This window comes from Oncorhynchus kisutch, linkage group LG26, assembly GCF_002021735.2.
Source record: "Oncorhynchus kisutch isolate 150728-3 linkage group LG26, Okis_V2, whole genome shotgun sequence".
NCBI classification, from domain to species: Eukaryota; Metazoa; Chordata; class Actinopteri; order Salmoniformes; family Salmonidae; genus Oncorhynchus; species Oncorhynchus kisutch.
The window spans coordinates 41,725,025-41,869,203 of record NC_034199.2 but is presented as its reverse complement, the minus strand read 5'-3'; the positions used below and the strand labels follow the sequence as shown (position 1 = coordinate 41,869,203).

At 41.7% G+C, this 144,179-nt stretch overlaps 2 protein-coding genes across 4 annotated transcripts; both read left to right on the top strand.

The window, feature by feature from the left end:
• The first annotated feature begins 18,868 nt into the window (after positions 1 to 18,868).
• Positions 18,869 to 20,510, top strand: LOC109870755 (reticulon-4 receptor-like 2). Its single transcript, XM_020461368.2, has one exon. It carries the CDS (start codon positions 18,869 to 18,871, stop codon positions 19,880 to 19,882), a length of 1,014 nt encoding a protein of 337 aa, XP_020316957.1. The 3' UTR covers positions 19,883 to 20,510.
• Positions 20,511 to 45,143: 24,633 nt separating this feature from the next.
• On the top strand, positions 45,144 to 125,396 carry LOC109871007 (SH3 domain-binding protein 4). Of its 3 annotated transcripts, XM_020461747.2 has the most exons (6): positions 45,144 to 45,271; positions 45,496 to 45,547; positions 81,310 to 81,536; positions 81,691 to 84,080; positions 122,816 to 123,004; positions 123,697 to 125,396. In XM_020461747.2, exons 3-6 carry the CDS (start codon positions 81,413 to 81,415, stop codon positions 123,919 to 123,921), a joined length of 2,928 nt encoding a protein of 975 aa, XP_020317336.1. In that variant the 5' UTR covers positions 45,144 to 45,271; positions 45,496 to 45,547; positions 81,310 to 81,412; the 3' UTR covers positions 123,922 to 125,396. The 3 variants fall into 3 exon arrangements, with proteins under 3 accessions (XP_020317336.1, XP_020317335.1, XP_031661759.1); XM_020461746.2 differs by lacking the exon at positions 45,496 to 45,547; XM_031805899.1 differs by lacking the exons at positions 45,144 to 45,271; positions 45,496 to 45,547 and adding an exon at positions 57,604 to 57,674.
• The last annotated feature ends 18,783 nt before the right edge of the window (positions 125,397 to 144,179 follow it).

Below are 144,179 nucleotides of genomic sequence, written 5' to 3'. Positions count from 1 at the left end.
TGTCTTGGAGCAGCTTCTACATCTACCTGAGAAGGTACTTCTGCCGAATGCTTACATACAAGCCCTTAACCAACAATGCAGTTTTAAGAAAATAGAGTTAAGAAAATATTTACTAAATATACACCTAAAGTAAAACATAAAATAAAAAGTAACACAATAAAATAACAATAACGAGGCTATATACAGGGGGTACCGGTACTGAGTCAATGTGGGGGGGGGGGGGTACAGGTTAGTCGAGGTAATTTGTAAATGTAGGCAGGGGTAAGGTGACTATGCATAGATAATAAACAGTGAGTAGCAGCTGTGTAAAAACAAAAGGGGATGGTGGTGGGGCGTTGTCAATGCAAAATGTCCAGGTGTCCAGTTGATTATTTGTTCAGCAGTCTTATGACATGGGGGTAGAATCTGTCAAGGAGCCTTTTGGACCTAGACTTGATGTTCCGGTACCGCTTGCCGTGTGGTAGCAGAGAGAAAGGTCTATGACCAGGGTGATTTTTTTGGGCCTTCTTCTGACACAGTGCTACAGAGCCAGATGAGGGTAACAGGTTTAGTCCAGACTGCTCATTATGGACAATCAGGGTGATGTTTGCTGATGTACAGTACTAGGACTGGTTGTTTTATCCCGGTCACATTTTCCTCTGTGTTTGGCCTATGCAGCTCTGTGTGTTCCTGGGGTTCTCTCCATATGTCTTCAGACAGAGGGTGGTGTCTCTCTTAGAGGGAGTTTTCAAGCTATGTAATAAGAGGGTTATACTGTAATGTCATGAACTGTTCACTGTATTCAACATTTATTTTATTTTAGTAAGACGTCCTTGGTCGGAACATAATTTGAATGTGGTGTGCTAGATAGCTAATACTAATGCTAGGCTAATTGTTTATAGCTTATTGGCTAATTATATTTCAGTAGCTGCATGCCCTCTCTTCAGCAAGCTATGTAGGCCTCCAGACAAATAGATGCAAAACACTCCCCACTTTACATGCTCAATGGAAGTACGATACGGTCAGTTTAAAATAAGTAAACTAGGTCACTAGCCACCTAAAAAACATGCCCCTGTTGACACTGTATGTAAAATAATCTCATCATCAAGACCTTGGGATGGTAAACTGAGAGAGCCATTATTCATTCCATGATTGAGTTATTCAAGAGAGATCTCCAGAAAGCAGATTTTGAAGATGGATGACCATGTCTTCGCAGCAATAAGTGGACCCATTTCTTTTTCTGCTATAGTACTGAACATTGTCTTCTCTTTTTGTCTCCTATGTCCTCCAAGTGTGCAGGGGGTGAACCTTCAGCAGCCTCTAAAAGTCCTCCTGGTTTCTATGGTGATTTTCAGTTTTTTACACCAAACAACTATAATGTTCTTTGTTTGTCAAGTTGCAACCACTCCTTTTGTCTATGGACTTTATTTGACCCTGAAGCAATTATTCTACTTCACCAATGTGGTCAACCTGTCTTCAGTGACCTGGCTCAGCATCCTCTACTACGTCAACATTGTGCCTAACAACGGACAACTTTTCATCTGGATAAAGAGACACATCAAGAATGTGGTGTACTTTGGTCTGGTTGCAGACCGGGGTATTGTTCTAACTGCAGGGGTATTGGACTATGTGTCTACACTCAGGCCAGAAGAACAACCCTTGAATTCATCGTCCTCTTTCAACGTCACTGCAGAATTAAGCAGTGATAGGGATGTATTTTTCTATCTGGGGAAAATATGCACTGTAATATATTCATTTCATCTCCTCATCTCTTTTGGGACTATGATTCTGTCTTGGAGCAGCACCTACATTTACCTGCGAAGGCACATGACGAGGATGGAGGAGAGTAGCAGTCCTTTCTCCCAGCCCCAGTTTCAAAGCCAGATGAGGGTCACTGTAACAGGTTTAGTCCAGGCAGCGCTGTTTTTCCCCTACTGTCTGTTAATAATTACTCTGGTAGTTACGCACAGTCTGCCAGGTTATAATGACTTTGATCCCAATGATAACATCCAGACTACAGTTTCCTCACTGTTTGGCCTGTGCAGCTCTGTGTGCCTGGGATTCTCTCAATCTGTTTTCAGACAGAGGGTGGTATCTCTCTTAGAGGGAGTTTTCAAGCAATGTAATAACCTTAATGGGTAAATGTTTTGTGTTCTATTTTAAGAATAGAATTTCCATTACTCTAAGGGGCTGTTTCCCGGACACTGTTTAAGTCTACTAGTAGATGAAAAAGCATGTTCAATGGAGATTCTACAGGACTATGCCTTATCAGTGTCCGGGTAATTGGCACTAAATAGTACTTGAATGAACTTTCTTGGTAATTAATTGTGGTGATGGGTGCAAGTCACAGACGATAGTTTGTATTAGCATTAGAACTAGCCCAGACAAATAAGGTATGTTATTTTACAGAAGGCACATCTGGTGATTAGTTTTTTTATTGTAGTAAACTATGCAAAACTTCAGGTTGAGTTGAAGTGTAACAACATGCCTCATGAATTTCATTTGATGTCAGGATTTACATGAACTATTAGAATTTGTCTTTGGTAAATTAGTATGTAAATACTGTAAGTTAGGACTAAATTCCACCAGGTTTCAGTCATAAAGTTAGAATTTTTGAGAGACAAAGTGAGACAAAGAGACTGGGTCACTGTCCATCATCGGTCTTCTGGTGAACGTTTTCTATCTCCTCTTTATGTTGGCACCTGGGAAGGATGCAGAGAGAACTTTGCGTCAGCCCGTGAAACTCCTATTGGGATGCAGTTTGGTGCTTCGAATGTCTGAGCTTGTGATACTCTTTGCGGCGCAGTACTACAACATTCTGGAATATTTGGTGAGGTTGGTCATGTTGGCTTGCATGTCCTCATGAGTATGGCGTCTTCTACCATCGTCTTCTACCACACCAAGATCGTCCCAAACCAGCGACCACTCTCCGTCTGGGTGAGGAGGAACATCAATGCAGCTGTCTATGGTGGCCTTATTGTTGACACACTCTACCTTAGTACAAAATGTGTAATTGTTGTAGGTTGTGTTGGTCAAATGATTGGCGAATGGAATTAGGTGGATTGCCTATAAATGTAGAATTGTGTGAAATATTTCAAATGTGTTTTCCATTAGGTTTGTTTAGTTTCAGGGTTTTAGTTAGTATTATATGCATTCTATTACAGATTTAAAAAAATAAGAAACACACTTATCGTTATATACTCTGATAACATTTCTGTCTGAAGGCAGTTTTTGGGATTTAATAACAATATTATAGGGATTGCATTGGTAGGATGTGTTATGTGGTGTAGGCCATACATCACAATAAGACTAAATCAATTGCACAACTGGACACTCTTTAGAAAATTAAATAGGCTGACATGCCTATTTCTACATCTGTTATACCACCAACTGTTGCTGTACAAATACACAGTCTATACGTTTATATAAATTGAACTTTTTTTTAGCGTACACGCACACACACACACACACTGATATTCTGATAAATTAGCTATGGTTCAAATAGCATCTCCCATTAACTTTAGCAAGGTTTGCATGGAGTTGCTTAACACATATTTCACATATGGGGCATCAGGTAGTCTCGTGGTTAGAGTGTTGGGCCAGTAACAAAAAGATTGCTGGATCGAATCCCCTAGCTGACACGGTCAAAATCTGTCGTTCTTCCCCTGAACAAGGCAGTTAACCCACTGTTCCCCGGGAGGCCGTCATTGTAAATAATAATTCTTAAATGACTTGCCTAGTTTTTTAAATAAAGATTCAATTAAAATTATATATATATATTTATTTATTTATTTTATTTTATTTTACCTTTATTTAACCAGGTAGGCAAGTTGAGAACAAGTTCTCATTTACAATTGCGACCTGGCCAAGATAAAGCAAAGCAGTTCGACAGATAAAACGACACAGAGTTACACATGGAGTAAAAACAAACATACAGTCAATAATGCAGTATAAACAAGTCTATATACAATGTGAGCAAATGAGGTGAGAAGGGAGGTAAAGGCAAAAAAGGCCATGATGGCAAAGTAAATACAATATAGCATTTATAAGGTTGACGTAGTCTAATATATATACCCATTATATATGTAATTGAATTATGTTTTGAGCTGTGACAGAAATGCTGTGTGGTTTCACTGTTACCGTTGGTGTGACATTAATATATCAAGGGCATGTTTGAGTCTGCACTTAAAGAAATGGAAAGTTTTACATAATAAGTTAGCACACACCACAATTATTTAAATAATAGATTTAACGTTTTCTAACACAATTAAACATAGTCAGGAAATTACACTGTAGGAAAAGTGTTGAGACCATCCAATATATTCAAACCGCAGCCTCTAAATTGAAAAATGTATCACTTTCTGAGAGGGATTAGAAAAGCACTCCACACACTGTGGTCGCAGCATAACATGAGAAAGACTTATTTGAGATAAGAAATAAAAAATATTGCCTCATGGAAAGCAGCAGAAGAGTCTCAGGCAGAAATAACTGATTGTAATGTATGCCATAAAGTGTGGCACAATGATTTAATCTGATTGGTGCCTGTACACATATAGTGTGTAACCTTTATTTAACTAGGCAAATCAGTTAAGAACAAATTCTTATTTACAATGACGGCCTACACCGGCCAAACCCGGACGACGCTGGGTCAATTGTGCGCCGCCCTATTGGACTCCCAATCACGTCCGGTTGTGATACAGCCTGGAATCGAACCGGGGTGTCTGTAGTGACGCCTCAATCACTAAGATGCAGTGTCTTAGACCGGCTGCACCACTCAGGATTCCATATAATGACTCTTAACTACAAACATCCTGTCGTTAATTTACAATTAATGTAACTAATATATTCAGCGTTGTAGATGGGTGAGAAACATGTAATTAAATACCTATACGACAAGCATGTACGCACGCTGTGGAACGTATGCAGGCAGGCAGGCAGGCAGGCAGGCAGGCAGGCAGGCAGGCAGGCAGGCAGGGCGTGACAACATTTTTATGCCATCAACTCCATCGCCATTATTGTAGTAATTACAACTATAGCCATACTATCAATGACAAGTGTGTGTGTGTGTGTGTGTGTGTGCGTGCGTCCGTGTGTAATCCTCTGAGATAGCCAATCAGAGGTCTGTCTGGGCCTGCCTGTCCATGGGAATGTAGCACTTGTTGTTTTCCGTCATTGCAATAAGCAAGCATCCATCTAATGCATGTGGAGAATGCACTAATGTTACAGATGAGGCAAAATTATGCAGCCAAAAACCTGAACGTTGGTTGGATAATCAAGTGTATTGGTATATTGACATAAACACCAGTTTGCTAGCAGCAGAGGAATACATACTCTGACAAAAAAGCATTAGGACTTTTATACAAAACATGCTACAACAGGCTATAACAACTACCAAATTGTCCGACAGAAAGGTACAAATCCATAGTCAGAACTGCATCTGATATATTTACAATTAAGGAAATGAAATAACACAAAGGAGTGCCTGCAGCAGACTATCAAGTGGCAATGAAAAGGCGAGCCATGCAAATAGATGGTCCTTTTAGTACACTCTGTAAATAGACCTATATGGTGTTTTATGCATATACTAACTTTCACCAAATGTGTGACCAAATGAAAATGGGACAGCCATTTCAATCTGTAATGTACAGGGTAGGCTACAGGGCAGCTATATGTCAGGGGTACCAGCTGCTTCTCTTGTTCATGGGTCTAATTGTTTTGGGTGTTTTAAAATCGCATCTGATTAAAGTTGGAAGACATTAAAGCAGGGAAGATTGCAGGGCTATTCATCAAGTTGAAGTTCAGCCTCATTGCATTGTTTATCATTTTCAACAGGTTCATTTGACTTGAATAAAAAAGGCTTTTACTAGGGATGGAAAGAGGCTCAGCAATATTGAAGTGGGAAAGTAATTATACCTTGGGTCATAATTTCATATTCTGTCGTTGTCAGACATGCATATAAATGTACTTATAGAGGCCAAGAATGGAAAGAGATGGTTCATGTTTATGTATGAGAGAGAGGGAGAGGGGAGAGGGAGAAAGAGAGAGAGGGGGAGGGAGAAAGAGAGAGAGAGAGGGGGAGGGAGAGGGAGAAAGAGAGAGAGGGAGAGGGAGAGAGAGGGAGAGGGAGAAAGAGAGAGAGGGAGAGGGAGAGGGAGAGAGAGAGAGGGGGAGGGAGAGGGAGAAAGAGAGAGAGGGAGAGGGAGAGAGAGGGAGAAAGAGAGAGAGGGAGAGGGAGAGGGAGGGAGAGGGGGAGGGAGAGGGAGAAAGAGAGAGAGGGAGAGGGAGAGGGAGAGAGAGGGAGGAGAGGGAGAAAGAGAGAGAGGGGGAGGGAGAGGGAGAAAGAGGGGGAGGGAGAGGGAGAAAGAGAGAGAGGGAGAGGGAGAAGAGTGAGAGGGAGAGGGAGAAAGAGAGAGAGGGGGAGGGAGAGGGAGAAAGAGGGGGAGGGAGAGGAGAAAGAGAGAGAGGGAGAGGGAGAAAGAGGGAGAGGGAGAAAGAGAGAGAGGGGGAGGAGAAAGAGGGAGAAAGAGGGAGGGAGAGAGAGAGAAAGAGAGAGAGGGAGAGGGAGAAAGAGTGAGAGGAGAGGGAGAAAGAGAGAGAGGGAAGGGAGAGGAGAAAGAGGGGGAGGGAGAGGGGAGAAAGAGAGAGAGGGAGAGGGAGAAAGAGAGAGACGGGAGGGAGAGGNAGAAAGAATGATAAAGAAAGAGAGGGAGGGAGGAGAGAAAGAATGAATAAGGAAGAGGGGGGAGGGAGGAGAGAAAGAATGAATAAAGAAAGGAGGGAGGGAGGAGAGAAAGAATGATATAAAGAAAGAGAGGGAAGGGAGGAGAGAAAGAATGATAAGAAAGAGAGGGAGGGAGGAGAGAAAGAATGATTAAAGAAAGAGAGGGAGGGAGGAGAGAAAGAATGATAAAGAAAGCGAGGGGAGGGAGGAGAGAAGAATGATAAAGAAAGAGAGGGAGGGAGGAGAGAAAGAATGATTAACGAAAGAGAGGGAGGGAGGAGAGAAGAATGATAAGAAAGAGAGGGAGGGAGGAGAGAAAGAATGATAAAGAAAGAGAGGGAGAGAGGAGAGAAAGAATGATAAGAAAGAGAGGGAGGAGAGGAGAGATAAGAATGATAAGAAAGAGAGGGAGGGAGGAGAGAGAAGAATGATAAAGAAAGAGAGGGAGGAGGAGAGAAAGAATGATTAAAGAAAGAGAGGGAGAGAGGAGAGAAAGAATGATAAAGAAAGAGAGGGAGGGAGGAGAGAAAGAATGAATAAAGAAAGAGAGGGAGGGAGGAGAGAAAGAATGAATAAAGAAAGAGAGGGAGGGAGGGAGGAGAGAAAGAATGATTAAAGAAAGAGAGGGAGGGAGGAGGAGAGAAAGAATGATTAAAGAAAGAGAGGGGGGAGAGGGAGAGAAAGAATGATAATTAAGAAGAAGGAGGGAGGGAGGAGAGAAAGAATGATTAAAGAAAGAGAGGGAGGGAGGAGAGAGAAAGAATGATAAAGAAAGAGAGGGAGGGAGGAGAGAAAGAATGATAAAGAAAGAGAGGGAGAGAGGAGAGAAAGAATGATTAAAGAAAGAGAGGGAGGGAGGAGAGAAAGAATGATAAAGAAAGAGAGGGAGGGAGGAGAGAAAGAATGATTTAAAGAAGAGAGGGAGAGAGGAGAGAAAGAATGATAAAGAAAGAGAGGGAGAGAGGAGGAGAGAAAGAATGATAAAGAAGAGAGGGACGGGAGGAGAGAAAGAATGATAAAGAAGAGAGGGAGGGAGGAGAGAAAGAATGATAAAGAAAGAGAGGGAGGGGGAGAGAAAGAATGATATAAAGAAAGAGAGGGAGGGAGAGAGAAAGAATGATAAAGAAAGAGAGGGAGGGAGGAGAGAAAGAATGATTAAAGAAAGAGAGGGAGGGAGGAGAGAAAGAATGATAAAGAAAGAGAGAGAGAAAGAGGGGAGAGAGAGAGAAAGAATGATAAAGAAAGAGAGGGAGGGAGGAGAGAAAGAATGATTAAAGAAAGAGAGGGAGAGAGGAGAGAAAGAATGATAAAGAAAGAGAGGGAGAGAGGAGAGAAAGAATGATAAAAGAAAGAGAGGGAGAGAGGAGAGAAAGAATGATAAAGAAAGAGAGGGAGGGAGGAGAGAAAGAATGATAAAGAAAGAGAGGGAGGGAGGAGAGAAAGAATGATAAAGAAAGAGAGGGAGGGAGGAGAGAAAGAATGATAAAGAAAGAGAGGGAGGGAGGAGAGAAAGAATGATAAAGAAAGAGAGAGAGAAAGAATGATAAAGAAAGAGAGGGAGGGAGGAGAGAAAGAATGATAAAGAAAGAGAGAGAGAGAGGAGAGAAAGAATGATAAAGAAAGAGAGGGAGGGAGGAGAGAAAGAATGATAAAGAAAGAGAGGGAGGGAGGAGAGAAAGAATGATAAAGAAAGAGAGGGAGGGAGGAGAGAAAGAATGATAAAGAAAGAGAGGGAAATGAAGAGACTGAAGCTTTCAATAGTCTAATCAAAACTTTGTGAACATCTTTGTAACAATATTACTCAAATGGTTGCCAAGCAACGTGTGACAGTTGATAATTATAGTGGCCTTACATGCTAGTCCATACATGCTAGTCCATACATGCTAGGCCATACATGCTAGGCCATACATGCTAGGCCATACATGCTAGGCCATACATGCTAGGCCATACATGCCAGTCCATACAGTACAAACTAGACCAAACATGCTAGTCCATACATGGTAGGCCATACATGCTGGTCCATACACGCTAGTCCATAGATGCTAGGCCATACATTCTAGTTCATATTAGTTCCTACAGTATTATCCATACCTGCTAGGCCATGCACGGTAGGCCATACATACTAGTCCATACATACTAGTCCATACACATTAGCCCCTACATGCTAGTCCATACATGCTAGGCCATACATGCTAGTCCATGCATGCTAGTCCATACACAGTAGTCCATAGATGCTATTCCATTCATTATAGTCCATGCTAGTCCACACATGATAGGCCATACATTCTAGTTCATATTAGTCTATACATGCTAGGCCATACATACTAGGCATTACATGCTAGTCCATACATACTAGTCATTACATGCTAGTCCATACATACTAGTCATTACATGCTAGTCCCATACATGCTAGGCATTACATGCTAGTCCCATACATGCTAGGCATTACATGCTAGTCCCATACATGCTAGGCATTACATGCTAGTCCCATACATGCTAGGCATTACATGCTAGTCCATACATACTAGTCATTACATGCTAGTCCATACATACTAGTCATTACATGCTAGTCCCATACATGCTAGGCATTACATGCTAGTCCCATACATGCTAGGCATTACATGCTAGTCCATACATACTAGTCATTACATGCTAGTCCATACATACTAGTCATTACATGCTAGTCCCGTACATGCTAGGCATTACATGCTATTCCCATACATGCTAGGCATTACATGCTAGGCATTACATGCTAGTCCCATACATGCTAGGCATTACATGCTAGTCCCATACATACTAGTCATTACATGCTAGTCCATACATACTAGGCATTACATGCTAGTCCCATACATGCTAGGCCATACATTCTAGGCTGTATATGTTAGTTCATGCAGTACATACCAGACTTATTAGTCCATACATGCTAGGCCATACATGCTAGGCCATACATGCTAGGCCATATGCACTAGTCCATACACTCTAGTCCATACAAGCTAGTCCTTACAAACTAGTCCATACATGCTAGTCCTTACACGTTAGTCCATACATGCTAGGCCATACATGCTAGGCCATACATGCTAGTCCAAACAAGCTAGTCCATAAATGCTAGGCCATGCATACTAGGCCATACATTCTAGTCTATACAGTACATACTAGTCCTTTCATGCTAGTCCATACATGCTAGTCCATACACACTAGGCTACACATGCTAGTCCATACATACTACTCCATATACGTTAGTCCATACATGCTTGGCCATGCACGCTAGCCTATACACGCTAGTCCACACACGCTAGTCCATACATGGTAGGACATACAGTACATACCAGGCCATACATTCTAGTCCATACATGGTAGGCCATACAGTACATACTAGGCCATACATTCTAGTCCATAAATGGTAGGCCATACAACAACTAAGTGCTCTTGTAAACACAATGTGCATAGGACTCAATACCTCTGTAGGCCCTCCACATGTGTCCCCACCCCTGTTGAAAATGTGACAACTTGACAAAGTGACGTCCATCGCCACCAGAGGGGAAACACATCACTTCTGCTCAGGCAGGTATTTTTAGACGAGGAGATCAGCACGCTGCTAGAGGAGAGAGCAGAGACAGAGAAGGTTTCACTGCGTGTGGCACGAAACCGATGGATTTGGATGTTTAGACTAACTTAGAATCATATCAACTAAAAGTAGGACGCGTCTCTCTAGTCTCTAATCACCTGACATAAAAATTCTGTTTGAAAACTGGTTTCAAGGTTAATTTGAGTAAAAGTTTGTTGAAACACATAATGTGAGAAATAGATTGAGATAAGACTATGTTTGCTTAATGGCAATCTAGACGTTCAGATGTGACTATATTCCCACAGTTTATTACAATATCTTGTTCCTTATTGATCTCTTATACACATCATTTGTACATCTCCGTAGTGTCCATTCATTCACAATGTTTTCTTTCTTTTGTGTCAAAATATCAAAAGAAACATGATGCATACGTTTAGATGTGTTTTATAAAATACACTGATGGATATTATGCTATTCATTATGTCTTATTGATTTTCTATATATTTCTCCTCAATCCTTGATAAATCCCCTCTGGAATGAGAAGGTCAAATAATGGAAGATATGTAAGGTAGCACATGATATGCCTCCATAGGCTTTCGATTCGTTATTTGACAGAGAATGGCATTGGGCCAAATTGATCTATTGTAGATATTCCAGTGCCACTCGGTGGACTGCCATTTCTCATACTACTTTCTGGCATTGTATTTATCATGATAATCTGTGAATTTGAAACATTTGGATTAAAGTTATGCTAACCCCACTAAGGACCTCTGACCTCACACATCAAAATAAGTGAAATACTAAATAGTGCATAGTAAGTGAAACACATACATTTGGCGTTACCATATTCTATCTCAATCACGTCATGCTGCTTGCTTAGAGAGTATCGCTTCCTCCTGATTCGACTCACACAAAGGTTCGAACTCAAGACCTCTGCCTTGCTTGCACAATTGACTTGTCCTCCTGAAGCGTCTTACCAGCTATTCGGCGGTGCAAATGGGGACACTTCAGGCTGAGGAGTGAGTTTCATAAATCCCCATGTGCTACAGTACATTCACCCCACAGACTTACTCCACAGCAACCCCCGTGTTGGGCTGAGTGGGTTACGGCACCATTTGTAACTGCCGTCACGATGCTTGCTTATCGAGTACCACTTCCTCCTGATTCAGATCACACCAAGGAACTCTGCCTTGCTTGCACACATGTCCGCCCTCCCGAAGCGTCTTAGCCTACAAGCTAACTATTCAATGGCGCAAATGTGGACACGTCATGCAGGCTGAGGAATGAGTTGCACACATCCCCAGGTGCTACATCAGCACACAGTCCCAACCCACTGGGTAAAAACTGGTTGAATCATTGTTGTTTCAAACGTAATTTGTCAACATATTGAGATGCAGAATCCACGTGGAAAATACATTGGATTGAATAAAGTCATCAACGTAAACTGTTGTTTTGAGGGTGAAATTTCAACCACAGGATTATGTCATCATAGTAACTAAATTTCAAAATAGAGAAACCTTGTATAAAATATATGGAATTTGGACATTTAAAACAACATCAGATATTCAACGTTATATCCACTATCAGGAAATAAAAAACCTTAGGCTGGTCAGCATCTCCTACTGGAGATTTAATCTATCCACAGCTGCTCTTTGGTCTCCCATCCAGGGTTGTAACGAAGCCCAGCTTAGCTATGATATTTGGCATTGACTATTACCAATTTGCTATCGTGTCAATGATTGTTGAGAAATATCCACTTAAACACTTTATAGGTTCACTGTTGCTGTGTATGTCCTTCCAAAGGGTATGTTTATTAATAACAGAGCAAATTAAATCACTCATACATCATCAATGATGCTATTTAGGCCTACAGTATATAACATTTGCAAAATCATCAACAGCTATTGTTTCAATTCAACCCATAATTAAACTAAAACTATACAATAAAATAGGCCTAGGTTTTCAAGCTCTGGTTGATTTAAAGTGTAATGATATTTAGTGAGATTGAATTGTGTTTGGTTGTCAACGCAACCAAATATTAACATTTGAAGGCTTTAATTCCAGTTTGTTTACAAATTAATAATTAATATGTTGGATTCACGTCTCCATCCCAACCAAAAATCTTATTTAAATAATACGATTTTAAATAAAATTGAAATAAGATCATCTACATTTATTTAGAGCAATGTTTCCCAACCCTGTTTCCCAACCCTGTTCCCCAACCCTGTTTCCCAACCCTGTTCCCCAACACATTTTAGTTGTAGCCCTGAACAAACACATCTAATTCAGCTCACTGAGGGCTTGATGATTTGTTGACAAGTTGAATCAGGTATGCTTGTCCTGGGTTACAATGCAAATGTGTACTGTTGGGGGTACTCAAGGACCAGGGTTGGGAAACACTGATATAAAGTACATGTAAAGTTTGATGTGATTTAGTGATTAAGATTTTCGGTTGAGAAGGAGATGTGAATCCAACATATAAATGATTAATTTGTAGACAAACTGGAATTATGGCAGACCAAATCAGTGGCTGAGATTGAACTCTCTACCTGATTTTAAATAGCCTTCAAATGTTGATATTTGTTTGTGTTGACAACCATACACAATTCAATATCACTTTTGAAATATACTATTAACTTGTCAAAATATTAACAAATTATTTCTGGTATTCACGTCTCCAGCTCAAGCAAAAATAACGATTACAGAATTGGGGGTTTAAACCAGATTAAGACAGTTCCATCTGAGCGATGGAGCTATCCAAGCAGTAGACACATCTCCTTTAAGTAGGTTAAGTTGGTTGCATTGGGGGTAGTATCCTGCATGCGGGATGGGTAGTATTAAGTTAACCAGGGATTCAAGAATCTTAGCTTATCAAGGTAGTCTTGAAATGGTGTGATAGTTGTCAAGATCATTTGTATCCCCAACCTTATGGAGTGTCAGCTCATATGCGGATTTCCATGCTTTTGGGATACTTCCTGATAATAATGTTAAATTGAAAATGTGGGCTACTGAGCCAGCATTAATGGGTGCTGCACACTTAAGAAGACAAGGCTCCAAATGATCAGCCTCTGTAGATTTGTTTTTGTCTAATGTTAACATCCAGGACTTCTTTATCATTGAATTTCCAAAAAGAAAACTCCTGACTAGTATTTTCAGAATCATTCAATATATGTTGACCATCTACATCCAAACTACTCTTTTCAAGAGCTGGCTTTGAAATACATTCAAATATAAAGCTTGCAGAGATAAATGGTGATTAAATGCATTAATGATATCACATTTTGTCAGTAATAGGCCAGAATCTAAATACATTTCAGGGAAGAGAAGAGGAGACACAACACTTAAGTGATTTAAATAACAGCTTTCCAGAATTTAGCTGGGTTCCCTGTACATTAATCTGTTGTATTACTACAAAATAACTTTTCTATGGTTTTAAATAGTTTAAAGCAAGTTGATTGGAAATTCAACAAATTTTAAACTGTCTTTTTGAGTGGGTGAATATCGGTTGTAATCTCATTGTTCAATGTCTCAAATATTACCCAATTATCCACATTGAAATTATGTAATGTGCCCAGTGGGAAGCCTCACACTCAATTCTTCCTATGTCTAATGACAGCTCGACCAGCATTAATATCCCAAGCCCCAGATGGGATGGGTTAATTAAAAAGAGCTGGGAGAGCATGCATTGGAGCTGGGAAAAGTGCTGTACATTGTCAGTCATGGAGCTTCCTGTTCCACAGGAAGCAAACCTATGCTTTGTTCTCTGTCTACAGTATGTAAGAGGGCTCTTTATTTCAGAGGCACGTTCAATAGGCAGGCATATTCTTTTTAAATGTCCCTCTAGAGTCCTTGAGGACAGATGAGGAGTCAGCGTTAGATCCTGCCTCGTTTAAGAGCTCAGATGAGGAGAAATGAAAAATCCACCCACAGCCCCAATTATCAGAAGAAAGAGACGCTTCATCGTCATTCATCTCATGCATGAGAGCTAATGACAGATGGTGAGACGTAACAGATAAGGAAATTACATTTTCCCCATGTGATCATTCATATCAGTCACAAGACAATAAGGAAAACGTCTATTCATTTTCATCTTTGTCATATCCAGATTGACCAGGAAGTTATGAATGCGAAGTAGCTCTGTTTAAAGATTGCAATGTGCATAATTAACAGCAAATTGTCAAGAAGGGTGTCACGTTCTGACCATCGTTCTTGTGTGTTTTCCTTGTTTTAGTGTTGGTCAGGACGTGAGCTCGGTGGGCATCTTTCAATAGAAGAGAACCGTTACAAAGGGAGTGTTTTTGAGACTTGAATCCTAAACCTGCATCACATCGAAAGGGATCACACATTTTCAGACCAAGATTATTCTCAGGGCACACACCATTCAGGTAAACATTTCCTATTGAGCAGCACCTTGACATTGCTTTCTCCACATTAGTATTGTAGTTCTTAATCCATTCAGTCTCATCACTTGCCAAAAAGGACCAGACACCATATTGATTAGTCATCCTTTGAAATGTGCAATGGGATGAGAAATGTCCCAATGCCCTCGATTCCTGTCTGAACAGACACACATAGAGACTACAGTCATTGTATCATGCTATTAGACTCCATTACTCTATGGAGAGCTCATTCTCTCTCATCTTCTGTGTTTTGCAACAAAGAATTGCCACAGTTATTCATCCCTCCCCACAGACTGCAGACAGTCTACCCAAACCTGCCCAGGCTCCAGTGCAGTCAGAGCAGAGCCGTGTGAATATACTGGCCTCTCCACCCAGAGGGATCTCCTCCTCCACAAAGTCAGGGAGTGAAAACAACAGTGACTAATGCCCATACACAGAGAGAAAAGTGTTGTAATTCTGAATCATTTATGGCCCTGCTTCACTTGTATTGGCACGGGGCGCTGCAAAGATGCACATCTAAATCATTGATTTTGTGAAAAGTAGACTTCAATGGTAAGTAAATGGATTTCATAAAACTTTGCGAGGTTGGACAGTGAGATGATATCTGCTAGAAGAGAGCACAGCGGCTCCATTTTTATATATATTTTTCTCCTGAAAGCAAAAGCTTAAGAATCTGCATGTGCCTGTAGCCTTGAAAAAAAACCCACTGAAGGACAAGAAGAAGCTTTAGTATCTGCCCTTGGTACAACTTGCACTTTCCATTCTCAATAATCAATCCTTATCTAATTAAGTGTTAAGGTTATGTACACCACTTTGCCTCTATCTCACGTGTTTTGGATGTTGTCTGGTCTTATATTACTGCTGACTAATTTTAATGTGTTGGTGAGAGGGATGACTGGTGTGATGTTATTATTGATGCCGATGCTACTGTGTGATTCTTGACGTAGTTGTTTCTTTGAGGACAAAAACAAAAACTCAGCTTTTAGTTGACGGTGCAGTGAAAAGCTATTTTATACAATGCAGATGTATTTAGAACTTTTCCTTTCAACAGAGTAGCCTGTGAAGTGGAATTAAACAACCAGTCTAATTTCATGTTGAAAGCTATCTGAAACCTAACCTGCCACAAACGGTGATGTATGTCATAGTTGTATACAGGATTACTGACATAGGACCAGGGGGGCCTTAACACACATCATACAAGCCCAGGATCGAAGGGCCAGTGCTGACAGATTATCAATGAAACTATTATACAACCTGCCAAAGGAGATGACCGACAGCACTACCACCATGTCAGAACACAACAACTGGAAAACACAACAACTTGAAAACAACAACTACTGGAATACACAACAACTGGAAAACACAACTGGAAAACAACAACTGGAAAACAACAACTAGATTTAACAACAACTAGATTTAACAACAACTGGAAAAAACAACAGCTGGACAACACAACAATTAGAACAAACAACAACTGGAAATCACCAACTGGAGAACAACAACAACTGGAAAAAACAACAGCTGGACAACACAACAATTAGAACAAACAACAACTGGAACAAACAACAACTGGAAAACACAACAACTGGAAAACAACAACAACTGGAAAACACAACAACTGGAAAACAACAACAACTGGAAAACACAACAACTGGAAAACAACAACAACTGGAACAAACAACAACTGGAAAACACAACAACTGGAAAACAACAACAACTGGAACAAACAACAACTGGAACAAACAACAACTGGAAAACACAACAACTGGAAAACAACAACAACTGGAAGACACAACAACTGGAAAACAACAACAACTGGAACAAACAACAACTGGAAAACACAACAACTGGAACAAACAACAACTGGAAATCACCAACTGGAGAACAACAACAACTGGAAAACAACAACAACTTGAAAACACAACAACTGGAAAGCACAACAACTGGAAAACAACAACTAGATTAAACAACAACTGGAAAAAACAACAACTGGAAAAAACAACAACTGGAAAACAACAACTAGATTAAACAACAACTGGAAAAAACAACAACTGGAAAACAACATCTAGATTAAACAACAGCTGGAAAACACAATAACTGGAAAACACAATAACTGGAAAAACACAATAACTGGAAAACACAATAACTGGAAAACACAATAACTGGAAAACACAATAACTGGAAAACACAGGTTGTTGATTTCAGTCTTGTGTTTTTTGTTTTCAGTATCAACCCACTGGGCACACACTGGTTGAATCAACATTGTTTCCTCGTCATTTCAATGAAATGACATTAAACCAACGTGGAAGTGATGTTGAATTGACGTCTGTGCCCAGTGGGAACCTTGACAGTGGTAATACATTGAGTTACTTTAAATTAAAACATCTTCGTATTTGTTTGCATAATAGAAGATGCAACCATTGCAATAGTAATTGTTTTATAATGCTAATGGAGAATTAATCATGAATAGCTTTTTTATCGCATCTAGGTATAGAAGCGCTTTACATTGTATAGGAGTAACTATTGTTTCTGCACTCACTGGTTTCCTTTAGCTACTGCTGTACATGGAGAAAAGGTTGTTCTGAACCAAACATTTATTCTCTTTCTCAAAACAAATCATTTTGGGGCAGTGCTTTGTATCATACTAGTTCTACTCAAAAGTCCTATTTGTATAGATCTATGAATTGCCATAATAATGTCTTCCATTGCTTATTTATAGTTGCTTTGTCTTCCTCTTTTTGCAAGTCAAGTGCTACCACGTGGCAATGCTGCCATCTGCTGTGTTTGTCTCTTAATGAAACCCACTCAGGAAGCCAGCACAACAGCCTTCAGTCTAAATACAAAAATAGATGGGTTAAATGTCATGGTGAAATGAATTGCAATTACACAATATCCTTGCTGATCACGCTGGTAGGAATTTCCTGGGTGGTCTGCATGTTTTCCCTGATAGAGTCTGGTTTGATATTCAGCACTCATCTGCTCCCATGGTGTTTTGCCCCAGCTCACAGTGGTTGAGTAATGAACCTCTTTTCCAATCATGTTTCCTCCACTTGATAGCTGGGCTGGGTTTAGCTGTGGGGATCCAGCACAGCACATCTTTATGGAGCAGAGGAGCAGCCGACTCCAGGATCCAGGCAGCTAGCAGCATACTCCTGCTCTCTGCTGGGTTTACAGAGTAAGCATGTGACTTCTAAATGACACGGAGTGAAATAAGGTCTAATCTACAAGGAGTGGAATAACAATGTAGCTGAAGTAACCACGTGTGCAACACTTAATGATGCTGGTAAAGATAACAGACAGCTGCTGTGTCTGTCATTGACTAGTCTACGTAGACCTTACTATCGAAAGTGTTGTTTATTGATGCGGTGCCATGTCTTCCTCCTCTTTCAAATCAAATCAAACGTTTATTGGTCGCATACACAGTTTAGCAGATGTTCTAGCGGGTGCAGTGAAATGCATGAGTTACTAGCTCCTAAGAATGCAATAAAGAACCACTCCACCGCCATCACTTCCATCTCCATTGGTACAGTATGTGACTTTGACCAGGCAGGGTGGAAAGTCGACTCTCTTCCTGCCACTGTGTGAATTATTCACACTGCCATTGTCAGAGTGGCCCTCACCTGTCAACAGGTGCACTAGAGAGGAGTGGAAGGGTTGAAGGGTGGAGGGGGAGGGGGGCTGTGAGCAGACCACCCCTTCTTTTCAGAGGTTGACAGATGGATCAGGTCAGTTGTCTGGTCTGTCTGCTCCGTGTGGTTCATCTGCTGTCAGTCCGGGATAGACGCAGACATATGCTACATGGTGTGCTGACTTTTACAATTAAGCTACCACAGACAACAGGTAAGGCGTGTTTTTTTTTTGCTTAATAGTGTGCTAAAATAAATTGCTGTTCCTGTCGCTTTGTCTGTTTGACATAACTGTTGTTAATTACAGGCTAACACTCTAAACCAGCTCAAGGTATTTTCAGCATACAGTGTTTGAACAGTTGTTGTTTTTAGACAGGGTAAAGTATCTGATGCTTTTCTCAAGCTTGTGGGAGTAGTGTTCACACAAACACCAACAAATAATTCACCGTCATATCATTTTCCAGGATATGTTGTGAAATGCATAAGCCTTTGTTCTTTTATTTATTTCAGGAACAGGATGGATCCATCCCATTGGTTCATATTCATCATGTATGTTATCACTTTTACATTCAAGAAAATGACTGCTTGCTATGACGGGTGCAGCTGCCTCACAGATATAAAATATATCAACTGTTCGGGTGGGAATCTTACCACTCCTCTTAGGAATGTCCCCCACAACACAGAGTACCTGGACCTGTCCAGAAACCTGTTGACAGTGGTCCAAGCAGGTTCATTTGGGACCCTGTGGAGCCTGAGGGTGCTCCTTTTAAAAGAGAACAACCTCAGCCATGTAGATGACGGAGCTTTCTCCTCCCTCCAGGGGCTGAGGAGGCTGGACCTGAGCGGTAACCACCTTTCTGCCCTGGGGCCTGGCTTCTCCCTGGGCCTTGAATCCCTAACCGAGCTCCTGCTGGATCACAACCATCTCACCGTCCTGGAGAGTGGGACCTTCCACAGCCTGGATAGCCTCCAGAAGCTGGACCTGAGCAGCAACCTAATCTCCACAGTAAAGCCCAGAGCCCTGGGTTACCTGACTGGCCTGCGCCAGCTCCACCTGGAGGGGAACCATCTAACCTCCCTGGGTTCAGGCCTCTTCTCCACACTGCGCTCCCTGGAGGTGCTGGGCCTTCGGGGGAACTTGATCAGCTCCACTGAGCCAGGAGTCTTCGCCCCTATGTCTTCCCTAACTCTGCTGGACCTGGCCCTCAACCGTCTAAGCACCTTGGGCTACAGGACCCTGTTGAGCATCCACACCCCCAGCCTCCATGTCCTGTTGGAGGGCAACCCCTGGCACTGTGATTGCGACCTGCAGAGGGTGTTCAGGAAGTTGTCCAGCATCCACAGGGTCTTCCTGGATGACTACCAGGAGCTGAGGTGCAGCCAGCCCACCGAGCTACAGGGCAGGTCCATGGGAGAAGTGGATGATGAGCTGTGTGTCGGAGAGACTGTGACAGTGCTCATTCTGACGGTCACCGTGGTGATCACCGTGGTAGCTGCCATTATCATGGCGGAGAAGAACAAGAAGAATAGCGTGGCTAAGAACTGGGAGGAGAGCGTGGGGCTGGACACCTACTGTGACAATTACAATTAAGGCTGTCACCTCCTCATGATACAATAATGAAAACTCACTGTGCCTCAGTTCCCAATGTGGTTAGATCTGATCTGATTAACAACATGGAATGCAAGCAGATTTTCTTTAGATAACTATAACTATTCTCAAAGAGATTCACCCTCTTAGCTTGTAGAATAGGAAATCTCGTATTGATTCCCTATATAAGGCAGTGAAAGACTTGCTTGACAAGTTACTATTTCGCTGTGACAGTTGACATGGCCACCGTTAGGGGCAGGATAACTAACCCATGCCTGCAGACTGCTCTTTAGTAATGCAATCATTACAGTACAATAAGGGAAGATGAGAGTTTAAAAGTTATTGACAAATTCCAATCATGCATATGTTTTGTAATCATTTCCTACACCTCAAAATGACAATGTTGATACATATATCCTTTACAGTGCCTTCAAAAACTATTAATACCCATAGACTGATTCCACATTTTGTTGTGTTGCAGCCTGACTACAACATGGTTTAAATAGAGTGTTTCTCTCACCCGTCTCCAAACAAAACCCCATAATGACCAAGTGAAAACATGTTTTTACAACTGTTTGCAAATTCATTGAAAATGAAAAATAGAAACATCAAATTCAAGGAAAATCAACATTTTTGCCCATTAAAATAACATCAAATTGATCAGAAATACAGTGTAGACATTGTTAATGATGTAAATAACTGTTGTAGCTGGAAACGGCTGTTTTTTTAATGGAATATCTACATAGGCGTACAGAGGCCCATTATCAGCAACCATCACTCCTGTGTTCCTATCGCACGTTGTGTTAGCTAATCCAAGTGAATCATTTTAAAAGGCTAATTGATCATTAGAAAACCCTTTTGTAATTATGTTAGTACAGCTGAAAACTGTTGTTCTGATTAAAGAAACAATAAAACTGTCCGTCTTCAGTCTAGTTGAGTATCTGGAGCATCAGCATTTGTGGGTTTGATTAAAGGCTCAAAATGGTCAGAAACAAAGAACTTTCTTCTGAAACTCGTCAGTCTATTCTTGTTCTTTGAAATGAAGGCTATTCCATGCGAGAAATTGCCAAGAAACTGAAGATCTGGTACAACACTGTGTACTACTCCCTTCACAGAACAGAGCAAACTGGCGCTAACCAGAACAGTAAAAGGAGTGGGAGGCCCCGGTGCACAACTGAGAAAGAGGACAAGTACATTAGAGTGTCTAGTTTGAGAAACAGATGCCTCATAAGTCCTCAACTGTATTTGTCCTCTTGCTCAGTTTAAAGCATTAACAATGTCTTGTGGCGTACAGCAGGTCAGCCACCAGGGGGAGACTCGTCGAGGCCATGGTGGCAGACGGAGTCTACATCACGAGGCGATGGCTCCCTCTGCTGGACGTGCCAGGTCTCGACGGGCTCTCCGGCCAGGACTAATTGGGGCTGATTGTGGTTGGTGGGTATCAAGGGCTGATTGCTCACCAGCTGTATGAGTCCCATAAAGCTGCCAGAAGGGCAGCACACAAGGAGAGGGATTGGGGGAAGGAAGGTGACTTCGGTATAGTTGGAGACAGTGCCTGAGCTAAAAGGAGGGAGTTCAGTTTTTGTGCCCGACAGGATACAGCAAGACGGTACCCAGAAGACGGTATCCCGGAGACGGTCTCATGTGGGAGACCTATCCTTTTGATTTATTATTTAAATAAACACCCTTGAAACCGAGCTAATCCTACTCCGTCCGTGTCTTATCTGTGTAAAAGTCTTGACCAAACCCCCTGAACTGCCACATTCTACAGTGGATTTCTGATTAATCTGATGTTATTTTAATTGACTTTTTTAAAAAACGATTTCTAAGTGACTCAACTTTTGAACGGTAGTGTAAGTATTCACACCCCTGAGTCAATACTTTTTAGATCAACATTTGACAATGATTACAGCTGTGAGTCTTGCTGGGTAAATCTGGATTGTGCTCCATTTGCGCATTAATAAAATGATTCAAGCTCTGTCAAATTGGTTGTTGATCATTGCTAAACAACTATTTTCAGGTCTTGCCATAGATTTAAGTAGATTTAAGTCAAAACTGTAACTTGGCCACTCAGGAACATTCACTGTCAACTTGGTAAGCAACACCAGTGTAGGTTTTAACTTGTGTTTTATGTTATTGACCTGCTGAAAGGTGAATTAATCTCCCAGCGTCTGGTGGAAAGCAGACTGAACAAGGTTTCCCTCTAGGATTTAGACTGTGCTTAACTCCATTCCATCGATTTATTTATTTTTATCCTGAAAACTACCCAGTCCTCAACGATTGCAAACATACAAATAACATGATGACGCCCCCACTATGCTTGAAAATCTGAAGAGTGGTACTCAGTAATGTGATGGATTGGATTTTCCCATAACATTCAGTTGAAATCAGAAGTTTACATGAACTTAGATTGCAGTCATTAACTCATTTTTCAACCATTTTTAACAAACTAGTTTTGGCAAGTCGGTTAGGACATCTACTTTGTACATGACACAAGTCATTTTTCCAACAATTGTTTACAGATGGATTATTTCACTTCTAATTCACTGTATCACAATTATAGTTGGTCAGAAGTTTACATACACTAAGTTGACTGTGCCTTTAAAGACAATTTAAAGACAATGCTACTAAATACTAATTGAGTGAATGTCACGCCTTGGTCTTAGTATTTTGTGTTTTCTTTAATTATTTGTTCAGGCCAGGGTGTGACATGGGGTTATTGTGTTGTCGTATTGGGGGTTTTGTAGGCATTGGGATTGTGGCTGATTAGGGGTGTGTCTAGCATAGGCTTGGCTGCCTGAGGCGGTTCTCAATCAGAGTCAGGTGATTCTCGTTGTCTCTGATTGGGAACCATATTTAGATAGCCTGGGTTTCACTGTGTATTTTGTGGGTGATTGTTCCTGTCTTTGTGTTAGTTAGCACCAGACAGGCTGTATAGGTTTTCATGTTTAGTTTGTTGTTTTTTTGTATTTAAGTTATTTCGTGTATCGCTATATCTTCATTAAAAGACATGAGTAACCACCACGCTGCATTTCGGTCCGACTCTCCTTCAACAGACGAACGCCGCTACAGTGAATGTAAGCTTCTGACCCACTGGGGGTCAAAAAATAATAATAAAAAATAATTCTCTCTACTATGGCATTTCACATTCTTAAAATAAAGTGATGATCCTAACTGACCTAAGACAGGGAATTTGTCCTATTATTATATGTCAGGAATTGTGAAAAACTGAGTTTAAATGTATCTGGCTAAGGTGTATGTAAACTTACGACTTCAACTGTAACACCTTTTATTGAGGACAAAAAGTGAAATGCTTTGCCACATTTGTGGCAATTTTACTGTAAAACCTTGTTGCAAACAGGTTGGATGTTTAGGAATATGTTTTATTCTGTACAGGGTTCCTTCTTTTCTCTCTGTCATTTAGGTTTGTATTGTGGAGTAACTACAATGTTGTTGATCCATCCTCAGTTTTCTATCACAGCCCTTAACTTTGTAACCATTGGCCTCATGGTGAAATCCTTGACCGGTTTCCTTCCTCTCCGGCCACTGAGTTAGGAAGAAGACCTGTATCTTTGTAGTGACTGGGTGTATTGATACACCATCCTAAATGTACAGTAACTAAGAACTTCACAATGCTCAAAGGGATATTCAATGTTTGCTTCTATTAATTTTACCCATCATGTTAAACACAATTATTGCACAAAGAGTGAGTTCATGCAACTTATTATGTGACACATTTTAACTCCTAAACTTATTTAGGCTTGCCATAACAAAGGAGTTGAATACTTATCGACTCAAGACATGTCAGCTTTTCATTTTTAATTAATTGATCAATTGAAGAAGATGTTTTAATTTTATTCACTTTGACATTATAGGGTATTGTGTGTAGGCCAGTGAATAAAAAAAAGAAGTTGAATCCATTTTAAATTCAGGCTGTAACAACAAAATGTGGAAAAATTCAAGGGGTGTGAATACTTTCTGAAGACACTATAGGTGCTTTAGTTGTCCATCTGGCTTCACTGTTGCTTTGGCAGTAAACTCCATTATAATTAAAAAGAGGAAGAATGAGATGCATGGGAAAAAATTGTCTTTGGAATCCTTTCTATGACCCAACCATCCATTACCGTATAATGTATTCTTAATAAATGTATAATGATTTTTGTTGTTGTTAAATAACCGGGTCATTCGAGCCCTGGATGCTGATTGGTTGAAAGATGTGGTATATCAGACAGTATACAACGTGCATGACGCAAAACTACTTGTTTACTGTTCTAATTACGTTGATAACCAGTTTATAATAGCAATAAGGTTCCTAGGGTTTGTTGTCTATGGTCAATATACCACAGCTAAGGGCTGTATCCTGGCACACTGTGTTGCGTCATAAGAACAGCCCTTAGCTGTAGTATATTGGACATATACCACACCCCCTCGAGTCTAATTGCTTAATATCACACATAATGCTATAACCATTCATTACCTGACATCTGGTTCATTTACTGGTTCATATAGGCTAAACATGCATTACACACAGACAAAATTCATTGAATTGGTAATCAAGGGTTTTAAGATATCAAATTACCTTTTTTCCCCCTCACCTAATGGCATCCTGATTAGAATTGTGTTAGTCTGGTACTTGTATCTGAATTATTGATCTTACTCTACTTCAGCCTGCATGTTTTATCATCATGCCCCATATCGCTGTTACCGCATCCTGGTTGGCTCGCATCCAGCATGTTTCACAGCTCTATTTTGCATCTCAGAGAGTGGTCAAGGTGTTTCCAATAATTCGCACAACATTACATAATTAACTCTGCTTGTTTCAAGTCAGATATATAATTAAATATGGGGGTATTTATACAATTTGCATTTGAACTAGGCCTGCATGAAATCTTAAAAATGTCAATAACTGAACAATTGAAGAAAGCACCCTGACTTATCTAGGAAAGTTTTTCATAGATGTGTATGTCTATCCAAATCCAATCTAACCAAATGCAAATGTATATAGGTTTTATAAGTAGTCTTAACCTTTTGGTTAACAGATGAACTAACTTTTCGCAGAGGTTGGTGTAATATCATATCTCAACACCAGAGGTCACTAAAGATGGTCATACCATAGAGTTTTATTCAATGACTTCTTTGACTAAATAGTGTACCATCCAAGATTACCACTAGAGGGTAGTAGATCTTAAAGTGTGAGAGGCATACATATCCAACCTGTATTCCAGGAGCTGGTGGTCCTTCACTTCCTTGATTCTATTGCTGCTTGCTGCCTTTGAATTACAGGATGATCCAAATCAAGTGACTTTAAGGAGAGTTTGACACGGATGCAGCTCGGCACAACTTGGCACGACCATCTGTAAAACACACAATCAGCGGTTAATCCACTTCAGAGGGCACAATACGAACAGGATATCCTTTCATAACAACAACATCTGATGTGGGGGCAGGCCACAGATTTTTGCATCATGATCATTTAAACCTTTTATTGGCCACCATACTATTTGGATTCACACTCTAGCCAACAACAACAACAACAACAGAAACACTCAGATTAGACACCAAGACATTCAGCATAGCCTGTGTCCTTGTCTCCCAGCTGACAGGAGCGAAGATAACTGATCAGGTAAGTATGGTGTTGTCTGATGAAGGATGTTAAATGGAATGACTGGAATCCTCACAACACTTTGGCAGACAGACAGGGTATTGAATGTTGTCTCTAAGATTAAGACTGAAGCAAACAGGGGAAATCACTGAGAAACCCCTTCAATGTATCTGAATTTTGTGAGACAAATGACTTGTGCATAATATCTCAAAATCCATCACTGAAAGGCTTTCTTTGTGTTTCAATCCATTCAGCTGCTAAATTATCGCCAATCATGCAAAGTAACTCAAATCTGTTCATGGGTTGTTATTTCAAAGGAAGACAATTTATCCAAAGAATATATACTTGTGAGACTGTTTGATATTTGAGATTACTCAGATAAAGATAGATTAAATATTTTGTGATTGTGCATGGATGTGAAATAACAAATGGTTATTGCTTTCCATTTTATATTGCAAAATGCAATTTTCTGTCTGAGATATTGAGAGAGAATACAGCAATATACGGTGACACCAGCTGTAGACAGGATGAGAAAATCCACTTAAATGTAATAAAGTCACATGAAACTTTTCTATCCGCACTGCATTAAAGACCAAAATTGGCTAAAGAAAATTGTGATAAATATAAAAAGTACACCAGTTTAATTTTAGAACCAAAAGATTGACAGCTGTGCCATATAGATCTCAAAATAGTTGGGAAGAGAGTTTCCATGTACCACTTCCTTTGGTTTATGAACTGATACAGAAAACAACACTGGATTCAAAACAGAGAGTTTTTCTATTGAAATGATGATAAACATTCTTGCAAACAATATAATGTTTTATATATGTGAGATACAACCATCCCAGCTCTGCAGATTTAGCTGTGAAGAGATATAATCATTCAATCATTTGTTTTGGTACTGTCCATGTGTAGCAGGAATGGCTGAAGAATTGCAAAATGTACCTCTGCAAATACCACTCCTGGGTGATTTAAAAAGTCATAGTCAATCAATAAATATTAGAATAATACTCTTAGCAAAAAGGTTTTCACCTCCTTGGCATTTTTCCTATTTTGTTTGTATCATTCGATTTACACAAACATGCCTACCACTTTGAAGACGCAAAATATTTTTCATTGTGAAGTAGACAAGAAATAAGACAAAAAATAACAGAAAAGTTGAGTGTGCATAACTATTCACCCCCCCCCCCCCCCCCCCCAAAAAAGTCAATACTTTGTGGAGGTACCTTTTGGGGTATGTTTTTATAAGCTTGGCACATCTAGCCACTGGGATTTTCCCCATTCTTCAAGGCAAAACTGCTCCAGCTCCCTCAAGATGGATGGGTTCCGCTGGTGTACATTAATCTTTAATTCATACCACAGATTCTCAATTGGATTGTGGTCTATGTTTTGACTAGGCCTTCCAATACCTTTAAATGTTTTCCTTTAAACCACTTGAGTGTTGCTTTAGCAGTATGCTTGGGGTCATTGTACTGCTGGAAGGTGAACCTCCATCTCAGTCTCAAATCTCTGGAAGACTGACACATGTTTCCCTCAAGAATTTCCCTGTATTTAGCGCCATCCACCATTCCTTCAATTCTGACCAATTTCCCAGTCCCTGCTGATGAAAAACACCCCCACAGCACTACTTGCCACTACCATGTTTCACTGTGGGGATGGTGTTCTGGGGTGATGAGAGGTGTTGGGTTTGCCCCAGACATAGTGTTTTCCTTGATTGCCAAAAAGCTCAATTTTAGTCTCATCTGACCAGAGTGCCTTCTTCCATATGCAAATGTTTTTCTTTAAACAATGTCTATTTTCTGGCCACTCTTCCGTAAAGCCCAGCTCTGTGGAGTGTACGGCTTAAAGTGGTCCTATGGACAGATACTCCAATCTCCGCTGTGGAGCTTTGCAGCTCCTTCAGGGTTATCTTTGGTCTCTTTGTTGCCTCTTTGATTAATACCCTCCTTGCCTGGTCTGTGAGTTTTGGTGGGTGGCCCTCTCTTGGCAGGTTTGTTGTGGTGCCATATTATTTCCATTCTTTAATAATAGATGTAATGGTGCTCCGTGGAATGTTCAAAGATTATGATATTTTTTTATAACCCAACCCTGATCTGTACTTCTCCAAAAATGTGTCCCTGACCTATTTGGAGACCTCCTTGGTCTTCATAGTGCCGCTTGCTTGGTAGTGCCCCTTGCATAAGTGGCGTTGCAGACTCTGGGGCCTTTCAGAATAGGCGTATATATACTGAGATCATGTGACAGATCATGTGACACTTAGATTGCACACAGGTGGACTTTATTTAACTAATTATGTGACTTCTGAAGGTAATTGGTTGCACCAGATCTTATTTAGGAGCTTCATAGTAAAGGGGGTGAATACATACAGTATGCAGGCACCACTTTTCAGTTGTTTATTTTTTAGAATTTTGTAATTTTTCTCATTTCACTTCATCAATTTGTACTATTTTGTGTATGTCCATTGCAAGAAATCCAAATAAAAATATATTTAAATTACAGGCTGTAATGCAACAAAATAAGAAAAACGCCAAGGGGGTGAATACTTTTGCAAGGCACTGTAGACTCTATGAGAATAGAAAGGTTCAGAACTTTTGTGTAACATTACAGAACAGTTTAAAAATACATGGCAAATATAAATTCAAACTTGATGGTCTTCAGAGATAGATAGGAGGGGTTAAGTGGAGCTGAAGGATGGGACTAAAAACAAACAAAAGATAACTATTGTAAAATACACTTTGTCTGTAAAATATATAGTATGTACAGTATTTGCTGGAAGTAGAAGCCTAAGAGTTGTTGTCCATTAGTTTACTCCAATAAGGGGAGGGATGGTAGGGTTAGGGGAAAATAATAAAGGAAAATATATATATTAATATATAAAGTATATACATATTTATATATATATTTACAAAACAATATATGGGGGATTGCAAATGATGCAGACAATTACATTGATGGAAGCCACAATCTATCTGCAATATTAAAGCTGATCCACCCCCTGAAAAACAATTGTAATAAAATAAAGTCCCTTGGTATATCTTCTTACTTATGAGGAACAACAATTAGTATTACTCAGATCACAGAGAGAAGTCGGACTGAAAGAATGATGGAGAAATGTCTACACAGACAATCACAATTAGTATAACTCAGATCACAGAGAGAAGTCAGACTGAAAGAATGATGGAGAAATATCTACACAGACAATCACAAGAGCAGACTAATGAGCCTGTTGATTTTTGCCTTGGTTTTACGCTAGTCTACAATAAGCTCACTTAGGCCATTCCGTGTTATTTATCTGGCTATAAGAGGCCCTTCCCTCTTGTGTTAGTTTAATGGACAAACAACCACTCAGCAGAATCCACCGCAACAAGTCTAAGGGAATCATTTAGTATCTCCCTTTCTGGGTCCCAGTGGTCAGAATGAAACAGTGGAGAGAAACACCCTCTGCAGCCTGGTCAAGCTCTTTACAATTAGGACCTATAATTCTCTCAGGGCATTTAACTCAACCCTAGCCAGCAAACATGCCACTAACTCAAAGGATGGATACGAGTAGGACAATGCCAACCCAACAGAAAGTAGTGGCATGGCCTTTATTGAGTATTGATGAACCTGAAGAGTACCACAAGCATCTTCTCTGCTGCACTTGACCAGACTGAAAGACGGTTACAAACACCCTTCCTTAGATTGTAAGGACACTTGAAGAAAAAAGTGTATGTTGAATTGTCTTGTGTTCTGGTACTTTACATTGATATTAACAACATTCCATGACATTCCATGACATTCTTAGGCTGTGAAGTATGATATAATGTAGTCGACTTCCTGCCTTTTCCACTCCTGAGCCAGCAATATGTCACTCTATCATCAAGCTGGGCGATATGGCCAAACAGTTATATAACAATAAATTGACTGAATATTCACGATAACAATAAACTGAATGATACGTTTATAACATTTTTTGTATAATACCCTTAAAACAACTACTACTACTTTGAATGTTGTAGCTATCAATTGTCACATTAACAATCAACCATAGCAAACTCATTTCATTTATTTCATAGGGCCCTATAGATTGTTTATGGTAATGAACGATATCAGCAAACTGTCCACGATAAGTGGTCGGTTTATCATCCCAGTTCTACTCTATCACTGTCTATTCCTCGTGGTCTGTGCCTGGTCGTGGCATCCACCTTTCATAATCCTCTATCCTGGCCACCAATCTGACTCTCCGGTTACACTAAGCTGTCACTGTCACTGTGCGTTAAGGACTGTAACCTTTACCCATGCTGTTGACTTATACTCTGATCTATTCCCTCTGAACTTGTCAGGCAAACAGAAGAGAAGGGAGGATGAAAACAAGCAGTTCAAAGCATTCAAATGATTTGACTTCTCACCAACGTGGGGTCTGGGCCTGGGTCTGGGTCTGGGTCTGGGTCTGGGTCTGGGCCTGGGCCTGGGCCTGGGCCTGGGCCTGGGTCTGGCCTGGGCCTGGGCCTGGGTCTGGCCTGGGCCTGGGAACTTCTATTGTCAAAAACTGTCAAAAGGAAATGTCACATCACCGAAGTCACATCCAGCCTGAGTGTAACCGACATCAAGCCATAGGCTGAATATTGACTCAGTTGGCTCCCGTGTCCATAGCAACAGCTGAGGAGGTAGTTGTCACAGCTTGTTTGGCCTCAGTGGGCTAGCATGTTTCCTCTAAAAAGACCCTTGTTTCCAAATCGGGTCAGAGAGAGCACCGAGGAGTGGAGTTAAGTTGGAATGCCCTTGTGTCCAAGGGCTGAGATTCCATTCTTGTTTTGTTATTGTAATAGTTATAGTGTGTTATTTTACATGACCAGACATAAGCCACAGTATGTATGGATGTTTGTTTGATTTACTGTTATTAATGACCTTGAAGACAAGCTCTGGAAATAGGTAACTTATCCAGATTGTTGCCCTTGTTACGCCTTTCTTATTTCTCAGGACTACTTTTATTCAATAGTGCATTGATTTGGTATTCAGGAAGTGAACCCATTTAGCAACAGGAACCAAATGAAGCACGCATTATCTATTATCACAATCTATCAGGAGGATTAACAAAAAAAATACCTCTTTGGCCTTCCCACACATCTCTAACCTTTTCTTTCAAAAGCGTTCAGCAAATACTCCTAATGCCACTCACTTGTTTGCAGATGATTGTGAATACCATTAGCTCTTCCGTTTTTAATTAACAAACAGTGTAAAACTCTACAGGTTAAACTGTTTTAGTGTTTTTAGTGAATGTAGGACAGAGAAAATAATACATGACTGTTCTTTTTAATGTACTAACACATCAATATGTTTTTCTTCTACAAGGAGTACTGCACGTGTGTGTGCGTGTCTGTGTGTGTGTTGACCGCTGTCTCCTTGTCGAAGAGGTCCCTGAACAGAACCCCAGCCTACGAGGCTCCTGGTAACGTGAGAAGTTTGAGCTCTTCCCATCTCCTGTGAGAACGCTTGAACTCCAATTTCCTGAGAGACATGCTGTACTTCTGCTAGTACTGTGATCAGAATTTCAATGATTTTGGCCTTGCTGCGAGTGCAGAGATTTCTCATATCACCACTCAGTGAGTGTCTTAGGCTATATCCACTACATGAACAGACTGCTATGGGACTGGTGTCGAGTAAGGGACAGTGATGGATAAAGAGGAGGGCAAGTTTATATGTTTGCTTTTACTGCAGGATGAGATTGAACTATCATGGGCAAACACTGATCTGATGATTATTCCCCTTGCAGAATTAACATCCAGCTGTCCGTATATCCTTGAAATGTATTGTGATGTATTATGTAATGTATTGTGATGTATTGTGATGTATTATGTAATGTATTGTGATGTATTATGTGATGTATTGTGATGTATTATGTAATGTATTGTGATGTATTGTGATGTATTATGTAATGTATTGTGATGTATTGTGATGTATTATGTAATGTATTGTGATGTATTATGTAATGTATTGGGATGTATTATGTAATGTATTGTGATGTATTGTGATGTATTATGTAATGTATTGTGATGTATTGTGTAATGTATTGTGATGTATTATGTAATGTATTGTGATGCATTATGTGATGTATTGTGATGTATTGTGATGTATTATGTAATGTATTGTGATGTGTTATGTAATGTATTGTGATGTATTGTGATGTATTATGTAATGTATTGTGATGTATTGTGATGTATTATGTAATGTATTGTGATGCATTATGTGATGTATTGTGATGTATTATGTAATGTATTGTGATGTGATGTACTATGTAATGTATTGTGATGTATTGTGATGTATTATGTAATGTATTGTGATGCATTATGTGATGTATTGTGATGTATTATGTAATGTATTGTGATGTGATGTACTATGTAATGTATTGTGATGTACCTTGGTCCGGTCATTTCCACGATTTCGACGAGCGTGAAATTGTGGTGTATTATGTAATGTATTGTGATGCATTATGTGATGTATTGTGATGTATTATGTAATGTATTGTGATGTGATGTACTATGTAATGTATTGTGATGTATTGTGATGTATTATGTAATGTATTGTGATGTATTATGTAATGTATTGTGGTCTATTATGTAATGTATTGTGATGTATTGTGGTGTATTATGTAATGTATTGTGGTGTATTATGTAATGTATTGTGGTGTATTATGTAATGTATTGTGATGTATTGTGATGTATTATGTAATGTATTGTGGTGTATTATGTAATGTATTGTGATGTATTGTGATGTACTATGTGATGTATTGTGGTGTATTATGTAATGTATTGTGGTGTATTATGTAATGTATTGTGGTGTATTATGTAATGTATTGTGATGTATTGTGATGTATTATGTAATGTATTGTGATGTATTGTGATGAATTGTGATGTACTATGTAATGTATTGTGATGTATCATGTAATGTATTGTGATGTATTATGTAATGTATTGTGATGCATTATGTGATGTATTGTGATGTATTATGTAATGTATTGTGATGTATTATGTAATGTATTGTGATGCATTATGTAATGTATTGTGATGTATTGTCATGTATTATGTAATGTATTGTGATGTACTATGTAATGTATTGTGATGTACCTTGGTCCGGTCATTTCCACGATTTCGACGAGCGTGACATTGTGGTGTATTATGTAATGTATTGTGGTGTATTATGTAATGTATTGTGGTGTATTATGTAATGTATTGTGGTGTATTATGTAATGTATTGTAATGTATTGTGATGTATTGTGATGTATTATGTAATGTATTGTGATGTATTATGTAATGTATTATGTAATGTATTGTGATGTATTATGTAATGTATTATGTAATGTATTGTGATGTATTATGTAATGTATTGTGATGAATCATGTAATGTATTGTGATGCATTATGTAATGCATTGTGATGAATTGTGATGTATTATGTAATGTATTGTGATGTATCATGTAATGTATTGTGATGTACTATGTAATGTATTGTGGTCTATTATGTAATGTATTGTGATGTATTATGTAATGTATTGTGATGAATCATGTAATGTATTGTGATGCATTATGTAATGCATTGTGATGAATTGTGATGTATTATGTAATGTATTGTGGTCTATTATGTAATGTATTGTGATGTACTATGTAATGTATTGTGATGTATTGTGATGTATCATGTAATGTGTTGTGATGTATTATGTAATGTATTGTGATGTACTATGTAATGTGTTGTGATGTATTATGTAATGTATTGTGATGTACTATGTAATGTATTGTGGTGTATTATGTAATGTATTGTGATGTACTATGTAATGTATTGTGGTGTATTATGTAATGTATTGTGGTGTATTATGTAATGTAATGTATTGTGGTGTATTATGTAATGTATTGTGGTGTATTATGTAATGTATTGTGATGTATTGTGATGTATTATGTAATGTATTGTGGTGTATTATGTAATGTATTGTGATGCATTATGTGATGTATTATGATGTATTGTCATGTATTATGTAATGTAATGTATTGTGGTGTATTATGTAATGTATTGTGATGTATTGTGGTGTATTATGTAATGTATTGTGATGTATTGTGGTGTATTATGTAATGTATTGTGATGTATTATGTAATGTATTGTGGTGTATTATGTAATGTATAGTCATGTATTATGTCATGTATTGTGATGTACTATGTAATGTATTGTGATGTATTGTGATGTATTATGTAATGTATTATGTAATGTATTGTGATGTATTATGTAATGTATTGTGATGAATCATGTAATGTATTGTGATGCATTATGTAATGCATTGTGATGAATTGTGATGTATTATGTAATGTATTGTGATGTATCATGTAATGTATTGTGATGTACTATGTAATGTATTGTGGTCTATTATGTAATGTATTGTGATGTATTATGTAATGTATTGTGATGAATCATGTAATGTATTGTGATGCATTATGTAATGCATTGTGATGAATTGTGATGTATTATGTAATGTGTTGTGGTCTATTATGTAATGTATTGTGATGTACTATGTAATGTATTGTGATGTATTGTGATGTATTGTGATGTATCATGTAATGTGTTGTGATGTATTATGTAATGTATTGTGATGTACTATGTAATGTATTGTGATGTATTGTGATGTATTGTGATGTATCATGTAATGTGTTGTGATGTATTATGTAATGTATTGTGATGTACTATGTAATGTATTGTGATGTATTGTGATGTATTGTGATGTACTATGTAATGTATTGTGATGAATTGTGATGTATTATGTCATGTATTGTGATGTATTATGTAATGTATTGTGGTCTATTATGTAATGTATTGTGATGTATTATGTAATGTATTGTGATGTATTGTGATGTATTATGTAATGTATTGTGATGTATTGTGATGTATTATGTAATGTATTGTGATGTATTGTGATGTATTATGTAATGTATTGTTATGTACCTTGGTCCGGTCATTTCCACGATTTCAACGAGCGTGACATTGTGGTGTATTATGTAATGTCTTGTGATGTATCATGTAATGTATTGTGATGCATTATGTAATGTATTGTGATGTATCATGTAATGTATTGTGATGTATCATGTAATGTATTGTGATGCTTTTTGTAATATAGTGTGATCAAGTACAGTGCATTTGCAAAGTATTCAGACCCCTTGAATTTTTCCTCATTTTGTTACGTTACAGCCTTATTCTAAAATGTATAAAATATAATTTTTTCTCATCAATCTAAACACAATACCCCATAATGACAAAGCAAAAACAGGTTTTATATTTTTTTATACCATTTTTGCAAATGGATTAAAAATAATAACAAAAATACCTTATTTACATAAGTATTCTGACCCTTTGCGATAAGACTTGAAATTGAGCTCAGGTGCATCACTCTTGAGATATTTCTACAACTTGATTGAAGTCCACCTGTGGTAAATCCAGTTGATTGGACATGATTTGGGAAGGCACACACCTGTCTATATAAGGTCCCACAGTTGACAGTGCATGTCAGAGAAAAAACCAAGCCATGAGGTCAAAGGAATTGTCCATAGAGATCCGAGACAGGAAACATTTCTAAAAAACAGTTTTGCTTTGTCATTATGGGGTATTGTGTGTATATTGATGAGGAAAACAACAACAGTTCATCCATTTTAGAAGAAGGCTGTAACGTAACATGTGAAAAAAGTCCAGGGGTCTGAATACTTTCAGAACGCATTGAATACCATTAATATATGAAAGTGTAGTTAATCTGTAATATAAAAACGTGGTTACACACTTTCGTCCTCACTGTCCTCTGTGGTATTTGGCAGGAATACCTCCATTACATTCTGTATCTGTGGCACTTCCACATTTGTCATTGAAGTACAGAGCATAGATCCCAGAGGATTGACAGAAGAGGGTTAAGGTGAATGCATAAGCAGCTGACTGAATTTCTTATTACTCTTCCTCTATTTTCCAGTTACTTAAAAAGTCAATTAAAAAGGCCATTATCTTTTCATTTTCCAAATGTAATAGGAAAACAAATTTAGCTGGCATTACGTTCGTTTTTTGTTTTTGTTTACTATTTTTCATCTATCTGGCTTATGAGCTGTTTATAGAATTGGACCATTATTTTTCTCTAACTCCCCAAGGTGAGGTTTGATGTCTCTCCATCCTTTTTATTCCCACTTGTCCAACACTCAATGTCATCTAAATGTGTTTTTGCCTTTCTATATTCATGATATCCCATTTTATACTCTTCGACCAATTTCATTGAAATTGCAATGGAGCAAAGTGTGTGGATATTTAGTAGAAAAAAAGAAAAGTCTGACTTCACATACTGAACTGAAATATAAACGTACCATGCAACAATTTCAAAGATTTTACTGAGTTACAGTTCATATAAGGAAATCAGTCATTTGAAATAGATAAATTAGGCCGTAATCTATGGATTTCACATGACTGGGCAGAGGCGCAGCCTGGGGGGGCCCTGGGGGGGGGCATAGGATCACCCACTGGGGAGCCAGGGCCAACCAATCAGAATAAGTTTTTCGCCACAAAAACAGATTTATTACAGAAATACTCCTCAGTTTTATCAGCTGTCCGGGTGGCTGGTCTCAAGATGATCCCACAGGTGAAGAATTCACCTCCAGCCATTACAACTAGCCCATCGTCCTGTAGCTCCTCCCACCAGCCTGCGCTGCTGCTGGTCTGTGGATGTTTGGATCATGTTGCTGAGGACCTCCTCAACCTTTTGAATAGATTTTTTTGTAGTCATGCTGAGACAAAGGACTCGATTCAATCAGGTCCGCTTTAGCCAACATCCGCATAGCGATTGTTTTCGTAGTGTCAGAGTTTGAACTTTGTTTGAGCTGTCAAATCCACAAGTGTCTCCTGGCATTCAACTTAAAGCGGGCATTGCCATTGTTGCATAAAGATAAATCCCATGAAGCCTTGTTTACAAGTCCGAACAATCGAATGTGAGATGTAATCTACACCTCCATTAGGATTATACATATCCTCATGATTTTGTTTAGTGATTTTCAATTTGAGTGTAAACATTTCTATATAGCCTACACTTTCTCATTTTGAACTTCTAAGCGAGTGGGGCGGATGCGACTTTGTGACAATGATCAACGATTTGAGGCTCCAACCTCGAACTCCATTATCAAATTCACTGACAACACGACAGTAGTACCCTGATCACTAAAAATGACGAGACAGCCAACAAGGAGGTAGGCACTTCTGACGGTGTAACAACCTCTCCCTCAATGTCAGCAAGATAATGGAGCTGATTGTGGTCTTCAGGAGGAACCAGGCAGGGTATGCCCCCATCCTCATCAACTGGGCCGCCGTGGAGACAGTCAAAAACATCAAGTTCTTTGGCATACACATCTCAGAGGAGCTGAAATGGTCAAACTACATGGACACCGTGGTGAAGAAGGCACGACAGCAACTATTTAACATCAGAAGGCTGAAGAAATTCAGCCTGTCCCCGAGGGCCCTTAGTGTTCTATTCGAGCACCATCGAAGAGCATACTGTCAGGCTGCATCACAGCCTCTTCTCCCCACATCCATCACTCAGACGCAAACAGTACTGGAGCATAATGGCTAAAACTAACAGACTGGCCAATAGCTTCTACCCCCAGGTTGCTGAATAGCCACCACAAGTCAGGAACTTGCTCCCCCTGTCCTCCTCCTGCACACACCTCCCCATGAAAACACAGCAAATTTGAGGGATTTGAAGTTGAGAGATTGATATATACGTAAAAATACAGTTTTTACAGAAGTCGGAAGTTTACATACACCTCAGCCAAATACATCTAAACTCAGTTTTTCACAATCCCTGACATTCAATCCTAGTAAAAATTCCCTGTTTTAGGTCATTTAAGTTCACCACTTTATTTTAAGAATGTGAAATATCAGAATAATAGTAGAGAGAATGATTTATTTCAGCTTTTATTTCTTTCATCACATTCCCAGTGGATCAGAAGTTTACATAGACTCAATTAGTAATTGGTAGCATTGCCTTTAAATTGTTTAACTTGGGTCAAATGTTTTGGGTAGCCTTCCACAAGCTTCCCACAATAAGGTGGGTGAATTTTGGCCCATTCCTCCTGACAGAGCTTTGCTTTTTCAGTTCTGCCCACACATTTTCTATGGGATTGAGGTCAGCGCTTTGTGACGGCCACTCCAATACCTTGACTTTGTTGTCCTTAAGCCATTTTGCCACAACTTTGGAAGTATGCTTGGGGTCATTGTTCATTTGGAAGACGCATTTGCGGCCAAGCTTTAACTTCCTGATTGAGACTGTCTTGTTGCTTCAATATTCCCACATAATGTTTCTGCCTCATGAAGCCATCTATTTCGTGAAGTGCACCAGTCCCTCCTGCAGCAAAGCACCCCCACAACATGATGCCACCACCCCCATGCTTCACGGTTGGGATGGTGTTCTTCGGCTTGCAAGCCTCCCCCTTTTTCCTCCAAACATAACAATGGTCATTATGGCCAAACAGTTCTATTTTTGTTTCATCAGACCAGAGGACATTTCTCCAAAAAGTACGATATTTGTCCCCATGTGCAGTGGCTTCTTCAATGCTGAACGGCCTTTCAGGTTATGTCAATATAGGACTTGTTTTACTGTGGATACAGATGCTTTATTACCCGTTTCCTCCAGCATCTTCACAAAGTCCTTTGCTGTTGTTCTGGGATTGATTTGCACTTTTCGCACCAAAGTATGTTCCTCTCTATCAGACAGAACGTGTCTCCTTCCTGAGCTGTATGACGGCTGCGTGGTCCCATGGTGTTTATGTTTGCGTGCTATTGTTTGTACAGATGAACGTGGTACCTTCAGGCGTTTGGAAATTGCTCCCAAGGATGAACCAGACTTGTAAAAATAGAAACAGAAATACCTTATTTACATAAGTTTTCAGACCCTTTACTATGAGATTAGAAATTGAGCTCAGGTGCATCCTGTTTCCATTGATCATCCTTGAGAGGGTTCTACAACTTGATTGGACATGGTTTGTAAAGGCACACACCTGTCTATATAAGTTCCCACAGTTGGCAATGCATGTCGGAGCAAAAACCAAGCAATGAGTTGAAGGAGTTGTCTGTATAGCTCCAAGACAGCATTTGGTCGAGGCACAGATCTAAGGAAGGATACCAAAACATTTCTGCAGCATTGAAGGTCCCCAATAACACAGTGGCCTCCATCATTCCTAAATGGAAGAAATGTGGAACTACCAAGACTCTTCCTAGAGCTGGCCACCCAGCCAAAATGAGCAGTCAGGGGAGAAGGGCTTTGGTCAGGGAAGTGACCAAGAACAAGATGGTCACTCTGACAGAGCTCTAGAGTTCATCTTTGGAGATGGGAGAAGCTTCCAGAAGTACAACCATCTCTGCAGCACTCCACCAATTGGGAGTTTGCCAAAAAGGAACCTAAAGACTCTCAGACCATGAGAAACAAGCTTGTCTGGTCTGATGAAACCAAGATTTAACTCTTTGGTCTGAATGCCAAGCGTAACGTCTGGAGGAAACCTGGCACCATCCCTATGGTGAAGCATGGTGGTGACAGCATCATGCTGTGGGGATGTTATTCAGCAGCAGGGGCTTGGAGACTAGAAAGGATCGAGGCAAAGCATAATGGTGCAAAGTACAGGAAGATCCTCGATGAAAACTTGCTCCAGAGCGCTCATGTCTTCAGACTGGGGTTAAGGCTCAACTTCCAACCGGACAATGACCCTAAGCACACAGCCAAGACTATGCAGGAGTGGCTTCGGGACAAGTCTCTGAATGTCCTCGAGTGGCCCTGCCAGAGCCCGGACTTGAACCCGATCAAACATCTCTGGAGACACTTGAAAATAGCTGTGCAGCGACTCTCTCCATCCAACCTGACAGAGATTAAAAGGATCAGCAGAGAAGAATGGGAGAAACTCCCCAAATACAGGTGTTCCAAGCTTGTTGTGTCATACCCAAGAAGAATCGATGCTATAATTGCTGCCAATGGTGCTTCAACAGGGTACTGAGTAAAGGGTCTGAATACTTCTGTAAATGTATATTATTATTATATATTTTTTTTATAAATTCGCAAATGTTTTAGCTTTGTCATTATGCATGTTCAGATTGACGAGGTGGAAAAACCTATGTAATCAATTTTAGAATAAGGCTGTAACGTAACAAAATGTGGAAAAGTCAAGGGTTCTGAATACTTTCCGAAGGCACTGTATATATGTATAGATAGAGAGAAATAGAAAGCGGGAGGGTGAGAAAGAGAGAGAGGGGGTGGGGGGGGAGAGAGAGGGGGTGGGGGAGAGGGGGTGGGGGGGAGAGAGAGGGGGTGGGGGAGAGAGAGAGGGGGTGCGGGAGAGAGAGGGGGGGTGGGGGAAAGAGAGAGGGGGTGGGGGAGAGAGAGAACGATAGAGAGGGGGGAGCTTTAGGTATGTGATACATTAATTTGGAGATGATGTTCAGCCATTGGGCAATAAACTCCAAAGCACCTCTACAACTCCAGAGCACCCCTACAACTCCAGAGCACCCCTACAACTCCAGAGCACATCTACAACTCCAGAGCACCTCTACAACTCCAGAGCACCCCTACAACTCCAGAGCACCCCTACAACTCCAGAGAACCCCTACAACTCCAGAGCACCCCTACAACTCCAGAGCACCCCTACAACTTCAGAGCACCCCTACAACTCCAGAGCACATCTACAACTCCAGTACACATCTACAACTCCAGAGCACCCCTACAACTCCAGAGCACCCCTACAGCTCCAGAGCACATCTACAACTCCAGAGCACCCCTACAGCTCCAGAGCACATCTACAACTCCAGAGCACCCCTACAACTCCAGAGAACCCCTACAACTCCAGAGCACCCCTACAACTCCAGAGCACCCCTACAACTCCAGAACACCCCTACAACTCAAGAGCACCCCTACAACTCCAGAGCACCCCTACAACTCCAGAGCACATCTACAACTCCAGAGCACCCCTACAACTCCAGAGCACCCCTACAGCTCCAGAGCACATCTACAACTCCAGAGCACCCGTACAACTCCAGAGCACCCCTACAACTCCGGAGCACCCCTACAACTCCAGAGCACATTTACAACTCCAGAGCACATCTACAACTCCAGAGCAGCCCTACAACTCCAGAGCACCCCTACAACTCCAGAGCACATCTACAACTCCAGAGCACATATACAACTCAGGGCACCCCTACAACTCCAGAGCACCCCTACAACTCCAGAGCACATCTACAACTCCAGAGCACCCTTACAACTCCAGAACACCCCTACAACTCAAGAGCACCCCTACAACTCCAGAGCACATCTACAACTCCAGAGCACATCTACAACTCCAGAGCACATCTACAACTTCAGAGCACCCCTACAACTCCAGAGCACCCCTACAGCTCCTGAGCACCCCTACAACTCCAGAGCACATCTACAACTCCAGAGCACATCTACAACTCCAGAGCACATCTACAACTTCAGAGCACCCCTACAACTCCAGAGCACCCCTACAACTCCAGAGCACATCTACAACTCCAGAGCACATCTACAACTCCAGAGCACCTCTACAACTCCAGAGCACCCCTACAACTCCATACTGTGTGAGGTAAAGTGAATGATCGGGACTCTCTCCTTGCCTCATAGGGGGGAAAGCAAGGCCTTGGGGATTCCTCAATCAATATTTAATGTTGTTTTTCAGCATTTCACTCAAGGCAGGCCTTTTTCTTTATTGCGAAGCGATAACTGCTTTTATTACCGTTTTGAAAAGTGTTCCAGTATTATCTGCTTTAAAGCATGTCCGCTGTCTCGCAGACTACTTAGGCCAGAGGAGACTAAGGCTGTGTTTAAAAAGGCTTCCCGATTCTTGATCATTTTTCCACTAATTGGTCTATGACCAATCACATCAGATCTATTCACGTCAGCTCTTTTTCAGTGCTTATCTGATTAGTCAAAAGACCATTTATCATGAAAAAACAAAGATCCGATTTGGGCTGCCTGTCTAAACGCAGCCATACAGAAACTTTTGGAAGTTGTAGAATTATTTACACAGCAGCACTCAGTTCTAAAGGTAGGTGTGTGTGTGTGTGTGTGTGTGTATGTGTGTGTGTATGTGTATGTGCCTGTGCCTGTGCGTGTGTGTGTGTGTGTGTGTGTGTGTGTGTGTGTGTGTGTGTGTGTGTGTGTGTGTGTGTGTATGTGTGTGCCTGTGCCTGTGCCTGTGCCTGTGCCTGTGCGTGTGCGTGTGCGTGTGCCTGTGTGCGTGTGTGTGTGTGTGTGGGGCTATATTTTATTCTACCGTACCTTGTTAATGACCTAATTCAATTAGAGTACAGCAGGAAGTGGAGAAAAGCACAATGTGTGTTGCTTATCAATGGCTGTGGAGGGGTTGGTGTTCCTGTTCTTTGTGTGACTACTTCCACCTTTTCATCCAGACGTGGTACAGTAGTTTCCCTCTCTTAGGTTATGCCAGATGTAATGAGTTTTTAAAAAATGGCCATGTTTACGGTTGTTTTGATAGTTACCATTCAACCACTTTGTCTTTTTGTTGTTGTTTTATATCCTCAAATTCAGCTATGAAATGTGCTATTGAATATACTACAGTATGGCTGGACTGTCATTTGACAATTTACCAATTTCACACAAACAATCCTTTAACCTGTAGACGTTTACTCGCAGGACAAGAACTGATACCGAAAACTGAGTCAAAACACTTAGACATGAGTGATGACACAGTTTATGCTCCAACATAAGCAAATCCACAAACCAGTTTTGAGGACATGACAGAACACGTGCTCCCCACTGTGTTGTGTAATTCTGCCCATGTACATATTGCACCTGAGCAGCTCCACCTCCTTGCAAGGGTCACAAGACAGAAGTAGCTATGTATTATATTCATAAATATAAACTGGATGGTTCGAGCTATGAATACTGATTGGCTGACAGTCGTAGTATATCAGACCGTAAACCACTGGAATGACAAAACAATTATTTTTACTGCTCTAATTATATTGGTGACCAGTTTATAATAGCAATAAGGCACCTCGGGGGTTTGTGGTACGGTGTATATGGTCAATATACCACGGCTAAGGGCTGTGTCCAGGCACTTAGCCGTGGTATATTGGCCACATAACACCTCCTCAGGCCTTATTGTTTAAATAGGCATTGCTTACAGCTTTGCTAGTCATGAGGCCTTTATTCCAGTTGCTTATGGTCTGAGGCATGTGATGTTTGCAAGTTTTAATGTCACATCCACAAGTACAGTGAAATGCCCATAATAGTGTCAGTTGTATCTGTATAACGGATTCATTAGCTAATCAATCACACAACTTCTATTAGATCAATCACACAACTGACAATATTTGAATCTGAAATGCAACAATTACTATGTGAAACAAGACTAAGATCAACTGTATATCAACTTAAATACCACACTCTCTCTGCCAAGGAAGACAGTTGTCCTACCCAGAAACGCTTCCATTGAATTGAATCTTGATTGAATTGGGCTTTCAGTCTGTAGAAATAGAACAAGTATATATCTATGCCTCAGACTTTACACAGGCTGCATCAGGTGTCTGTCTTCCTGTCTTTGTTCTGTGAGCTCAGTTCCATTGCTGGCGCATGCCTGCTGCTGTTGTATGTTTAACTAAGAGTTCTGTCACTCAGGATGTGGAGTCAGACAAGCATCCAGGTCCCACTCTCTGGTTGATTAGACACTGGCTCCCAAAGCCAATTACTCAACACATCCCTAACTCGTCATCTATCAACCGACCCAGCTGATTTAAAACGTTTGTATAATTTCAGCCAGTAGTTTTGAAAGTGGTGCTCATGAGCCAAAAATATTTTGTTTGTGTACTACGTCATCCAAATGTGTAACACGTCGCCCATTTTGTATGATATGTTACGTCCTGCAATTTTTAGCAATTCTTATTATATGTTATTATATGCTGCTAATGTCTAGTTGATTAACCTACATGTCACATTGGTTTTGCAAACCCCATTTGCATATGGTCAGATAAGCCTATTTTGCCAAATCGCAGCCAGAGGCGTCTGCAAATAGGTTTTGTTTGCTCCTAGGCATAAGTGAATGTCTGTGCTTGCATACTCCCAAAAAGGCCTTCGCTTGCAAAACAAGAAAAAAAAGGTAGTATTGCTGTTGTTTGTCCCTCTTGAGACACCATAGCAACAACACAGGCAAAGAGAAATCAATAATTCTGCAATTAATTTTGACGTTTTTTGCCAAGTCGCAAAATGTTACATCAAAATTTGACATCCAGCTAAGATGTTTGTTGCAGTATTTCTCAAGTGAAAAAAAGCTGCATGAAAACTAGTCGTCTCTCGTTGAATCACAAACAAACACTTAATTGAAGAATCCTGTCCATAGTTCCCACTCTTACTGGGAGTAGTACTGTTGACCAATCACAGATGAAGGTGAGTAGACTTCGGTCATCGAACTTCGACATGCCTTAAGAAAAACATGTGGTGTGCGCAAACAGCTGAAAAAAAACCCTGCCGAACACATAAACTAACAAAAAAGTCACAAAATGTGGTTATAATACTGTATATGCACAAACTATTTCGATTGGGAAGCCACAGGCATTATAACCTCCCTTGTCTGTCAGACACAGGTTTGGCCCTGCATGCCTTTATCTCACCTCATTTGCACACACTGTATATAGACTTTTTCTACTATATTATTGACTGTATGTTTGTTTATTACATGTGTAACTCTGTGTTGTTGTTTGTGTCGAACTGCTTTGCTTTATCTTGGCCAGGTCGCAATTGTAAATGAGAACTTGTTCTCAACTGGCCTACCTGGTTAAATAAAGGTGTTCTCAACTTGCCTACCAGGTTAAATAAAGGTGTTCTCAACTGGCCTACCTGGTTAAATAAAGGTGTTCTCAACTGGCCTACCTGGTTAAATAAAGGTGTTCTCAACTAGCCTACCAGGTTAAATAAAGGTGTTCTCAACTGGCCTACCTGGTTAAATAAAGGTGTTCTCAACTAGCCTACCAGGTTAAATAAAGGTGTTCTCAACTAGCCTACCAGGTTAAATAAAGGTGAAATGAAAATATATAAATAAATGCCTGATCGGTAATCCGGCCATGGGTAGGCTACCCTTCCTTCCTACTATCCTCACTCACACCTTCCCATAAACCCAGAATGGGCTACTAATGGTTAGCAATAAACAATATCATAGCCTACACTGCAAACAAATCAAGTAAAAAAAATCAAGTATGTTATTTAATGGAATTACTTGAAACTTCCAAGAACCTGTTTCTTCTTCTCTCTTGCATAAAATACAGGAAGATTGGTTGGATGGTGTGATTCACTGAGAATAAAATGCAACCAGCCATTACCAAGACCAGTCATAGATAGGCTCTAGCTCCTGATAAAGTCCTTCTGTACTTCATACATCTGATTTTGACATCCAATGGGTCTGTTTATGAGAACTATATGCCTATTGATCTTACAAATCTCTTCCGTGGTATTTTCAAACAGTGAAGTATGATGAGAATGAGAGTAGTAGGCCAGTATATTATATATTTTTTTATGACATTACAGTAGTACAGTGAAAAGTAATCTGAAACTCCTAAACTGACATCGTATCCATATGAAAGTACTCTGATCCATGCCCCTCCCTCGCGGTGACATCAGCAGGGTCCTGCTCTCTCTTCCCATCGCCAAAGACTCACAAAGGACTACAACTGGATAGTCGGGAACTCGCAAAACTACGCCCGTTTGATGCATTTATTCCAAAGGATTTATTTAAGGGACTTTTACTAGGTGAGCTAAGATTTTAAAGTTCTTATTCCCACGTTTTCAAATGTTAAACTTATGTCTCATCCAAATAGAAGTGCTCGCGTCGACAAAAACAGTTTGCATGATGTAGTTGCGTTCTCATAGTTTAGGAACCTCATTAGCTCATTTATGAATAACTTTAAAAAAAAATCAGAATGGAGACCGTAGTTGTGATGTTATTTTAATGGAAACTATTGTATTTTTAATAGTTGGATATTTTTACGAGCCGAAGGGGCAGTGCAGCCACTTAGCTGACCAAAGGTGGGTGGGTTTTTCTGTCTTTGCGGTGCTAATTTGTAGTTCTTACCTACATTGTTTCTTCTTACCACGTCATGCACCCTATAAATCACTATATCTCTCTGCCTCCACACAAGTTTTGCTGCCAATTATAAAAACAGTTTTGCCTTGAGTAATAGCAGTCATAAATTGTCGAAATTGTCTCCACTCTCCATCACCTAGTGAACGCAACAATGTAAAACGTTTTAAGAGTGGTGCATTAGCAACATTGATGTAATGCAGTGACAGTCGGTGCCGATCAAGATTAGGGAGGACGATTTTTTTTAATGATCATTATTTCTATCACAATATATTGGATGACTGATTCATATTCCATTCACCCAGCTCAAGGCTACTCGAATATGCTATATACCCATCATGAGCTTACTACAACCTAGCCTACAACTGAAAGTTTATAATTTAGGTGAACAGGTCTATAGATAAATTGGGAGTAATCAAGGTGACACATTCCATAATGCCTTGTATACTCTTGCCTGTATCGAGCTGATCTTGTCTGTAAACATTAGTCCAAACAGTTAAAATGAGAGTTTCTATTGGACAAATTAATATAGGCCCCTCCCCGTTTCATTCCGTTTGCTTCCGTGTAAGAAACATTTTCGGCGGGAATGAATACACCCCTAATCACCTGCGTGCGCACACAATTCTTTCGTAGCAGCCACATTCAGCATTATCACTTTGCTCAATGTAAACTCAGCAAAAAAATGAACATCCTCTCACTGTGTTTATTTTCAGCAAACTTAACATGTGTACATATTTCTATGAGCATAGCAAGATTCAACAAATGAGACATAAACTGAACAAGTTCCACAGACATGTGACTAACAGAAATTGAATAATGTGTCCCTGAACAAAGGGGGGTCAAAATCAAAAGTAACAGTCAGTATCTGGTGTGGCCACCAGCTGCATTAAATACTGCAGTGCATCTCCTCCACATGGACTGCACCAGATTTGCCAGTTCTTGCTGTGAGATGTTACCCCACTCTTCCACCAAGCCACCTGCAAGTTCCCGGACATTTCTGGGGGGAATGGCCCTAGCCCTCACCCTCCGATACCAACAGGTCCCAGACGTGCTCAATGGGATTGAGATCCGGGCTCTTCGCTGGCCATGGCAGAACACTGACATTCCTGTCTTGCAGGAAATCATGTACAGAAAGAGCAGTATGGCTGGTGGCTTTGTCATGCTGGAGGGTCACGTCAGGATGAGCCTACAGGAAGGGTACCACATGAGGGAGGAGGATGTCTTCCCTGTAATGCACAGCGTTGAGATTGCCTGCAATGACAACAAGCTCAGTCCGATGATGCTGTGACACACCGCCCCAGACCATGATGGACCCTCCACCTTCAAAACGATCCCACTCCAGAGTACAGACATCATAATCGTGGTATACAGTCTGATCTACCGCAGCTGTCATCCAATTACCATTCAGGGCTCGAGCCAACCAGTTTATAATTCCTTCTTGCATCTACTCTCCTCCTCTCACATTTTCCTTTCGCTTGTGGACTTCAGTGCACAACACAACAGCTGTCTTTGACCAGGTGCAAAAACCTCTTCAAGCCAAACCTTCATACCTTAACCGCTAACCACTACACAGCCTACATCATTGCCACTAGGTCCTGGACCATACTAGTATCACGATACTTATTAGTATCGTGGCAAGGAAACAAAATACAAAGCGAATTTTACTTTTAGGAAAATATCCCTAATGAGAAAAAAAGAAACAACAAACATAATTAAATTGTCATCCAGAGTCACATTTATTTCCCAAGCTATAGAACACAGTACTTTACATACTGCAGGTTTTTTTGATTGCCCATAGAGTTTGGTCTGCTTCATGTTTGACTTTTTGCCATGGAACAAATATTGCAATACTGGGATCTTTTGGTATCAAGTTGTAACCTTATTAACGTTATAGTCAACAAACTAGAACTAATTTGTTAGTAAACCCACGATCCAATAGCATTCCTCTATGTCTGAGTCAGGTTGGTGAGTAGGCTAGAGTAGCTGCATTGCCTAAGGGAAGGTAAACTAAGAAGAATAGAAAATACCACACAATAATAGCTCTCTTTCTCTCTGCTGCTTCTCCTTAATTTAAGAACTTAATTTGTTCAAATCTGTTCAACTATTGTCTTTCTCTCTGAGTCAACTACTCACCACACTTTATGCACTGCAGTTCTAGCTTGCTGTAGTTTACTTCAGTTCTAGGTTCCTTCTCTGGTCCTTTCATTGGACGGACAACATGTCAGAGGGTGCTGTTGAGGCTACTGTAGAACTTCATTGCAAGAAAATATTTTAATCAGTTATTTGGTGAATATTTTTAGTATAGTTTTATCCAGAAAGGATTACTTTTTTAAATGTTTCACTATTTTTCTTTTCATAAAATTCATTGAGGAGGATGGTCCTTCCTTTCCTCCTCTGAGGAGCTTCCACTGACGCAATCAAGTCTCCCCGCCATTGAAAAGCTGGTCAAACAGCACTGGCTCGCATGCATGATATACGTTGCCATGGTATCAATCAAACCAACTCACACAACATGCAAATTAGGAGTTTGAATAGGAGTGAAATTGTGTCATATGGATATGGTGCACTTTCTCCTGTTAATTTTAAGTTTTCCCCGAACCTCATCCAATATTTCCTCGCAGGTCTCTGCGTTTAATTCTGAAGACTTGCTCGGGGGGAGAAGAGCTTCATTGGTCAGAATGTTAATTTATTCATTTAGCGCAGAGTGAAATCTCTTTACCCATCACTCTCCTCATTGACCAAGGCCTTGAGGAAGTGTTCAGTCAATGTGCTTCAAAAAATCTAATCACATCGACACATGCTTTATAATTTATTTACATTTTATTTTTATTTTACATTTATTTAACCAGGCAAGTCAGCTAAGAACACATTCTTATTTTCAATGGCGGCCTTATGATGTTGCTTCAATATATCCACATAATTGTCCTGCCTCATGATGCCATCTATTTTGTGAAGTGCACCAATCCCTCCTGTAGCAAAGCACCCCAACAACATGATGCTGCCACCCCCATGCTTCACTGTTGGGATGGTGTTCTTTGGCTTGCAAGCCTCCCCCTTTTTCCTCCAAACATAACAATGGTCATTATGGCCAAACGGTTCTATTTTTGTTTCATCAGACCAGAGGACATTTCTCCAAAAGGTACGATCTTTGTTCCCATGTGCAGTTGCAAACCGTAGTCTGGCTTTTTTATGGCGGTTTTGGAGCAGTGGCTTCTTCCTTGCTGAGCGGCCTTTCAGGTTATGTCAATATAGGACTTCTTTTACTGTGGATATAGATACTTTTGTACCTGTTTCCTCCAGCATCTTCACAAGGTCCTTTGCTGTTGTTCTGGGATTGATTAGCATATTTCACACCAAAGTACGTTCATCTCTAGGAGAAGGATGTCATATAGGCACTGCTGTTAGTTCGGGAATATAAAACAACATATTTTCAATGCAAATGGGTCCAACTTTACGTCATGATTTGTGATCCTGGATTTTTAGTAATCTTCTGTGATCGGGAATGTTTTTTTTTCAGCTGTCAGGACACATCCCTATACAACTCAGCTGCCAGAATGAAATTTGAAACAACTCAGTTGGCTAGTTCAGCTGTATGTCAAGTAGTGATTAGAGGTCGACCGACTATGATTTTTCAGCGCCGATACCGATTATTGGAGGACCAAAAAAAGCCGATAACGATTAATCGGCCTATTTACATATTATTATTTTTTTGTAATTTATTTGTAATAATGACAATTACAACAACACTGAATGAACACTTATTTTAACTTAATATAATACATCAATAAAATCAATTTAGCCTCAAGTAAATAATGAAACATGTTCAATTTGGTTTAAATAATGCAAAAACAAAGTGTTGGAGAAGAAAGTAAAAGTGCAATATGTGTTATGTAAGAAAGCTAACGTTTCAGTTCCCTGCTCAGAACATGAGAACATATGAAAGCTGGTGGTTCCTTTTAACATGAGTCTTCAATATTCACAGGTAAGAAGTTTTAGGTTGTAGTTATTATAGGAATTATAGGACTATTTCCCTCTATACCATTTGTATTTCATTAACCTTTGACTATTGGATGTTCTTGTAGGCACTTTAGTATTGCCAGTGTAAATAGTATAGCTTCTGTCCCTCTCCTCGCTCCTCCCTGGGCTCGAACCAGCAACACAACGACAACAGAGCAAGGTGAACAACTACTAGAAGGCTCAGAGCGAATTATGTTTGAAACGCTATCAGCGCGTGCTAACTAGCTAGCCATTTCACTTCGGTTACACCAGCCTCATCTCGGGAGTTGATAGGCTTGAAGTCATAAACAGCGCAATGCTTGACGCACAACGAAGAGCTGCTGGCAAAACGCACGAAAGTGCTGTTTGAATTAATGTTTATTCGCCTGCTTCTGCCTACCACCGCTCAGTCAGATACTTAGATGCTTGTATGCTCAGTCAGATTATATGCAACGCAGGACACGCTAGATAATATCTAGTAATATCATCAACCATGTGTAGTTAACTAGTGATTATGATTGATTGTTTTTTATAAGATAAGTTTAATGCTAGCTAGCAACTTACCTTGGCTTACTGCATTCGCGTAACAGGCAGTCTCATTGTGGAGTGCAACGAGAGAGAGGCAGGTCGTTATTGCGTTGGACTAGTAAGGTTGCAAGATTGGCAACTGCAACTGAAGAGTTGCAAGATTGGATCCCCCCGTCCGGTATTTTATCTAACGGGTGGCATCCCTAAGTCTAAATATTCATGTTACATTGCACAACCTTCAATGTTATGTCATAATTCCGTAAAAATCTGGCAAATTAGTTTGCAATGAGCCAGGCTGCCCAAACTGTTGCATATACCCTGACTCTGCGTGCAATGAACGCAGGAGAAGTGACACAATTTCACCTGGTTAATATTGCCTGCTAACCTGGAATTATTTTAGCTAAAAATGCAGGTTTAAAAATATATATACTTCTGTGTATTGATTTTAAGAAAGGCATTGGTGTTAGGTACAGTCATCCAACGATTGTGCTTTTTTCGCAAATGCGCTTTTGTTAAATCATCCCCCAGCGTTGCATCGATTATATGCATATAAATACAGATTTCCGATTGTTATGAAAACCTGAAATCGGCCCTAATTAATCGGTCATTCCGATTAATCGGTCGACCTCTAGTCTCAACGTCAACAATGAAGAGGCGACTCCGGGATGCTGGCCTTCTAGGCAGAGTTGCGAAGAAAAAGCCATATCTCAGACTGGCCAATTAAAGATTAAGATGGGCAAAAGAACACAGACACTGGACAGAGGAACTCCATACAAAATCAGCCGTTTCCAGCTACAATAGTCATTTACATCATTAACGATGTCTGCACTGTATTTCTGATCAATTTGATGTTATTTTAATGGCACCCTAGTTCCATAATCAATTTGATGTTATTTTAATGGCACCCTAGTTCCAGAATCAATTTCATGTTATTTTAATGGCACCCTAGTTCCAGAATCAATTTCATGTTATTTTAATGGCACCCTAGTTCCAGAATCAATTTCATGTTATTTTAATGGCACCCTAGTTCCAGAATCAATTTCATGTTATTTTAATGGCACCCTAGTTCCAGAATCAATTTCATGTTATTTTAATGGCACCCTAGTTCCAGAATCAATTTCATGTTATTTTAATGGCACCCTAGTTACAGAATCAATTTCATGTTATTTTAATGGCACCCTAGTTACAGAATCAATTTCATGTTATTTTAATGGCACCCTAGTTACAGAATCAATTTCAGTACAACATCTCTACAAATGTATTTTGCACAGCTGTTCATTCATCTTTATACAGTGAACAGAAATATAGACGCAACATGTAAAGTGTTGATCCCATGTTTCATGAGCTGAAATGTAAGATCCCAGAAATGTTCCATATGCACAAAAAGCTTATTTCTCTCATTTTGTGCACACTTCAAATCAAATTTTATTTGTCACATACACATGGTTGGCAGATGTTAATGCGAGGGTAGCGAAATGCTTGTGCTTCTAGTTCCGACAATGCAGTAATAACCAATGAGTAATCTAACCTAACAATTTCACAACTACCTTATACACACAAGTGTAAAGGGATGAATAATATGTACATAAAGATATATGAATGAGTGATGGTACAGAACGGCATAGGCAAGATGCAGTAGATGGTATCGAGTACAGTATATACATATGAGATGAGGGTATGTAGGGTATGTAAACATTATATTATGTGTCATTGTTTAAAGTGGCTAGTGATACATACATTTTTCCATTATTAAAGTGGCTGGAGTTGAGTCAGTATGTTGGCAGCAGCCACTCAATGTTAGTGGTGGCTGTTTAACAGTCTGATGGCCTTGAGATAGAAGCTGTTTTTCAGTCTCTCGGTCCCTGCTTTGATGCACCTGTACTGACCTCGCCTTCTGGGTGAACAGGCAGTGGTTCGGGTAGTTGTTGTCCTTGACGATCTTTATGGCCTTCCTGTGACATCGGGTGGTGTAGGTGTCCTGGAAGGGAAGGTAGTTTGCCCCCGGTGATGCGTTGTGCAGACCTCACTACCCTCTGGAGAGCCTTACGGTTGTGGGCGGAGCAGCTGCCGTACCAGGCGGTGATACAGCCAGACAGGATGCTCTCGATTGTGCATCTGTAAAAGTTTGAGTGCTTTTGGTGACAAACCAAATTTCTTCAGCCTCCTGAGGTTGAAGAGGCGCTGCTGCGCCTTCTTCACCACGCTGTCTGTGTGGGTGGACCAATTCAGTTTGTCCGTGATGTGTACGCCGAGGAACTTCACTTACTACCCTCTCCACTACTGTCGTGGCCATGCACGCCTCCAACTCAATCATCAAGTTTGCAGACGACACTACAGTGGGAGGCTTGTTTTTTGTTTACATCCACCTGACAGGCGTGACATATCAAGAAGTTGGTTGTACAGCATGATCATTACACAGGTGCACCTTGTGCAGGGGACAATAAAAGGCCACTCTAAAATGTGCAGTTTTTCCCACAGCACACAATGCCACAGATGTCTCACGTTTTGAGGGAGCGTGCAATTAGCATGCTGACTGCAGGAATGTCCACCAGAGCTGTTGCCAGAGAATTTAATGATAATTTCTTTACTATAAGCCGCCTTCAATGTCGTTTTAGAGAATTTGGCTGTACTTCCAACCGACTTCACAACCGCAAACCACGTGTATGGTTGGCATGTGGGGTTATGGAATGGGCAGGCATAAGCTACGGAAAATGAACACAACTGCATTTTATCTATGGCAATTTTAATGCACAGAAAAACTGTGCCAAGATCCTGTGGCCCATTTAAGGTATCTTTGACCAAAAGATGCATATCTTTATTCCCACACATGTGAAATCCATAGATTAGGGCCTAATTCATTTCAAATGACTGATTTCCTCATATGAACTGTAACTCAGTAAAATCATTGAAATTCTGGCGTTTTAGATTTTTGTTCAGTATAAAATAAATAACTTATCTTGGAGCAATATTAACCCATGTTTTTGCACAAGACAGGGATCTATTTTAATGGATTAAAACGTTTTTCAGTTTGTGGGCCTGAGAAGAGTCTTGTTCTTTTACTTGGACTGAAGTTCATATTGAATAATGCATAGACTTGGTTAGTCCTTGTATGTTTTATTTAGTCACCCGGGGCAGAGCGTCTTCGTGCACTAACGGGTGACATGGAGATCAGTCTTTTTTTATTTACATTTTTTGACCCCCTTTTTTTCTCCCCAATTTTTCAACGGGAGGCGACGGTTGAGTCATGCATCTTCCGATCTTCCGTTGAGTCACTGCGCTTCCTAATACCCCGTCCTCTTAACCCGGAAGCCAGCCGCACCAATGGTCACTTGTATAATACCAAAGTCTCTGCCTACTTTCTGCTATTTCTCAGGTCACTTGTATAATACGAAGCCTCTGCCAAAGCATAACTCATTTTTCCGTCTTTCAGAGCTCCCTCTTGAGTGACAAATGATTTAAATGGAGTTCATTGTGTGAGTGAATGTGCATGTTATTCTAGATAAGCTGCTCTCACAGTGAGAACGTGCCTCTCCGCACTCTCTCTCTCTCCGCACTCTCCCTGTGGACATTAGTGCTGGGTCCAGCTGGTTATTCACACCGTCCTTTACAACAGAGGGCACACTGGCACAATTGGAATCAGACAGGGCAGCTTTGTTGGCCCCGGGGCACCCTGGGACCCTGTCTGACTCATGGATAATAGTCACTTATTGCCAGGTGTCACTCATACTAGAGGTTTGGTTGGGTCATTCTGTATTGTTCCATTCAGCCTGGGTTGTAAGTGATTGTGTTCTCTAAGTGTTGAACAGTTTTAATCAACAGTGATTTCTTAAGATGGAGGAGGCCGATACAGAGAGGACTCTAGACCGCTGCTGAAACATTCACCTCTGGGATAACACTCTAGTAGCTTCTGTTTGATTGTGTCCATGTTTCTAGTGCCCATCTCCACAGGGATGTATTAACTGGATTACCCAGGCAACACTTCTCTCAGCTTTGTTTGTGTAACATTAGCCCATCAGCTTTGTTTGTGTAACATTAGCCCATCAGCTTTGTTTGTGTAACATTAGCCCATCAGCTTTGTTTGTGTAACATTAGCCCATCAGCTTTGTTTGTGTAACATTAGCCCATCAGCTTTTGGGGTGTTCAAATTCCAAGTCTTGAATGTACAACCGGTGTTGTTTATAACCTGGAACACGCAGTGTCTTTTAGAAAGGGAGATTTAGGAAGTGAAACCAGAGGCTACATTTCCCTTTTGGATTCCAATGTTACCATAGCATTTCTCCTACTTCATGGTGAGACTAGTGATGTGATGAGAAGAGAATTCTACTTAAATGTCTGATTTTATAAAGCCTGCATTGACAGTTGGAAGACACCCTATTTTTTTAAAATCAAAATAATGATTTAAAAACATCCCTTGTGCCAATTCACAATGAAATATTTATGTTCAAAGCTTTCAAGTGAATGAAGTGGAGAGGGATAGCCAAAGCTCGTAGCCATTTTCCCCTCTTTTTAGCAAAAAGGGCTTTTCCACAGCCATTTAATAAGGCATAATGCCAGTTTTAGACTCTTTGCAATGTGATACACAACCACAACATAGTTTTAATGCATTTTCAGTTAAAGTGTTGAAAGGAAATTGTATTACCATGTATGATTTGCAAGACAGAAGTTTGCAGGCATAGAAATGTCGGGCTATTAGACAAATGTTTACCAACCCATTCAAATCTCCTCACTGGCCGTAAACCCATCTTAATACCATGTGAGACAGATGATGTCACTGAAGAATCTAGAATCTGATGCTGTCATCAGAATCAGTCAATGTACACAGTGAGGCTTCTGTTATGGTTCTCCGTCAACATTGGTCTTTGATTACATTATCTTTGACTGGCCAATAGTCAATAGAGCCACACATAGTGTCATGAAGAGTGTCTCTGTATTATGTTTGAGCTAAATTTGTAGAAGGTTTAATGGTCTCCTAGACCACCGTTTATCTGCAGGCTATAAGGACCACAGGGTGGTTATAAAACTCACGACACAGAGGACTCTAGACCGCTGCTGAAACATTCACCTCTGGGATAACACCTATTCTTTAGTGCAGGGATCAAATCAAATGTGTCACATGCGCCAAATACAACAGGTGTGACCTTACAGTGAAATGCTTACTTACAAGCCCTGAACCAATAATACAGTTTTAAGAAAAATAAGTGTTAAGTAAATGGTTAAAGTGCAGCAGTAAAATAACAGTAGCGAGACTATATACAGGGTATTACGGTATAGAATCAATGTGGAGGCTATATACAGGGTATTACGGTACAGAGGCAAAGTGGAGGCTATATACAGGGTATTACGGTACAGAGTCAATGTGGAGGCTATATGCAGGGTATTACGGTACAGAGTCAATGTGGAGGCTATATACAGGGGGTACCGGTACAGAGTCAATGTGGAGACTATATACAGGGTATTACGGTACAGAGTCAATGTGGAGGCTATATACAGGGTATTACGGTACAGAGTCAATGTGGAGGCTATATACAGGGTATTACGGTACAGAGTCAATGTGGAGGCTATATACAGGGTATTACGGTACAGAGTCAATGTGGAGGCTATATACAGGGGTTACCAGTACAGAGCCAATGTGGAGGCTATATACAGGGGGTACCGGTACAGAGTCGATGTGGATGCTATATACAGGGGGTACCGGTACAGAGTCAATGTGGAGGCTATATACAGGGGGTACCGGTACAGAGTCGATGTGTGGGGGCACCATTTAGTCAAGGTAATATGTACATGTAGGTAGATGAAGTGACTATACATAGATAACCAGAGAGTAGCAGCAGCATAAATGTGCGGGGAGGGGGCACACAATGCAAATTGTCTGGGTAGCCATTTGATTAACTGTTCAGGAGTCTTCTGGCTTGGGGGTAGAAGCTGTTAAGAAGCCTTTTGGACCTAGACTTGGCGATCCGGTACTGCTTGCCGTGTGGTAGCAAAGAGAACAGTCTATGACTAGGGTGTCTGGAGTCTTTGACAAGTTTGAGCCATACGCACTACCCTCCATACGCACTACCCTCGGCGGCCGAGCAGTGTCCATACAAGGCAGTGATGCAACCAGATGCTCTCCATGGTGCAGCTGTAGAACCTTTTGAGGATCTGAGGACCCATGCAAAATCTTTCCAGTCTCCTGAGGAATAGGCTTTGTCATGCTCTCTTCACGACCGACTTGGTGTGTTTGGACCATGATAATTTGTTGGTGATGTGGACACCAAGGAACTTGAAGCTCTTAACCTTCTCCCCTACAGATCTGTCGATGAGAATGGGGTGTGCTCGTCCTCCTGATATCTCTGTGTCTTTCTCATGCGAATCACGGGGACTTGGGCCTTGTCTGGTGTCTGAAGTAGATCCTTCTCATCTGAATTGTTAAAGAAAAAATCTTTGTCCAGTACGAGTTGAGTAATCGCTGTCCTGATATCCAGAAGGTCTTTTTGGTCATGAGATGGTGGCAGAAACATTGTGTAAAAAATAAGTTACAAAAACGTGAAAAAATACACACAGTAGCACAATTGGTTAAGTGCACAAAAAACGGAAGCCATCTCTTCCAGTGTCTTTTTTTTCATCATCATATTTTTCTTGAGTGGGTGGTCGGGGTGCCGGAACATAATATATTTTTACACTGCAAATTGACCGCAAGAAGCATAAACCGATGTAATATTTGAATAAAACACAATAATTTCAAACCAATTTTGATTATATTTGGGAACATTGTTCTGCGTAAGGTGGTGTCTTTCAGATGGGACGTTAAAACGGGTGTCCTGACTCCGTGGTTATTCAAAATCCCATGGTGCTAATTGTAAGAGTAGGGGTGATCACCCTGGTGTCATGGCTGTATTCAAAACCTTGCGCATTCCATCATGGCAACCTAATCTTCCCCCTCGTTCCTAATTGGCATATACTGTATCACTCCTCACCTCTCCACCTGATAGCTGATGTGTGGTGAAAGTTATGGCACAAAAATGGTCGCTGTGAATCACCCAGGTGTGTGCTACACATTGATGGTGGATGAGGTGAGTTTCCCCCTACAATATAAAGTGATTTAAGTACCTCAGTTGGTAGAAAAGTGCTATATAAATCCAATCAATTACTGTGCCTTGCAAAACTATTCACCCCCCCGGCCTTTTTCCTATTTTGTTGTATTACAACCTCTAATTTAAATAGATTTTTATTTGGATTTCACGTAATGGATATGCACAAAATAGTCCAAATTGGTGAAGTGAAATTAAAATAATTACTTGTTTCAAAATATTATAAAAAATGGAAAAGTGGTGCATGCATATGTATTCACCCCCTTTGCTATGAAGCCCCTAAATAAGATTTGGTGCAACCAATTACCTCCAGAAGTCACATAATTAGTTAAATGAAGTCCACCTGTGTGCAATCTGTCACATGATCTCAGTATATATACACCTGTTCTGAAAGGCCCCAGAGTCTGCAACACCACAAAGCAAGGGGCACCACCAAGCAAGCGGCACTATGAAGACCAAGGAGCTCTCCAAACAGGTCAGGGACAAAGTTGTGGAGAAGTTGCTCGGAGTACGTGGGGGGCCAAATAAAACCATGTACAAGCCTAATTCGGCCCGCAGGCCACCAGTTGGGGACCCTGCTTTACTGTAAGCTTTCAGTAGATTTGTGGTAGCCAAAGATAATCAAGTTTCAGGAAGACTGGTTACAATGGATTACAAGTGAGCTTATTATTATTATCAACTTTATTGCCTTATTCCATAGATTTAAAAAAAAACTTCTCAATATTGGCTTGCAGTTTATTTTTAATTTGCAAGAGCTGAGAACAATGCACAGTCAAGCTGAGTCACAGTTGAAGTCAGGGGATGTTGGGGAGGAGACAGTGAGGCGCATGGGGGATCTGGCTTCCCCTCATCACAAAGGCATTTCCTTGTTGTTGTTGCTCCTCGGGCATGAACATGAACAGCCCTCCTTAGACAGAGGCAAGAACCTCTGTTCCTATGTTCTAGCGATGGACATTTGAAATTATTTCAGTATTCAAACAATATCATAGTATTTTTTTTCGGATATTCGGATAGTTGAAATGCATGTTTTAAAGACATGTTTATTAATGTTTTTACTTCAATGGGGCCTTGTTTGAGCGACTCAGTAGAGGCGATGCACTCAGCGTGTTGTTAGACTCACGCAAGTTAGACTAACGTGTCACTGCAATAGGTTATCAATAGGTTGTCTATAGGTTATCAATCATCTCATCTGGTAGGGTCTGTCTTGACTGCATCAAATCGATGTAAACAAGCTTCAACAATAACAAGATAGGTGTGAATAGTGTTTAGGCTACCGGCAATGGTGTAAAGTACTACTTAAGTAGGTTTTCGGGGTATCTGTACTTTTTTGACAACTTTCCCTTCACTACATTCCTGAAAATATTGTACTTTTTACTCCATACATTTTCCCTGACAATAAAAAGTACTCTTTACAGTTGGAATGCTTAGCAGGACAGGAAAATTGACAAATTCAAGCACTTATCAAGAGAACACATGGTCATTCCTACTGCCTCTGGCCTGGCGGACTCACTAAACACATTTGCATCTTTTGTAAATAATGTCTGAGTGTTGGAGTGTGCCAAGGGCTATCCGTACATTTTACAAAACAACAAAATGGTAGTCTGCTTTGGTTAATATAGGGAATTTTAAATTATTTATACTTTTACTTGTATTTTTTAATAGTTAAGTAGATTTTAGCAAATACATTTACTTTTGATACTTAAGTATATTTAAAACCAAATACTTTTAGACTTTTACTCAAGTAGTATATTACTGGCTGACTTTCACTTTTACTTGAGTAACTTTCTATTAAGGTATATCTACTCAAGACATTTGGGTACTTTTTCAACCACTGGCGCACTCATAACTGTTGTTTTATTAAAATGTCTAATATCATGGTCTATCCTTGTATGTCACACAGATAAGTACATTTTAAGCGAAGCATTTTCAATGAAATAGGCCTCCATTTTTTAAAATGAATACTCTCGCAAGTAATCAAATACGTACGTCTGTTCAGATATTGGAATAACTGTGCCCATCCCTACTCTGGACTGTATGCCAAAGAGAATATGAACCCAAATCTCTTTAAGATAACAATATCCTTCTTCTTACCACAGGGTGCAAGCTTGTCCTGTGTCTTTGGCCTTGAACACACATTTGCGACAATTGTAATGACAATTTTCAGCGTTCGTCTCTTCCTGTACATGCACACACTCCCCCATAATGTTCTGTGAATGTTCCCCACTCCTCTACCTACAGACAGTTTCCCTTCCTCTTGAGTGGAACACTTTACATTACACAGTGATCTGCAGTACAACAACAGGAAAGTGGCAGTCCATTTTCATGATATTCAAACTAGCGTTTGGAAGTTGTTACTCACTCACTTTTACAGCTGTGATGACCAGTGATGTCTGGTAACCTCCTCGGCCAGCCAGCACTGTGCACGGTCATTCCCAAAACAGGACAGCAGCAGCTCAAGCCTTAGGTTGAATTAATAACACCACAAAGACTGTAGTACTTTACATAAAAATATACTGTATGACATACAGTTGAATTCGGAAGTTTACATACACTTAGGTTGGAGTCATTAAATTTGTTTTTCAACCAGTCCACACATTTCTTAGTAACAGACTATAGTTTTGCCAAGTCGGTTAGGACATCTACTGTATTTCAAGGCCTACCTTCAAACTCAGTGCCTCTTTGCTTGACATTGAAAAATCAAAAGAAAACAGCCAAGACCTCAGAAAATAAATTGTAGACCTCCACAAGTCTGGTTCATCCTTGGGAGCAATTTCCAAATGCCTGAAGGTACCACGTTCATCTGTACAAACTATAATACGCAAGTATAAACACCATGGGACCACGCAGCCGTCATACCGCTCAGAAAGCAGACGCATTCTGTCTCCTAGAGATGAACGAACGTTGGTGCGAAAAGTGCAAATCAATCCCAGAACAACAGCAAAGGACCTTGTGAAGATGCTGGAGGAAACGGGTACAGAAGTATCTATATCCACAGTAAAACGAGTCCTGCCTGTATCTACATAACCTCAAAGGCCGCTCAGCAAGGAAGAAGCCACTTCTCCAAAACTGCCATTAAAAAAGCCAGACTACGGATTGCATCTGCACATGGTGAAAAAGATCGTACTTTTTGGAGAAATGTCATCTGGTCTGATGAAACAAAAATAGAACGGTTTGGCCATAATGACACCGTTATGTTTGGAGGAAAATGGGAGGCTTGCAAGCCGAGGAATTCCATCCCAACCGTGAAGCACAGGGGTGGCAGCATCATGTTGTGGAGGTGCGTTGCTGCAGGAGGGACTGGTGCACTTCACGAAATAGATGGCATCATGAGGGAGGAAAATGTGGGAATATTGAAGCAACATCTCAAGACATCAGTCAGGAAGTTAAAGCTTGGCCGCAAATGGGTCTTCCCAATGGACAATGACCCCAAGCATACTTCCAAAGTTGTGGCCAAATGGCTTAAGGACAACAAAGTTAAGGTATTGGAGTGGCCATCACAAAGCCCTGACCTCAATCCTATAGAAAATTTGTTGGCAGAACTGAGAAAGCGTGTGTGAGCAAGGATGCCAAAAAAACTTTTACAAATATTTGTATTTCACCTTTATTTAACCAGGTAGGCTAGTTGAGGACAAGTTCTCATTTACAACTGCGACCTGGCCAAGATAAAGCAAGCAGTGCAACACAAACAACAACACAGAGTTAAACATGGAATAAACAAACATAGCCAATATTACAATAGAAAAAGTGTATATGCAGTGTTTGCAAATGAGGTAGGATAATGGAGGTAAGGCAATAAATAGGCCATAGTGGCGAAATAATTACAATATAGCAATTAAACACTGGTGTGGTAGATGTGCCGAAGATGAGTGTACAAGTAGAGATACTGGGGTGCAACGGAGCAAAAAATAAATAAATAGATAACAGTATGGGAATGAAGTAGTTGGATGGGCTATGTACAGGTGCAGTGATCTAGGTGGTGCTTAAAGTTAGTGAGGGAGATCTGAGTCTCCAGCTTCAGTGATTTTTTTTTAGCAATTTGTTCCAGTCATTGGCAGCAGAGAACTGGAAGGAAAGGCAGCCGAAGGGGAATTGGCTTTGGGGGTGACCAGTGAAATATACCTCCTGGAGCGCGTGCTACGGGTGGGTGCTGCTATGGTGACCAGTGAGCTGAGATAAGGCGGGGCTTTACCTAGCAAAGACTTATAGATGACCTGGAGCCAGTGGGTTTGGCGATGAATATGAAGCGAGGGCCAGCCAACGAGAGCATACAGGTTGCAATGGTGGGTAGTATATGGGGCTTTGGTGACCAAACGGATGGCACTGCGATAGACTGCATAAAATATGCTGAGTAGAGTGTTGGAGGCTGTTTTTGAAATGACATTGCCGAAGTCAAGGATCGGTAGGATAGTCAGTTTTGCGAGGGTCTGTTTGGCAGCATGAGTGAAGGATGCTTTGTTGTGAAATAGGAAGCTGATTCTAGATTTAATTTTGGAATGGAGATGCCTAATGTGAGTCTGCAAGGAGAGTTTACAGTCTAACCAGACACCTAGGTATTTGTCCACATATTCTAAGTCAGAACCATCCAGAGTGGTGATGCTAGTCGGGCGGGCAGGTGTGGGCAGCGATCGGTTGAAGAGAATGTATTTAGTTTTACTTGCAGTGAAGGAGAGTTGAATGGCATTGAAGCTCGTCTGAAGGTTAGTTAAGACAGTGTCCAAAGAAGGGCCAGAAGTGTTCCAAATGGTGTCGTCTGCATAGAGGTGGATCAGAGAGTCACCAGCAGCAAACCTGACTGTTACACCAGCTCTGTCAGGAGGAATGGGCCAAAATTCACCCAATTTATTGTGGGAACATTGTGTAAGGCACCCAAAACGTTTGACCCAAGTTAAACAATTTAAAGACAATGCTACCAAATACTAATTGAGTGTATGTAATCTTCTGAACCACTGTGAATGTGATTTTAGAAATAAATGTTGAAATAAATAATTCTCTCTACTGTTCTGCCATTTCACATTCTTAAAATAAGTGGTGATCCTAACTGACCTAAAACAGGGAATTTTTACTAGAATTAAATGTCAGGAATGGTGAAAAATGTATCTAAAATGTATTTGGCTAAGACCTATGTAAACTTCCGACTTGAACTGTATGTATTACTAATGAGGTACGCACAAGTGAAATCTCATCACTGGACCGCTCTGTCCATCTGGTGTCAGTAAACATTTTTGGAGCACAATCTGTCAGGGACACAGTGCCACTGTCAATAGGGAGCCAACAATGAGCCAACACAATGTACCCTCCAACAGAAGAAGAGCTCTACATGGAAGGCTAACCACATCACCTTGGTATATGAGTCTTTATCCTGTGTGGAGGGTGATGGGGGACTATGTCAAGGGCCTTTTAATTTTAAAATCAAACAGCAAAATGATCCCTAGTATGACCTTAAAACATTTCCATATAGCTTAGTAGGACCACCCACCCATGGTGTCTGAGTCCAAATCCTGTGTGGAGGATGATGGGGTATTGAGAATAGCTTTATACCTGAAGACATACTTGTTTTGGTGGAAATGGCTGGAAATGATGCCATTGTTGTTTTGACTGTTAGAAACATTACACAGTACAATATCCTTTGTAGGCATTGTTTTACATTGTTTCCTTTGGACACGCCATCCCTTTGAAATGTGAAAGCAGGGTCACACTTCTCTTCCCTATTTCAGTTGGACCTCTCAAGACCTCTTCACACTAATCCTCTAATAAACTGTAGGGCTGCTATCTTTTTCCATTTTCACATTCAGCAGATTCAGTATGAGAACAGAAAGTAACCTCTCTATGCAGGAGAGCTGGATAGATATGGTGCCAATTCAAGAACACTGTTTCAGGGATTCTTTAATTATCTTTTCACTTTCTTATGCACCTATGGTTTTTGTGAGCATAGATATATTCCTACAGTATGAATAATGTCAGCACCAGGGCCCATTTCATTTACATTTCAGTGGACATATTGATGACTTTTGCAGGATCTATTTAATGACATATTTCCTCATGTCACACCTTAGATGAGGAATATATGAGCACCTGTATCTGACCTGGAAGTAAAAGACAGGCGTAGTATCATCATCCGCTCCTTTGTAATAAAACCCATTTGCACCAGCGCTCCCCTGGGGGCCAGAACACAGCAGGAACCAAATCACTGGATAAAATGAGTGGTTGTGGAGGAGATTCATAGTGCGTTTCCTCTGTGGCGATTTTTAGCGAAAAGGGAAAGAGCATTTTGGCTGTTCTGTCATAGCCTCAGAGCTGTATCAGAGTTTGATAGGCTAATCCGCTTACGCTGCCTTCCTGGTGCTGCGGTTGAGTTACCCGCCACCATCTAGCTGCCTGCCACTCTTCTCTCTCACTCACTCTTCCCTTTGAACATAGGTTTAAACTCACTAACACATACACAGACAACAGGCCACACACGCTGTAGACACATCTTGGTAGGCAGAGTTATAAGGCAGCCATTTGAAGTTAAGAATGCTGACTGGCAGTACTGGTAAAGTAAAAGTATGAGGAGCAGTAGGGCAGTTTTAATTTCAGCCGTAAATAATTGTTTTTCATTTTCTTCACGTGACTTTAATGGTGTAATTTATTTGGCAAGCAAGGTTTACAATGAGATGGCCTGTAGTAATGGTAGATATCAGGTTTACAATGAGATGATGGCCTGCAGTAATGGTAGATATCAGGTTTACTATGAGGAGATGGCCTGCAGTAATGGTAGATATCAGGTTTACTATGAGGAGATGGCCTTCAGTAATGGTAGATATCAGGTTTACTATGAGGAGATGGCCTGCAGTCATGATTTAATTAAAGGCATCACATTTAGGTTGATTTGATTTGTTTTAAAAGACAAATTAAGAAACCTCATGCAGACCGCATCCCCCCTCACTGTCATTCATTAGTCCAATTCATTTTGTTTTGTAAACATTGGCTACTACCGCTTGCCTGACGATTCATCCTGCATTTAATTCCACTGCTCTATCCATCAGTTTGAATGTGTTGGCATTCCAAAAGTCCTCGTGGAGAAGAAACGTTAGAGGGCGTGGCGTTTGACCAGCGCCATGTGGAAGGGTAGCCAGGCAGTATTACCACTGTCTAAGGGAGTTATTTTGACTGACAACGTGTCATATTTAAAACATATTTTTTAAATATGCACTTTTCTTAAGTTGTGGGCTAGAATAGATGCTGGTGCTTTGAGAGCAAGACATGAGAGAAAACATGTAACAAGCAGTTCAACCTGTGCTACGTTGCTGTAATATCCTGCTAAAGCACCCGCGTTTGAGCATGAAATAGTCACAAGATAAATCCCTGATTAGTTGTATGAAGTAGCCATATTAACTTTATCTCCCTATTAGGTGAACCAAGGAGGCAGAGAGAGCAGCTAAGCAGAGCAAAAATTGTGTCTGGCCCATCCAGTGGGACTCCAGACGACATGAAACCTCATTTAGCTCTCTCTCCAAACGCTTTGTTACGGAGTGTGCTACTTTTGCAACTACTTAGATTTAAGTCTCAGGTAACATCCTTACGAGTTGTTTCTGTTTGTTGAATTCCAGACGCCACTTCCCGCTATTGTCCTTGAACTGCTGCTGTGAGGTTAAGTATGGTATGGTGGTCACTGGTCAAGGCCAGGTGATGGTCTAGAGATGTACATTGGCTTGCGAAAGTATTCACCCCCTTGGCATTTGTCCTATTTTGTTGCCTTACAACCTGGAATTAAAATGTATTTTGGGGGGGGGGTTTGTGTCTTTTGATTTACACAACATGCCTACCACTTTGAAGATGAACAATATATTTTATTGTGAAACAAACAAGAAATAAGACAAAAAACCGAGCTTGAGCGTGCATAACTATTCACTCGCCGAAAGTCAATACTTTGTAGAGCCACCATTTGCACCTTTCACTCGAGTGTTGCTTTAGCAGTATGTTTAGGGTCATTGTCCTGCTGGAAGGTGAACCTCCATCTCAGTCTCAAATCTCTGGAAGCCCGAGACAGGTTTCCCTCAAGAATTTCCCAGTATTTAGTGCCATCCATCATTCCTTCAATTCTGACCAGTTTCCCAGTCTCTGCCGATGGAAAAACACCCCCACAGCATGATGCTGGTTCTCGGGATGATGAGAGGTGTTGGGTTTGTGTCAGACATAGCATTTTTCTTGATGGCCAAAAAGCTACATTTTAGTCTCATCTTACCAGAGTACCTTATTCCATATGTTTGAGGAGTCTCCCACATGCCTTGACCCAACCCTGATCTGTACTTCTCCACAACTTTGTCCCTGACCTGTTTTGGAGAGCTCCTTGGTCTTCATGGTGCCGCTTGCTTGGTGGTGCCCCTTGCTTAGTGGTGGGGCAGACTCTGGGGCCCTTCAGAACAGTATATATACTGAGATCATGTGACACTTAGATTACACACAGGTGGACTTTATTTAACTAATTATGTGACTTCTGAAGGTAATTGGTTGCACCAGATCTTATTTAGGGGCTTCATACTAAAGGGGGTGAATTCATATGCACGCACCACTTTTCTATTTATTTATTTTTTAATTTTGTGAAACAAGTTTATATTTTTCATTTCACTTCACCAATTTGTACTATTTTGTGTGTGTCCATTACATGAAATCCAAATAAAAATCCATTTAACAGGTTGCAAGGAAACAAAATAGGAAAAAGGCCAAGTGAGTGAATACTTTTGCAAAGCACTGTAGGCCAACCAGGGGTAGTGTGAAAGTAGATGGACACATGCATTTGATACAGACCATCAAATTCCCCCAAACTCTTTATCAAAGGCTTATGTTGGCAGTCGTAGGACAGAATGGGCTCATCTTTACCACTTTGTGGAGCAACGCTGCATTCCTCTTCTTTCACAGCCTGGGGGAGTAGAATCACTCCTGCTTTAGTAAAAACATGTCAGTGGTATCATAAGTCATTTATCCCATGAAAAAGAGGTTATTGAATTATAGATGGGATGTAAAAAAGCTCAGAGTAGTTTGTTGGTATGTGTCGAGACAGAGCTGGGTTCCATTGACCCACATCTGGTTTCAAAGATAGGCCAAGAGTTGAGAGATACAGGTAAAATAATGGAAAAACACTAGACTAAATGAGGGATACAAAGTAGGGATGCACGATATATCAGTGAACATATCGGAATCGGACGATATTATCAAAAAATGGCAACATCGGTATCGGCCCGATGTCTATTTTAACGCCAGTGTGAAAAACCGATGTCAAATCTGACGTGCATACCTATATAACGTAGATACATGAAATATGACGCCACATAAAATGTTGCGCTACACGTGCAACACAGCATTCCTAACCTAGCCCACAACGTCTGCTGTGTGGATTGAGCGGTCAACAAGTCGAGCAGTCAACAAGTCCAGCAGTCATTTGAAAGAGTAAGGACATTTCAGAGAGACAACTCAAAGGTGAAATCCATTAACGACAAGATGATGGTATTCATTGCCCTTGACAATCAACCGCTCTCTGTCGTGGGTGATGTTGGATTTCGTGACTGGCGAACGGCCCAGCACATCACTGGGGCCAAGCTTCCTGCCATCCAGGACCTCTATACCAGGCGGTGTCGGAGGAAGGCCCTAAATATTGTCAAAGACTCCAGCCACCCTAGTCATAGACTTTTCTCTCTGCTAATGCACAGCATGCGGTACCGGAGCGCCAAGTTTAGGTCCAAGAGGCTTCTAAACAGCTTCTACCCCCAAGCCATAAGACGCCTTAACACCTATTCAAATGGCTACCCAGAGTATTTGCATTGCCCCCCCTCTCCCCCTCTTTTACACTGCTGCTACTTTTATGTTATCATCTATGCATAGTCAATTTAATAACTTCAATAACTCTACCTTCATGTACATATTGGTTCAAAATGGTGCCAGAAGAAATGGCAGCAGTTTTACCGGTGCCTAACCAATTGTGCCCTTATGTGCTTACGGCAAAAAAAGAGCTTCTGGATATCAGGACAGCGATCACTCCCCTCAGATTAGAGTAAGATGTTTTCTTCAACAAGCAGGAAGCACAGGATATACTGCGAACACGCAACAAGGCCGGCATCCCCGTTATTGGCAAGAGAAAGAGACAAAGTTACAAGAGGACACAGAGCGGGGTGCCTCATAAGGATCCGGAGAAGAAGAGTGGGAAAGCTGCCGTTATCGTCAATATTACTTGCCAACGTACAATCATTGGACAATAAATTAGACGAGGTAAGATCATGAATATCCTACCAACGGGACATCAAAAACTTGTAACATCTTATGTTTCACGGAACCATGGCTTAATGATGACTAGGATATAAGCGCACTCCAGTAAGATGAGGGGGGGAGTTCTGTGCGTATTTGTAAACATCAGCTGGTGCACGAAATCTAAGGAAGTCTCTCGATTTTGCTTGCCTGAAGTAGAGTATCTTATGATAAGCTGTAGGCCACACTATTTACCAAGAGTGTTTTCATCTATACTTTTCGTGGCTGTTTATTTACCACCACATACGGACGCTGGCACTAAGACCGCACTCGGTCAGCTGTATAAGGAAATAAGCAAACAGGAAACCACTCACCCAGAGGCAGGGCTCCTAGTGGCTGGAGACTTTAATGCAGGGTAACTTAAATCAGTTTTACCTAATTTCTATCAACATGTTAAATGCGCAACCAGAGGGAAAAAAATTCTAGATCACCTGTACTCTACACACAGAGGCACGTACAAAGCTCTCCCTCGCCCTCCATTTGGTCAATCTGTCCACAATTCTATCCTCCTGATTCCTGCTTACATGCAAAAATTAAAGCAGGACGCACCAGTGACTCGGTCTATAAAAAAGTGGTCTGATGAGGCAGATGCTAAACTACAGGACATTTTTGCTATCACAGACTGGAACATGTTCCGGGTTTCTTCCGATTGCATTGAGGAGTACACCACATCAGTCACTGGCTTTATCAATAAGTGCATCAAGGACGCCGTCCCCACAGTGACTGGACGTACATACCCCAACCAGATGCCATAGATTACAGGCAACATTTGCACTGATCTAAAGGGTAGAGCTGCCACTTTCAAGGTGCGGGACTCTAACCTGGGAGCTTATAAGAAATCCCGCTATTAGACTACAAAGGTAAGCACAGCCGCAAGCTGCCCAGTGACACAAGCCTACCAGATGAGCTAAATCACTTCGATGCTCGCTTCGAGGCAAGCAACACTGAGGCATGCATGACAGCATCAGCTGTTCTGGACAACTGTGTGATCACTCTCTCCGTAGCTGACGTGAGTAAGACCTTTAAACAGGTCAACATTCACAAGGCTGCAGGGCCAGAAGGCTTACCAGGACGTGTGCACCGAGAATGTGCTAACCAACTGGCAGGTGTCTAAACTGACATGTTCAACATGTCCCTGATTTGAGTCTGTAATACCAACATGTTTTAAGCAGACCACCATAGTCCCTGTGCCCAAGAACACTAAGGCAACTTGCCTAAATGACAACAGACCTGTAGCACTCACGTCCGTAGCCAGGAAGTGCTTTGAAAGGCTGGTCATGGCTCACATCAACACCGTTATCCCAGAAACCCTAGACCCACTCCAATTTGCACAATGCCCAATCAGATCCACAGATGATGCAATCTCCATTGCACTCCACACTGCCCTTTCCCACCTGGACAAAAAGCAACACCTACGTGAGAATGCTATTCATTGACTACAGCTCAGCGTTCAACACCATAGTACACTCAAAGCTCATCACTAAGCTAAGGATCCTGGAACTAAACACCTCTCTCTGCAACTGGATCCTGGAGGTGGTGAGGGTAGGTAGCAACACATCTGTCATGCTGATCCTCAACACTGGAGCCCCTTGTGCTCAGTCCCCTCCTGTACTCCCTGTTCACCCAGGACTGCGTGGCCAGGCACGACTCCAACACCATCATTAAGTTTGCTTACGACACAATGTGGGAGGCCTGATCACCGACAACGATGAGACAGCCTATAGGGAGGAGGTCAGAGACCTGGCCGGGTGGTGCCTATCCCTCAACGTAACCGAGACAAAGGAGATGATTGTGGATTACAGGAAAAGGAGGACCGAGCACGCCCCCATTCTCATTGACGGGCTGTAGTGGAGTAGGTTGAGAGCTTCAATTTCCTTGGTGTCCACAGCACCAACAAACTATAATGGTCCAAACACACCAAGACAGTCGTGAAGAGGGAACGACAAAGCCTATTCCCCCTCAGAAAACTAAAGAGATTCGCCATCGGTCCCCAGATCCTCAAAAGGCTCTACAGCTGCAACATCGACAGCCTGACTGGTTGCATCACTGCCTGGTATGGCAACTGCTTTTACCTCAAAGGCACAAGATTCCTGAACAACTAAACAAATGGCTACCAGGACTATTTGCGTTGTGCATCTTCGTCCCCCCCTTTTACACTGCTGCTACTCTCTGTTTATTATAAATGCATAGTCACTTTAACTATACATTAATGTACATACTACCTCAATTAGCCCGACTAACTTGTGCCTCTCCCCATTGGCTACTACTACTACTCTGTTTATCATATATGCATTGTCACTTTAACCATACCTACATGTACATACAATTAGCCTTACTAACCGCTGCCTGTATATTGCCTCACTACTGTATATATGCTACTGTTGTTATTCACTGTCTTTTTACTGTTGTTTTTTATTTCCTTATCTATTGTTCACCTATTACCTATTTTTTTACTTGAATATTGCACTGTTGGTTAGGGCCTGTAAGTAAACATTTTGTATTGGGCGCAGGTGACATACGCTTTGATTTGATTTCCTCAACTAACCGGTGTCTCCCTGCATATTGACTCTGTACCGCTACCCCCCTGTATATAGTCAGGTACCCCCCCTGTATATAGTCAGGTACCCCCCCTGTATATAGACAGGTACCCCCCTGTATATAGTCAGGTATCCCACTGTATATAGTCTCGCTATTGTTATTTTTCTGATGCTCTTTAATTACTTGTTACTTTTATTTCTTATTCTTATCCATAAAAAAAAACTGCATTGTTGGCTAGTGGCTCGTAAGTGTAACGGTTTTCCTTAGGTGAAAGAGAGTCAGACCAAAATGCGGCGTGGCTATTGCGATCCATGTTTAATTAAACAAAGTAAACACGAATCAAATACATAAACAATAAACGTAACACGAAAACCGAAACAGCCTAATACTGGTGCAAAGTAACACAGAGACAGAACAAGGACAATCACCCACAAAACCCAACACCAAACAGGCTACCTAAATATGGTTCCCAATCAGAGACAATGACGAACACCTGCCTCTGATTGAGAACCATATCAGGCCAAACATAGAACTAGACAAACTAGACATGTAACATAGAATGCCCACTCAGCTCACATCCTGACCAACCAAAACATAGAAACATACAAAGCAAACTATGGTCAGGGTGTGACAGTAAGTAAGCATTTCACTCATTTCACTCTACACCTGTTGTATTCGGCACATGTGACTATTAAAATGTGATTTCATTTGAAATAAGCTTTTAATTTGACATGTCAAATAACACTGTTCTATTATAGAATATTGTGTGTTCTGAATTTGCACGTGCAAGCTAAGCGCCACCCTACCAACAGTAGCGCTGTCAAAGCTGTTCAAAAAAGTCTGCAAACAATTAAGCACCATCCACGAACGATGTGTTTACAATACAGTGTTGGTAATAAAGCATTTTTTGTTCGACCGCAACTCCTGGGGTAGCTAGCTTTAGCTTAGTACCTAGCTAGCACCAATACAACCAGCCTGAAAACAATGACCAGTAGAAACTGCAGACATTTTCACTATTCTTAGAAAATATTTAGAAATCCTTGTGAGTAAGTATTATCTAGGTAGCCCTTTGTTGTTTGCCTATTGAATTTGAACTGCAGTTCATGAAAATAAATAGCTAGCCAGCTACTTACCCCTGTTGCCCAAAGCTAACGTTTTAAGCAGCCAGCTATCTTCATCTGGCTAGTGAAGCTCGACCTGACCGGGTTATGTGTTGTGAAGCTAGCCACAATAAGTATTAGGCACAATCGTGGAATTTGCGGTTTGCCTTTTCAAATAAAAGTACATCTTTGAAAGTGATGCAGAACGTTACAATTGGTGGAATCATGCCATGTTTAGGCTAGATAATGTTAAACAAGGTTGGAATGTGAAGCAATGAAATAGGGTATGAGTCTACTCAGTGACACCCATAGAACACAACTGTGAAGAGTTATTAGCGTTGGAGCTCTTATCGCGGGACGGTGACTGTGTGAAATCACCTGTCCTGTCAGCCTATTGTGTGTGTTGACATTCATATTGCACTGTACAGCTTCACCCAAAGATTGGGGATCAATGAAATGGGGTATATATATATTCCAATATTTTTTCACAACGTCCTCAAAAGAGTTATCAGACTAAAAAACATCCACGCAGTATTGTTTTTCCTCTGGAGTAGTGTTCAATTCACATAGGTTGACAATAAATGTGGCTCGATTCACATTCATTTTTGTCAAATTAACAAATGATCATTTTTGTTGATTTTATATAACATTCCAACCGCGTTTAACATGATCTATTCAATTATGGCATAATTATACTATGTGTATTCATTTGCATTACTGTCAATGACAATTTTATTTTGAAGGCTAACCGCAAAGTCCACTATTGTGGCTAGCTTCACATAGATGGGTCAGACCACCATTAATCAAATAAGAACTGTGTTAATTTCGAAGGTTATTTTAGATGATGACACCTAGCTATATAGTTAGCTAGCTAACTATAGCTACTATAACATTGTATTTTTGCTATGTTTTTGGGGAAGAACATTGTTTGCATCCATGAGCGAACTAGCTTTTTTCTGACAATTTTACCAGCATCATAGCATGCGTCTCGATGAATTGTTGAGACATGAAATACGAGTGATAGTGTAATCAATGTGTAATAACTACGTAAAATGATGAATGCGTTAAATTATTGTGTGACATGCAGTCATATTCAGGTCCTAATTAATCAACAAGCTTATTTGACACGTCATATAGTGTTATTTGACGTCTCTCTTTTTTCACATGCAAAGACCCAAACGGCTTTCCATAGAAATCCTGGTTGGGAATGAAACATCTGAATAAATGAACAATGAAACAGCACAGCAAGTAAGTGAAATAATAAATAGGTTTTGATTATGTTTTTCTGGTAATGGGGACAAACGTAAATACCAACAAAATAACTTTTTAGTCCGTGTGTGTGTATGTGTGTGTGTGTGACCTTTTATTTAACTAGGCAAGTCAGTTAAGAACAAATTCTTATTCACAATGACGGCCTACCCCATCCAAACCCTGACGACGCTGGGCCAATTGTGTGCCGCCCTGTGGGACTCCCAGTCACGGCCGAATGTGATACAGCCTGGATTCGAACCAGGGACTGTAGTGACGCCTCTTGCACTGAGATGCAGTGCCTTAGACCGCTGTGTCCATGTATGTGTGTTAACTGTTTAACTGTACTAGAATGCTTTGAAAGGCTGCTCAAAATGTAAATATCGGTTATTGATATTGTTTTTTGGGGGGGGCAAGGAAAAAATGTGTACAAAACATTATGAACACCTGCTTTTTCCTTGACAAACTTACAGCACCCCCTGCAAAATAAAAATATTATAAAACAAAAGAATTATAAAAAAAATTAACAAAAATAAATAAATTATCTAAAATAGTTCACTGGGCCTTTTAACAAGTATTATATTAGCGGACTGATATAGCCGTCTGTAGCTCATTTCTTTAAAACATCTGAGACCCCTGTCCTCAATGCCCCGAAGCCATATTACAGTTCAAATTGTTTATTTTGTCACATGCCACACCCACTGTGTGTTGTTTTCCTGACTGCACAGGGGAGCAGGCAGATGGGGTTTTTGGCACCTTACACAAACCACCTCTCCTTGAGTGTGGGAGAGGCAGCAGATGTGACTGTTGATTTGATGTTTTGCCGTTTGGGTCATCCACAAAATATGCGTAAAGAAAACGGAGACTAGCTGGGATGAGGTCTGGCTTTTCAGTGAGTAGCAACACCTGGTATGTTTTTGTTACAAGCAACAAGAATTATAAAAAGGTTTTTTTTGTGCTTAGGTTGTCTTGACCGGAAAGACATGTTCTAAAAAGTAGACTAGAATAAATATTTTGAACATTGAGTGAGCTTCAGCTCAAAGTGCTGTCTACTCCCCCTCCTGAAGGATCTGAGTCTGTCAGACAAAATGTTTACTTGAAATCAACTTGAGCTTTTTGGATATGCACTTCATTTATCATTCTGTTTCAGTATGGCTCTTTAGCTCTCCCATTTCCTCTCCAATATATCTTCTTCCAGGTCTTTTTTCACATCTCTCTTAGTACAGAACGATCCTCTCCAAAGGATGATCAATGATCAAATGTTTCAGAGGGAATGGATATGGAAATTAGCTTGACATACTATTTTTAACTAATATACATATTCTAGAAATCCCTTTCACTGATATACCCTTGATGGTTAGATTTATTTCAAAGTACAGAGAAAACTGAGTGAAGCGAAATCTCATGAAAACTGTTCAGACTCCAGGGTTTACTATTTCAAAGATTGTGCAACGAAAGGGCCCTACTAAGATCAACAGGATATATTTCCAAGACAAGAGGTAAACCACTCTCACTTTACTTTTTCCTACTAGCTCTGACTTTGCCAAGCTACTTTGAGAAAAATGTGTACTTACTATGACATGTGGTTATCCCACCCAGGTATCTGAAAAACTTCTTTGGGATAGGCGTCCCTCTAGCGGGACACCAGCCGACAAAATCTGGTGAAATTGGAGGGTGTGCAATTCAAATAAATAATTGTAATATTAAACATTCATGAACATACAAGTATCTTATATAATTTAAAAATGTATATTTTTGTCCGAATGTATATCTAACTGCGTTGTCCGATTTACAATAGTCTTTACGGAAAAAGCGTACCATGCGATTGTCTGAGGACGGCGCCCCAGGTAAACATATTTCAACCAGCACAGGGTTCATAAAATCACAAATAGCGATTTAAATAAATCACTAACTTTTGAAGATCTCCCTCTGTTTGCAATCCAAAGGCTCCCAGCTACAACATGAATGGCTGTTTTGTTAGATAAAATCCGTTTGAGAAACGTAAGTGGTTTCTATCCAATGCTACCAATTACATGCATATCCTGGCTTCTGGGCCTGAGTTTACTTTAGGCATGTCAGTCAGGCGGAAATTCAGGAAACTAGACCCTATCCCAGAGTTCAGATGAATGCACTATTTTATTTTGTATTTAATCTTTATTTAACTAGGCAAGTCAGTTAAGAAGAAATGTATTATTTACAATGACGGCCTACCCAGGCCAAACCCGGACGACACTGGGCCACTAACTGTAAGTCACATGACTTAATTGCAAAAAAAGAAAGAAAGCTGTTGGTTCAATCAAATCAATCCAATGTATTTATAAAGCCCTTCTTACATCAGCTGATATCTCAAAGTGCTGTACAGAAACCCAGCCTAAAACCCCAAACAGCAAGCAATGCAGGTGTAGAAGCACGATGGCTAGGAAAACGCCATAGAAAGGCCAGAACTTAGGAAGAAACCTAGAGGAACCAGCCTATGAGGGGTGGCCAGTGCTCTTCTGGCTGTGCCGGGTGACCAGCAGGGTCAAATAATAATAAACACAGTCGTTGTCGAGGGTGCAACAGGTCAGCACCTCAGGAGTAAATGTCAGTTGGCTTTTCATAGCCGATCATTCAGAGTATCTCTACCGCTCCTGCTGTCTCTAGAGAATTGAAAACAGCAGGTTGCATTCTCTGTATTCTCACAATACCAGACTTTTGACTTTGCTACCAGGTTCAGTATCACAATACTCAATACTATCACGATTCTCAATACTATCACAATACTCAATACCAAAACGATTCCACATCATCAAAAGAAGGCATATTAGCAGGTCACAGTGGCATTTAATCCTGACAGATCTTTAGAGTACAAAAAAAATGGGGGAGAAATGTATGCATTAATGAATCAATTATGCAATCATAGAATCAATTTGACTTAGTTTTGACTTACCATTCTAACTGCATAACATATTGGTTGTCATTTATTGTGATGTTAAATCTATATTGATAAATGGTGTAAATCAAAATGCAGCCTGCGCCAATTCACAATACAGGTGAATGCATATTTCATAGGAGTGTGTGCATGCTTTGAGTTATTGAACTTGTTTTGGCTAATTTCATGGGGCTACAGATGACAAACAATCTTTTCCCCTTCCATTTGGGATTACTTATTTTCTTGTACTAGGCCTGGTTTCCCAATAGCAATGGAATGAAGGCTTACGATTGTTTTAACAATGCATAATTCCTACAACACCATGCAGACAGAACGGTCGCTAACTGCTTCATTCGAGCATATCAATTACTGATGGGATCGAAAGAAAGGGAGCGCTGCTTTCGAATCACATTTCTCCATTCAAATCTTTCCTTAAAACCTGTTGTGACTAGGGGGCAGTATTTTTCATTTTTGGAAAAATAACGTTCCCAAAGTAAATGGGATATTTTGTCAGGACAAGATGCTAGAATATGCATATAATTGACAGCTTAGGATAGAAAACACTCTAAAGTTTCCAAAACTGTAAAAATATTGTCTGTGAGTATAACAGAACTTATATTGCAGGCGAAAGCCTGAGAAAAATCCAATCCGGAAGTGACTCTTGTTTTGAATGCTCTGCGTTCCGATGCGTCCCTATTGAGCAGTGAATGGGCTATCAACCAGATTCCTTTTTCTACGTATTCCCCAACGTGTCTACAGCATTGTGACGTAGTTTCACGCCTTTATGTTGAAGAATACCCGTAAGCGGCTACATTGCGCAAGTGGTCACCTGATGGCTCTCAGAGTGATTCTTGCGTAAAATACACTGAAAAACCAATTGTCCCGGTGGATATATTGTCCCGGTGGATATATTATCGAATAGATAATGAAAAACACCTTGAGGATTGATTATAAACAATGTTTGCCATGTTTCTGTCGATATTATGGAGCTAATTTGGAATATGTTTCGGCGTTGTCGTGACTGCAATTTCCGGTTGATTTCTCAGCCAAACGTGAAGAACAAACGGAGCTATTTCACCTACAAAAATATTATTTTTGTAGGTGAAATAGCTCCGTTTGTTCTTCACGTTTGGCTGAGAAACATTTGCTATCTAACTGGGAGTCTCGTGAGTGAAAACATCCGAAGCTCATCAAAGGTAAACGATTTAATTTGATTGGTTTTCTGATTTTCGTGACATAATGCTATGCTAGGCTATCGATAAACTTACACAAATGCTTGTCTTGCTTTGGCTGTAAAGCATATTTTGAAAATCTGAGATGACAGGGTGATTAAGAAAAGGCTAAGCTGTATTTCAATATATTTCACTTGTGATTTTCATGACTAGGAATATTTTCTAGTAATATTTATGTCCGTTGCGTTATGCTAATTAGTGTCAGATGATGACAATGATCCCGTTCACGGGATGGGAGTAACAACAAGTTAACATAATAATTATTTCACAATACTGATGACGGATCAGCTCCCTCGCATGTTAGAATTCAGATCATTAGATATATAGAAACAACTGGCCTACCTGGTTAAATAAAGGTGAAATAAATAAAAAAGTAGCAAAATAGAACTCAATATGATTGAAGGAGGCCTATAGCCTGTTTATTTTAATGCTCGTCTCTTGTTTTCATTTGAAGCACCTTTTTATACGTCGCTTGTTTGTATCATCGGCAACTTTGTATTTTTAGTCATCTTTGGTCTGAAGTTGTCGGCTGTCACAAAGATGCGGATATGATTTTTTGGTGTATAAAGTGACAGGAGGGCAAAAAAGCATCTACCGATGGCACTTAACTGATCTACGAGTGGTCTGAGGCAGGCGTTCGATTGAGTGTTTTAATGTGCAATGCTAATAAGGATGGTTTTTGGAAAAAAACTTGGAGATTTAACAATGCTGTTACGAAGGTTCTAACGATGAATTTATCCTTAAGATGATTTTGGGAAACTGGGCCCTGATCAAAAACATTTGCACTTACAATAGTGTGTCTCTTTAAGACCCATGACCTCATTCACATACACAGGCTTGAGTAAAGATGATCTTGACTGGGAGAGACGTGAGGCAGGGGAGACAAAGTTAAAGAATGTTTTTGGTGAGCATTTGAAATCTGAAATATTTTTCGTTATGGTTACGGTACTCGGCAGTGGTGTGAAGTAGTTTAAAAAAATGTATATTATATTTATATTTTTCACAACTTTTACTTCACTACATTCCAACCTGTTATGGCTGCAACCTTAAGAAAATAATGTACTTTTTACTCCATACATTTTCCCTGACACACAAAGGCACTATGCTTAGCAGGACAGGACATTGCTCCAATGCACGCACTTGTCTAGAGAACATCCCTTGTCATCCCTACCTCCGCTGATCTGGTGGACTCACTAAACACAAATTTGTTTGTAAATTATGTTTAAGTGGAGTGTGGACCTGACGCCCAATCTAAGTAACATAATTTTTTTTAAATCCCCATCAAAATCTGTCAATTTCGCACTTCTGCATCTCACAAAAATGTCTTTTTAGCGTCCGAACAGTTTAACCTAGTAACTAGTATGACTGTCACGAACATGATAGTGTTCGCAGTTTTGCTCTACGACCCCTACAGGCGTCTTGGGACTCGTATAAAGGTAGTTTTGTGCCAACCCCTAAAAAGGGTTAAATACAGTTGAAGTCGAAAGTTCACCTTAGCCAAATACATCAGTTTTTCACAATTGCTGATTGTGTTTAATCCCAGTAAAAATTCAGTTAGGATACCCACTTTATTTTAAGAATGTGAAATAATAATAGTAGAGAGAAGGATTTACTTCAGCTTTTATTTCTTTCATCACATTCCCAGTAGGTCAAAAGTTTACATACACTCAATTCGTATTTGGTAGCATTGACTTTAAATTGTTTAACTTGGGTCAAACGTTTTGGTTAGCCTTCCACAAGCTTCCCACAATAAGTTGGGTGAATTTTGGCCCATTCCTCCTGACAGAGCTGGTGTAACTGATTCAGGTTTGTAGGCCTCCTTGCTCTCACACACTTTTTCAGTTCTGCCCACAAATCTTCTATGGGATTGAGGTCAGAGCTTTGTGATGGCCACTCCAATACCTTGACTTTGTTGTCCTTAAAGCCATTTTGCCACAACTTTGGAAGTATGCTTGGGGTCATTGTCCATTTGGAAGACCCATTTGCGGCCAAGCTTTAACTTCCTGATTGATGTCTTGAGATGTTGCTTCAATATATCCGCATAATTGTCCTCCCTCATGAAAACATCTATTTTGTGAAGTACACCAGTCCCTCCTGCAGCAACGCACCCCCACAACATGATGCTGCCACCCCTGTGCTTCACGGTTTTGGATCGTGTTCTTCGGCTTGCAAGCCTCCCCATCTTTCCTCTAAACATAACAATGGTCATTATGGCCAAAAAGTACGATCTCCGTCCCCATGTGCAGTCGTAGTTTATTTTGCTGGTGGGTTTGGAGCTTCACGGTTGGGATGGTGTTCTTGGGGTTGTACTCATCCTTCTTCTTCCTCTAAACACGGCGAGTGGAATTTAGACCAAAAAGCTCTATTTTTGTCGCATCAGACCACATGACCTTCTCCCATTCCTCCTCTGGATCATTCAGATGGTCATTGGCAAACTTCAGACCGGCCTTGACATGCGCTGGCTTGAGCAGGGGGACCTTGCATGTGCTGCAGGATTTTAATCCATGACGGCGTAGTGTGTTACTAATGGTTTTCTTTGAGACTGTGGTCCCAGCTCTCTTCAGGTCATTGACCAGGTCCTGCCGTGTACTTCTGGGCTGATCCCTCACCTTCCTCATGATCATTGATGCCCCACGAGGTGAGATCTTGCATGGAGCCCCAGACCGAGGGTGATTGACCGTCATCTTGAACTTCTTCCATTTTCTAATAATTGCGCCAACAGTTGTTGCCTTCTCACCAAGCTGCTTGCCTATTGTCCTGTAGCCCATCCCAGCCTCGTGCAGGTCTACAATTTGATCCCTGATGTCCTTACACAGCCCTCTGGTCTTGGCCATTGTGGAGAGGTTGGAGTCTGTTTGATTGAGTGTGTGGACAGGTGTCTTTATACAGGTAACAAGTGGAGAAAAGGAGGGCTTCTTAAAGAAAAACTAACAGGTCTGTGAGAGCCGGAATTCTTACTGGTTGGTAGGTGATCAAATACTTATGTCTCTCCACAGGACGCGTTTCCACTCCTCCAGAGTCCAATGGCAGCAAGCGTTACACCACTCCAGCTGACGTTTGGCATTGCGCATGGTGACCTTAGGCTTGTGTATGGCTGCTCGGCCATGAATACCCATGAAGCTACCGACAAACAGTTATTGTGCTGACTTTGCTTCCAGGGGCAGTCTGGACCTCAGTTGTGAGTGTTGCAACCAAGGACAGATAATTTTTACGCGCTTCAGCACTCGGCAGTCCCTTTCAGTGAGCTTGTGTGGCCTACCACTTCGCAGCTGCGCCGTTGTTGCTCCTAGACGTTTCCACTTCACAATAACATCACTTACAGTTGACCAGGGCAGATCTAGCAGGGCATAAATTTGACAAACTGACTTGTTGGAAAGGTGGCATTCTATGACGGTGCTACATTGAAAGTCAATGAGCTCTTCAGTAAGACCATTCTACTGCCAATGTTTCTCTATGGAGATTGCATGGCTGTGTGCTCGATTTATACACCTGTCAGCAAGGGGTGAGGCTGAAATAGCCAAATCCACTAATTTGAAGTGTGTTCACATACTTTTGATTGTATAATAAACATCTATATAATATTTCTTATACTTTCTTACTTTCTTATATCTCCTAGATATAGGGACAAATCACTTCAATACCTTGTTTCTTATGATACATTTTTCGGCATTCATGAATGTGTTATTCAATGCGTTTCTCTGGGCTATAGAAGTAAAGGCCCAATTTTTTTAATTTTTTAAAGATTCCTAAACGGGTCCTAAAATTCCATATCAAATAGCTTGTTTTGTAATGAAGTTTCAACATTTCTATATGCCTTGTTGCATTATTCAGTGTTCTGTGTAGAGTAAGAGGCGATGCAGCCCAGAATCCCAGTGAGTTCAGTGGTTCCTCAGGACAGTATGAGAGGTTGATCTAACATGATGCAGCCCAGACTCCCAGTGAGTTCAGCGGTTCCTCAGGACAGTATGAGAGGTTGATCTAACATGATGCAGCCCAGACTCCCAGTGAGTACAGTGGTTCCTCAGGACAGGGTAGAGCTAGCAATGAGTAAGTGGAGCAGTCATGGTGCTCTAGCACTATAAAGGGACATGAGTTGTGCTGATAGACTTTATCCTCTCTCAATCAGTAGATGACGTGAGACTCATTTTACAGAAGTGCCGAAAGTAACAAATTCTAGTACCTAACCGTAGTTCATGTTCTAATATTGTAAACAAGTACATACGTTTTGGTATACCATGCCACTACTCTCAGGACCACCTGTCTGTTGGTATAGTTTAACAGAATGTAGAATTTCAAGATTGTAGACCAATGAGAGATGAGATTAAGACAATTCAGTGTCTATAGAGTTTCACATGAATGTTCAATAATATTCTGTGTCATTCTATTGGAAATGATCTTTTGACTCTTTGGAGTCTCACATTGAATGTCCTCTCCACTCCACCCACCTCGAGGAAGAGAACCTTGTGTGTGCAGGAATTACGTGGTTAGACACAACTCTCACACACACACACACACACACACACACACACACACACACACACACACACACTAGGGACTAGGGGTGTTTTTCTTTCACTTGCCACATTCAAATTCCTGCCACATGTGAAACTTGCAAATATCTGGGGGATATTTACATCCTGTCAGCATTTGGTAATCCATTATTTGTTCCTCTTGATTATATTAGTGAGCAGGTTGCAATTCTGATTTATTTTTCTAATCAGAATGCATCTGCCCCATTTAATGAGATTGTCAAGTGTAGCTAAAAGCTAATTAAATCCAGTTTTTTCTCTCTCTCTCCTCCAGACACCATGGAAGGCTGTTGATGGCTAACTCTGCCTTCGGCTAAAACGTAACTCAGGAGAGCAGCATGAACACATAGGTTGGGTGTGCAGGGAAATAACCAACAATGGCCGCCCATCGAATCAGAGCGACAAACAACAACATCGCACTGCCGCGCTGCAAGTCAGAGGGGACACTCATTGACCTCAGTGATGGAGTGTCTGAATCCAACTGTCTCACAGATGTCAAAGGTACGCTATGAGGTTGATTAACTGCGTAAAAAAAAAACGTTTTGCTTGTGTAAATGTACTGTCATCACATGACTACGGTAAACGTTTATGTTGAGATATTTGTCGTAATATTGATTCTCTGATTTACCAATTTTTTTATGTTCTGTTTTTCCAGTGCCTTCTCCCAGTGCCTTAAGACTGGACGCCTCTGCCTCCTTCGGCACTGCCAGGGAAGTCGTTGCTATTAAGGATTACTGTCCCTCCAGCTTCACCACCCTCAGGTTCTCCAAGGGAGAACATCTCTTTGTGCTGGACACATCGGGTGGAGAGTGGTGGTACGCCCACAACAGCACTGAGATGGGTTACATCCCTGCGACATACGTCCAGCCCATCAACTACCGGGACTCCTCCTTCAGTGACAGCGGTATGATCGACAGCCTAGGAGACTGCTCTGTTGAGGAGGGAGCCAAGGAGCTGGACCTCCTTGGAGATTGGACCGGGGTGATGCTGAAACCTACTGCCCCCCAAAACGGGAACCCCTTTGCCCCCCATCACCAGCACCTTAGCCGTAGCTCCACTAACCCTTTCCTCAACGGGGCCCTTCAAGGTTCTTTGGATCAGAACAGTAATGAGAACAGTAAGTCAGTGGACCTTCTACTTTTTGACAACCTAGCCTCCTCTGTCCCACCAAACTCTACCAGCAGTAGCATCAACATCAATGGCTTTGGCAGCGGCATTTTCGATCTGGAACCCATCAGCCCCAGTTTGGGAGTGGGCCAGATGTTACGCAGGGACAACCCATTCTTCAGGAGCAAGCGATCCTACAGTCTCTCAGAACTTTCAATCCTGCAAGCTCAGAATGACGCCCCTCAGGCATCCTCAGGTTTTTTTGGAGGCCTGAAAGCCCCTGCACCTGAACAGTTCCAGAGCAGAGAGGACTTCCGGGCGGCATGGCTCAATCACCGCAAGCTAGCCAGGTCCTGCCATGACCTGGACTCCTTGGGTCAGAATCCAGGCTGGGGACAAACACAGCCAGTGGAGACCAACATTTTGTGCCGTTTAGACAGTTCTGGAGGGTCCGTCCAGCTTCCAGACACCAGCATCAGCATCCACATCCCGGAGGGCCACGTGGCCCCTGGAGACTCCCAGCAGATCTCCATGAAGGCCCTGCTGGACCCACCGCTGGAGCTCAACAACGACCGTACAACGACCGTAAGCCCTGTGGTGGAGATCAAGCTCGGTAACATGGAGACCAAAACCACAGTCAACCTTGAGATGACGGTGTCCGTTGTGGTGAAGAAGGAGAGCAGGCAGACGACAAAGGTCATATGTGTGAGGAGTGACTGCAAGGAGGGGCCCTACACACCAATCCCCCAAGCCTATATGTATGGGGACACCATCCAGGTCTGTCTGGATAACCTTGAGCCCTGCATGTATGTGTCTGTTGTGGCCCAGGCCCAGTCAGTTGCTCCAGAAACCACTGTTTGGGACAATGTGGTGAAGAAGGTCACCCTCGGTGTCTATGGTCCCAAGCACATTCACCCATCCTTTAAGGCTGTGGTGGCCATCTTCGGCCATGACTGTGCCCCAAAAACATTACTGGTGAGTGAAGTAGGGAAGCAGGCCCATGCCACCCCTCCAGTGGCTCTTCAGCTCTGGGGGAAGCACCAGTTTGTCCTGGCAAGGCCCCAGGACCTTCGGGTTGGTGTTTACTCCAACATGGCCAACTATGAGGTAAAGGCCAGTGAGCAGGCCAGGGTGGTTAGGGGTTTCCAGGTCAAACTGGGAAAGGTTAGCCGGATAGTCTATGTGATCGCCTCACGCACTGCTGATGATGTCTCAGATTTCACATTACGTGTCCAGGTCAAGGATGACCAAGACTGTATTCTCGCCCAGTTTTGTGTTCAAACTCCAACACCTCCACCCAAGACCGGTCCACAAACATCTGTGCAGAGGCGCTTCCTGAAGAAGAAGGAACTAGGGAAAATTGTCTTGTCCCCTCTGGCCATCACTACCAAATACCCTGTGTTCCATGACCGACGGATCCGCAACCTGAAGTTTGGCAAGTTGATCAAAACAGTCATCCGTCAGACCAAGAACCAATACTTACTGGAGTACAAAAAGGGGGATTACTTTGCCCTTCTGAGCGAAGAGAAAATCAAACTGAAGGGACAGTTGTGGACTAAGGAATGGTACATCTGTTACTATCAGGGTAGAACAGGGCTTGTACATGCAAAAAATGTTCTGTTGGTGGGCAAAGTAAAACCCATTTACTTCAGCGGGGCTGAACTAACCACTGCACTCTTACTGGATCAGATCCTGAAGCCCTGCAAGTTCCTGACATACATCTATGCCTCTGTGAGGACTATACTGATGGAGAACGTAGGAAGCTGGAGGGCGTTTGCCGATGCCCTGGGTTACGTTAACCTACCGCTCTCACACTTCTGCCGTGCAGAGCTGGACAGCGAGCCTGAGAGGGTGGCGTCTGTTCTGGAGAAGCTGAAAGAGGACTGCAATAATACAGAGGGCAAGGAGAGGAAATCCTTCCAGAAGGAACTCATGACAGTAAGTTAGCATTTCCTTTCAACTATTATTCAGTCGGAAATGGGTGCTTTTGTCTGTCTTTTTGATGTGTGATTAACTTTTTTGTTTGTCTGTTTCATCTAGTGTGCAACTTTTTTGTTTGTGTGTTTCGTCTAGTGTGCATGCTTCAGCCCCTTATCTACTTCCAGCTGCTTGAGGCTATGGTCTAGTGGGCTAATCCTGTTGAGAGTGCAGTCAATAAGTGCTGTGTGGGCATCGACATCTAAGGAGTTGTGGAGAGCAGCAGAATATTTTGGCGTAGTCCAACCCCCACCGTCTCTTTCTTGTAAATCACATTGAGTTAGAGATGTGCTGAGGGCTCAGCCTGCCTAGATAATGCTCTGTCTCCATTTCTCGTGTAAATCAGAACCTACCAGAAAACAACAGTACTGTCAAACTATGTTTCTGAAAAAGTGCCTGACTTTTGTCATTTGTTGATTTTGGAAGTCATATTCAGTGTTCAGACCATTGTAGAGGGTGTGGTGAATACTATTATGTGACTTAACATGATAAACTCAGACACACTGAAGAAGAGATCCATAGAAACGTCTCTACTAGAGGTCGACCGATTATGATTTTTCAACGCCGATATCGATTATTGGAGGACCAAAAAAAGACGATACCGATTCATCTGTAAATTCAGATAAATCGGTATATATATATATATATATATAAATGGTCATATATTTATATATATATTGTCATTATTACAAATAAATATATATATATATATATATTTGTAATAATGACAATTACAACAATACTGAATGAACAATTAACACTTTTATTTTAACTTAATATAATACATTAATACATTCAATTTAGTCCTAAATAAATAATGAAACATGTTCAATTTGGTTTAAATAATGCAAAAACAAAGTGTTGGAGAAGAAAGTAGAAGTGCAATATGTGCCATGTAAAAAAGCTAATGTTTAAGTTCCTTGCTCAGAACATGAAAGCATATGAAAGCTGGTGGTTCCTTTTAACATGAGTCTTCAATATTCCCAGGTAAGACGTTTTAGGTTGTAGTTATTATAGGACTATTTCTCTCTATACCATTTGTATTTCATATACCTTTGACTATTGGATGATCTTATAGGCACTTTAGTATTGCCAGCCTAATCTCGGGAGTTGACCGGCTTGAAGTCATAAACGGCGAGCTGTTGGCATACGCAGTAAATTGTTGTTTGAATGAATGCTACGAACCTGCTGCTGTCTACCACCGCTCAGACAGACTGCTCTATCAAATCACAGACTTAATTATAATATAATAACAAATAGAAATAGGAGCCTTAGTTAATTAATATGGTCAAATCCGGAAACTATCATTTCGACAACAAAACGTTTATTCTTCCAGTGAAATACGGAACCGTTACGTATTTTATCTAACGGGTGGCATCCATAAGTCTAAATATGGCTGTTACATTGCACAACCTTCAATGTTATGTCATAGTTACATAAAAGTCTGGAAAATTAGTTCGCAACGAGCCAGCCAGCCCAAACTGTTGTATATACCCTGACTCTGCGTGCAATGAACGCAAGAGAAGTGACACAATTTCCCTAGTTTAACATTGCCTGCTAACACATTTATTTTAACTAAATATACAGGTTTAAAAATATATACTTCTGTGTATTGATTTTAAGAAAGGCATTGGTGTTTATGGTTAGGTACAGTCGTGCAACGATTGTGCTTTTTTCGCAAATGTGCTTTTGTTAAATCATCCCCCGTTTGGCGAAGTTGGCTGTCTTTGTTTTGAAGAAATGGTCTTCACACAGTTCGCAATGAGCCAGGCGGCCCAAACTGCTGCATATACCCTAACTCTGTTGCACAAAACACAAGAGAAGTGACACAATTTCATTAGTTAAAAGAAATGAATGTTAGTAGGCAATATTAACTAAATATGCAGGTTTAAAAATATATACTTGTGTATTGATTTTAAGAGTTTTGACATGTCAGGGTTACCAACAGGGACAGTGATGACTTAATAATGCAGATGTTTAAAATGCTTAACCCTGATTGTTCCTGGTAGTCGCTCTGGATTAGAGTGTCTGCTAAATGACTAAAATGTCAAAAGTAATGACACCAATAGTTATGTCTTGTGTGTGGCCTCCCATCTCAAACACATCTGAGGGGAAACAGTCAATAATATCTCAGCTATCAAAGAGAACAGGGAGCATAGTGATGCTTTCTGAAAGGGGCAGTAGAGACTAGAGGTCGACCAATTCATCGGAATGGCCGATTAATTAGGGCCGATTTTAAAGTTTTCATAACAATTGGTAATCAGCATTTTTGGACACCGATCATGGCCGATTACGTTGCACTCCACGAGGAGACTGCTGACTACCTGTTATGCGAGTGCAGCAAGGAGCCAAGGTAAGGTGCTAGCTAGCATTAAACAAATCTTATAAAAAACAATCAATCTTAACACTGTGGCCTCACCCCACTAGACCAGAAACCAGCTAGTTTGGGCCTGACTTCAAAACTTTCCCGCAAACCCAACCCTTTGTCTGTTTCCCTTTCTCACACTATCGTGTGGAAAGATGTTGGTCTTGAAATAGTTTTGTTCAGGATTGCCTTTGGCAAAATTGACAACAGGTCCCGCAGTAAGTTTCTACACAAACCAATATTGAAAATAAATTCTATATGAAGTCTTTCCTTCCCTCATTATGTTTCAAAGTGTTATTGATCATCAATGTTGTCATCTGCGTGTCAATTTCATTGAATTTTAGATACACTGTGTGTGTGCTATTTGAAAATTCTGACATACTTAAAGTGCAAGGAAACTTCAGCCTCCCTCACTCTCTGTACCTCATAATACATTTTTCAATAACATTGAAGTCATGGACTTAAAGCGGTATGATGGAACATAAGCTATAATTTAAGTTGGGTTGTAAACACCAGTTACAACCATTTATAGACAAGGGGGGAGCTTCAGTGTGGAGAAGAAGAACTTAATATAAAGATGTGCCCATGGTGGTGAATAAAAGGCCCAATTTCTCAGGGCCCTGTTTAATTCAGTTGTTTGGTGTACACGTTTTAATTATGTGATACAATCAGCATTATGCGTTTTCCCTTTTCATATGTACATAGAACATCTTGGCAAATAGGATGTACCTCATTGGGTGGATCTTTGGAAGCGATGGTGCAGCAACCAATAATACTGATGTTATTACAGAATTCCAAAGTATACACAAAACAAATGGCATGCTTATACCAAACTCCTCCAGCCTTGCATTCATAGAATGTACAATTCCTGATGGATGACTCCCAAAGACCTTAACATTCACTCTTATAGTTTATTTATGGCAAATATCGCAGCTTCAACTTCACACAATGTTATTTGGTGCTTATGCAGAGTGGAAAAGGTTAATCCACTTCCTTCCACTGAGGATGTTGGTTTTATGAGGCTCCACTGAGTTAGCCCAAGGTACAAGGGAGCTGAAACTTGCAGGATGGATATTTGTTAGCAACTGTGTTGTGATCTACATGTCAGTCATTTAGCAGACACTCTTATCCAGAGCGTCATACAGTAGAGTACAGTAAACTGGTCCCCCGTGGGAATTGAACACAGCCATGGCTTGGCAAACGCCATGCTCTACCAGCTGAGCCACACAGGACCCATCAATGTACATGCATCTTTACTCGTTAGGATTAATACCTTAAGGCAAATCCAATGTAGGTAATCACTTTTCTTGTGTACACAACAATAACAACAATAACAAAACTGTTGTTGCTTTTTTCACCATTGTATTTCAAGAGCTTTTTAAATGCATAGACGATCAGCCATTTTAAGAGAAGCATCTTGTGTGTGTATCCTCCAAGATATTACATTTCATACATCATGGTGGGCCTCCGTTGTGGTCTTCCGAAGCTTATTATGTGGCTGTGAATTGAATTACCATCTCCTATGTCTCTCGCCAATTAAGTGTTTTCACTGACACTGAAAACAATTCTTCCTGGCTTATTTGCATGTCATATGACGGAGAGGTGAGAGTGTATTTTTAGATACAAAGCAAAGGAATTCAAAAGTGATTGTGTATGCCTCTGAAAGGGAGGTGACAGCATTTGTGCTCAAGCATCTGAATGCATGCAGAGTTTCTCTCATTGTTCTGGAAGAAAGGAATTATCAGCCATGTGTTAGACATGGGACTATACCCTCCCAAATAGAGAGAGATTCCTCTGTGTTAGACATGGGACTATACCCTCCCAAATAGAGACAGATTCCTCTGTGTTAGACATGGGACTATACCCTCCCAAATAGAGAGAGATTCCTCTGTGTTAGACATGGGACTATACCCACTCCTCCCAAATAGAGAGAGATTCCTCTGTGTTAGACATGGGACTATACCCACTCCTCCCAAATATAGAGAGATTCCTCTGTGTTAGACATGGGACTATACCCTCCCAAATAGAGAGAGATTCCTCTGTGTTAGACATGGGACTATACCCTCCCAAATAGAGAGAGATTCCTCTGTGTTAGACATGGGACTATACCCTCCCAAATAGAGAGAGATTCCTCTGTGTTAGACATTGGACTATACCCACTCCTCCCAAATAGAGAGAGATTCCTCTGTGTTAGACATGGGACTATACCCACTCCTCCCAAATAGAGAGAGATTCCTCTGTGTTAGACATGGAACTATACCCACTCCTCCCAAATAGAGAGAGATTCCTCTGTGTTAGACATGGGACTATACCCACTCCTCCCAAATAGAGAGAGATTCCTCTGTGTTAGACATGGGACTATACCCACTCCTCCCAAATAGAGAGAGATTCCTCTGTGTTAGACATGGGACTATACCCACTCCTTCCAAATAGAGAGAGATTCCTCTGTGTTAGACATTGGACTATACCCTCCCAAATAGAGAGAGATTCCTCTGTGTTAGACATGGGACTATACCCTCCCAAATAGAGCGAGATTCCTCTGTGTTAGACATGGGACTATACCCTCCCAAATAGAGAGAGATTCCTCTGTGTTAGACATGGGACTATACCCTCCCAAATAGAGAGAGATTGCTCTGTGTTAGACATGGGACTATACCCTCCCAAATAGAGAGATTCCTCTGTGTTAGACATTGGACTATACCCACTCCTCCCAAATAGAGAGAGATTCCTCTGTGTTAGACATGGGACTATACCCTCCCAAATAGAGAGAGATTCCTCTGTGTTAAACATGGGACTATACCCACTCCTCCCAAATAGAGAGAGAGAGATTCCTCTGTGTTAGACATGGGACTATACCCTCCCAAATAGAGAGAGATTCCTCTGTGTTAGACATTGGACTATACCCACTCCTCCCAAATAGAGAGAGATTCCTCTGTGTTAGACATGGGACTATACCCACTCCTCCCAAATAGAGAGAGATTCCTCTGTGTTAGACATGGGACTATACCCTCCCAAATAGAGAGAGATTCCTCTGTGTTAGACATGGGACTATACCCACTCCTCCCAAATAGAGAGAGATTCCTCTGTGTTAGACATGGGACTATACCCACTCCTCCCAAATAGAGAGAGATTCCTCTGTGTTAGACATGGGACTATACCCACTCCTCCCAAATAGAGAGAGATTCCTCTGTGTTAGACATATGACTATACCCACTCCTCCCAAATAGAGAGAGAGAGATTCCTCTGTGTTAGACATGGGACTATACCCTCCCAAATAGAGAGAGATTCCTCTGTGTTAGACATGGGACTATACCCACTCCTCCCAAATAGAGAGAGATTCCTCTGTGTTAGACATGGGACTATACCCACTCCTCCCAAATAGAGAGAGATTCCTCTGTGTTAGACATGGGACTATACCCACTCCTCCCAAATAGAGAGAGAGAGATTCCTCTGTGTTAGACATGGGACTATACCCACTCCTCCCAAATAGAGAGAGAGAGATTCCTCTGTGTTAGACATGGGACTATACCCACTCCTCCCAAATAGAGAGAGAGAGATTCCTCTGTGTTAGACATGGGACTATACCCACTCCTCCCAAATAGAGAGAGAGAGATTCCTCTGTGTTAGACATGGGACTATACCCTCCCAAATAGAGAGAGATTGCTCTGTGTTAGACATGGGACTATACCCTCCCAAATAGAGAGAGATTCCTCTGTGTTAGACATTGGACTATACCCACTCCTCCCAAATAGAGAGAGATTCCTCTGTGTTAGACATGGGACTATACCCACTCCTCCCAAATAGAGAGAGATTCCTCTGTGTTAGACATGGGACTATACCCTCCCAAATAGAGAGAGATTCCTCTGTGTTAGACATGGGACTATACCCACTCCTCCCAAATAGAGAGAGATTCCTCTGTGTTAGACATGGGACTATACCCACTCCTCCCAAATAGAGAGAGATTCCTCTGTGTTAGACATGGGACTATACCCTCCCAAATAGAGAGAGATTGCTCTGTGTTAGACATGGGACTATACCCTCCCAAATAGAGAGAGATTCCTCTGTGTTAGACATTGGACTATACCCACTCCTCCCAAATAGAGAGAGATTCCTCTGTGTTAGACATGGGACTATACCCACTCCTCCCAAATAGAGAGAGATTCCTCTGTGTTAGACATGGGACTATACCCTCCCAAATAGAGAGAGATTCCTCTGTGTTAAACATGGGACTATACCCACTCCTCCCAAATAGAGAGAGAGAGATTCCTCTGTGTTAGACATGGGACTATACCCTCCCAAATAGAGAGAGATTGCTCTGTGTTAGACATGGGACTATACCCTCCCAAATAGAGAGATTCCTCTGTGTTAGACATTGGACTATACCCACTCCTCCCAAATAGAGAGAGATTCCTCTGTGTTAGACATGGGACTATACCCACTCCTCCCAAATAGAGAGAGATTCCTCTGTGTTAGACATGGGACTATACCCACTCCTCCCAAATAGAGAGAGATTCCTCTGTGTTAGACATGGAACTATACCCACTCCTCCCAAATAGAGAGAGATTCCTCTGTGTTAGACATGGGACTATACCCACTCCTCCCAAATAGAGAGAGATTCCTCTGTGTTAGACATGGGACTATACCCACTCCTCCCAAATAGAGAGAGATTCCTCTGTGTTAGACATGGGACTATACCCACTCCTTCCAAATAGAGAGAGATTCCTCTGTGTTAGACATTGGACTATACCCTCCCAAATAGAGAGAGATTCCTCTGTGTTAGACATGGGACTATACCCTCCCAAATAGAGAGAGATTCCTCTGTGTTAGACATGGGACTATACCCTCCCAAATAGAGAGAGATTGCTCTGTGTTAGACATGGGACTATACCCTCCCAAATAGAGAGATTCCTCTGTGTTAGACATTGGACTATACCCACTCCTCCCAAATAGAGAGAGATTCCTCTGTGTTAGACATGGGACTATACCCACTCCTCCCAAATAGAGAGAGATTCCTCTGTGTTAGACATGGGACTATACCCTCCCAAATAGAGAGAGATTCCTCTGTGTTAAACATGGGACTATACCCACTCCTCCCAAATAGAGAGAGAGAGATTCCTCTGTGTTAGACATGGGACTATACCCTCCCAAATAGAGAGAGATTGCTCTGTGTTAGACATGGGACTATACCCTCCCAAATAGAGAGATTCCTCTGTGTTAGACATTGGACTATACCCACTCCTCCCAAATAGAGAGAGATTCCTCTGTGTTAGACATGGGACTATACCCACTCCTCCCAAATAGAGAGAGATTCCTCTGTGTTAGACATGGGACTATACCCTCCCAAATAGAGAGAGATTCCTCTGTGTTAAACATGGGACTATACCCACTCCTCCCAAATAGAGAGAGAGAGATTCCTCTGTGTTAGACATGGGACTATACCCTCCCAAATAGAGAGAGATTCCTCTGTGTTAGACATGGGACTATACCCACTCCTCCCAAATAGAGAAAGATTCCTCTGTGTTAGACATGGGACTATACCCACTCCTCCCAAATAGAGAGAGATTCCTCTGTGTTAGACATGGGACTATACCCACTCCTCCCAAATAGAGAGAGATTCCTCTGTGTTAGACATGGGACTATACCCACTCCTCCCAAATAGAGAGAGATTCCTCTGTGTTAGACATGGGATTATACCCTCCCAAATAGAGAGAGATTCCTCTGTGTTAGACATGGGACTATACCCTCCCAAATAGAGAAAGATTCCTCTGTGTTAGACATGGGACTATACCCACTCCTCCCAAATAGAGAGAGATTCCTCTGTGTTAGACATGGGACTATACCCACTCCTCCCAAATAGAGAGAGATTCCTCTGTGTTAGACATGGGACTATACCCACTCCTCCCAAATAGAGAGAGATTCCTCTGTGTTAGACATGGGACTATACCCACTCCTCCCAAATAGAGAGAGATTCCTCTGTGTTAGACATGGGACTATACCCACTCCTCCCAAATAGAGAGAGAGAGAGATTCCTCTGTGTTAGACATGGGACTATACCCACTCCTCCCAAATAGAGAGAGAGAGATTCCTCTGTGTTAGACATGGGACTATACCCACTCCTCCCAAATAGAGAGAGAGAGATTCCTCTGTGTTAGACATGGGACTATACCCACTCCTCCCAAATAGAGAGAGATTCCTCTGTGTTAGACATGGGACTATACCCTCCCAAATAGAGAGAGATTGCTCTGTGTTAGACATGGGACTATACCCTCCCAAATAGAGAGAGATTCCTCTGTGTTAGACATTGGACTATACCCACTCCTCCCAAATAGAGAGAGATTCCTCTGTGTTAGACATGGGACTATACCCACTCCTCCCAAATAGAGAGAGATTCCTCTGTGTTAGACATGGGACTATACCCTCCCAAATAGAGAGAGATTCCTCTGTGTTAGACATGGGACTATACCCACTCCTCCCAAATAGAGAGAGATTCCTCTGTGTTAGACATATGACTATACCCACTCCTCCCAAATAGAGAGAGAGAGATTCCTCTGTGTTAGACATGGGACTATACCCTCCCAAATAGAGAGAGATTCCTCTGTGTTAGACATGGGACTATACCCACTCCTCCCAAATAGAGAGAGATTCCTCTGTGTTAGACATGGGACTATACCCACTCCTCCCAAATAGAGAGAGATTCCTCTGTGTTAGACATGGGACTATACCCACTCCTCCCAAATAGAGAGAGATTCCTCTGTGTTAGACATGGGACTATACCCACTCCTCCCAAATAGAGAGAGATTCCTCTGTGTTAGACATGGGACTATACCCACTCCTCCCAAATAGAGAGAGAGAGATTCCTCTGTGTTAGACATGGGACTATACCCACTCCTCCCAAATAGAGAGAGAGAGATTCCTCTGTGTTAGACATGGGACTATACCCACTCCTCCCAAATAGAGAGAGATTCCTCTGTGTTAGACATGGGACTATACCCACTCCTCCCAAATAGAGAGAGATTCCTCTGTGTTAGACATGGGACTATACCCTCCCAAATAGAGAGAGATTGCTCTGTGTTAGACATGGGACTATACCCTCCCAAATAGAGAGAGATTCCTCTGTGTTAGACATTGGACTATACCCACTCCTCCCAAATAGAGAGAGATTCCTCTGTGTTAGACATGGGACTATACCCACTCCTCCCAAATAGAGAGAGATTCCTCTGTGTTAGACATGGGACTATACCCTCCCAAATAGAGAGAGATTCCTCTGTGTTAGACATGGGACTATACCCACTCCTCCCAAATAGAGAGAGATTCCTCTGTGTTAGACATGGGACTATACCCACTCCTCCCAAATAGAGAGAGATTCCTCTGTGTTAGACATGGGACTATACCCTCCCAAATAGAGAGAGATTGCTCTGTGTTAGACATGGGACTATACCCTCCCAAATAGAGAGAGATTCCTCTGTGTTAGACATTGGACTATACCCACTCCTCCCAAATAGAGAGAGATTCCTCTGTGTTAGACATGGGACTATACCCACTCCTCCCAAATAGAGAGAGATTCCTCTGTGTTAGACATGGGACTATACCCTCCCAAATAGAGAGAGATTCCTCTGTGTTAGACATGGGACTATACCCACTCCTCCCAAATAGAGAGAGATTCCTCTGTGTTAGACATGGGACTATACCCACTCCTCCCAAATAGAGAGAGATTCCTCTGTGTTAGACATATGACTATACCCACTCCTCCCAAATAGAGAGAGAGAGATTCCTCTGTGTTAGACATGGGACTATACCCTCCCAAATAGAGAGAGATTCCTCTGTGTTAGACATGGGACTATACCCACTCCTCCCAAATAGAGAGAGATTCCTCTGTGTTAGACATGGGACTATACCCACTCCTCCCAAATAGAGAGAGATTCCTCTGTGTTAGACATGGGACTATACCCACTCCTCCCAAATAGAGAGAGATTCCTCTGTGTTAGACATGGGATTATACCCTCCCAAATAGAGAGAGATTCCTCTGTGTTAGACATGGGACTATACCCACTCCTCCCAAATAGAGAGAGATTCCTCTGTGTTAGACATGGGATTATACCCTCCCAAATAGAGAGAGATTCCTCTGTGTTAGACATGGGACTATACCCACTCCTCCCAAATAGAGAGAGAGAGATTCCTCTGTGTTAGACATGGGACTATACCCACTCCTCCCAAAGAGAGAGATTCCTCTGTGTTAGACATGGGACTATACCCACTCCTCCCAAATAGAGAGAGAGAGATTCCTCTGTGTTAGACATGGGACTATACCCACTCCTCCCAAATAGAGAGAGAGAGAGATTCCTCTGTGTTAGACATGGGACTATACCCACTCCTCCCAAATAGAGAGAGAGAGATTCCTCTGTGTTAGACATGGGACTATACCCTCCCAAATAGAGAGAGATTGCTCTGTGTTAGACATGGGACTATACCCTCCCAAATAGAGAGATTCCTCTGTGTTAGACATTGGACTATACCCACTCCTCCCAAATAGAGAGAGATTCCTCTGTGTTAGACATGGGACTATACCCTCCCAAATAGAGAGAGATTCCTCTGTGTTAAACATGGGACTATACCCACTCCTCCCAAATAGAGAGAGAGAGATTCCTCTGTGTTAGACATGGGACTATACCCTCCCAAATAGAGAGAGATTCCTCTGTGTTAGACATGGGACTATACCCACTCCTCCCAAATAGAGAGAGATTCCTCTGTGTTAGACATGGGACTATACCCACTCCTCCCAAATAGAGAGAGATTCCTCTGTGTTAGACATGGGACTATACCCACTCCTCCCAAATAGAGAGAGATTCCTCTGTGTTAGACATGGGACTATACCCACTCCTCCCAAATAGAGAGAGATTCCTCTGTGTTAGACATGGGATTATACCCTCCCAAATAGAGAGAGATTCCTCTGTGTTAGACATGGGACTATACCCACTCCTCCCAAATAGAGAGAGATTCCTCTGTGTTAGACATGGGACTATACCCACTCCTCCCAAATAGAGAGAGATTCCTCTGTGTTAGACATGGGACTATACCCACTCCTCCCAAATAGAGAGAGAGAGAGATTCCTCTGTGTTAGACATGGGACTATACCCACTCCTCCCAAATAGAGAGAGAGAGATTCCTCTGTGTTAGACATGGGACTATACCCTCCCAAATAGAGAGAGATTGCTCTGTGTTAGACATGGGACTATACCCTCCCAAATAGAGAGAGATTCCTCTGTGTTAGACATTGGACTATACCCACTCCTCCCAAATAGAGAGAGATTCCTCTGTGTTAGACATGGGACTATACCCACTCCTCCCAAATAGAGAGAGATTCCTCTGTGTTAGACATGGGACTATACCCTCCCAAATAGAGAGAGATTCCTCTGTGTTAGACATGGGACTATACCCACTCCTCCCAAATAGAGAGAGATTCCTCTGTGTTAGACATGGGACTATACCCACTCCTCCCAAATAGAGAGAGATTCCTCTGTGTTAGACATATGACTATACCCACTCCTCCCAAATAGAGAGAGAGAGATTCCTCTGTGTTAGACATGGGACTATACCCTCCCAAATAGAGAGAGATTCCTCTGTGTTAGACATGGGACTATACCCACTCCTCCCAAATAGAGAGAGATTCCTCTGTGTTAGACATGGGACTATACCCACTCCTCCCAAATAGAGAGAGATTCCTCTGTGTTAGACATGGGACTATACCCACTCCTCCCAAATAGAGAGAGATTCCTCTGTGTTAGACATGGGATTATACCCTCCCAAATAGAGAGAGATTCCTCTGTGTTAGACATGGGACTATACCCACTCCTCCCAAATAGAGAGAGATTCCTCTGTGTTAGACATGGGATTATACCCTCCCAAATAGAGAGAGATTCCTCTGTGTTAGACATGGGACTATACCCACTCCTCCCAAATAGAGAGAGAGAGATTCCTCTGTGTTAGACATGGGACTATACCCACTCCTCCCAAAGAGAGAGATTCCTCTGTGTTAGACATGGGACTATACCCACTCCTCCCAAATAGAGAGAGAGAGATTCCTCTGTGTTAGACATGGGACTATACCCACTCCTCCCAAATAGAGAGAGAGAGAGATTCCTCTGTGTTAGACATGGGACTATACCCACTCCTCCCAAAGAGAGAGATTCCTCTGTGTTAGACATGGGACTATACCCACTCCTCCCAAATAGAGAGAGAGAGATTCCTCTGTGTTAGACATGGGACTATACCCTCCCAAATAGAGAGAGATTGCTCTGTGTTAGACATGGGACTATACCCTCCCAAATAGAGAGATTCCTCTGTGTTAGACATTGGACTATACCCACTCCTCCCAAATAGAGAGAGATTCCTCTGTGTTAGACATGGGACTATACCCTCCCAAATAGAGAGAGATTCCTCTGTGTTAAACATGGGACTATACCCACTCCTCCCAAATAGAGAGAGAGAGATTCCTCTGTGTTAGACATGGGACTATACCCTCCCAAATAGAGAGAGATTCCTCTGTGTTAGACATGGGACTATACCCACTCCTCCCAAATAGAGAGAGATTCCTCTGTGTTAGACATGGGACTATACCCACTCCTCCCAAATAGAGAGAGATTCCTCTGTGTTAGACATGGGACTATACCCACTCCTCCCAAATAGAGAGAGATTCCTCTGTGTTAGACATGGGACTATACCCACTCCTCCCAAATAGAGAGAGATTCCTCTGTGTTAGACATGGGACTATACCCACTCCTCCCAAATAGAGAGAGAGAGAGATTCCTCTGTGTTAGACATGGGACTATACCCACTCCTCCCAAATAGAGAGAGAGAGATTCCTCTGTGTTAGACATGGGACTATACCCTCCCAAATAGAGAGAGATTGCTCTGTGTTAGACATGGGACTATACCCTCCCAAATAGAGAGAGATTCCTCTGTGTTAGACATTGGACTATACCCACTCCTCCCAAATAGAGAGAGATTCCTCTGTGTTAGACATGGGACTATACCCACTCCTCCCAAATAGAGAGAGATTCCTCTGTGTTAGACATGGGACTATACCCTCCCAAATAGAGAGAGATTCCTCTGTGTTAGACATGGGACTATACCCACTCCTCCCAAATAGAGAGAGATTCCTCTGTGTTAGACATGGGACTATACCCACTCCTCCCAAATAGAGAGAGATTCCTCTGTGTTAGACATATGACTATACCCACTCCTCCCAAATAGAGAGAGAGAGATTCCTCTGTGTTAGACATGGGACTATACCCTCCCAAATAGAGAGAGATTCCTCTGTGTTAGACATGGGACTATACCCACTCCTCCCAAATAGAGAGAGATTCCTCTGTGTTAGACATGGGACTATACCCACTCCTCCCAAATAGAGAGAGATTCCTCTGTGTTAGACATGGGACTATACCCACTCCTCCCAAATAGAGAGAGATTCCTCTGTGTTAGACATGGGATTATACCCTCCCAAATAGAGAGAGATTCCTCTGTGTTAGACATGGGACTATACCCACTCCTCCCAAATAGAGAGAGATTCCTCTGTGTTAGACATGGGATTATACCCTCCCAAATAGAGAGAGATTCCTCTGTGTTAGACATGGGACTATACCCACTCCTCCCAAATAGAGAGAGAGAGATTCCTCTGTGTTAGACATGGGACTATACCCACTCCTCCCAAAGAGAGAGATTCCTCTGTGTTAGACATGGGACTATACCCACTCCTCCCAAATAGAGAGAGAGAGATTCCTCTGTGTTAGACATGGGACTATACCCACTCCTCCCAAATAGAGAGAGAGAGAGATTCCTCTGTGTTAGACATGGGACTATACCCACTCCTCCCAAAGAGAGAGATTCCTCTGTGTTAGACATGGGACTATACCCACTCCTCCCAAATAGAGAGAGAGAGATTCCTCTGTGTTAGACATGGGACTATACCCTCCCAAATAGAGAGAGATTGCTCTGTGTTAGACATGGGACTATACCCTCCCAAATAGAGAGATTCCTCTGTGTTAGACATTGGACTATACCCACTCCTCCCAAATAGAGAGAGATTCCTCTGTGTTAGACATGGGACTATACCCTCCCAAATAGAGAGAGATTCCTCTGTGTTAAACATGGGACTATACCCACTCCTCCCAAATAGAGAGAGAGAGATTCCTCTGTGTTAGACATGGGACTATACCCTCCCAAATAGAGAGAGATTCCTCTGTGTTAGACATGGGACTATACCCACTCCTCCCAAATAGAGAGAGATTCCTCTGTGTTAGACATGGGACTATACCCACTCCTCCCAAATAGAGAGAGATTCCTCTGTGTTAGACATGGGACTATACCCACTCCTCCCAAATAGAGAGAGATTCCTCTGTGTTAGACATGGGACTATACCCACTCCTCCCAAATAGAGAGAGATTCCTCTGTGTTAGACATGGGATTATACCCTCCCAAATAGAGAGAGATTCCTCTGTGTTAGACATGGGACTATACCCACTCCTCCCAAATAGAGAGAGATTCCTCTGTGTTAGACATGGGACTATACCCACTCCTCCCAAATAGAGAGAGATTCCTCTGTGTTAGACATGGGACTATACCCACTCCTCCCAAATAGAGAGAGAGAGAGATTCCTCTGTGTTAGACATGGGACTATACCCACTCCTCCCAAATAGAGAGAGAGAGATTCCTCTGTGTTAGACATGGGACTATACCCACTCCTCCCAAATAGAGAGAGAGAGATTCCTCTGTGTTAGACATGGGACTATACCCACTCCTCCCAAATAGAGAGAGATTCCTCTGTGTTAGACATGGGACTATACCCTCCCAAATAGAGAGAGATTGCTCTGTGTTAGACATGGGACTATACCCTCCCAAATAGAGAGAGATTCCTCTGTGTTAGACATGGGACTATACCCACTCCTCCCAAATAGAGAGAGATTCCTCTGTGTTAGACATATGACTATACCCACTCCTCCCAAATAGAGAGAGAGAGATTCCTCTGTGTTAGACATGGGACTATACCCTCCCAAATAGAGAGAGATTCCTCTGTGTTAGACATGGGACTATACCCACTCCTCCCAAATAGAGAGAGATTCCTCTGTGTTAGACATGGGACTATACCCACTCCTCCCAAATAGAGAGAGATTCCTCTGTGTTAGACATGGGACTATACCCACTCCTCCCAAATAGAGAGAGAGAGATTCCTCTGTGTTAGACATGGGACTATACCCACTCCTCCCAAATAGAGAGAGAGAGATTCCTCTGTGTTAGACATGGGACTATACCCACTCCTCCCAAATAGAGAGAGATTCCTCTGTGTTAGACATGGGACTATACCCACTCCTCCCAAATAGAGAGAGAGAGATTCCTCTGTGTTAGACATGGGACTATACCCACTCCTCCCAAAGAGAGAGATTCCTCTGTGTTAGACATGGGACTATACCCACTCCTCCCAAATAGAGAGAGAGAGATTCCTCTGTGTTAGACATGGGACTATACCCACTCCTCCCAAATAGAGAGAGAGAGAGATTCCTCTGTGTTAGACATGGGACTATACCCACTCCTCCCAAATAGAGAGAGAGAGATTCCTCTGTGTTAGACATGGGACTATACCCACTCCTCCCAAATAGAGAGAGAGAGAGATTCCTCTGTGTTAGACATGGGACTATACCCACTCCTCCCAAATAGAGAGAGAGATTTCTCAGATTTTCTCCCTCTGCCTCCCCCATTTTACCTTCTCTGAGTTAGTGGAACTGCATTGCCTGTAGTAATTGCCTGTTGAAGCATAATGCAATTAATTAGAAACACTTTCTATCTAAAAAAAAAGATAGATAATGAGTCTGCGTATGATAATAGCAACCACCAATTGAACATCACTGCTAAAGCACAAAACTGCAGTACTCATGCTAAATCTATATCTAGCAACATGCCATGAACTAAACTTTGTTTTAATGAAATCTGTGATGCCTATGGGGTTACCTTAATACCATTTATGAGAAAATATGTTTAGTGCATTCTGTTAATTTGGCATGTTTATTTCATGCAAGGCTCCAGCTATGAAAGGCTTTTGTGATCTACCTAATTTGACTGATTTTGTAGGAGTTTTGCTGTGGATGTATATTTCAGAGCTAGGGTAGTAAAGTACAAATTATATTCTATTTGAGTCTTGTCTAACCTACATTTGAACCAAAACACCCTGATAATTGAGCTGATCAGACCATCATTTTTCTGGTACGTAGGCTACAATCCTCCAGGTTTTTCTGCCCCCAGATTCAGTGGAGACGTGTTGATGGTACGATGGGCTATTTATTACAAACACAAAGCCTGAAGCAAGCTAAGCATAAAGATTGGAATGCGCCACTCTGTCACATCAGATATCCTTTCAGCAACAATACATTGCAACATTGATAGAACTCAAAAATATACACTGCTCCAAAAAATAAAGGGAACACTTAAACAACACAATGTAACTCCAAGTCAATCACACTTCTGTGAAATCAAACTGTCTACTTAGGAAGCAACACTGATTGACAATAAATGTCACATGCTGTTGTGCAAATGGAATAGACAACAGGTGAAAATTATAGGCAATTAGCAAGACACCCCCAATAAAGGACTGGTTCTGCAGGTGGTGACCACAGACCACTTCTCAGTTCCTATGCTTCCTGGCTGATGTTTTGGTCACTTTTGAATGCTGGCGGTGCTTTCACTCTAGTGGTAGCATGAGACTGAGTCTACAACCCACACAAGTGGCTCAGGTAGTGCAGCTCATCCAGGATGGCACATCAATGTGAGCTGTGGCAAGAAGGTTTGCTGTGTCTGTCAGCGTAGTGTCCAGAGCATGGAGGTGCTACCAGGAGACAGGCCAGTACATCAGGAGACGTGGAGGAGGCCGTAGGAGGGCAACAACCCAGCAGCAGGACCGCTACCTCCACCTTTGTGCAAGGAGGAGCACTGCCAGAGCCCTGCAAAATGACCTCCAGCAGGCCACAAATGTGCATGTGTCTGCTCAAACGGTCAGAAACTGACTCCATGAGGGTGGTATGAGGGCCCGACGTCCACAGGTGGGGGTTGTGCTTACAGCCCAACACTGTGCAGGACGTTTGGCATTTGCCAGAGAACACCAAGATTGGCAAATTCGCCACTGGCGCCCTGTGCTCTTCACAGATGAAAGCAGGTTCACACTGAGCACATGTGACAGAGTCTGGAGACGCCGTGGAGAACGTTCTGCTGCCTGCAACATCCTCCAGCATGACCGGTTTGGCGGTGGGTCAGTCATGGTGTGGGGTGGCATTTCTTTGGGGGGCCTCCATGTGCTCGCCAGAGGTAGCCTGACTGCCATTAGGTACCAAGATGAGATCCTCAGACCACTTGTGAGACCATATGCTGGTGCGGTTGGCCCTGGGTTCCTCCTAATGCAAGACAATGCTAGACCTCATGTGGCTGGAGTGTGTCAGCAGTTCCTGCAAGAGGAAGGCATTGATGCTATGGACTGGCCCGCCCGTTCCCCAGACCTGATTCCAATTGAGCACATCTGGGACATCATGTCTCGCTCCATCCACCAACGCCACGTTGCACACAGATTGTCCAGGAGTTGGCGGATGCTTTAGTCCAGGTTTGGGAGGAGATCCCTCAGGAGTCCATCCGCCACCTCACCAGGCATTGTAGGGAGGTCATACAGGCACGTGGAGGCCACACACACTACTGAGCCTCATTTTGACTTGTTTTAAGGTCATTACATCAAAGTTGGATCAGCCTGTAGTGTGGTTTTCCACTTTTAATTTTGAGCATGACTCCAAATCCAGACCTCCATGGGTTGATAAATCTAATTTCCATTGATAATTTTTGTGTGATTTTGTTGTCAGCACATTCAACTATGTAAAGAACAAAGTATTTAATAAGAATATTTCATTCATTCAGATCTAGGATGTGTTATTTTAGTGTTCCCTTTATTTTTTTGAGCAGTGTATATTTATTGCATATTTTTATCATGTTCATTCTTGCCCGAACAGATGAAACTGTGGTGGACTACTGTACACCTCAACTAAAAAGCATATATATTCTGGCACAGAACGTATGACAGAAACTAGTCATGACCCTCATAGTGATGAAAATATTGAAACTGATTTTGTTTGTTTGCAAATCATTGCACTCCGAAAGTATCCAGTGCCAGCTTGTTTTTCTCATTCAACCCACTGAGAAGAATGTCACATTACTTCTCTTTCATCAGGAAGAGTAAAGCTCTTTGGAAGCAGGGATTTTGGAGATAAGTTCCTTTTACCCAGAGCTTGGCCCTCATCTGTCAGTCATGCTGTTCTCTCGTAGCTAGCCAAAAGTGGTAATACAACACAAAAGTACTTGATCCAATATGATCCCTGCACTGGGCAGAGTTACACCTACCCCAGCTTAACCTGCACTCAGTCATTTTTCTCCAATATCAATGAGTCAACAAAGCTCAGCAGTCTGGGTCAACATAGGTATTAGGCTTGGTGGTATAGCTTATATACCGTATACTGGGGTATTTGGAAAAAGCCACAGAATGGTTTTTCAATACTGTCAATTTCGTCAGAACTATTTCTTTGAAGTGTTTCAATAAATTTGAATATTAGTAGCTACTTTTTAAGTTAATGCCTGCAGACAAATTGCACAATAAGTTAGGCGATAATATTGCGTATTGCGCATATTGCGATCTTCATTTCACAGGTCACATTATTTTACTTTATGATGTTTACCATAGTTCCCCAGAACAGTTGAGCCATTCACATGTTTGTTGTCAAGAGCACAACAAGAGAAAGTGGGAGCTGGTGAGTCCATAGTGTTCTATGGGCGAGTCTCTGCTGGTGAGTCCATAGTGTTCTATGGGCGAGTCTCTGCTGGTGAGTCCATAGTGTTCTATCGGCGAGTCTCTGCTGGTGAGTCCATAGCGTTCTATCGGCGAGTCTCTGCTGGTGAGTCCGTAGCGTTCTATCGGCGAGTCTCTGCTGTTGAGTCCGTAGCGTTCTATCGGCGAGTCTCAGCTTTCTTCCTTGTTTTAGAAATCAGCTCTGTTATCTGAGTTAACTGTACAGCTGCCATTTTTCTCTGTGCTTCCTACTAGTGTTTTTTTCCTTTTGAAAAGTATGCATCACAACTTGGTTTATTTGCACAATTACTCTCATTCACTTACGCCTGAATTTTTTCCCACACACTGAAAATTATATTCGGTAGCTACTAGCTATGCTTGTATAAATTAATGATCTGGATTTGCCTGTCTTTGTAATTAGCTAAATGCTAACGAGAAAATTAACATATCAACTAACAGCATCTGTGTGATTTCGCTATTACTTGTGCTAATCTTGTTAGCATTTTGCCTATAGCGCCTCCTTGTGTGCTATGCCGGTAATACCATTCCTCTACCATCCTGGGATTTAAAGTATGAGAAATTGGATACCACCCAAGCCTAATAGGTATTGAACAGGATGTTTCTCAAGAAAAGTGTAATCGTCCACTGCTTTTGACACACGTGCGTGCGTGTATTTGTATTTATTAGGGATCCCCATTAGCTGTTGCCAAGGCAGCAGCTACTCTTACTGGGGTCCAAACCCGTTAAGGCACTTACATTACATATAAAACACAAGATAAAACAGTACATCATATAACATTATTACACCACTACATATCTACAATAGAAAATGTATAATACCACCATACAATAATATTACAATGTACATGTGTGTGTAGATGCGTGTGGTAGCACTTGTATACGTGTGTCTGTAGCTTTTGTGTGTGTGTGTGTGTCTCTTCACAGTCCTCGTTGTTCCGTAAGGTATGTTTTTACCTGTTTTAAAAATAATTGTATCTAATTCTACTGTTTGAATCAGTTACCTAATGTGGAATAGAGTTCCATGTAGCCATGGCTCTGTGTAGAACTGTGTGCCTCTAGTAGTTTAAACCGACAGCTTGGTACATTTAGCTTGTCAACACTTCTTATAAAAACAAGTAGTGATGAAGTCAATCTCTCCTCCACTTTGAGCCATGAAAGATGCATATCATTAATGTTAACTCCCCATGTACTTTTAATGGCCAGCCATGCTGCCCTGTTCTGAGCCAAATATAATTTTCCTACATCCCTTTTTGTGGCACGTGACCGACCACAGGACTGAACAGTAGTCATCCAGGTGCGACAAAACTAGGACCTGCCTTGTTGATAGTATTGTTAAGAAGGAAGAGTAGTGCTTTAATATGGACAGACTTCTCCCCATCTTAGCTACTGTTGTATCAATATGTTTTATCCAAGCAGTTTAGGCACCTCAACTTGCTCATTTCCACATTATTTATTACAAGATTTAGTTGTGGTTTAGGGTTTAGTGAATGATTTGTTCCAAATACAATGATTTTATATTATAATATTTAGGACTAACTTATTCCTTGCCACCCATTCTGAAAATAACTGCAACTCTTTAAGTGTTGCAGTCATTTCAGTTGCTGTAGTAGCTGGCGTGTATAGTGTTGAGACACCCGCAAACACAGACACGCTGGCTTTACTCAAAGCCAGTGGCATGACTTAAAAAAAATCTTTACTAAAGAAAGGGGCCTAGACAGCTGCCCTGGGGAATTCCTAATTCTACCTGATTTATGTTGGAGAGGCTTCCATTAAAGAACACCCCTCTGTGTTCTATTCGACATTTAAGTCATTATCCACAATAAAGCAGGATGTGTAAAGCCATAACACGTTTTTCCAGCAGCAGACTATGATCAATAATGTCAAAAGCTGTACTGAAGTCTAACAAAACAACCCCCACAATCTTTGGCTGAGAGAAATTGATGATACAATCATCAGTCATTTGTGTAAGTGCTGTGCTTGTTGAATGTCCTTCCCTATAAGTGTGCTGAAAGTCGGTTATCATTTTTTTTACTGTAAAATAGCATTGTATCTGGTTAAACGCCATTTTTTCCAAAAGTTTACTAAGGTTTGCTAACAGGCTGACTGATCCAGTAAAGCGTTCTTAACTATTCTCCGGTAGCGGATTGACTTTTGCGTCCCTCCAGACCTGTGGCACACACTTTCTAGTAGGCTTAAATTGAAGATATGGCAAATAGGAGTGGTAATATCGTCTGCTATTTTCCCCAGAAATGTTCCATCCCCAGTGGCTTGTCATGTTGATAGTCAACCATTCTTTTCACCTCTTCCGCATTCACTTTACAGAATTCAAAAATACAACGCTTGTCTTTCATAATTCGGTCATATATATATACTTGATGTGTAGTGTCAGCGTTTGTTTGCTGGCATGTGATGCATAAGTCTTGAAACAAATAATAAAGTAGTGTGCAATATCAGTGGGTTTTGTGATGAATGAGCCATCTGATTCAATGAATGCCAAGTTAGCATGTTTTTCCCTAAATTTCATTTAAGGTGCTTTTTACTCAAACTTTTATATAATTTATTTTTGTTTCATAGTATAGTTTCTTATTATTTTTATTGATTTTAGTCACATGATTTCTCAATTTGCAGCACGTTTACCAATCGGTTGTGCCAGACTTATTTGCCAAGCCTTTTGCCTCATCCCTCTACACCATACAATTTTTCAATTCCTCATCAATCCAAGGGGATTTAAGTTTTTTCATTTTCTTAATGGTTGCATACTTATTAGTAACTGGAGTAAGCAATTTAATAAATATTTTAAGTCTAGTGTCTGGTTGCTTACACACTACAGACTAGCGAATATTCTTTACATCATCAACTTAAGAATCACTACAGAACTTCTGATATGACCTCTTATACAATATATTATTACGTCCAAGATATGGCTACTTTATTTTAATCACTACATCCTATGTGTGTGTGATCACTACATATAGTGTGTGTGTGTTGTAACCCTGTATGGGTTCTTGTTTGTGCCCTGCTTTTTAACTATATTTTGTGTTACTTTCTCCATGGCATTTGTTATATCAGACTCCCACTTAGGAAGGAAATGACAAAGCTTCTAAATCAGTTTATTTAACAACCTGATCAACTCTATATGAAGGAGATGTCGTGCTACATGAAGCAAATGGTGGTAACACCAAATACTGACTGTTTTTTTAAGGTATCTGTGAACAACATGCATATCTGTATTCCCAATCATGTGAAATCCATAGATTAGAGCTTAATTTCTTCATTTCAATTGACCGATTTCCTTTTATGAACTGTAAATCATATATTCTTGTTAAGTTTGGGATTACATAAAACTGACAGACAAAGCAAAGCGCAAGAGAGTGTCTTCTAAAGGAATTGTTTTTGTCATTATTATCCTGTTGCTCTGCATCTTAAAAAACAGTTAGCAGACCGAGACTAAATGCTGAGGACAACTTAGCATTAAAATGTTGTCTAGACTCACAAGTGCTGTAATGGTCAAATCAATAGAAGAGCCTGACTGCCAAGCGTTGATGTGATGAATATTGCACACATACTATGCAAAGTGTGACTATTAAAACCTTTCCTAACCAGAAACTGTGGATTGATGGCAGCAATAACTTAAAACTGAAAGCGCGAGCCACCGCTTTTAATCATGGCAAGGCGACTGGAAACATGACCGAATACAAACAGTGCAGCTATTCCCTCTGTAAGGCAATCAAACAAGCAAAGAGTCAGTATAGGGACAAAGTAGAGTCGCAATTCAACAGCTCAAAGACGAGACGTATGTGGCAGGGTCTACAGTCAATCATGGATTACAAAAAGAAAACCAGCCCCATCGCAGACATCAATGTCTTGCTCCCAGACAAATTAAACAACTTCTTTGCACGCTTTGAGGACAATACAATACCACTGACACGGCCCGCTACCAAAGCCTCTGGACTCTCCTTCTCCATGGCCAACGTGAGTAAAACATTTAAACCGGCTCAGACGGCATCCCTAGCTGCATCCTGAGAGCATGTGCAGACCAGCTGGCTGGTGTGTTTACAGACCTATTCAATCAATCCCTATCCCAGTCTGTTGTTCCCACATGCTTCAAGATGGCCACAATTGTTCCTGTTCCCAAGAAAGCTGAGGTAACTGAACTAAATGACTATCACCCCATTGCACTCACTTCTATCATCATGAAGTGGTTTGAGAGACTAGTCAAGGATCATATCACCTCCACCCTACCTAGACCCACTCCAATTTGCTTACCGCCCCAATAGGTCCACTGACAATGCAATCGCCATAACACTGCACACTGCCCTATCTCATCTGGACAAGAGGAATACCTATGTAAGAATGATGTTCATTGACTACAGCTCAGCATTTAACGCCATAGTACCCTCCAATCATTAAGCTCGAAACCCTGGGTCTCAACATCCCCCTGTGCAACTGGGTCCTGGACTTTCTGAAGGGCCGCCCCCAGGTGGTGAGGGTAGAAAACATCTCCACACCGCTGATCCTCAACACTGGGGCCCCACAAGGGTGATTTCTCAGCCCTCTCCTGTACTCTCTCTTCACCCATGACTGCGTGGCCATGCACACTTCCAACTCAATCATCAAGTTTGCAGACAACACTACAGTGATAGGCCTGATTACCAACAATGATGTGTCGGCCTACAGGGAGGAGGTGAGGGCCCTCGGAGTGTGGTGTCAGGAAAATAACCTCTCACTCAACGTCAACAAAATAAGGAGGTGATCATGGACTTCAGGAAACAGCAGAGGGAGCACCCCCCTATCCACATCGACGGGACAGTAGTGGAGAGGGTAGTAAGTTTTAAGTTCCTCGGCATACACATCATGGACAAACGCTCCACAGAGAGCGTGGTAAAGGCGCAATAGCGCCTCTTCAACCTCAGGAGGCTGAAGAAATGTGGCTTGTCACCTAAAACATACAAACTTTTACAGATGCAACTTTTTTTAGAGCATCCTGTCGGGCTGTATCACCCCCTAGTAAGGCAACTGCACCGACCTCAATCGCAAGGCTCTCCAGAGCACCCGATGATACAGGAAGGCCATAAAGATCAACCAGGACAAAAACCACCCGAGCCACTGCCTGTTCACCCCGCTATCATCCAGAAGGCGAGGTCAGTACAGGTGCATCAAAGCAGGGACCGAGCGACTGAAAAACAGCTTCTATCTCAAGGCTATCAGACTGTTAAACAGCCATCACTTACATAGAGTGGCTGCTGCCAACATACTGACTCAAATCTCTGACCACTTTAATGAATAGACTTAAGATATCTCTAGTCACTTTAAATAACGTCACTTTAGTAATGTTTACATATCCTACATTACTCATCTCATTTGTATATACTGTATTCTCTACCATCTACTGCATCTTGCCTATGCCACACTGCCATCGCTCAAAATTGACATCAGCAAACCGCTCGCCCACACAACGCCATACATGCTACCTGCCCTGTACATTTGAAACTGATATTCATCCGTGAAAAGCACACTTCTCCAGATAGCCGGTGGCTATCGAAGTTCAGCATTTGCCCACTGAAGTCGGTTACGATGCCGAACTGCAGTCGGGTCAAGACCCTGGTGAGGACGACGAGCACACAGATGAGCTTCCCGGATACGGTTTCTGACAGTTTGTGCAGAAATTCTTTGGTTGTGCAAACCCACAGTCTCATCAGCTGTCTGGGTGGCTGTTCTCAGACGATCCTGCAGGTGAAGAAGCCGGATGTGGAGGTCTTGGGCTGGCGTGGTTACATGTTGTGTGACCGGTTGGACCTACTGCCAAATTCTCTAAAACGACGTTGGAGGTGGCTTATGGTAGAGAAATTAACATTAAATTATCTGGCAACAGCTCTGGTGGACATTATAGCAGTCACCATGCCAATTGCACGCTCCCTCAACTTGACACATCTGTTCCATTGTGTTGTGTGACAAAACTGCTCATTTTAGAGTGGCCATTTATTGTCCCCAGCACCTGTGTAATGATCAAGCCATTTCTTGATATACCACACCTGTCAGGTGGATGGATTATCTTGGCGAAAGAGGAATGCTACTAAAAGGCATGTAAACAAATGTATGCCTAAAATTTGAGGGAAATATGTTTTAAGTGCGTAAGGAACATTTCTGGGATCATTTACTTCAGCTCGGGAAACATGGGACCAAAACATTACAGGTTGCATTCAAATTTTTGTTCAATGTAGAAAGAACCCAATTCTCTGTAAGATGTACGGATGTTCTCACTCACTCTTTGTGTATGAAATCAAGCCTCAGCTGTGATGTCTGAGCTCTGCACTGCAACATCAAACAGCCAGCCAGGTCACTGACTGAGAGACAAAAAATAATCACACTATTTTGTGTCTATTTTGTGTTTTATGTGTATTGGGTCTTCTAGACTCTCACAAATGTAGGCTCTTAATTTGATCACTGAGAGAAATTTAAAACTTGTAGTATATTGGTGTTTTAAAAAGGCTTTAATTTCCACTTTGAAATTTGACTTGATTTTCTCTTACGAAAAATATCAACCTCTACAAAAAGGTCAATTTTATTAATTTCACAGAATCCTGTTGCATCTGCACATAACAATAATGTGGGCTTGTATCAACCCCATTCTGATAACCAGAGGTCTGTGTGTAATGACCATGGAGTTTGGTGTATGATGGACGTGGGCCAGGATATGTCTCTGTGGAGGATCACAGCCCCACAGATGTTTCCTGTCTCATTGTTAAGGCTAAACAGAAGCGCCAGTTATGGACCAAGAGGCGCCTGCTGTCCACTTGACCTCCCCTTTACCCCCTTGGATAGCCCCTCTACCTCAGCCCAGCTATTACCAGACAACCTACCTCAGCTCAGCTATTACCAGACAACCTACCTCAGCCCAGCTAGGACCAGACAATTATGCAGAAATGCTCCATGTGCTGTCCAGTGTTGTTGGGTCGTGAATTGGAGGCCAGAGAGTGTTTGTGTGTGTATACTGACTTCAGTTTTCAGATGGGCTCTGACCGAGACACCTTTGCACCCGTTCCATTCTGCAAATAGGATTTGGGGAAAAAGGGAAATCTGGAGAGGTTCTAAACCGCGTAGGTGGGCACCCCAATGTGTCCTGCGCTGAGAGGGATTTCGTTCCCAACTCTGTAGCAGACCCCTACTCTACTCTTTGAATTATTTGCGGAGAGGGAGATCCCATGCAGTTGGTAGTACTCAGGAGTAATAATAACAATCTGTTTCTGGAAGACTACTTTGAAAGTTGGAAGCGGCCATCGAGATGATTATGTGCGGTTAGCTCTGTGCTTTGCCATTTTTGTACACAGCTCCCCTTTTTTCCCAGCATCCCTAGACTCCATCTTCTGTTCTTCACTTTCTGATCAACGCTCTTCTGTTCTCCCTCCCTCCCACCCTTCCTTCCCTCCTTCAGCAGTAAGGTGTGGCCAACTACTGTGATGGTGCAGTTGACAGCTCTCCATATCTGTTTCCCTCCGGAGATTTGAGACATTTGTTTGTTTTCACTCTTCTGCCAGTCTGGGTAGAATGGAGGGGGTTCATGCAGAGGGGTGGAGTGACACAATCAGAACCCAGAATTCTCTAATCGCAGCTAAGCAGACACTTGTTTTGGTTGAGGGTATGGAGGCGTTCAGTTGGATATGTGTATTCAAAAAGGAAAACATGAAGAGCGCCTACAGGTTGAAAGGGAAAAGTAGAACTAAGAGAACGAGAGCGTGACTAAAATGAGTGTGGCTGAGATGGAACGAGGGAGCAGAAATGGAGAGCGAAATAGAAGAGAGGTGGATAAGATGGAAGTAGAGAGACTGACAAAGCCGATATACACAGTACATGAGTAATGGGAGATTATATACATTTTTTAAAATATTTTTAGTTAAGAACAAATTCTTATTTACAATGATGGCCTACCCCGGTCAAATCCTCCCCAAACCCGGACAGCGCTGGGCCAATTGTGCACCGCCCTATGGGACTCCCAATCACAGCCAGTTGTGATACAGCCCAGGATCGAACCAGTGTTTATAGTGAAGCCTCAAGCACTAAGATGCAGTGCCTTAGAACACTGCACCACTCGGGAGCCCTCGGGATGATTAGAGAATAAGGAGTCTAGAGAGACGAGAGATATCGCTATTCTTCAAGAAGCATCACATTCCTCAAATGAACTCCCTCAGTTCTCAACCTGCCATTGATCACTCGGAGCTATCCTTAGATCTTGCTTTCATACACTTTGTTTACAAGTAGTAAACGATCTAGCTAAGACTGATTCACGCTGTGTAAAGCCCCGCCTGCCCCTCTCAGAAATATGCTTGCCGGAGTTGCATTCAGTGAGATGATTTATGCAGTGCAGAGTTTGCGTACTGACTGCTGTGCTGGTGTAAACAATCGTTGTGACATTTAGCTAAACCACTCGCACACACACACATTCAGAAACACACACACACACTCAGACACACAGCCACAAACGCATCACACACAAAACAACAATCCTTTATTCCTCAGTGACATTTGAGGATAACAGCACCGCGTATAATTCCTCTTCAGCTATCTGTGATGGTCTGTGGCCTGAAGCTGGCAATTATGCCCTGCGTGGATTTAACCCATTGTCTATTGGTGGAAAATTATTAAGTAGAAATTGACTTCAAATACCATAAAAATTTAAAAAATATGTTTGCTCAAACTTCCTTGAATCCTGTCCCAGTGCTGAGATGTTATCATACGACTCTTGACAATGTAAATACATGATTCGTGTCACGCATCATAACAGTATTAACACTTCATTTTCGTGTGTCACTACTTCACAGGAGGGCCATTTTGAACATTTTTTATATATTTTTTGCCTTCTGGAACTTTCATGTCCCTAAATGACAAACATGTATGCCATCTGAAAATACGAATACATTTGTAAAATTATGAGCCTAGTTGGTTTAGCCACAGAAAAAGACAGCAATCTTCCCGTGGCTTTTTTGAAAGATATCACATTGAACTGCAAAAGCATTGCTCTCCACTTTCTGGAGGACCAAGTTTTGAAACCAGTGGAATTCGAGTATAATAGCTAAGGAGATGTAGAAAATTATTCTGGTTGTTTGCGAATATGGCATCCGTGACAGAGAGGGAGAAGCGTCCATCCATATATACGGGTAAGATAGTCTAGCTAGCAACATTTTAATATATTACATGTTTCTAATTTTGTCAAAGTTGTTTTCATTTCAAGTTAGTGTACTGTTAGCTAGCTAGCTAGTGTTAAGTGCATGATCTGTGTAGTGATATTATTCTTATCTCAGAGCCATTTGCATTGCTAGTTATAGCCTGTTAGCTAGCTAACGTTGAACCTGGTTGGTTATCTACCTGCAGATTCATGCAGGGTAGTGATGTTATGAGTTGGGATTATGGTTCATTGTTTAGCTAGCTAGCTACATGTCTAAACAAAAGACTCCACTATACAAGTAACAATTTCAATAGAATATTCATGATGTCATTGTGACAACTGTCGATAGACGTAGCCTGAGCAAATTTACCAGCTATCTACTCCAATTTCAGAGAACAGAGAGAGTGCAGAATAACTGACAAATTTACAAACACTTAACACCAGTTGAATATGGCCGGTGTCAGTAAACGTTGGCATAAAATAGTAATTCAATTGTTGCCAGCTGCACAATTGCAGTCACCAACACTCTGGATAACATAAACAGCCTAACCAGCTTTGCTAGGGTGAGTAAAAATGGTCAGTGAGCTGTTCTCTCATTTGTGTCTGGAAGTAGCTAGCAAGCTAGCCAATGTTAGCTTGGGTGCTTGACTGCTGCTGTTTTGGTCAGAACACTCGGATCAACCCTACACCTCGGCCAGAGCGTCCAGTGTGCGCTCTGAACGCTCCGAGAGCGAAACACTGAATTTATGAATTGACAATCTGACAACACTCTGAGTTTACGAATGCCCAGAGAGCACACTCTGATCACCCTGGCACTCCAGATTAAATTTCCAAACACACCCATAGTATAAACCAGCCTTTAGTCTTGAAATCTTTGGTTGTTTCGCACATGTGAATCCTTAAAAAGATGGGTGGGGCTAAGGCTTAAAAAGATGGGTGGGGCTAAGGCTTAAAAAGATGGGTGGGGCTAAGGCTTAAAAAGATGGGTGGGGCTAAGGCTTAAAAAGATGGGTGGGGCTAAGGCTTAAGAGGGTGTGAACAATGTGGCAGATAGCCTAGTGGTTAGAGCATTGAGTTCCTGGATCGAATTCCCGAGCTGACAAGGTAAAAATCTGTCGTTCTGCCCTTAACAAGGCAGTTCCCCGGTAGGCCGTCATTGTAATAAGAATTTGTTCTTAACTGACTTGCCTAGTTAAATAAAGGTTAAATAAAGGTTAAATAAATGTAAAAAATGAATGGTTGTAGACAAAGAAGAGCTCTCCAGTAGGTACCAAATATTCAAGAACCCTTTTCTCAAAAGTGAGGATACAAGTTTATCAACTTTCAAAACAGAATTACTTTCCCATTGTTCCTCAACTGTAGTGTATGATATACCATCTAGCCTCTACTTTTATCCAATATTAAAAAAACACTTTCAAATTTTGCTACATAAGACCAAATCAAACCGGTCGGTCACATATTGTCTTTTGAGTATGTAGCTATATTCATTATGCTCTGTGCTCATAACCTTTCACCCCACATCCACTCCTCAACAATGGATATATTGACGACTATGTCCAACCCTTAGTCAATAATTGTCATTTCTTACCTTCCACCCGCACCTGGGATATGGATGCCTGATGAAGACATCCATCAGTCAAAATGTTGTAAATAAATATCACCAGGGAGCATGAGCAGCAGTGTGCTCAGTTCTTCTTTTCTGACTCCAATGCTTCCCACGGTTGTGTCAAGTTGGCTGGATGTCCTTTGGGTGGTGGACCTTTGTTGATGCACGGGAAACTGTTGAACATGAAAAACCCAGCAGTGTTTCAGTTCTTGATACACTCAAACCGGTGCGCCTGGCACCTACCACATTACCTTGTTCAAAGGCACTTAAACATGTTGTCTTGCCCATTCACACTGCATGGCACACATACACCAATCCATGTCTCAAGGCTTTAACATCCTTATTTAACCTGTCTCCTCCCCTTCATCTATACCGAATTTGAAGTGGATTTAACAGGTGACATCAATAAGGAATCATAGCTTTCACCTGGATTCACCAGGTCAGTCTGTAATGGAAAGAGAATGTGTTCTTAATGTTTTGTGCACTCAGTGTAGGTCAACACTGAAACTGTTTGTGTTGTGTGCAAAGTCAACTTTACTGGCTCTATATGTGCAGTATTATTGTATGTCTTTTAGCACCAGGACTCCTGGCTGGGTCAGGTGTGAGCAGAGCACCAGGACTCCTGGCTGGGTCAGGTGTGAGCAGAGCACCAGGACTCCTGGCTGGGTCAGGACCTAGCTGAAGGTGACTTGGGAAGCAATCTCCTTGATTCCTGCAGGAAATTTCCTGTTGCTGTTATCCAGAGAGGAAGCAGGTGCTTGTCTCAGGTCTTATTTATCCTGTACAAATGCACACAGATGGGAACAGAATCCTTCTTTTGAATGTCCTTGTTATTCTCTCTGGAGAAGGGTATATATAATGTAGACTGGACTGAAGTGGAAACTCCCTCTGCTATTGAACTCTGATCTGGGCTGAAACTGTGCATTCCTGGGTAGACGTTAGCAGGAACTCCAGGCATGCATCCCGCTATGTTATGCTCTTGTCTGTAACCTGTCTATGTCTCTGTACACACAGAGAGAGAGAGCATCTCCACCAACCACACCCCCCCCCCCCACCCTGCCCGTTTCCTGTCATTCCATGTATTCCTGCCCGTGGAACAAATAAGAGCTTTAGTTGGCGGAGCTCTGAGTCTGCTAGTCAGAGAACTGATCAGTCACGAGTCACTGAGCTTAACCATGTGTGCTGTGATTGCTCAGTATCAGTAAACGATGAGTCTTTGGCGTGTATATGGGTTTGTTGTGTGTTCATATATGTGTTTGGGTGAATGACTTTGCATGCTGCACTTCAGTCATGCCCTATGATTCTCTCTGCCTGAGGCTGTGCTACATGAAAACATATTCAGATTCCATGAGCACAGGCATAGTTTGCTTTCACCTCAACTTGACAAGACTGAGGGTTTTAAAGGGTGAGTGGTTGGTCTGGACGAGACTCCAAACAGATTAGATGTACAGAAACAAGCCATTGACTACACTGCCACAAAATAGTTTCAGACTCCTAATTATCCTTACAGCTCTGAAGACTAGCCACTCCCATTGCCAGTCGGAAGAACTAAGGTGTTTTGCATGTTATTGCTCCAAACAAATGATTCAATATTTTCTACAAGTTCTTTAAAATACGATGGAAAAAACTTGACTGTAAAGAAATCATTACAACAACAATGGATTTCTTTTATTTTTTACTTTCAAACGAAAGGAATCTTCTTGGCAGGGAAAAACACATTTGAATAAATGTGGGTTTTAACAGTCCTTTGTAGGTGTCATAATATACACTACATTTCTAATAAAAAATATAAAACATTTATAACATAAAACATATAAGTAAGAAATGATATATTCCCAAATCCCCTTCCAAAAAATAAGTTATGAAATAACAAAAAAATGACACGCTCTCAGCGGTGCAATACACGTTTATATATATTTTTTAAACGTAATATCAAGACAATTTATTTAAAAAAAATACAAGTACTAAAGAAGAGGATGTTCTGTGTATATGTAAGGCTGGGTGAATGAGTGGGAGTCGGTGCAATAATTCTCTTGAGGAGCAAGTGTGAAGAGTCAGTGAAAATAGTCTGTGGTTTATTGCACATTCGGTTGTTTTGGGTAAGGCTGCGTTTGACGTGGACGGTTGCTCCGGTTTTCATTCTGACTGCGCTTTTTCTCCCCATAAGCTTGCTCGGCCCTTTTCCGTTCTGCTGACACAATCAGGTCCTAAAACTCTGGGGAGTGCCAGGGTGGGAGGTTATTAAAAACGCATCCGGATACTCTTCTCTTCAGCAGAGCGTCTGAGAGTCTGTGACATTACAGACAATAAGTTATTGTGCAACAACAACAAAAAAGCAAAACATTAAAATCTGTGGAACAAGTCTGAACTTTTCAAATCTCAGTTTCATTTATATAATTATTTACCATTATTGCAAACAGTGAGTCCATGCAGTGAGTCCATGCAGTGAGTCCATGCAGTGAGTCCATGCAGTGAGTCCATGCAGTGAGTCCATGCAGTGAGTCCATGCAGTGAGTCCATGCAGTGAGTCCATGCAGTGAGTCCATGCAGTGAGTCCATGCAGTGAGTCCATGCAGTGAGTCCATGCAGTGAGTCCATGCAACTTATTATGTGACTTGTTAAGCAAATGTTTATTCCTGGATGTTTTAAGGTCATAACAAAGGCGTTGAATACTTATTGACTCGAGAAAATGTTATTAATTAGTAAAAAATTCTCTAAACAAAATTCCACTTACATTGTGGGGTATTGCGTGTAGATCAGTGGCCCAAAATCTAAATTTTATCCTCTGTATAGTCTAATACTGTTCTGTTGTGTACTTCATGTAATTGAATCAAATTCTGTTCTTTACATGCTTACTGACAAACAATATAAGGGTTGTGAATTAAAGAAATATACACTGCAGTCAATTTGCATTCAGTAAGAATCTTTGTGGACCATTTAATCACACCTGTTACAATTCCATGTTGCACAATCACAAATAATACAAGGTACAGGTACAAGGGCATGAAGTAATGGCAAACAACCAACCATATCCCATATGCTGCAAAAACACCTTCTCATTGTCGTAGCCTATTCATTCACTACTGTACCTGGTTATATTTTGAGAACCTCACAAAAATGCAAAATAAGTCTTGTGAGTGTTAGGAAGAGCTTGGGCTTGTATCTAATATTTCTGTATCAGGATATTCATTCCTTGGGACATGTTGATCATGTGAATGATGTAAAAAAGTGGATTTTTTTATATCTTTCACTTAATCGGCAATAACGAAGGCGAATTCCATGTCTGCCATTAGCGGTTTCCTAGAAACATCAGAAGTTATCCGACTTCCTGACGGTGCATATGTACATCCCCCGACAAATTTTCAGGGTAAGTTGTTAGAGGCAGGTTGATTTGTTGCTAAATGACGTTGTGATGTCATTGCGTGATAACGTAAAACTGCGTCATTACGTAGAATACACAATAACGTTACTCAAATTGACTGGCCATCTCGGCAAAAAATATGATTTGACATTTGTTCAGCTACAGACTCCCACTCTTTTCTGTACTTCTGGCTGTACAATTTTGATTGACACATGTTGATTGATGTTGTAAGTTCTGTTCAAGATCAAACATGACCAACAATATTCATTGGGTTTGGCTCGTCGAACCCGCACTACTGCTGCTGCAGTCAGCCAACAATGATTTGCAATTTACTGAAATTGCTGCTGGCCTGCTGCTGCCTGTGTACGAGCTGAGCGCCTGCTGCTGACGTCACGCACAATGCACTTTTGCAGCCAGGCACGTGTGTTCTGACTGAGTGTGTGACATAGAAAATCATTTTTGTTGGAAAACCTTTCTGTTGGAAAACCACATTAGTGGCCGACTTTCAGCTGTAGCAGATGCAGTTCCCCCCAACTTCACTCTTCGACTTTCATCTGCTGTAGATTGCTTCAGCCTTTACCACTCAAACAAGCACAGAAACTCTGAGCGTCGCTAGTTACCACAGTCACAAAGCCATAAATTCACTCAATGGACAGTTGAACAGCAAGATACAGCCACCTTTCCAGAGGAAAGACGGCCACCTTTCCAGATGATTTGCCATTGCAGCCAGAACAGACCCAGGAGTCATTTTGGCAGGATGAACATGTTTTGTGTGTGTTTATTATTACAGAGTTGTTTGCGTCTCTGTAAAAGCGTTAATAATCTTGTCTCCGAGTAGCCTATTCTTCAACTAACAACTAGTGTACACCGGTGACATTTCATAGCAGTTTATACAGTTGGCTACATTATTGCTAAGCCTTTCAGGCCCCTGTTTATTTTCAATGTCATTTCATTAGAAACTTTTTTTTTCTCTTAGTGTTATGTGTTTAACTTCCATGTAGTCTACTTGAGATTTCACCACCTTGTTTGTATCTGCTCAACAACACAGATCCATGTCAAGCTCACACAGGTTGCAACAAATGCTTGCAGACTTTTCCATGGAACTGGGGTTAAAAAAAAGCAGATTACTCCATCATGCACTGGACAGACAACTGTGTACTACAACATCAGAATGAAGTTCACAAAATGCAACAGAGTATGTGGACACAGGCAAAGACCAAGGTACACAGGAAAACAAGAGAGACTGAAACTGAGATTCTCAGAGCTATTTACGTATTTCATGCCCATGGATATGGCTGTAGTGGACTCTGGGCATCAAAAACACATTTTTACCATCTGGAAGAATATTGGTGTGCCGGATGATGGAATGATAAGAAATATTCAGTTTAAGTTGGCCACCTGCTCGCTAAAATCTCATCAGGGTTTTCTCATTGTACATATGTACAAAATGTATCACAGTGAAGCGAGTTGGCTTATTTCCACTTGCAAAAGTTATGTGAGAACTTTGCAAGGTTGTATGGAAAACAGTATTGCACATCGCCGTAGCCACTTGAAGAAATGCTTTTTGGACCATAGTACAATGTGTGACCAACCGGCTCAAGTCGGTCTAATGTAGCCTCACAGCTACAAAATGGTATATCATACACTGCATTTGAGGAACAATGGAAAAGTCATTTAGCTTTGAAAGATGATTAAACTTGTAAACTTCCTTTTTTGATAAAATGGCCTTTGAATGTTTTGGTACTATTACTGGAGAGCCCTTCTTTGTCTACTCACATTCGGCATCATTCACACTCTCTTAAGCTTTAGCCACACCCATCTCTTTAAGGGTTGATATGAGCATTCAGTACTAACAACAGCAGTCAAGCACCCCTGTAAAGACCTTTGTTATAAACAGATTCAAAATAGCTATTGATATCAAATGTGTATTTTGTGACTTGGGACTCTCAACCTTTTTATTTTTGTTTATTTTATGTCAGAAGATTTTGGCGTGAGTTAGAAGATTTTATTTTCAAATAAACTACTATTAATGTTAGTTTGAAAGACTGATATTATGTTTTATTTTGATCGAAATTATATGGACCCTGATTTTAACTTTCATTGTTCATTTGTTTATTTTTCATGGCAGATTCTTTATCCATAAAATGAAGTGGGCGGAAGACAAACCCCTCTTCACATAGAATTTAAATATTATTTTTGAAATGATTTGTAAGTGTAAAAACTAAAAAGCAAATAAAACTTTTTGACAAATTGAAAATGTATGTCAATATGTAATACCCCTGTGTGTTAGCTTTATGTACTCTTGTATTTGTTTTGTTCATAATAATATATATATTTTTTTAAATAGCAGTCAAGCACCCAAGCTAACTTGCTAGCTACTTCCAGACAGAACAGCTCACTCAAATTCTTCAATTATTCTGCACTCTGCCACACTCAGACGAGAGTGCTCTTAAATTGGAGTAGTTGGCCAGACTGAATTTACAAACGCACCCGAATTGGTTACTTGCATTGTGGATTATTTTGTTAAGATATCTAGCTAGCTTATCAATGAACCATAATCCCAACTCATGACGTTACTACCCTGCATGAATCTGCAGGTAGTTAACCAACCAGGTTCAATGTTAGCTAGCCTAGAAAATGGCTCTGAGATACGTATAATAAGATCATACACGTAATGTTAGCTAGCGAGCCAGCCAGCTAATGTTAGTTGGCTAACAGTACACTTTAACTTGAAATTAAACCCCTTTTTATAGATGGATGCGTCTCCAGTTGCAGATGCCATGGTTGCCCTTAGTTTGAAGATGTAATCCAGAGACAGGTGTTTTCTCCATCTCCTCAGCTATCATACTCGAACTCCACTGAACTCAGTCCTCCAGAAAGTGGAAAGCAAGACGTATGCAGTTTTACTACCCAATAAAAAAAATACATTAAAAGCAGCGTTAGACACGATTACCAATACATACTGACCAGCTCAAATAGACAGAAGCGTGCTATATGGCCAAACTCATCTCTCAGCATGTCCAGCCCACTCATTATCTCAGCCAATCATGGCTAGCGGGAAGGTTGCTTTCGTTTTCTGTGGCTAAACCAACTGGACTCGCAATTTGAACAATTTTATTCGTATTTACAGATTGCATACAAGTTTGTTATTAATTAATTATTATTAATGAAAGTTCACATATTCATGTTATTGTTTTTAGTGTGTTACTATTTTAAATGTAATTCAAATAGTTTTAATTGAAGTTTGATTTGATATTAGACCTTTTATTGATGATTGTATGAATATAGACACCATTAACTTTATAGTCTATGCTTCTTGTTAAGACATGAAAAAAAAGATATATGTACTAGGTTATGAACCTACTAAATACATGTTTGGAGTAGTTTTCCTGCTGAGCTGAACTGGGCTGTGATATGAGGACAATAGACAAGCTGTTAAAGGCTATTAGCGTGTGTAAATATCCATGACCTTCCAGAGCCGACTGGTAAGACTCTGTTTTTGTTCTGACTTCTCAATACTGCTTTTCTACTTCTTATCATTAAAGATATTCTCTGTTTACATGTACACACTTGGAAACGAGCCATTTTACACAGTGCTAGCCAGTCAAAAGTCTCTTTCTCCATTTGAAGTAGTGTAAAAAAAAGCATGGGTTTCCTGCTGTTTGCTGTGCTCCATACTGGCACATTGTCCAGTGGTCTGCTCCCCTGCCTATCGCTGAGTTAATCAAACAAGAATCGTTCTCCTCCGCTCAGCCCTGCAGCATAGACAGCTACTGTACCTAGCTGGAGCCAGAGAGTTGGAGCCTGCATGGCTCTGGAATGCTGTAGCCCTCCTGGTGAGGTGGTGCCTAGAGAGCCAGAGAGTTGGAGCCTGCATGGCTCTGGAATGCTGTAGCCCTCCTGGTGAGGTGGTGCCTAGAGAGCCAGAGAGTTGGAGCCTGCATGGCTCTGGGATGCTGTAGCCCTCCTGGTGAGGTGGTGCCTACCGCTGTAGAGGCTCTGTTCCCGTCAGGCTGTAACGGCGTTCTTCGTTTGTTGAAAGAGAGTCGGACCGAAATGCAGCGTGGTGGTTAATCATGATCTTTAATAAAGAAAACGGCGATACATGAAATAACTAAATAAATACGAAAACAACAAACGGAACGTGAAACCTATTACAACCTATCTGGTGAACACTACACAGAGACAGGAACAATCACCCACGAAAGACAAAGCGAAACTCAGGCTACCTAAATACGGTTCCCAATCAGAGGCAACGAGAAGCACCTGACTCCTGATTGAGAACCGCCTCAGGCAGCCAAGCCTATACAACACCCCTAATCAGCCGCGATCCCAAATACTACAAACCCCAATACGAAAATACAATAACATAAACCCATGTCACACCCTGGCCTGAACAAATAATTAAAGAAAACACAAAATACTAAGACCAAGGCGTGACACAGGCCCTCCTGGTGAGGTGGTGCCTACCGCTGTAGAGGCTCTGTTCCCGTCAGGCCCTCCGGAATACATCTGAAAAATAACAGACCTGAGATTATGGAAAATTACACAGATTTGAGATTATGGAAAATTACACAGATTTGAGATTATGGAAAATTACACAGATTTGAGATTATGGGAAATTACACAGATTTGAGATTATGGGAAATTACACAGATTTGAGATTATGGAAAATTACACAGATTTGAGATTATGGAAAATTACACAGATTTGAGATTATGGAAAATTACACAGATTTGAGATTATGGAAAATTACACAGATTTGAGATTATGGGAAATTACACAGATTTGAGATTATGGGAAATTACACAGATTTGAGATTATGGAAAATTACACAGATTTGAGATTATGGAAAATTACACAGATTTGAGATTATGGGAAATTACACAGATTTGAGATTATGGGAAATTACACAGATTTGAGATTATGGAAAATTACACAGATTTGAGATTATGGGAAATTACACAGATTTGAGATTATGGGAAATTACACAGATTTGAGATTATGGAAAATTACACAGATTTGAGATTATGGAAAATTACACAGATTTGAGATTATGGGAAATTACACAGATTTGAGATTATGGGAAATTACACATATTTGAGATTATGGGAAAGAGGATATTTAGGAACAATGAGAAGCATATCCAAGAAACAAAACTCTTAATCTTTCCCATAATCCCATCATCTGTTCTTGTGTGTGTTTGTACCTGTGGGTTTTGTATATTATCCTGTCCTGACCAGCTCTCTCGTGGAATTGTACTGGCAAGAATGTACAGTTTGTGTTTTTATTTTTTAACCATTCTCTGTCTTCCCCCCTCAGGCATTGCTGAAGATGGACTGCCAGGGCCTGGTGGCCAGGCTGGTGATGGACTTTGTCCTGCTGACCACGGCGGTGGAGGTGGCTGGGCGGTGGCGGGAACTGGCTGAAAGGCTATCCAAAGTGTCCCGTCTGCAGCTGGATGCATACGAGGGACCGCACCGAGACAGGAACGGAGTGGTGGACAACGAGGTGAGGCTAGGTTCTGATCTGGCATTATTGAAATACTACACACAGCTTTTGGAAATTACATGACCTGTGAACTGTAAATGGTTCATACTTTTTGTGCTTTACATACTTTTGGATTGATATACTATGAATGTCAGAAAACAATAGCCATTGTTAAACTGGTGGAGCATAACATGCCAGTTCCATGTGATTTTATTGTCACCCTCACTTCAATATGTTCCCTTCAATTACCACCCCACATTGTCCTCTGTCCTTATCTCTCCCTGTGCTGCACTGTGGGTAAGCCAACAACATCATTATGACCATAGTAAGTAAATAACCTTGCACGAGCGTTTGCTTGTGCGAGCTAGAACAGCTCATAGGAGCAGGAGCCTATCTCCTGTTTCTGTAGCGTGAGGCAGCTTGATGTACAAGTACACCCCCTGGACAGATAGGACGCTAGTGTACCACAGGGCCTTACAATCTATATCCTTAATGCTGAGTACGAAGCAGAGATGCGTTTTTACAGTCTTTGGTATGAAGCGGCCGGGAAATCGAACTCCCAACCTCAGGGCGGGCAATCTAATCACAGGGTTACTGAGTTTATTTAATTATTACCATAGAAACATCAGAAAACAGCATGCAATTCCCATGTGATCTATTGTCAGTCCAATATGCTCCCTTCAATCGCCACCTCTCTCTTTCTCCCTGTGTAGGCCATGTGGAAGCCAGCCTATGACTTCCTACTGACGTGGGCTGCCCAGATTGGGGACAGCTACCGGGACGTGATCCAGGAGCTCCACATGGGCCTGGACAAGATGAAGAGCCCCATCACCAAGCGTTGGAAACACCTGACGGGAACGCTCATCCTCGTCAACTGCCTGGATACGCTCCGGAGCTCAGCCTTCAGCCCCGCCTCTCAGGACGACTGTGCCATATAGACCAAACTGACCATAATCATTGTCATCATCACTCATAGGGTGCAGCCTGTCTCCTTCCCTTATATCTCCGCTAATTGGAAAGCAATTTATTTCCCACCCGTATAGATGAAAGATAGAAGAGGATGAACCTTTGGACTGTTGATATAGACTCTGCCTCCTGATGTGCTTCCTATGTCCATCACCATCCTATCCCCACCCTTGACCCTCCCCTAACCCCACCCCTGACCCTACCCTTGTGGATCATTTTTGCATATCTTCCTATGCTCCACAACCTTATTCCCTGTTTGTATTGAAGATTCTGAACAACAGCTGTCTGTCTGGTCCCTCTAAGTCTTGCTTCCTCTGAATCTGCCTTTAGTCCTCATGGGGGTGAGGGGCTGGACTGCTAGACTACTCCCAGGAGGATTAGACTGCTAGACTGTCCCCCCTCACCCCTAGAAGGACTAGACTCCCCCTCACCCTTAGGAGGACTAGACTGCTAGACTGTCCCCCCTCACCCATTGGAGGACTAGACTCCCCCTCACCCCTAGGAGGACTAGACTCCCCCTCACCCCTAGGAGGACTAGACTCCCCCTCACCCCTAGGAGGACTAGACTCCCCCTCACCCCTAGGAGGACTAGACTCCCCCTCACCCCTAGGAGGACTAGACTCCCCCTCACCTCCAGGAAGACTAGACTTCCCTCACCTCCAGGAGGACTAGACTCCCCATCACCTCCAGGAGGACTAGACTGCAAGTCCTCAACCACCCATCTTTGTATAGCCACCAGCCAAACTACACAATGCTACAGTCTCAGTATTCACAAATACTATTTTAATCTTCATTGTTTGGCATAGTATGTATTTTTTTTACTCTAAATATGGCACAGCATTTTTTAAAGACACTTTGACACCTTTCGTCCATAACTGTGGACTCGATCCAGTGCAAAGACAACGTTTCTAAATGGTATCCCTGTTCTCTAGCCTTGTCACGTGTGTCAAACGAGCTAAATATAATGTGTTTATTTATAAAGCGTCGGAGTTGTTCAGAAGAAAGGCCTCTCTTATTGTTTCCTCCTACTGTGGTCAGTTTTTATTTCAACTACTTTGTTAGTGAACATATTTCTAAGGACCGAGTGAATAACTGTGCATAACTCACAGATTAACTTTGTTCTTTCATTTCAAATAAATTCATCTCTCACCGCTTTTTCACCTCTCTTAACTATCTTTTAAAATGAAACCATATGGCCTGCAGTTATTTATATACTAGACTTTGTGAAAATGTTGTACCGAAGCTGGTCACCAGTTAATATGACTCTACATATAACTACATATATGCCTCATTCAATATCCAACCACTGTTACAATGCTAAAACTCTGTTAAAGTTTCTGGGTATGTTTTCTCCCCTGTTTGTGTTGTTAATACACATTTCACATCTGTTTTGTGACTGCATACTTTTGTGGAGAATATAAATAAAATGTGAATATTTTTTACGCAATTCATTATGCTGATTGCTGAACGATCGGATTTCTTTACCGCAGTAGCAATAATTTATATTCAGGTTAGATTTGTTTGTGTTCTTGAATTACATTTTCCCTTACAAGCGTGGAAATTACAAGCGTGGAAATAATATTAGTGATGCAACAGGTTTGGTCTTCTAATCAGCATTATGTTTGTGCTGACCACCCAACGACATCCCAGAGAATACAGCATGTTCTGTTGAGAGGAGAGAAAAAAGGTAAGATGGGGGTGAGACACTAACAATTAATTGGCTGATACAGATGAAGTGAAAGAGAGGTTGAAATACACCAGCGAGAGATAGACACCCATGAAAGAGAGGAGGAGGAATAGATGGAGATGGATGGAACAGAGGAGGAGTTTAATTTTTGGATGACCTCCAGCAGCCTGTTTGTTTGTCCAACTTTCTGCTTTGCCAAGCATTCTCATCACTCCAAAAGTCTGATGTTGAAAGCAACCATCAAACCGTTTACAACTCCAGCAAAATGGTTCCAAAGGTCTCTCTCACTGCACAATAGGTCTCTCTCCCTGCACCATACTGTATGTCTCTCTCTCTGCACCATACTGTAGGTCTCTCTCACTGCACAATATGTCTCTCTCCCTGCACCATACTATAGGTCTCTCCCTGCACCATACTGTAGGTCTCTCACTCTCCCTGCACCATACTGTAGGTCTCTCACTCTCCCTGCACCATACTGTATGTCTCTCTCTCTCCCTGCACCATACTGTAGGTCTCTCACTCTCCCTGCACCATACTGTATGTCTATCTCTCTCCCTGCACCATACTGTATGTCTCTCTCGCTCTGCACAATACTATAGGTCTCTCTCTGCACAATACTGTAGGCCTCTAGATCTCTCTCTCCCTGCACCATACTGTCTGTCTCTCCCTGCACCATACTGTCTGTCTCTCCCTGCACCATACTGTATGTCTCTCTCTGCACCAGACTGTAGGTGTGTCTCTCCCTGCACCATACTGTATGTCTCTCTCTGCACCAGACTGTAGGTGTGTCTCTCCCTGCACCATACTGTATGTCTCTCTCTGCACCAGACTGGAGATGTGTCTCTGCACCATACTGTAGGTCTCTCTCTCCCTGCACCATCCTGTAGGTCTCTTGCTCTCTCTCCCTGCACCATACTGTAGGTCTCTTGCTCTCTCTCCCTGCACCATACTGTAGGTATCTCTCTCTCTCCCTGCACCATACTGTAGGTCTTTCGCTCTCTCTCCCTGCACCATACTGTATGTCTCTCTCTCCCTGCACCATACTGTAGGTCTCTCTCTCCCTGCACCATACTGTAGGTCTCTCTCTCCCTGCACCATACTGTAGGTCTCTCTCTGCACCAGACTGTAGGTGGGTCTCTCCCTGCACCAGACTGTATGTCTCTCTCTGCACCAGACTGGAGGTGTGTCTCTCCCTTCACCATACTGTTGATGTTTCTCTATGCACCATACTGTAGGTCTCTCTCTCCCTGCACCATACTGTAGGTCTCTTGTTCTCTCTCCCTGCACCATACTGTAGGTATCTCTCTCTCTCCTTGCACCTTACTGCAGGTCTTTCGCTCTCTCTCCCTGCACCATACTGTAGGTCTCTCTCTCCCTGGACCATACTGTAGGTATAGTTTCCCAAGATGGCGTAGCAGTAGGTCGTCCTGTCCTGTCGTGTCCCTGTATATATCGTTTATTTTTCGTTTTTTACATATTTTCTCCACATATCTCTTTGAAAACATTTTGCCAAACCCTAAGCTTCCAAATACTCTCCTGCAACCCGACTCACCCAATGTAGCTATTTTTCCTAAAGTATTTATATTTACTTCGGGACCCCTCAACTGAAGCTAGCCAGCTAACCAGCGGGTATGCTAGCGGTCTCCAGCTAACCGGTCATCAGCTAACCTGTAGTTCGGAAAGCTCTCGCCTGTTCGTACAACGCGACTTTAACCAGAGCACAACGGACCTATTTATTTTTCATCCCCGGATTCCCACCGCAAACGGAACATCTTTCAGCTGGATTTTTCAGCAACTAGCTATCTAGCTAAACCGCAACCTCGGATTACTCCTGGCTAGCGTTTCCACCCACTTAGCTTGAAGCTAGCCCGGCCGTAGCACCTGTGCTACTCCTGAGCTACAATACCCGGGCCCACGACCGGTCTACCGATGTCATCGCATGAAGAGGAATAAACAGACTCACCCCATCGCGACGTCCCCCAAAGGCTAACTCTCTAGCCCTCGCTATCTCCCTGCTTGCTAATTCGGCCTGCTAACTGCTAGCTTGTCCAGCTCCGGCCCGCTAACTGCTACCTTGTCTAGCCCGGGCCTACAAACTGTTAGCTTGTTAGCACAGGCCTGCTAACCGCCTGAATCGCCGCGTCTCAAACGCTCACCGGACCCATATTTACTTTCTATCTCTTTTGACTTTTAATTTTTTTATACCTTCAGGAAACCTGCCTCACCCAATGTGATACGGAATCGCTATTATTTTTTATTTATTTTTAGAACACACTCAAGAACCTCCAGAAGCTAACCAGCTAACTAGCTACAAGCTATTTAGTCATTGTTAGTTTTTTTTAACCTGGATAACACTCGCCAGGCCAGCTTCCCTGCCCCATCCACCGCTGCCCCCTGGACACTGATCTCTTGGCTACATAGCTGATGCACGCTGGACTGTCCATTAATCACGGTACTCCATTCTGCTTGTTTGTTCTATCTGTTGGCCCCGTTGCCTACTCTACGCCATTTTACCTGCTGTTGTTGTGCTAGCTGATTAGCTGTTGTCTCACCTACTGTTTTAGCTAGCTTTCCCAATTCAACACCTGTGATTACTGTATGCCTCGCTGTATGTCTCTCTCAAATGTCAATATGCCTTGTATACTGTTGTTCAGGTTAGTTATCATTGTTTTAGTTCACAATGGAGCCCCTAGTTCCACTCTTCACGCCCCTGATAACTCCTTTGTCCCACCTCCCACACATGCGGTGACCTCACCCATTACTACCAGCATGTCCAGAGATACAACCTCCCTCATCATCACCCAGTGCCTGGGCTTACCTCCGCTGTACCCGCACCCCACCATACCCCTGTCTGCGCATTATGCCCTGAATATATTCTACCATGCCCAGAAACCTGCTCCTCTTATTCTCTGTCTCCAACGCTCTAGGCGACCAGTTTTGATAGCCTTTAGCCGCACCCTCATACTACTCCTTCTCTGTTCCGCGGGTGATGTGGAGGTAAACCCAGGCCCTGCATGTCCCCAGGCACCCTCATTTGTTGACTTCTGTGATCGAAAAAGCCTTGGTTTCATGCATGTCAACATCAGAAGCCTCCTCCCTAAGTTTGTTTTACTCACTGCTTTAGCACACTCTGCTAACCCTGATGTCCTTGCTGTGTCTGAATCCTGGCTCAGGAAGGCCACCAAAAATTCAGAGATTTCCATACCCAACTATAACATCTTCCGTCAAGATAGAACTGCCAAAGGGGGCGGAGTTGCAGTTTACTGCAGAGATAGCCTGCAAAGTAATGTCATACTTTCCAGGTCCATACCCAAACAGTTCGAACTACTAATTTTGAAAATTACTCTCTCCAGAAATAAGTCTCTCACGGTTGCCGCCTGCTACCGACCCCCCTCAGCTCCCAGCTGTGCCCTGGACACCATTTGTGAATTGATCGCCCCCCATCTAGCTTCAGAGTTTGTTCTGTTAGGTGACCTAAACTGGGATATGCTTAACACCTCGCCAGTCCTACAATCTAAGCTAGATGCCCTCAATCTCACACAAAGGAACCCACCAGGTACAACCCTAACTCTGTAAACAAGGGCACCCTCATAGATGTCATCCTGACCAACTGGCCCTCCAAATACACCTCCGCTGTCTTCAACCAGGATCTCAGCGATCACTGCCTCATTGCCTGTATCCGCTACGGAGCCGCAGTCAAACGACCACCCCTCATCACTGTCAAACGCTCCCTAAAACACTTCTGTGAGCAGGCCTTTCTAATCGACCTGGCCCGGGTATCCTGGAAGGACATCGACCTCATCCCGTCAGTTGAGGATGCCTGGTCATTCTTTAAAAGTAACTTCCTCACCATTTTAGATAAGCATGCTCCGTTCAAAAAATGCAGAACTAAGAACAGATACAGCCCTTGGTTCACCCCAGACCTGACTGCCCTCGACCAGCACAAAAACATCCTGTGGCGGACTGCAATAGCATCGAATAGTCCCCGTGATATGCAACTGTTCAGGGAAGTCCGGAACCAATACACGCAGTCAGTCAGGAAAGCTAAGGCCAGCTTCTTCAGGCAGAAGTTTGCATCCTGTAGCTCCAACTCCAAAAAGTTCTGGGACACCGTGAAGTCCATGGAGAACAAGAGCACCTCCTCCCAGCTGCCCACTGCACTGAGGCTAGGTAACACGGTCACCACTGATAAATCCATGATTATCGAAAACTTCAATAAGCATTTCTCAACGGCTGGCCATGCCTTCCGCCTGGCTACTTCAACCTCGGCCAACAGCTCCGCCCCCCCCGCAGCTCCTCGCCCAAGCCTCTCCAGGTTCTCCTTTAACCAAATCCAGATAGCAGATGTTCTGAAAGAGCTGCAAAACCTGGACCCGTACAAATCAGCTGGGCTTGACAATCTGGACCCTCTATTTCTGAAACTATCTGCCACCATTGTCGCAACCCCTATTACCAGCCTGTTCAACCTCTCTTTCATATCGTCTGAGATCCCCAAGGATTGGAAAGCTGCCGCAGTCATCCCCCTCTTCAAAGGGGGAGACACCCTGGACCCAAACTGTTACAGACCTATATCCATCCTGCCCTGCCTATCTAAGGTCTTCGAAAGCCAAGTCAACAAACAGGTCACTGACCATCTCGAATCCCACCGCACCTTCTCCGCTGTGCAATCTGGTTTCCGAGCCGGTCATGGGTGCACCTCAGCCACACTCAAGGTACTCAACGATATCATAACCGCCATCGATAAAAGACAGTACTGTGCAGCCGTCTTCATCGACCTTGCCAAGGCTTTCGACTCTGTCAATCACCATATTCTTATCGGCAGACTCAGGAGCCTCGGTTTTTCGGATGACTGCCTTGCCTGGTTCACCAATTACTTTGCAGACAGAGTTCAGTGCGTCAAATCGGAGGGCATGCTGTCTGGTCCTCTGGCAGTCTCTATGGGGGTGCCACAGGGTTCAATTCTCGGGCCGACTCTTTTCTCTGTGTATATCAATGATGTTGCTCTTGCTGCGGGCGATTCCCTGATCCACCTCTACGCAGACGACACCATTCTATATACCTTCGGCCCGTCTTTGGACACTGTGCTATCTAACCTCCAAACAAGCTTCAATGCCATACAACACTCCTTCCGTGGCCTCCAACTGCTCTTAAACGCTAGTAAAACCAAATGCATGCTTTTCAACCGGTCGCTGCCTGCACCCGCATGCCCGACTAGCATCACCACCCTGGATGGTTCCGACCTAGAATATGTGGACGTCTATAAGTACCTAGGTGTCTGGCTAGACTGCAAACTCTCCTTCCAGACTCATATCAAACATCTCCAATCGAAAATCAAATCAAGAGTCGGCTTTCTATTCCGCAACAAAGCCTCCTTCACTCACGCCGCCAAGCTTACCCTAGTAAAACTGACTATCCTACCGATCCTCGACTTCGGCGATGTCATCTACAAAATGGCTTCCAACACTCTACTCAGCAAACTGGATGCAGTCTATCACAGTGCCATCCGTTTCGTCACTAAAGCACCTTATACCACCCACCACTGCGACTTGTATGCTCTAGTCGGCTGGCCCTCGCTACATATTCGTCGCCAGACCCACTGGCTCCAGGTCATCTACAAGTCCATGCTAGGTAAAGCTCCGCCTTATCTCAGCTCACTGGTCACGATGGCAACACCCATCCGTAGCACGCGCTCCAGCAGGTGTATCTCACTGATCATCCCTAAAGCCAACACCTCATTTGGCCGCCTTTCGTTCCAGTACTCTGCTGCCTGTGACTGGAACGAATTGCAAAAATCGCTGAAGTTGGAGACTTTTATCTCCCTCACCAACTTCAAACATCAGCTATCTGAGCGGCTAACCGATTGCTGCAGCTGTACATAGTCTATTGGTAAATAGCCCACCCTTTCTCACCTACCTCATCCCCATACTGTTTTTATTTATTTACTTTTCTGCTCTTTTGCACACCAATATCTCTACCTGTACATGACCATCTGATCATTCATCACTCCAGTGTTAATCTGCAAAATTGTAATTATTTGCCTACCTCCTCATGCCTTTTGCACACATTGTATATAGACTCCCCCTTTGGTTTCTACTGTGTTATTGACTTGTTAATTGTTTACTCCATGTGTAACTCTTTGTTGTCTGCTCACACTGCTATGCTTTATCTTGGCCAGGTCGCAGTTGCAAATGAGAACTTGTTCTCAACTAGCCTACCTGGTTAAATAAAGGTGTTCTCAACTAGCCTACCTGGTTAAATAAAGGTGAAATAAAAAAATAAAAATAAAAAAGGTCTCTCTCTCCCTGCACCATACTGTAGGTGTCTCTCTCCCCCTGCACATTACTGTTGGTGTCTCTTTCTCCCTGCACCATACTGTATGTCTCTCTCTCCCTGCACCATACTGTATGTCTCTCTCTCCTTGCACCATACTGTAGGTCTCTTGCTGTCTCTACTTGCACCATACTGTAGGTCTCTTGCTCTCTCTCCCTGCACCATACTGTAGGTCTCTCGCTCTCTCTCCCTGCACCATACTGTAGGTATCTCTCTCTCTCTCCCTGCACCATACTGTAGGTATTTCTCTATCCCTGTACCATTCTGTAGGTGTCTCTCTCCCTGCACCATACTGTAGGTGTCTCTCTCCCTGCACCACAAAAGCAAGTGGGGCCTTAATTAAATTTGCAGATTAATGGAGGAGAAAGAAAGCCAAAAGGACTGGAATTAATTACAACAGAGTATGGGCAGACATGCATCACAACCCTGCTTAGTGTGGGTTATGAGATCCCCCAGGGCAACTGCAGGGAAAACAGCTTGGCACATTACACACTGCACAGGAAATGTCTGTTTACACCTTTAAAATATGTATTCAATTTTGCATAATCCATACAATGGTGTGTCACTGGGGGTCAAGTTTTGTTGGTGTTTTGAAATTACACTTGTCCAACTTGTTATTGTGATTAGCATAGCATTTCTCTGTTTAGTAGGGAGATCAGCTTCAGAGTTCTCTTGTTTCTGAACAAGTGACTCTGGACAGAGATGTTGAGCTTTTAGTCTGAGCTGATGCGGTAATGGACATGCATAGATCATTACTGTCTTGGGAGCTGAAGATCTGAGGGAGCAAAACATAATTCCTTACTTCTTATATACCACCATACACCGTTTAAGATGAGGGAGGCCAATTTTTTTTTATGAGCATGGCCTTATTTCTGTTACAGCATATTGGATGACTGTCATTAATATTTCATTCACCCAGCTCAATGCAGCATCGATAGGTTTAGGCTACTTCATGATGCTCAAATTTTTCCTATACCCATCAGGAGGTCGCGACAACCTAGCCTATGAATGAAAGTTTACAACGCAGGTGCACAGGTCAAAAGAAATGTGTGTAATCAAGGTGACAGACATTGACACATTCAATACCTTCTTGCATACTCTTGCCTGCATCTAGCTAATCATTAGTCCAAAAGTTGCAAACAAGTGTTTCTAATTGGACAAATTCAGGTATGTTTATCCCCGTTTTTCAACAGAAGCAGCGGAATGAATACACCCCGTTGTATAACTCCTTCTGGCATCTACACACTCTTCCTCTCACCCTTTCCCTTCACTTGTGGACTTCATTGCACAACACATCAGCTGTCTGTGACCAGGTGAAAAAACCTTTCCAAGCCAAAACTTCACATCATAACCGCTAACCTCTACACAAAGTCTACATTGTTGTCACCATATTAGCTAATGTCATAGTCAACATACCTAATAGAACTAACGCATTAGTAAACCTGCTACAGTACAGTAGTTCCAGTGTTGGTTAGCCATAGCCAGCTAACTAACATTGCTTCCCTCTCTTTTTGAGCCGGGTATTTGATTAAGTTAAACTAGTGAAATAAAAAAATACAAAGAAATATATATATATCTGTCTTGCTTCTCTTTCATTTATGAAGAAATTCATTTGTTCAAAACTGTTCAACTACCATCTTTCTCTTTTAGTCGACTACTCGCCACATTTTTGGGGGGCTCCCAAGTGGCGCAGTGGTCTAAGGCACTGCATCTCAGTGCTAGAGGCGTCACTACAGACCCTCAATTCCAGGCTGTATCACAACCAGACATGATTGAGAGTCTCATAGGGTGGCACACAATTGGCCTAGCATCACCAGGTTACGGTTTGGCATCATTGTAAATATGAATTTGATCTGAACTGACTTGTGTAGTTAAATAAAAAAAAATAAACAATTGCAGTGCTAGCTAGCAGTATATTTTGCTTTCAGTACTAGATTCATTATCTGATCCTTTGTTTGGGTGGATACAGTTATTTAATGCTGCAAGAGCTCTGATAGGTTGAAGGATGTCCTCCAGAAGTTGTCATAATTACTTTGTAAGTTTATGGAAGTGGGTGAGAACTGTGAGCCTCCTAGGTTTTGTATTGAAGTCAATGTACCCACAGCAGGACAGAATCTAGCGATCCTCTGGCTACACCATGGTGCTACCCTACAGAGTGCTATTGAGGCTACAATATACCTTCATTGCAAAGCAGTGCGTTTTATTAATTTATTTGGTGACGTGAATATATTTTGTAAACGTTTTTTGATCTACTTTTTAAATGTTTTTTAATGAAATTCACTGAGGAGGATGGTCCTCGCCTTCCTCCTCTGAGGAGACTCCACTGCCATACACTGTCTTCTACACATCGCCATACACTGACTTCTATACTGTCTTCTACACTGTCTTGTACACATCGCCATACACTGACTTCTATACTGTCTTCTACACTGTCTTGTACACATCGCCATACACTGACTTCTATACTGTCTTCTACACTGTCTTGTACACATCGCCATACACTGACTTCTATACTGTCTTCTACACTGTCTTGTACACATCGCCATACACTGACTTCTATACTGTCTTCTACACTGTCTTGTACACATCGCCATACACTGACTTCTATACTGTCTTCTACACTGTCTTGTACACATCGCCATACACTGACTTCTATACTGTCTTCTACACTGTCTTGTACACATCGCCATACACTGACTTCTATACTGTCTTCTACACTGTCTTGTACACATCGCCATACACTGACTTCTATACTGTCTTCTACACTGTCTTGTACACATCGCCATACACTGACTTCTATACTGTCTTCTACACTGTCTTGTACACATCGCCATACACTGACTTCTATACTGTCTTCTACACTGTCTTGTACACATCGCCATACACTGACTTCTATACTGTCTTCTACACTGTCTTGTACACATCGCCATACACTGACTTCTATACTGTCTTCTACACTGTCTTGTACACATCGCCATACACTGACTTCTATACTGTCTTCTACACTGTCTTGTACACATCGCCATACACTGACTTCTATACTGTCTTCTACACTGTCTTGTACACATCGCCATACACTGACTTCTATACTGTCTTCTACACTGTCTTGTACACATCGCCATACACTGACTTCTATACTGTCTTCTACACTGTCTTGTACACATCGCCATACACTGACTTCTATACTGTCTTCTACACTGTCTTGTACACATCGCCATACACTGACTTCTATACTGTCTTCTACACTGTCTTGTACACATCGCCATACACTGACTTCTATACTGTCTTCTACACTGTCTTGTACACATCGCCATACACTGACTTCTATACTGTCTTCTACACTGTCTTGTACACATCGCCATACACTGACTTCTATACTGTCTTCTACACTGTCTTGTACACATCGCCATACACTGACTTCTATACTGTCTTCTACACTGTCTTGTACACATCGCCATACACTGACTTCTATACTGTCTTCTACACTGTCTTGTACACATCGCCATACACTGACTTCTATACTGTCTTCTACACTGTCTTGTACACATCGCCATACACTGACTTCTATACTGTCTTCTACACTGTCTTGTACACATCGCCATACACTGACTTCTATACTGTCTTCTACACTGTCTTGTACACATCGCCATACACTGACTTCTATACTGTCTTCTACACTGTCTTGTACACATCGCCATACACTGACTTCTATACTGTCTTCTACACTGTCTTGTACACATCGCCATACACTGACTTCTATACTGTCTTCTACACTGTCTTGTACACATCGCCATACACTGACTTCTATACTGTCTTCTACACTGTCTTGTACACATCGCCATACACTGACTTCTATACTGTCTTCTACACTGTCTTGTACACATCGCCATACACTGACTTCTATACTGTCTTCTACACTGTCTTGTACACATCGCCAGACACTGTCTTGTACACATCGCCAGACACTGTCTTGTACACATCGCCAGACACTGTCTTGTACACATCGCCAGACACTGTCTTGTACACATCGCCAGACACTGTCTTGTACACATCGCCAGACACTGTCTTGTACACATCGCCAGACACTGTCTTGTACACATCGCCAGACACTGTCTTGTACACATCGCCAGACACTGTCTTGTACACATCGCCAGACACTGTCTTGTACACATCGCCAGACACTGTCTTGTACACATCGCCAGACACTGTCTTGTACACATCTCCAGACACTGTCTTGTACACATCTCCAGACACTGTCTTGTACACATCTCCAGACACTGTCTTGTACACATCTCCAGACACTGTCTTGTACACATCTCCAGACACTGTCTTGTACACATCTCCAGACACTGTCTTGTACACATCTCCACACACTGTCTTGTACACATCTCCAGACACTGTCTTGTACACATCTCCACACACTGTCTTGTACACATCTCCAGACACTGTCTTGTACACATCTCCACACACTGTCTTGTACACATCTCCACACACTGTCTTGTACACATCTCCACACACTGTCTTGTACACATCTCCACACACTGTCTTGTACACATCTCCACACACTGTCTTGTACACATCTCCACACACTGTCTTGTACACATCTCCACACACTGTCTTGTACACATCTCCACACACTGTCTTGTACACATCTCCACACACTGTCTTGTACACATCTCCACACACTGTCTTGTACACATCTCCACACACTGTCTTGTACACATCTCCACACACTGTCTTGTACACATCTCCACACACTGTCTTGTACACATCTCCACACACTGTCTTGTACACATCTCCACACACTGTCTTGTACACATCTCCACACACTGTCTTCTACACATCTCCACACACTGTCTTCTACACATCTCCATACACTGTCTTCTACACATCTCCATACACTGTCTTCTACACTGTCTTCTACACATCTCCAGACACTGTCTTCTACACTGTATTCTACAAATCTCCAGACACTGTCTTCTCGTTTGAGAGGAGGGATATCTGTGATCCCTTACTAAAAAAGATTGCAGACAGAGTGCAGTATAACTGCAGTTAATCTGCAATTACTTCGTCCAAAATACCACAGTCGACTGCAGGTACAGCACTTTTACTGCAGGTACAGCACTTTTACTGGAGTTACAGCACTTTTACTGCAGTTACAGCACTTTTACTGTAGTTTCAAAACTGTAATCTTTCTTTATAAAGGAGCTCTCATTAATGTGATCTTTGCTCCTGTCTCTCTCTCTCTCTCTTTCTCTCTCTCTCTCTCACACTCACTTTCTCTGAGAGGATGAATGAAGATTATTTCCATAGCATTTGGCCCTTTGTGGTGACCAGACAGAAAACACATCAAATCAAAGTGCAGATTTTAAACAGAAACAGAGAAATACATCTGATCTCTATAGACGGTTTTAATCGGCCCCACACGTCCCGCTAGGGGTACCCTCCCCCACTGCTCAACTGACACAGTGGCACACAGAACACAAAAATATTCTTAGAAATATTTAACCTCCACACATTAACAAGTCCAATAGCTCGAATGAAAGATAAACACCTTGTTCATCTAGCCACCAAGTCAGATTTCTAAAATGTTTTACGGCGAAAACATAGCACATATTTATGTCAAACCACCACCAAAGATAGGCTAATTTACATAGCCATTTTGTAGAACAATAGATGCAATCACAAAAGCAGGATTAAAAGAAAAATAATTCGCTAACCTTTTGAAAATCTTCATCAGATGACAGGAATAGGACATGTTATACAGTACATTTATGTTTTTTTCAATAATATGCTAATTATATCCATAAATCACGGTTTACATAGAAGGTCATGGCTAAAAAATGCTACAACAATGCCCGGAGAAATTATGATAACTCTGCCAGATAACAGAAATACACATCATAAATGTTGACTAAATATACATGTTCTACATATACTTAGAAAGATACACTTCTTCTTAATAAAACACCTGTGTTACATTTATTTTTAACGTTAGAGAATTCGTTCACTTGTCAATAATATGAGACGGCGCTCACAGATTAGCAATATGGCTTCGCTATTTCGGAGTCCACAGAAACACATAATAACCACATAAATCTTCCCTTACCTTAGCCGTTGTTCGATCAGAAGTCGTGGAAGAAGTCATACTTACCAAAACCAGCGTTTCCCTTTCAAATGTGTGTCTTTGTGTTATCAAACGAGACTAAATCTATGGGTTGCGTATCGAAACTTCAAAATTACATATTATATGTCGACTAAACTGGTCAAACTAAGTTCAGATTCGAGCTAAAACATGTTTTAATCATATATAAAAGATATAAGCTCGAAAGGAGAAGCCTACGTCGTTTGGTGGATCTTGGAACAAAGAGAGAGAAATTGCAGACGCGCGTACGTATTATTGCGTGACCGGAGGGTTTCGCCCTGCCAAAGGGTGAGGGAGCGCGCAATCTTCACAATGACGCGCCCCATTGAAAGAGGACATCGCGCTGAAGAGATAGAAACTGTTCCCAGATCCGTAGCTGGTTGGGAAGGGTGGGGGCGATGACGTCAAAGTTGGGCCAACTTTTCTGATGACAGAAAGAGTTTGGAAGAATGGATGCCCTGTGGAGTTCTGCTTTACATAGAGACATAATTTGAACGGTTTTAGAAGCTTTAGAGTGTTTTCTATTCAATAATATTTATTATATGCATATATTAGCAATTTTTTACAGATTTTTTTGTCAGTTTACTATGGGCACGCATTTCTCCAACGGGGGCAGTATTCTGCCATAGCCTTAACAGGTTTTAACACAGCTTTAGTGAGTTGTTTTTCACATACATTTTTTAGCACATTTTATGAGTGGAAAAAACTGAATGAAAATAGTTGGTTTACAGAAATAAAGCTTAGAAAGATCCACTTTTGACGATACAAAGTGTAGCTGGTTCTCTCTGACAAACAGTCTAGACTGCTAGTGACATTTTCACTCTCCATCGCTATTCCTTACTCACACTGTGTTCAAAAGCTTCCAATGTTCCACAGAAACTAATGGCTCTATCTGCACACAGAATAATAGCATAGATGAAAAAGTATAACATTTTTACTAAAGTTGTTTATCTTTTAACTCAGTCATGAATGATTTGAAACGAGCAGGAACAGGCAGCTGCCATTGACAGCAAACGCATTGGTCTCATCTGTAAACTGGTCTACTTCATAAAATGAAAAGTTCAGTATGATTTTTCAGAGTTTTGAAGATGTTTTATTCTGTGTTTCTATTTTAGTAGCTATCAGGAGAGCCAAATAAAGGTTAGCCTCTGGATGATCCTCTCAAACTGAACACACTCTGGGCATCTCAGACAGGTAATGGGCCTGTTTCCTCTTACGCTTTCAAAATTGGACGGGAAAAGATTATCACATCCCCTCAAATCATTGTTTGTGCACCTTATCCTTTCCGTCGTCTTTGCAAAGAAATGACAGATTGAAGTTTTGACTGGCGCAGGCCAAACTAGCCACACACACAGATGTCAATTCAACGTCTATTCCACATAGGTACATCTCATTGAAATGACGTGGAAACAACGCTGACTCAACCAGTGCCCAGTGGACACTCACAGTAGTTAAGTATTTTAGGTCTGATTCTGTAGACATGACCCAGTCATTTATTCTAAATAACTCCTGACAAGTTCATTTCTATCGCACAGCTGAATTTCAATATTGAAACAAATGTTGCAGATGTTGCAGATGTTGGAGACAGCAGGTTTTATCTAGTCAATGTCTAAAAGAAATGGGATATAACATCTAGATGATTTTATAGAGGGCTTGAAGTTGCATCACACATCACCTAGCAGCTGCACCAAGCTCCATGTTGGGAAAACCAAACTCAGTCTGTTGAAAGTCCTCCAATCTTCCAGATTGGCGGGCTGCGTTTTGCTACCACCTGAAATTTCAGGAAGATTTACAATGATTTTGTTTTTCTAAGGACCCAGAAAACAGAGGCAGTGGGAGAACCTATTCAAGTAAGTGAATACAGTACCGGTTAAAAGTTTGGACACACCTACTAATTCAAGGGTTTTTCTTTAGTTTTACTCTTTTTTTACATTGTAAAATAAAAGTGAACACATCACAACTATAAAATAACACATATGAAACCAAAAAAGTGTTGGTTACTTACAATGAAATAACACATTTGGAATGATGCAGTATCCAAAAAAGTGTTAAATCAAAATATATTTTATATTTGACATCTTCAAAGTAGCCACTCTTTGGCTTAAAGAAAGCTTTGCACACTCTTGGCATTCTCTCAACCATCTTCATGAGGTAATCACCTGGAATGCATTTCAATTGACAGGTGTTCCTTGTTAAAAGTTCATTTGTGCAATGTATTTCCTTCTTAATGCGTTTGAGCCAATCAGTTGTATTGTAGGGGTGGTATACAGAAGATAGCCCTAAGACCAAGTACATACTATGGCAAGAACAGCTCAAATTAGCAAAGACAAATTACAATCCATCATTACTTTAAAACATGAAGGTGTCAGTTTCTTCAAGTTCACAGAGTTCAAGTAACAGACACATCACAATATCAACTGTTCAGAGAAGACTGTGTGAATCAGGCCTTCATGGTCGAAATCCTGCAAAGAAACCACTACTAAAGGACACCAATAAAAGGAAGAGACTTGCTTGGGCAAGAAACACGAGCAGCGGACATTATACCGGTGGAAATCTGTCCTTTGGTCTGATGAGTCCAAATTTGAGAAGGGATGATCTCTGCATGTGTGGTTCCCACCGTGATTTGCGCTTATTGGGACTATCATTTGTTTTCCTACAGGACAATGACCCAACACACCTCTAGGCTGTGTAAGGGCTATTTGACCAAGAAGGAGAGTGATGGAGTGCTGCATCAGATGACCTGGCCTCCACAATCACCCGACCTCAAACCAATTGAGATGATTTGGGATGAGTTAGACCGCAGAGTCAGGGAAAGCAGCTAACTATTACTCAGCATATGTGGGAAGTTCTTCAAGACTGTTGGTAAAGTATTCCAGGTGAAGTTGGTTGAGAGAATGCCAAGAGTGTGCAAAGCTGTCATCAAGGCAAAGGGTGGCTACTTTGAAGAATCTAAAATATAAAATATATTTTGATTTGTTTAACACTTTTTTGGGTACTACATCATTCCAAATGTGTTATTTCATTGTTTTGATGTCTTCATTATTATTCTACAATGTAGAAAATAGTAAAAATAAAGAAAAGAGCTTGAGTGAGTAGGTATGTTCAAACTTTTGACTGGTACTGTGTATGATGAAAGTGATCAAAAATGATGTATTATTAGCTAGCTTGCTACAGAAACTTAGTGTGCAGGCTAACTCAAATGAGCTGCTAACGTAATGTTCGTTAGTTAGAACTTCTTCAGGCTAGCCTTTTTTCTCAATTTCCTCCTGCTTGACATGCCCAAAGTAGACTGCCTGTCACTCAGGCCCAGAAGCCATGATATGCATATAATTGGTACCATTGGATAGAAAACACTTTGACGTTTGTAGAAATGTTAAAGTAATGTATGGGACTATAACACAATTGATATGGTAGGAGACAATCCAAAGAAAAACCAACCAGAATTCTTTTGTTTTTGAGAGCCCATGCTCTTACAATGGAAAGCTATGGCTTCATAGCGGCTTCCACTAGATGTCAGCAGTCTTTGTTAAAGGTTTCAGGCTTGTAACTTGAATAATGAAGAAGAGATATCTATTTTAGTACGACACCAGTTTGGAAATCCGCGTTTGAGCGTGCAACGAAGAGGACGCGCATCTGCTAATTTTGCTATCCTATTGAACATTCTTCTTTCCGTATGAAATATTATAGTTTAATTACATTTTAGGGTACCTGAGGAATACCTGAGGAATAAATAGAAATGTATTTTGAAGCAAAGTTTAGGTGTAGTTTTTCGGATTCCTTTCTCTGCATGTTGAAAGAGTGGGACCCTTTGGATTGCAAATCAGAGGAAGATTTTCCAAAAATTAGCGAATATTTAGTCGCTATTTGTGAATTTATGAAACCTGTGCTGGTTGAAAAATATTTTGATGTGGGGCACTGTCCTCAAACAATCGCATGGCATGCTTTTGCTGTAAAGCCTATTGTGAATCGGACACTGCAGATGGATTTACAAGAATTTAAGCTTTTAAGTGATATAAGACACTTGTATGTACCTAGATGTTTAATATCCATAATGTTTATGATCATTTATTTGAATTGCACACACTCCAATTTCACCGGAAGTTGTTGACAGGTGTCCCGCTGGACTGTGTAGCTAGCAAGCTACAATAATTTAATATCACCAGCATGCTAATTTCCTATTAACTAGTTATTAACTATGTTGATGAATTTATCGTAGTAGTTCCAAATGCATTTGTAACTAGCTAGCTAAGTTGATAGGTAGCTAGCAAACAGCCATGGAAGAGGGTGAAAGAATAAGCTAGCAGTTCCAGCTGTCAGAGAAGCGAGAGTAGGGTACTCTGGGTAGGGCAGGTAACTTTGTGGGAGGACATAGTCCAACGCTCTAAACTTGAACTTAAACTTGTTTTAATTTGTCATGTCCTGACCATAGAGAGCTCTTATTTTCTATGGTAGAGTAGGTCAGGGCTTGACTGGGGGTTAGTCTAGTTTATTATTTCTATGTGGGGTTCTAGTTTTGTTCTTCTATGTTGGTGATTTTGTATGATTCCCAATCAGAGGAAGCTGGTAATCTTGTCTCTAATTGGGGATCATATCGTAGCATATCGTAGCTTTTTCCCACCTGTGTTTGTGGGATCTTGTTTATGTGTAGATGGCTGTTAGCACTCCATTGTCGTCACGTTTCGTTTATTCTTTTGTTGTGTGGTTCACTTACTTAAATAAAAAGATGTGGAACCCAGATCACGCTGCATGTTGGTCTGAGTATGCTTCCAACGATCGTAAAATAATTGTTAACTTAACTATTATTCAAGATTAACTAGTGTTGGTGTTGATTAATCACAGCTCACGATCCTGCAATAAAGAGGGGAATCTGTCTCTAATTTGTCTGTTTCTGTGTTCGCAAATGAAAATGACCAAATTGTTTAGTCATAAGCGCTTAGTTTTATTTGATTGTCACTATTTTTTCCCACGTTGCCTTTCCTGTCTTGTTAGAGCAACCAAATACTCTACAGAAAATGACTGAGGTGTTGAACCAAATAGTTTTAGGCACTGTTATCATGCAGTTTGGGGTAGCCACTCGGCTGTTGTTGTCAGAAGAATTTATGTGGCAATCTTCCAACATGGCCACCAGCTGCAAGCCCTCTATAGTGGAGATCAAGTTAATAAATTGCCTGGCTTAGCTGATGAGACAGTGGATTTCGCAGTCAGAGGGAACAGAGTAAATGGGCATTTTATCAACATAGATTTAGCCAGTGGTAACTTGTTGAATAGACACCAACTGGAATGCAGTTTTAACCAATCAACATTCAGGATTGGACCCACCTGTTACATAATGAACCATCAATCAATCCTGGTCATCATTCACTCAATCAGACTAATAAGAAGCAGCTTGTTCTTAGTTTCACAGTGTGACCAACACCCTGTCACTGATCTATAATGGCAGACATCTACTTAGGCATTGCAATCACACCTACTGTCAGCTAGCATATAGATCAGAGCTCATTGTAATAACACCTGTTCTTCTAATGTGTCTAGGTGGGTATGCCTGGCTAGATTTGAGCCAGTGATATCAAGTAGAACTTGTCTGCGGTGAGTGTGAGGATATTTTCTCTTTCTCACAGATGTTTAATTAAGGTGTCTGTTGAATAAGACAGAGCAATATAGACTCACTGCGGGTCAGTTGATGACATTTTACAGACATTTTCACAGACAGGTTTCGCCTGAAGAATGTATATGATGTCAGCTGACATGTGTTTTAGCCGTCCTTCCCTCAGCAGCCTCCTCTGGTGTGATGGCAATGGACCCGCTTAACCCTTTCTATGGTCTATCAGAGAGAGGGAAAGAGAGAGCGTGAGAGAGAGAGGGGGGGCGGATAGGGGGGGACCATGAACAATACTTCTAATGGAAAGGACATCTAACCTTACAATGTGCAACAGGTAACAGTGAACAGGGTTTGTGTTTCCCACTTTAAAAGAGATTTAGGTTTAGAGGTGATTTAGAGGTGATAGACATGCTAAAAGACTTTGTATTCCTTCAAATCCTATTGCGGCAACTTGTGTCACTGTCAGACT

Bases quoted from the DNA above. Each gene is read 5' to 3' on its own strand.
- LOC109870755 (XM_020461368.2), top strand. From the start codon at position 18,869: ATGACTGCTTGCTATGACGGGTGCAGCTGCCTCACAGATATAAAATAT.
- LOC109871007 (XM_020461746.2), top strand. From the start codon at position 81,413: ATGGCCGCCCATCGAATCAGAGCGACAAACAACAACATCGCACTGCCG. The intron at 81,537-81,690 runs GTACGCTATGAG...CTGTTTTTCCAG, and splicing joins CTGTCTCACAGATGTCAAAG to TGCCTTCTCCCAGTGCCTTA. The intron at 84,081-122,815 runs GTAAGTTAGCAT...TTCCCCCCTCAG, and splicing joins TCCAGAAGGAACTCATGACA to GCATTGCTGAAGATGGACTG.